The sequence below is a fragment of the Gymnogyps californianus genome, chromosome Z (genome assembly GCF_018139145.2).
Source record: "Gymnogyps californianus isolate 813 chromosome Z, ASM1813914v2, whole genome shotgun sequence".
Classification (NCBI taxonomy): Eukaryota; Metazoa; Chordata; class Aves; order Accipitriformes; family Cathartidae; genus Gymnogyps; species Gymnogyps californianus.
This window is the reverse complement of record NC_059500.1, coordinates 71,199,181-71,308,003: the sequence shown is the minus strand read 5'-3', so window position 1 is coordinate 71,308,003 and position 108,823 is coordinate 71,199,181. Positions and strand designations below refer to the sequence as shown.

General features: G+C 40.6%; 3 protein-coding genes across 3 annotated transcripts; 1 reads left to right on the top strand and 2 right to left on the bottom strand.

Annotated features, from left to right (window-relative positions):
* Window positions 1–14,856: 14,856 nt before the first annotated feature.
* On the bottom strand, window positions 14,857–49,628 carry LMBRD2 (LMBR1 domain containing 2). The gene is made up of 18 exons (XM_050912842.1): window positions 49,547–49,628; window positions 42,080–42,309; window positions 41,548–41,627; window positions 39,571–39,666; window positions 38,637–38,804; window positions 37,546–37,756; window positions 33,218–33,292; window positions 32,765–32,878; window positions 31,986–32,169; window positions 30,941–31,122; window positions 30,026–30,159; window positions 29,702–29,807; window positions 28,871–28,968; window positions 27,025–27,128; window positions 25,786–25,832; window positions 23,833–23,935; window positions 22,446–22,575; window positions 14,857–20,517 (listed from the first exon to the last, which is right to left on the bottom strand). Exons 2-18 carry the CDS (start codon window positions 42,251–42,253, stop codon window positions 20,457–20,459), a joined length of 2,067 nt encoding a protein of 688 aa, XP_050768799.1. The 5' UTR covers window positions 42,254–42,309; window positions 49,547–49,628; the 3' UTR covers window positions 14,857–20,456.
* Window positions 49,629–49,980: 352 nt separating this feature from the next.
* Window positions 49,981–62,659, top strand: SKP2 (S-phase kinase associated protein 2). The gene is made up of 10 exons (XM_050912972.1): window positions 49,981–50,005; window positions 51,074–51,336; window positions 52,912–53,023; window positions 53,305–53,448; window positions 54,597–54,731; window positions 56,058–56,156; window positions 57,700–57,827; window positions 59,467–59,518; window positions 60,851–60,958; window positions 62,147–62,659. The coding sequence occupies exons 1-10, from the start codon at window positions 49,998–50,000 to the stop codon at window positions 62,358–62,360; spliced, it is 1,263 nt and encodes a 420-aa protein (XP_050768929.1). The 5' UTR covers window positions 49,981–49,997; the 3' UTR covers window positions 62,361–62,659.
* A 2,180-nt stretch (window positions 62,660–64,839) lies between these two features.
* On the bottom strand, window positions 64,840–101,077 carry NADK2 (NAD kinase 2, mitochondrial). Its single transcript, XM_050913625.1, has 13 exons — window positions 100,881–101,077; window positions 100,685–100,799; window positions 83,159–83,247; window positions 82,686–82,774; window positions 81,047–81,128; window positions 79,627–79,710; window positions 77,005–77,141; window positions 75,900–75,978; window positions 73,389–73,484; window positions 71,133–71,188; window positions 70,995–71,048; window positions 70,407–70,530; window positions 64,840–67,679 (listed from the first exon to the last, which is right to left on the bottom strand). The coding sequence occupies exons 1-13, from the start codon at window positions 101,075–101,077 to the stop codon at window positions 67,541–67,543; spliced, it is 1,341 nt and encodes a 446-aa protein (XP_050769582.1). The 3' UTR covers window positions 64,840–67,540.
* Window positions 101,078–108,823: the final 7,746 nt, after the last annotated feature.

Genomic DNA, 108,823 nt, shown 5'->3' with positions numbered 1-108,823 from the left:
GGTGATTTGAGATCAGGACTGTTCCAGAAAAGGGGGTAGTTATTTTGAAGTATTTTTTTTCTTGCAAATCTACCACAAATCTGTTTTCAGTTGGAGAATGGAAAAGGAAAACACTAGATACTTCAGCTTTTTAAGAAGTTCAGCAACTAATGTTTACCAAAAATCAATTATTTTTATCCTGCACCTTGAAAGAATGAAACTTTAAGTTTTTAAAAAACTTAATGTTATGGGGTTTTGGTTTTTTTAGTTCTCTCACATTTCTCAAAAATACTGATAAGCTTCTGTCAACCACAGTCAAACAATGCAATGGAGGTCTGACACGCATGAGAAACTTCTGTGCTCAACCCCCTCTCTCTTTCCTCCAGAGAAGAAAACAGTTAAATGGATCCAGCATTTAGTAGGATCAAATACCTTTTGATGCTGAAAAGCTGTGCTTGATCATTGCAGAGGGGAGGAGGTAAGGAAGAAGAGGAAAGCAGTCTGCAGCTTGCTGCAACAAAAACTAGAACAACCTGTCCTCAGTGAAGAGGGCAAAGAGGAGGGAGACAAAGCTAGAGAGGAGATTTCAGTTAGCTGCTCCTCAAAGAGGCCTCCCCAAAGGTGATCATGAAGTGCTGGAACAGGCTGGAGAAAGAAGAGTGGGTGTGAAATCTCTGCTCTTGGCACAGACACATGCCAAGAGGGGAAGTCTTGATCATTTTTTTATGTCCCTCCCAGTCCTCTGAAATGTGGATTTTTACAGGTATATGGGATCATGCAGGCACAATCAGGCAGGAGGGGAAAAGGTGGTAAGGAAGCAATGTCAGTAGTTGTACAGGAGAGGGCAGAGGCTCTTTCATCGAGGACATGGGCAAAGCATTGGCTGCAGGAGCAGCTGGAGGCTTCAGGGAGGAGAAGCTGTGTTAGTTGCCAGTGAGGGGAATGCTATGCTTGTCAGCCAATGGAGTCTCTCTGACTGCAGCTATTACTTCAGTCTGTGTGGTACCATTTCTAAAATAACCACAAATAGGATGTATTTTTTGTTGTTGTTCTCTGGACCTTCCCCTCCGAATTACCAGGGACTGTTTTCGTTCCTGTCTCCAGAAACTTGCTGGTGGCATGCGAGTCAGATGCTTTTCCCTACGAGGGCATGCTTGACATAGCAGCACAATTCAGCACAGGCCTACCTACCCCGACAGCCACCTTCTCATTTGCTCTACTCATCAACACACTGGTGATACAGCATCAGTCTAGAGAGCTTAATGATGTCCCAAATTCCCTTCTCTCCATGGCCTGCTCACTTCAGAAGTGACTTTTGTCACCCAGAAGGATTAGCTATTGTCAGGCTTCTCTGCACATGTTGAGCCCTGAGATTGTGCCACTTTGGCATGTGAGCTGCTGTTGCCTCAGCAAAGAACTCGTTTCTCTGGCTGTGAAGAGCAGATTCGTACAGGGATGAGTCAGCAGACTAAAGACTCAGGGCCAGATCTCAAAACAGACTAATGCCAAGTACTGGCATTTACCCTCTCCTAATGCTGCAGTGCCCCAAAACTTGTGGCTTGTGACCACCAGAGCCTGAACATTCAACTCCTTCAAAAGCACCACTGTTCATAGAGGGCCTCCCCCGATTCTGACCTGGTCCCAGAAACAGTGAAAGCCCAGCCATATGTACTTAGAGCCATTTTAGCCACCGACACCCCAGGTATCTTCATAGATCTACACAGGACTTACCTGAGCTCTCCTCGGACAGGAGCTGAAGGGATGGCAGAACACCTAATGGTACCAGATGGTGGCATTTAGGCAACTGAATTACCCTCTAGCTGTCCCTCCTATAGGATTACAGCATCATAAGAACACTTAAAGTTAAAAAATAGTTTGTTTGGGTCAGCCCAAAGGTCTGCTGGCCCAATCTCTTAATCCCCGCAGTGGCCAGCAGCCACCGTTGGGGTATAGGCACCGGGTATGCCTGTAGAGTTCTCCTCCCCCATTTGCCCTCCAGCAACCTGCCATTTCCCAGCTTCCTGAGCTGGAAGTTGCAACTGTAGAGCTATTCTCCAAGAGCTTCTCTAGCCCCTCTTTGAACCCATTAACACATTTGACCCTTATGAAAATCTCACAGTAACAAATACCACAAGTGCTGAGTTGTCATTATCCTGCAGGTCACATCTGGTGTTGCGAGCAGCCGTTCAGATTTTGGGGCATCCTCACTGATGGATGAGGACTGGAAAGCAAGAGGTGACACGACTGGCGAAGTCCAGCAAGAATGTCTCTGCCAACAGGCTTGCCAACCTCGTGACAAGGGCTTTAACCCAGGTTTGCTGGGACTCATGACCAAAGCCTGAGGAGAAGGAGAGGCATGGGGTGGCCCTAACACTTTCCAGCTGAAAGCAGCACTGCTGGCAACCAGCTCAAGTGCCCGCATAGCACAGATGCACATGCACAAGAAGAATAGAAGGAATTAAAAGTCTAAGCACACTCCTCCTTTACTAGTTTCTTCCTGTTTGCCTAGTGTAGTAGTCAGACTACAGGTTTGTAATTCCAGGCTAGGTCATCAGACATGGCTTTCTGAGGATGCTACTTTTTAGCCTTGGTGGAATTAAATCTGCTTAGCACTGGGTGCACCTTCGTAAGTCTCTAAATTATAGGTCCCCGGGAAAGTGTCTCTCTTAAAATGAGTGCATGCAGTCCTTACCTAAACAGTGGACACGTGTAGGTGCCTTTGACACCCTCCAGGCAAGCCTAAGGGAGTTTGGTGTCCATTTCCCCCAAAGCTTCCAAGGGAGCAAGCCTCTCACAGACATTCAGAACACTCAGCAGAGAGATGGGGGATCACCCATTACAGCCTGGAGTACTGATCTGAGCCCACAGCTCTCACAGGACACGTATATGGGGTAAAGCTGAAAACAGATTCCTTCTCCACTACCTCCTGGCTCCCTACAGTTTGGCTTTTGGATTGTTTTTTCCAGTATCATCCTCCACCATCCAGTCTGGGCATGCTCTTCATTACTGGAGGAAGCAGACCACTGAGACACGAGACTCCAGCTAGAGCTTGTGAACTTCTGCGGCTTTGTAAATGCTGACTAGGAGAAACTGCCAAACCCCACTTTCTCTGGGGTTTGGCAGCAAAACTAGTTTTTCAGATATCAGCAAGACCTAAATAAGAGGCTCAGATGCTGCAGCCCTTGTAGATCAGAGCTCATTTCCATTTTAGCAAAAATCACATCCTTATGACTCTTTCACTTTGAGGTGACAGAGGGGAACAAGTCTGCTGGCAGGTGAGAAGAAGAAGATTATCATGGACTTCCCCTTTCAAAGGCAATCCTGTGTTTGCTTTTCACTGTGAATTAAGACAAAAACACATTTGAAATTTCTGGTGAAAAAGCTTTCTGCAATGCACTTTCAGGTAAATCATAATGTCCAGTTCTGATAAATCCAAAGTGCTTTGGCTGTGGCATGGATCTTACTGCACATCGCCAGTCAGCCATCGTTGAAACAATGAAACACAAAGATGTTTCTCTTTCCCCTCTAGCTTTCGATATGAAAATTAAAAACAAAACAAAACATCTACCCTAGCTTTAAAATTCTGGGGTTTTTTCATGCTTCTTAACATGGAATGAAATACAGAGGATTCCTTTCAGTAGCCGCACACAATCTCAATCCTAGAGGATTCCTTTCTCCCACACGGCAGTTTTGGAAATCAAATTAGAAATGTCTTTCTATACTGTTCTGTCTCTTTCTGTTACGATGGCATTAAAGGCTTCAGCCAAACAGATCTTACTTTAAAAGTCCTTTTTTAAAAGAATTCACATGAAGGAGTACATGTAAACTAGTTCCATCTGCTGACTACCCCCTGTGTATTACAAACCACTGAAATAAAAAATCATAGTGCTGAGAGGATTATCTTACAAGCCAGATTTTCTCATGCCTTTGACACAAATGATTCAAACCTTTGACTCCAGTTTGGCAGCATAGTACTAGTGGTAGGAAAGGTCCTGAAATATGTATTTGTGCACCAAAAGCTTAATTTGGTGCAGGATGATACAGCAGATTAAAAAAAAAAAAAAAAGACCTGTTTCTTGCTTTGCTGGTCCACTCAGCTACTGATCTCTAAAAATTCCAAAATCTGGATAATCTCTTTCATCGGTGAACAGTCAACTAGAGACGTATGGACTTGCATTGGATGTACTACATCACAAAAATTTAAAGGAATCCTCCGCACGATAGCACGCTTTATTCCCTGAGAGGCAGGCAAGAAATGTTGGGAAGTGCAGCAGTGTAGCCTTGCAACCTGGCATTGCCATTGCTCGCAAGAGGCCACCAGCTTTTCAGTGAGTTTGCAGAGCTTCAGGACGAGGGCCTGCCGGGCTTGCTTTGACTGAACTTTTCTTGATCTGCCTGTAGCTTTGTTTTACTTCCTCCTGTGACAGCAATTTCTCTAACTGACCAGCTGCCTAGTAATTTGTTTTAATGTTGTTTATCTTCATATGGTGCAGTTTTATATAGATAGCAGTAACGCATAGTAATTCTATATATAATGAGATGTTTACGACTAACACAATACAGGGTTGAGAAATACCAGACTGGTACAATTGCAGAGGCCTTGGGAAGTGGTGACCCAGGATGCAGTATAGAGCAGTACAGGCATGAAATGATAAAAGCTGGGGCACAGGCTCAGCATTGGAGACCCCACAGCTCCTCATCAATGGTCAGTTAGAGAAATGCAGACCTGGAGCTGGACAAAACTGGGCTTAGGGGTACCAAAGAGAACAAAGAAATAGAAATACCCCACATACAGTAAATTCAGCTGTAACATGGAGTTGCAAACCAGTGAACAAAAGAGAAAGGTGTAAATGCATGTTAGGAAACACAGACAAATGACCTCAAGTAGATCCTAGAGCATCAGTGTGATAAGTATTCCCAACAAAGGACACAGAAAATGAAGATTTACAGTGTTAAGTCATTCTGCAGGCTAAAAATGCTGACTTTAAGACCCAGAAGAACAATGGAAGGGTGAGCATAATCCCCAAAAAATGGATAAAAACTAGATGTGTGCTATAATTTTAATTGTATTATTAATATTATTAGTGACATTCTTCCCTGTATTGAAGTATTTTAACTGCATTATTATTCTTTTTCTATAACAATTAGAATTGGATTATCAATAATAGACTCTTTAGATTTCAATTAACAATAAATTCTTGGCTCTACTTATATGTAAGGTGTTCTTTCTTTTTGCCCATAAACAAGACTTTCAGCGTAACAGAAGGGAGGAAAGATGAGCATGAGGGCCTCTTCAAACTGAGTTCCTAGCAAGGGGCCAAAAGGCACTCTGTAACATCACTCCTGCTCTTTCCCAGGTATGTCACGCATGTTGCCAGCTGCAAACTGCATTAACGGGAAGTTTGACTGTTACGTTGTGTGTGGTTATTTTCACATCCACGGAGTTGAGGTCTGTCCCAGCAGTGAGATTGCTTTGCCCCTTCCGAGTATTTCCCTTGAAACGGGATGGTGGTTTTTTTCTTAGCTGGGAAGTTAGGCAGGTGATGTCTCTCTCCATACTGGCTGCAGGGTAGTGATGTCTTTGTGTATGCCACTCACTTGACCCTTGATCCCTGTTTAGTATGTAATCAAGAATGATTTTAAATAGAGGTGATAGCATGTGTTGGTTACGCCCAGCAGATTTGGCATCAGTTATTCAGATCTTCCAGCAAAGATCCTCCTGTCCAGCTTGTGAGGAAATATGCCCCAGCTGTGACATGCTCTTTCTTTCACACCAGCAAGCTTTCTTCTCCTTCTGTCTGCCCTCTATTTTAACAACTGCTGGGAAACAAAAAATCTATGTTAAGCTCCTCTACACGCACACAAGCTTTTCTTCCATAACCCAGGTGCTCTTGTCTAGCTGCAGGTTAGGTGGGAGTGCCACCAGGAGTAGGAGACCATAGCTCCCAGGCAATCATTCATGACCCCACCTTGCACAGTGAAGCAGACATCTACGTGGCTTGTGTGGGAAGGGACCAAGGAGCATTGTACGGTGGCACAGTTCTGCAGGCACATGCTGGAGAGGACAGCCGACAGGGAAATGCAGAGAAGTAGGCACACCCAATGCTGCAGAAATTGTAGCAGGATTCCCAAAGCTTTTCTAGCTCCACAGGTGAAGTTACAATGTGTTACAGACCCTCCTTTGTTTTGAGACCTTCTCCCCTAGTCAAGTCGTAATTTCACTCCCTAGCAAAGTTCCTGCTGACTTTAGAAGCGTGGCATCTAACGTGCAGTTAGGCCTGGGGCAATAGAGATGAAGCGTCCAGTATCCGTACGTCTCCCTGAAGTTAGTCACCTGGGCCATGACCATTTACACTCGCTAATGTTCTCACTCTGCGACTCACTGTATATCTCCATTACGGACACTGATGTTGATGGGGACCCTGCCACAGTACAAACCACCAGCAGGAATCAGGAAGCAGTCTTTTACACAGCATCAAGTCTAGGATACTGGCAAGAGTCAGCATTTAAGTGTTTGTAAACTAGTTTTTCTGCCTGAAGACTTGTCCTTTTTAAAACCAAGTTGGTCATATTGTCTCAAATGGATTTATGCTAGTGAAAAATGTAGTTAAGCCATACGAACAAGCAACTAGACTACAATTAGTGCTGCGTTTCTGATACACCGTTCCTGCATTTGAGGCCAGATAATGCTAACAAGAATTTGTTGACATTATCTACCCAGAAATTGCATAATCTGGCATGTTTGTTATCTACAGGAGGAAGTCACTATCTTTTGATGGACGAAACCTCACAAGTTTTTGTACAAACAGTCATATGATCCGGGTGTCACCAAAGATGGCTGTTTTGATGATGCCAAGCAAAAAAAAAAAAAACCCCAACAACAAAAACCAGCTCACATAGTAACAACAAAAAGTAACAAAACATTTCTCAGAATAGAGTATTACAAGAATAATGTGAATCCTAATTATACTACTACTGTAAATATTATGTAAGCTTTAGTAATGGTGCATTTAGTCCATCACCAGTTGCCTCTGCCAGGGACAGAGGCTGCAGTGCTACACTGCAGTCCATGGTGTGTTACTCACTGCAGCTTCCTTGACTGTAAGAGGCTCTGCTGAGTGGCACCTTCAGCATGCAAGTCCAGCTCTTCCTCTGACATTGCCTAGTGTCGCTCCCTGCCCGCACTGTCTGACCTGGCACAGCCCTGTCCTGCCATCACCAACATGGCACGTAGCATCAAGAAAGAAGGTGGGAGCAGAGTCCTGAGACTGCTTCGGCTACTTTCAGCAATGTTTTGACACAAATGTCAAGTAAACACTCCTAACTGCACTATCTACCCAGTGCCTGGTTGCCTATAAGGAACCAGACCTCCTCTAGCCAAAAGAAAAAAGGAGGGCCCTGGACCTTTGGAAATTTGGGACTCCAAGCTAATCTTGGAGGATTTGTCATTACATGGCACAAATCAGTGCCTGTTTCTTAGTTAGGGACAAAGTAGGTAAATTGGGAGGATGAGGACACAGAGGCTTACCCCCGGCCAGTAGATCTTTCTGAGAGGTTTGGTGCTTGACATCTAGGTGTTCTCCGACTGACATTGTCACAACTGGGATCCAAATCAGAATAAACTGTGAACTCTTTGCCTCCTTTTGCCCCAGAGCTGTGAAAAAGCAAGTGTTACTCATTCCTCATTTTTGAAGAAAAGGTTAATTTTAGCCTCCAAAGAGTCCAAAGGAAAAAGAAACAGAAGCTGAGTTAAAGGCAGTATGTTAACCACGTCTTCCCTTTGAAAATATTGGAAATATCATGTGGGTTAAAATAGGAGTAGTCCAGTCCCTTCCAAGGTACCAAGTACTCTGGTGGCCAGGACTGCACTGATGAATATAAAAAAGGGTTTGCCAGCAACACTGACAGGTTTGTGGAGGGCAGGTACACAGTCTTGGTTATTTCTGTGTACAGTTCCTTAAGCAGCTTGGATTATCTGCAAAGCCCATCAGCATTCCTCACAGTCCCAGACAGTGGCTTCTTAAATACTAGGCTTTAAATAATGAACTAAGGCTGCAAAAGTCATTCAGTGGAAGTTCTCTCTCCCTTCCCCATGCACGTACAGTTCTTTACAACGTTATTCCTAGGCAAAGCTAATGCTGCAAGATAAAACACACTTTAGATAAACACATTCATAGAATTAAGTCCTGCAGTTTCAAGTCCAGGGATTTCCCTGGTGGATCTTGTGCTTTGAATAAAATACAAAACATTTCTAGGCATGAAATTCAGGTCAGTGCAGTTCTCTATTTATCACCAACACTTCAATGTAGGGCTGTTACCCAAACTGAGGTATGTGGAAACGAAAGGAAGCACAAAACGCAATGCATCTCTTATGTAGGCGGTGTGACATTTTCTCTCAAGGTTTTGCATTTTTTGTTGGGACATCCCTGGTCATCAGTGTCAGAAATCTTCTGTGGGTGGCATGGGTAAGGCATCAGTCCCCTACCTTAATGTTTAACTCAGAAGTCAGGGAGTGCACTGGAGGAACTCTTGGGTGGTACGAGGTTTCCTTTGCAAAGTTTACAAAGCACTTAAATTCATTGACTCTCTAGCCCAGGGACTTTCCCAGTAGAGAAGTTCCTGGAAAGGGACGATGTGTTGAGTTAGAGGTTCCTGACATCTGGCTCTTCTGAAGTGTCACAACTCGGATCCAAACCAGAACAAACACTGAACTTCTCCTGCCCATGCTAAGAGCTCAGTCCAGTCCTTCATTATTGCAAGGTAAGAGGGGGAGGGGGAATCCTCTTCATGAATTCTGCTCTAGTCTTACCCAAATCTTGTTCCAGAGTCAGTGTAAAACCTGGGAGACTACTCTGGGGACAGGCTGAAAGGATCGTTACACTGATCTCAGGGATTTGGTGAGTTTGGAGCTATGATGAAGAACAAGCTTCTCATTAGGTGGCTGGTGTGGACAGCTAGCTAGCTAGATACATAGATAGATACTGAAATAGATTTTGCCTACCAGCATAATCTGTTGTCTAGAATTTTTCAAGACTGTCCATGGTTTCCTGGGAGGCAGGACTTTTCCTCACTTGAATGCTGAGGCTATTTCAGGCACCGTGATGCTTATCTTAACCCTGGTCTCTTGAAAAGCAACTCATGGTTTCCTGTCGTCACAAGCAAAGCAGCAAGCAGTCCAGAAGAGCGTGCTGTGGTGCAGGATGGGAAGTGGAAGCTTTTCAGTGGGACAGTCACACATATAGCTGACAAGGAGGCTGCTGAAACAATGTGCATGCTCCTGTTTAAGCAGACATGCTCTGAAAGTAAGATAATCTTACAAGTATGGATTTTGGTGGTAGCAAACATCAAGGATATTATTTTAATCCAGATGTATTAGTGCATGGGGTTTTTTAGTACACTTAAAGTTATTCTTTTCAACAGGATTAATTGAAAAGTTAACCAAATTTGTTAACTTCTAAACCACTAAAATTTAAAGAATTCACAATTTATAGAGTTGATGAGGAAGTAGCAATTAAAATGCTTAAAAACAGTAGCCCCCAGTTAAAGCGTCTTGCTTTTCTTCCCATACAAATAGATGTTCAGCACTTACCCGAGTTTGATGAATCAACTGGTATACTAATATTATACTCAACCTCAATTCCTTGAAGGAGAAGTTTGGCATAATATGGTTGATGCTTTTAATCCTTCCTGGCCTGCTGTAGAATAACTAAGGTGTGCTCCTATAGCAGAGTTCCTTACTGCTAGCAGGCCACAAGCTGGGATGGACAGTCCTATGTCTTGTGTCTTGGTATTCCATCCCCACTTAGCCGTGGACTTCTGGAGCCATGTGAAGAAGAGTTTTGTGCCTCTCTGATCACTAACAGCAGAAAGTCGGGAATAGACCAAATTTGAAAATATCAGCAAAGAAGAAAAAATCAAATCCAACACAAATCTGACTGCCTATATAGCACCTGGTTTGTTTTTTTTAAAAAGACATTAACAATTCTCTCAATCTACATAGGGTAACAGTTGCTACCCTGTCCTTCCTGATTGTGTGGCAGAAGCCCAGGTGGCAGATAGCAGAGACTGTTAGAGTTCTTGATTTTAAAGTAATAGAGATATGAAAAAATATTGCAAGAGTGTAAGCATCCAAGGGAATAACTGCTTGAATCCAGCATCGGTACTGTTAGAACCAAAGAATCATTTCACAGACTGTCATGTTTTATTGCTCACTGCAAGTGCTAAAAGACTCCACAGCAAGAACAAAAAGCTCAGTTTTTTTCATCGTGACATTGGGCCAGCTATTCTCAGCCTTGTTGCTGAACATGCTCTTCTGGTGGAATACTGGTTTGGCCTATCTACCCTAAAGTAAATGGAAGTGTCACCTTGCCCTGTGGTTGATGAGCTCAAATTACCACACTGTGAACATTACAGCTTGGATGCCTGAGGAGGACTGACTAGCTGTGGACTCCAATAGCTAGAATCTATAGCTAATCTAAAGACCGGTGTCATATTTGTTCTTTATTCAAATATACTAGTGCATTCAGACAATCTCTGTAACAGTTCCCAGAGAAATAACCACGTAAGAAATGGTCTGGCACTGCTAGTGACAAAGGTCTTATTCATTTCAACAAGAGTAGAATCAAGCTCATAACTCCTAAGACTCAATAGTAATTATTGTTCCTGGTAAATGGTGACTGAACATCTGATTATATTGCTGCAGCATTTCAACAGATGTCTGCTTAAACAGGAAGCAAGTCCACCCCCTTTTCTGGAAGTGTTTTTAAGGTTTTATTTATTTCTAGCTCTAAATTTGTTCCAAATCCAGAACCGACAAGAGGAGGACACTCACCAAAGTTCATGCTGTTGCCCCCTTTAGCAGGGGGCTCCCACCTCTATGGGGATCTGGGACAGATCCTGCCTACCCACCCACTCCCCTGAGCCTGCAGATCACAGTCCTGTTGTTCTGCACTGGCTTGGCTATCACTTTACAACACATCAGCATTCAAGCCTGCAGTGACAGTCTCTGCAATGTTTATCACTCAGAGCTGAAAAGTTTGTGGTGATTTATAAAGATGTTTTAAGCATTAGTCCAGAAAGCCTGACTCCAGCTGTCTATGTCTTCCCAACCCACCACTAACTGAAAGGCAATAACGCAAGGTGCTCTGAATTGCACCATGCTTGCTCACGCTCTCAGTCTCTCCACCAACTCACTCCCTCCTTTTCCCTCTGTCAGGGTACTCTTAACTTCAAGCCATGAGTTGTGCTTGGGTTAGATACCTGAAATAAGAGAGGCAAAAGCTACAGGGTGTTTCCACAGTACTGAACCCAACACAGGCTTTTATTGCTGCTCTGGAGCCAAAGCTACATATTCTTAAGACCTCGGGGCCAGCTGTCAGCATGTTGCTATCATATTTCCTACAGAAAATTCAAGGTGAGGCTGTGAGCAGTAAAAGGCGTAAACTTACCCAAGAGGCAGGCAGAGCTCACACCTTCCTTGTCACCACTGCTCAAATACTCTCCCACACTTTGCTTTGCCTCTCAACCCACTTCCTTTGTCCCATCTCTCTCTGCCCTGGGTTCACTTTGCCTCATTCCTTTCCACACACTGTGCAACACACGCAAGCCACCTCTGAAGGGAGTGATGCTGTGTCACACTGCCTACCACAGGTGCTAGCCTCTTGCAATAGACTTGCTAGTTATTTGTGAAACCTGGGCTTGAAAGCTGTTGCTTGCCCACTGAAACATGTCGGAGTACACCACTTTTGCACCTTCTTCTCGATTCCCATAGATTTAAAAACAGCAAAATCTTCCAAAATAAAAAGCATAATGTTTTTACAGGAGTACTAGTGCTTATGAAAGGAACCACCCTCTGGGGGACAAAAGGAACACAGAACACACAAGAAAAATTCCCACCAGCATCCGGCCTTTGTGAAGTTTACTTAGAATAGATGACCTTTCCTAAGCTTTGGAAATTATTTTGTTTGACAGTGAATTGCTTAACTGTAAGTGTTCACTTGGATTTCAAAGGCTTAGCAGGTTTCCACAGAGCATGTCTAGGCACTGCCTCAGTTACACCTTTGCTTTGATGTTGACTGAGTGACTCAAAACACACACTTCTAACCAGATAAGCTGTTTCTGTGGAAGGAACCTGAGAGCTTTTCTTGTGTTTGTGCATAACTCACATCTATAAACCACTCCAATACCTGACCTCTGTTTATGAGCTGAATCTTTCTTTGCAGCTCAGGCCATGTTCCCCGAGAAAGGAAGAAAAATTGTGTCTTCTGTCCAAGTCGGGCCCTGACCAACTTTGGCTTCTTGATAAAGCTCTCAAAAAATCCTGAAGGCAATGGTTTGTAATGAACCAATGCAAAACAAGATGATGCAAAAGATAGGATGTTTATGAAGAGAAAGGGTTAAGATCTTTATCATAGTATGCAGAGCAGAGACTAGGATGAACGAGCAACACACTGCGGCAGGCACACCATGGCACTGCGCAGGCAGAGGTGAAGTGAGAAGGGCAGAGCAAGGTTAATTCACAACCCCGATAATTCACAGTCAGTCAAATGCTATTTCAGAAGACTTAAAATTCACTGAGCACGCAAGGTAGTTTCATTAGCAATCACTGGCAATGAAACAACAGAATTTGTATTGCTCTCTGAGCAAATAAAAATCTGACAATGAATAATGGAAAGTTAGTATTTAAAACAGGACAACTCCCATCCTCTGAACTATATAGGGTTAGGCTTACAGTAGCCACTTATCACAGTAAGTCTGGTGGAAGAGTGTGGCTGGTTAACTATGCTGAGAGTGATTCACTTCAATATCCAAACCGTCTCTGGAAAAAAATTAAAAACATACACAGATGATCATTCATAGAATCATAGAACAGTTTGGATTGGAAGGAACCTTTAAAGGGCATCTAGTCCAACCGCCCTGAAATAAGCAGGGACATCTTGAACTAGATCAGGTTGCTCAGAGCCCCGTCCAACCTGACCTTGGCTGTTTCCAGGGATGGGGCATCTACCACCTCTCTGGGCAACCTGTTCCTGTGTTTCACCACCCTCATGGTAAAAAAGGTCTTCCTTGTATCTAGCCTGAATCTAGCCTCTTTTAGTTTAAACCCATTACGCCTTGTCCTGCTGCTACAGGCCCTATTGAAAAGTCTGTCCCCATCTTTCCTATAAGCCCCCTTTAAGTAGTGAAAGACTGCAATAAGGTCTCCCCAGAGCCTTCTCTTCTCCAGGGTGAACAATCCCAACTCTCCCAGCCTGTCCTCATAGGAGAGGTGCTCCATCCCTCTGATCATTTTGGTGGCCCTCCTCTGGACCCACTCCAACAGGTCCGTGTCTTTCCTGTGCTGAGGACTCCAGAGCTGAGCGCAGTACTCCAGGTGGGGTCTCACCAGAGCAGAGCAGAGGGGGAGAATCACCTCCCTCGACCTGCTGGCCACGCTTCTTTTGATGCAGCCCAGGGTACCGTTGGCTTTCTGGGCTGCAAGCGCACATTGCCGGCTCGTGTCCAGCTTTTCATCCACCAGTACCCCCAAGTCCTTCTCAGCAGGGCTGCTCTCAATCCCTTCATCCCCATTCTGCTACTCCTATCTCTTCTCCCGTCAACAGAGAAAATGCCATCCACTGGATTATGATGGATGGCTCTCTAAGGTCCACTGAACATTCTGTTACTAATCTTTCTTAACATCTGCATGCATCATTCATTTACTACATTATTCTGAACCCACGTATATGAAAAATGCCTAACAAAAAGATCCAGAAAAGACACTTGGTAGTCCAGCAGAAGAGAGAGAGGTGACGCTCCCAGAAGGGGTGTGACAGGAGAAGTCTTTACTAACAGTACCAAGAGATTCCTACAGCAGTGATGGCACCGACTGGTCTTGAGTGTACAAAACGTTTCCTGCAACTCACTTAAAACAGCAGTTGCAGGTTAACTACAGGAGACAATAATCAAATACAGGAATCACCTAGTCTTAGTTGTTACAAATATTCTGATGTGCTATAAAGATGAACTGCTCCAGGGTATGGCTTTTCGATTTACAATATCCAGAAGGTACTTCTGTACCTCTCAAGAAAAATGCCACTTTATCAGAATGAAAAAACAAACCTAAAAAAATACCCAGCCACTGTACAGACACAATAAAATATTTAAATAAATAATAAAAGAATTCTCTCTCTTCTTCCTTCACCTTATTTTTGGGGTTTTTTTTTGTTTTGTTTTGTTTTGTTTTTTTTAGGTAGGGAAGACAAAAGTGATAAACATGCAAGCAGTGAAACAAGGGAGAGTTCACTCCTCCTTCACTTTGCCTGTCTCCTCTTAGCTGTTCTGGAAACAGTCTCTATCCTCTATTCTCACCAATGGCTGGGTACATCTATAAGGCATTATGTCCCAGTTTGACTGCTTACGGAAAAGGAGGGAGAGGTGTAGGAGCCCTACCTTCTACCCTACCTTATGCCCCACAAAAATACCCAGTGCCCAGTCAGCCCCAGGAGCATACAGGGTCCTCACAGGCTTCCTCCAGGCGCTGCAGGAAGCTTACATCTTCAGCTAGCCTGGCTGCACTTCGTCTCCCTGCATTCGCAGAAGCTGCTTGCGCTTCTGCAGTTGGGGTGAGCTGTCAGTAAAGGTATTGGCCCGAAGTCTGGGTCCAAGTCTCATCCCCAGACTCTGACAATGACACATCCAGGTACGCAAGCTTCTTCTCAATTTCCCTTTTTAATCTGCTTTAAAGACGACGTGAGAAGATGACCAAAACAAGGTTGGATTGTCTTCTAAAGAAAACTTGTTTCTACCTGGAAAAAAGAAATTGGTCAAATTTCTCCAAAAGATCACTACCAAAAACACTTCAGAGAAGTATGAATATCTAAAATACACCAGGGAAAATGTATTGCAGAAATTATTTATTTCATGCCAACTTAACTCTTTGACTAGATATTTTAACACACATTTCAAAAATATATCCAGTACAACAATAATTTAGAACACTACAGAGAAAAATTTATAACTCAGTGAATTTCAAAACAAGGTATTACGCACACATACTTGTATCATAAGGCAAAAGAAGATAGTCTATCCATAAGCAGCACTCCTACAGCCTATCACTGATATACACCGGAGAATGCAGATCTTCTATTACTAAATCTATGCTTACAGATTAATTCCCTTATCTTCCAGACACCTCTATAGAAATGTAAGGTATTTCTATAGAAAATAATTAATTTCTACCGTGATAGCTAAGCTATCACTCTGAAACTATTATAATTCACAGGAATATGTCAAATGTAACAATGTTATCCTCAAGAAATAACTGAAGTTGTGTATCATTATTGCCTGCCAATTACAACTAAAACACACACACACACAAAAGCATGCTGAGGAATACATTCCAGTGTATTTTAATAGAAACAAAGAATAAACCTGGTTGGGCTCACCATATGACTGAAACAGAAGATACCAAATATAATACAACATAATGACAGCAATTAATGTATTAGAAAGGGATCTAGTTCAAGGTGCTTCTTTGATAGGAATGCTGGGTGCCTATTAACATAATCAAATGGTGTAGGAGTGTCTCAGCTTCAGACTAGACTACTTAATTAGAGGCACAGCTAGTATTAGAGAACTGCCATGAAGCAGTACATATTCCTGCAGAGCCCATTAGGGAAAAGGAATGTAAAAGTTTCAGAAAGTTTACAAGATTCACAAATAAGTTGCTCTGAAAAATTAACCATTTTCTGAATCTTAAAGAAAAATGAAAAGCTACGAGACAAGATATCCCCTAAGTAGTGTTTTTGTTAATAATTAAGATGCACTTATTTGGCTGTAATGAATAGGTCAGATTTCTTTAAGAAGCCTCATAAAAAGTTTTCCTTCATAAAGTGATCACTATTTGGTATTGTAAATGCCCTTCAGATTGCAAGTAATTACAGCAATAATGAAAATTGGAACAAAGTATTGTATTTTTCACATAACATTTACAGTATTCCAAAATAAATTTAATAAAATACAAATTCTCATAATTACAGAAAATCAGAGTAATCAATTTAATACTTCATACATAAAAATCATTGTCATGGTTATGTTTTAAAGTAGCAAGAATAAATATTGAAAAGATAGCAGCTTTCTGCCATTCCCATTAATACTGTTAACGACTACTTTACAAGTGCTTGATTGCAAAATAAAGGCAGATTATATGCCATGATTTTTCCAGTAGTGTAAGTTACAGCAGTATAAAGTTTGTTGTTTCTTAACATGTTATCGTACCTAAATAATAAAATATATCATAGCTTGCCAAAAGTGTCACTATTAGCACAGACTAGAAGTTGCATATCTTTTACTTTCCCTCATAAAAAGACTCCTCACTTTCCTTCACTGCTAAGAGCTGCACCTTTCTTAAGCGGAGTGCAGAGGACTCATTTCCCAATATAGATATCAGAATATGTATATTTTTAAATGCCTGAAAAAACAGAACTACAAATCTAGTAGGAGTAGTAAGTTTGATTAGAGCTTTTTGCTATCCATACTTTTGAAGAAGTCCAGCACTGACACAGTACTGAAGTAGCTACTGTTTTCACTTCTGCTTTTCAAAGTTCATTACAACTTGCATGGATTCTTTTCACTGGTTAAAATCTTTGACATGAAGATATTCAAACATTTGTACTTAACTGGGGTGGGTTTTTTGGAGTTTCAGGGGTTTTTTGGTGTTCACAGCTGAAGAGGAAACTGCGGAAATTATGATGAAATGGAAGTATACCCTAACTGCTCAGTAATTCAGAAAGTGAAATAATAAAGAAATACAGAATGGACATTCTTTAGCTGCAAATAAATACAACTATATACTGACAGAATAAATAAGCCAACATTCAGTTCCCAAAAGCACAGTTTGCAAGGCAGTTGTATTCTAAATCACCTACTCTGGAGCATCAAATGTGATGCTAGAACACCATTAGTCTACAGTACAGTCGCTGCTTAAATATATCAAAGCTAGTTTTAACTTTTTTTAGCTGTGGTACTGTTAGGACTACAGCTATAGTAGCAAAGAGCTCATCACGAGTTGCCACAATCTGGCTGGGAATCATCACAGAATCATAGAATGGTTTGGGTTGGAAGGGACCTTTCAAGGTCATCTAGTCCAACCCCCCTGCAATGAGCAGGGACATCTGGAACTAGATCAGGCTGCTCAGAGCCCCGTCCAACCTGACCGTGGCTGTTTCCAAGGACTGGGCATCTACCACCTCTGTGGAGTGGGGTAAATCCTTAGGCACGTAGCCCCTAAGCAAGTTCTGCATTATTTGTACTAGCAGTAACCAAACTAGTTCAAGCACGCAGCAAATGCTGTGCAGGCATATCCCTTATTTCTACAATGTACTTTTAGAGTTGTACTCTATATTTCTTTATTGAAAGTCTTCCAGATTTAGTCATATGAACTCAATTACTTTTCAAAACACACTGTAGATTAATTGGCCTACAAATTGCACATAATTAGAGCAAGAGTAACTGTTGGTCAGCAATGAACATTATGGATGAAACCTGACTTCACTTACCAACTCCTTACTTAAACACCCAGCATCCAGGAAGCATGTGACACTGGGGATCTCCAAGCGCAATCCAGAGGAGAACTCTTGAGAGATTTTCAGAGCTCTAATTCCCATGCTTTCAAAAAGCAGCCATTGGTTACTCTATTACTCCACTTCAACATCAAAAAAAGGTCAGTGGATTCCCACCTCAATGAGCTCAGAATTTCTATGTTAGCAACTGAAATCCCACTGCCATTAATTTATACAGTCAACTCCTCGAATTATTGTATCCCAATGAAAACTGCACAGAGGGCTTACACCAGGGACTAGTTAGCTTTTGTATATAAAATCCTGACCAAGTTCCCACTGAACATTCTGTTTGCAGTCATTCCACTGATTTCTGAGATGGGAAAAACCAGGCCCCAAGAAGGCTCAATCCAACTCTCTGAAGTCAGCAGGGGCTAGGAAAGGATACTTCACAAGCATTCAGAAAAACAAACATTCCTTCTGTAATTTTTCCATTAGCACTGAATTAGATCCCTTTGTAGTGTGTAATTTCAAGAGTTATACAAAGAACTTGAACCTTATTTCATCCAAAGATTTTTACAAATAAACTTTTGGGCAATTAAATAAGATACAAATTTTAAAAATAGAAATATCAAGTCTAAGAACATTCATGTGGATGGATGTCCAAGAACATATACAACCCCTTTCATATAAGGCTGAATTCAGGGTAACATTTCTAAGTAGATCTAAAATAAATTAAATAGGTGCTAACTTAAAGTTGCTAAAGAACAATCTGAATAAAAAGAGTCTCATTTTCTCAACTTCCAGTCCCTGATACAGCCGTAAGATTCTGATGAAGCTTTTACAATACACAAAATACCCAAATTAAAAAAGCACCCTCTTACAGGTAATCTGGAAATTGTATGAGCTTGAGTACATATGGGCATGGCTGTCGTTCAGTGTATTCACCTAAGAACAGAACGGATGATTATTTTATGTCTGCCAATTTATTAATATAATTATTTCTATACAAATAGAGTATTTTTTTCTCCATAGTAACAACTCAGTGTTTTAAAACAGGCAGATCAATATATTACAAATACCACTACTGTTAGAACACATGATGTACTAAATCACAGGAGGTAGTTAGATTCCCATTAACAATTACTTCAGAAAACAAAGACTATTTTTAAAAATTAGTAGAACACCTCATTCATGAAAATTTACTTTTCAGAATAACTCACTCCTAGCTGCTTTAACGGAGGTCTTTTTTTTAAGCATGGTAAAGAATTTATGATAGAAACATGTTCTCTTTCAGTTTTCAACATAACTTTGCAATAAGCACATAAGAAAATGCCCAACTGGTAAAGCCTTAAGACAAACTGCGATAAAGCAACATTTTAAATTAATCAAATTTCCAAAGATATCATGAATTTGACCACATCTTTTACCTTATGATTACATTTGAAAATTCATTCAACTAACTACAGTTTAAAAATATATCTACATCAATGAAATTAATGTGAAGCTTTTTTACACTGTTAATAATTGGCATTTTTGAATGGTATTCAAATGAATAAGCATTATTCTTTTTGCAACAACTTATTGCAAAATACAGGCACCTTAAAAACAGATACATAATGCAAACAGGGCATTTGGGACAGTAAAAGTGTTTACCATTATCTAGTCATGCTATGTATTTCCCTTCTTTTAAAGAAATACTCTACAATTTGAAGCCGTGCCTGAGGTGTGTGCAAATTATAATGTTTCAGCATTTAACTCAATTTTCACATTATATTTCTTTTACAGCTACAAAAACACTAGTGTGCCAGGATTTTCAACCGTTAAAACTGTAAAAATCTTAAGCAAACATCGTATCTTTGATGATGTATTCTGGCCATTGCAGATATGCTCATATGACAGTGAAACTCTGGTCCATATTCCATTTCAACTATTTACACATGCTAAAATCATTTATCTGCATATAATGCTGCAAAAGAAAAAATATAGCCTTTCTTGACCAATACACCTTGCTCCAAAATTTATGCCACCAAATTTCATAGAATCATAGAATACCAGGTTGGAAGGAACCTCAAGGATCATCTGGTCCAACCTTTCCTGGCAAAAGCATGGTCTAGACAAGATGGCCCAGCACCCTGTCCAGCCAAATCTTAAGTGTCCAATGTTGGGGAATCCACCACTTCCCTGGGGAGATTATTCCAATGGCTGATTGTTCTCCCTGTGAAAAATTTTCCTCATGTCCAATCCAAATCTCCCTAGGAGTAACTTGTATCCATTACCCCTCATCTTTTCCATGTGACTCCTTGTACAAAGGGAGTCTCCATCTTCTTTGTAGCCACCTTTTAAATACTGGAACATGTATTTTATGATTTTATGAAGAACAGCCTGCCATTCAATCTTTCTGCTTATACAGGGTCTGATTCAAAGACCACTGAAGCCAAAAGAAGCCTTAATTGAATTCAGTAGATTTTGGACTAGGCATAAAGCTCAAACAGAAAAATTACAGAAAGTGTTTACTATAGTAATTGATGTAACTGCACTTTGGATGCATTAAGATGTTCTCAGAGCATCTGTTAAAATACAAAAAAATTCCTTCCAAAAAATCCTCTTCCTAAAACTTACAATGTCACAGTTCAAGTTGAGCCCTAGGTATATTTATGAAGTTTACCCTCTATTAACTTAATTAATAGTTTTCTCCTTTTGGTCATGACACAAAAGCCCACACTGATGCACAACAATATCTACAATAGAAGAAGCATATTCTTGTAATAAGTAGTAAAGTTATCATACAGGTGCATTTCCAAAATAGTTGTTCCTTCATATTCTTTTTTTTAAACAAAAATGGTCTTTTCTGGTTCAGTGATATATCATAAATACAGTATTTTCCAAGCAATAAGTAGGAAACAGATTTCCACTGAATTTTCTTTAGCTTTGAGGAGTTTAGACATCATCAAATATTTTGCTTCGAGACATGGACAGGTATCTTCCACCAGGCTGGTACCTGCAGGATCAATTTTAAATATGAAAAAGTATCACAGGAAATAGAAAAATAAAGACCCATGAAATCATATAACTCTCACTGCACTCTGATTCCTTAACTCTCAATGAATTACAGGATCTGAAGTTCTACTGAATTACTGTTTCCATGAGAATTCGATAGGCAGTCATTAAATTAAATCTCATGTGACCAAGAAAAACAGTGATATGAATACTGGGAGTCTTAAAGAACTTTGTTTCCTGATACAAAGGAAAGATGTTGAATGTTTTTGTTGAACAGAACTTTTTTCTTTCTTTTTTTTTTTTTTAAACAAACAAACAAACAAAGAAACAACAGCATCCAAAAGTCATTTGGGTTATTAACAGAACATCTCATTGGGTATTCCTAGGAGAAATACAGTATCAAAGATAATGAAAACAAATGGCGGTATACTTAGTGGGAAAAAGGAAGCTTCACATATTGTTGGTCAAATATATTTTAAAAGCATTTTCAAAGCACAAGTTCCAATGCAAGCACAATGTACTTCCTCTTTGCAGTACTTACCAAAACCTGAATGGACACAGAGCCAGAACCTGGTGTCCCTAGTGCTCTTACTGTCCTAGAATGCTTGTAACTATTGCAGGAGCTATAGTTTTAAAAATCAATGTTATACAAGCTATTTTTAAATTAATTGAAATTTCATATGCAATTATTCTTGATTTATTACCTCTAGGAAATTAAATGCAGGTTACTAGAGGAAAGCTCAACTAAGCTCTGTGGCTCCAAATTTTCTTTTTAAAGAAAAAGTTCAGAATGTTCCACTCTGCAAAGTCTGTATAGGTACCAGAAGACTTCATACACTGTGCTTGAAAAGTATTTGCTCCAGAAGAACTATATCTGCATATCCCTGTTTTTGCAGACTATTATCCCTTTCACACTGTATAGAAGTCAACAGCTGACAGAACTGCTAGACTAGCTCCTCTTTAAACTCTTGTGCTTAAAAAGAACCAACTTTTGAAATGTGGTGACATCAGACTAGACAAGTTAGTTATTGATACAAACTAACATTGCTGAATCAATCTGTAAAACCTGGCAGTGTCATTTAACAGTATTCTTTGCATGTTTCTGAACTGGCATTTATTTATTGACATTATAGATATAAGTCAACTGCAACCATTTATGATTTTCTATTGGATTGAGTATGCTAGTTTTAGCTGAAAAATAACTTTTTATAAGGGAATTTAAAATTATTTATCATTAAATGGTTCTACATCATAACTACCTAGATAAAAAAAGCACCCATAAAATGTATTACTTGTTTCTTAAATAAGAGCAGAGCTTAGCAGTTATATAAGATACTCTATTTCACGACTAAGGAAATTTGGTGTTGCAGTCACACCCACAGAATCACAGAATTCTCTATTATAGACAGAGCTACACTGTGCAGTCTGGGACTTTTTGTTCAGTAAGTTCAGATTTTAATTTACTCCAGTAGTTCCAAGATCTGACCCCGAGGTGTATTCCTGCAACTACTGGTCCTGTAACACTCAGTTTTCTTTCCTGCAGCCCTTTATGATGGTTTTTATACAGGGAAATCAATTGACCTTTCTAAAGTCTTGTAGGAAATCAGAGAAAGCCTTATACTGTACATATGCAGGTCATTCTCCAGTTTTCTTTTTTTATATGCAGTATTTTTCAGATTACGTGAATATACAAAATTATATTCATCTTAAATCTTACTCAGACATTTCTAAAAAACTGAAAAACCTTCAGGTTTCAACTCATGTTAAAACAATTCCCATATCACGGGTGAGAAGGAAGACAGGAAAAGAGCTAGGTGAGATGACAAATTTTGTTTACAAAACTATTGTTATGAAACCATCTGATACAGCTGTCATAGGTCAGAAGACATTAGTATCTTTTAATTGTAAATAACACAGAAGATTCCTCACCTTCCCGAGTCCGATTCAAGAGGGTCATCATTAATTGAGTCTGCATTAAAATCCAAAGGTTCTGCATCCTGGAGGAGTTCTATTCTATCTCTTTCAGTCCTACCATTTGATCGGGTATACTTTGATAGTGCTGAACAGGTAAAAGGAAGGAAAGAAACTCATTTGCTCTATGAACACCTTGGAGTGTGTGGAGACATCAAACTTAAAAGACCAGAAAAATAATTTGCTACTATCTCATCCAAAGTGTAAGTGCGATGATTTAGAGTAGATTCAATATTAAACCAAATCTGGCTACATGCTCAAATTCATAGTATTTCGTTTTTGTATCTCCATAGCAATGTAACTACAACCTTCTTTTGCCCCTAAGTAGGATGAGATCTACTTTGCAAAGAATCAAAGAAAATGAGAAGTTATATGCAAACTTTACTTTTAAATCAATCAATCATCCATTTATCTTCCCAACTTCCCACTTCAACTAAGCTAGCTGGAGGCTTTTTGGTTTGGTTTTGTTTGTTTTTAAAGAGGCTATCTCATGAATTAATGAAATAGTTGTTTTGCAGTTCACTCTGCCACCTTCACTAGGCCAGTACCTATGGCTTGTTTTGGTGTTGGAATGCTACATATTCATACGGTTAACATTAAAATATAATTACATATAATTCAGTTAGTCTACCACTGAAAATCTGGGTTTCCAGCTTTGTAAAGACGAGGGAAAAATCTACCAGAGTTGTCTCAAAAGCATGTTCAAAGCTTTCCTCCTCCTCCCCCTTTTTCTTTTTTTCAGTTTCATTTCTTACTCGTTGTTAGCTTACAAGAGCATATAAAATACATAAAAAACATTAACACTGTGACAAATAAACTTTTTGGAAGTTAAGAGCACCCACAAAAAAGTTTTTTGCTAACAGACATTATTAAATGAACACATATACACTCGTATGATATGTTACTGGCTTTACATTTGTTGGTCATCTATCTGATTATTCCATTATTCCAGTCTGAGAGAGTTCATTTGCAACTAGAAGAGGTAAATTTTAAGATTTAAAACTCCCAACTTCAAGACATATCCTAAATAAAGTCTCTTTAGTCTTTGTTGACAACTGCTACTCTAATTGCAATCATTATATGTCCCATAAGAAGACCAAGTAATTGAGACTAGCCAGAATCTCCAACCTCAACTAGTTGAAGTGTTGAAGACGGGAAGAAACACAGCACTCTTCAGGTGTCTTTAATGGGCAAGATGGCACTGTGCCACAAAAGGGAATATATCAACACATCATCTAAGACAAAAAGGAATATATTTGAAGCTACTCACACAGCCAGTGTTGTGCAGACAAGATATTAAAAACATAAAACAAAACAAACTCCCCCCAAAACCCACAAAGCTTACGTCTATTGGTATTGGTCTCTGAGAAGCTGGATTCTTTTTGGTCTGTGTGGACAACTCTGTTTCTAGTGGAATCATCTCTATTTCCATAGCGCTCCTTCCATTCCTGGAAAAAAGACAAAAAAAGAAAACATAAGCTGTGAGGAAAAAGCAACACAACAAAAGCATATGTAGGATCAAGAAATATTCCAGATCCACAATTTAGAGCTAATTGGACAATCACACCAGACTACGAAAGTAATACTTTGAAAATGTTCCTGTTCAGTATCTTGATACAGGAAGAATTTTTGTTTTGTTTTAAACTCAAGATATGTCCCTTCACTAAACCAGTTACCATAACTGTTCTTTAGAAAAAATACTTGCAGAAAACAAACTACGTATTAAATCTACACTCGAAGTTCACTCAACTGCTCTAAGTTACGGTGGGAACGTTGCTTTTTTTGATTTCTACTTCCATCTAGTGGTAGAATGGAAAAATAACCAGATGCAGATATAACCAGATGCAGATAGCACAAAACCCCATTTGGATAGGCCATGTTTACTAAGCTTGCTGTTTTGTTGTGTTTCCATTCCATCATGTTTTAGTATGTAAACATTTAACATTTTATTATACATCATACTAAAAGAAGAAGGTGTCTCATGTTTTTATTAGGAGACAACTTCATGTCTCAACAGAAACTTTTCCAATTAATCCAATAACTTTAATATGTTTCAGATTCATATCTAGATCCCAGATTATGGACTGGTAGGAACTGGTATACTCAAACTTACTGTGCTAATTTATGCCGTATGTTCTAAGCTGCAGAAGGATCAAACATTTAATCACGATCCAGTAAGAGATAACACTCTCAAAAGCCCCAAAAGTTTCAAGAATGAATGTGCTACAGTATTTAACGCAAACTCAAAAAACAGGTAACATCTGAAACTGAGTTTGCTGTTGAACTAAAATTGTTGCTTCATGTCAGATCATTTCAGTGTATACTAAATGCATCATGCATTTGCTACTATTTTGTTTCACAATAAGTTCAAGTTCTAAAATTATGAGATGGGGGGGGAGATGATCAGAAGAAAGGTCTATGCAGTATTGGCTGTCATCCAGAATTAAAGTATTCTTGAGCTTGAAGAGCCAAGAGGTTTTAGTCCCAAGTATTATCTTGCCTTTCTGCAGATATTTTTCCCTTCCTTTGGTCAGTTCATTTTCTGCATGCATCCTTTCAATTTACCTCTTTGATTGTGACTTTCTATACTAAATTCCAAATGTTATAAATTAATGAAAAACTGAAGGTACAGTTAACTGAAGCTCCTTAAAATGAAGTTGCCTGAATTATTTTTTATTCGGATTGACTGCCTTCACAAATCTTTCAATTCAGTATGCACTCAAAGTGAAAGTTTGATTTGAATCAAACATTCTGTTTGTTATTCAGCAGTAACAGTATTTATTGTCTTAAATGTAATTCCCTCCTCTGAAAAAAAGAAAAAAAAAAAGATCTGGGTCTGTGCCACTTATTTTCCAATGAGCACACAAACCAACGGGCAAGTTTGGGAGGAGCATACAGTCCCCATTGCAGTGAATATGATGACACTGCAACTGCAGTTATTTCAAGCAGAGCAGTATCAACATAAGAGACTGATAATAAGCCATTTCAGATTATTCTGAACCCTAGAAATCAGGACTCTAATGCTTGTTACACCTATTGGCATATACTGTTCTCACAGCACATTCAGTAACAAAAGCATCCAAGTAGTGTGACAACAATCACCCTCTTATCCTTTAAAATTATTTCCGCCCCGCCCCCCCCCCCCAGCCAAGACTATTCTGCAAGATTAAACTGATTCCATCAATTATTGGGGACTCTTGTTTTTATGAAATAGATCATGCTGAATTAAATAGCAATGGCAAATCTTATCAGATATTGTAGTATATTAATATTATAATTAGCTAAAATAATCTCATACCCTTCTTCTGTTTTCACCTTCTTCCTGCCTTTGTCGCTTTCTTTTCTCTATAAATAAAAACAAAAATTGTCTGAGCTCCACACAAGAAAAATCATTGCCAATTTTTTTTTAAACAAACAATGAAAATCTAAAGTTAACTAGCAAAGAATCTTATTGAAATAGATGGCTCATACAATTAAATAAAAACAAAGGACAAAGCTGCTTGTCTATCATTATGGAGTTGCCCATTAAAATGAATTCATCATGATGATATCTTGCGTCGTGGCATAACATTTGGATACCAGCTGGCAAAGCAAAAAAAAAACCTCTTAGAAATAGTTGGAAAAAGTATGAGATTAAGCAGAAACTTCAGCATCACTGAATCAAAACCTTGCTGAAGTTCTGTAAGGCCCAAAGTGTGACCCACATAGTTTGTGTCTTTATCTGCTATTAAGCTGGAAGTGTAACATCATAGCACCAAAGAAATAGTAACCTCTTCTTTAACGGAATGAGAGACATTCCTCTTTCTCCAAAAAAAAGAAATACTACTACTGCAAGCAAATGTAAGTTTTGTTTTTCATAAACTATGAAAGGAGAATAAAAGTATTCCATAATATAACATTGTATCCAGAGATTTTAATTTCTGGACATTTACTCAAGAACCACAACAGCTTTTAAGAACTTTCAAGAAACACTTTCAACAAAAATTAACATTAAAAAAGATGAAAAAGCTCTCCAAAACAGCAGATAATTACAGCTCTACAGAACAAAATGCTTTCTGTGATAAAACATAGTTAGTTGATGCAGCAAAAAATCATAAAGGAAATGACAGAATTTGGGCAGCTCAATCAACAGACTTACACAAAGACTAAAATGAGTTAATTGATGATAAAGACAATTTAAGTGCTAACTATCCTTTATGACAAATTACACAAGCACCTGCTCAGGTATTATCAGATCAGTAATGACTTCAGAGGAGCACCACTTAAATGAACTGTAAAATATTTAGAAGTATCTAAAATTCAGATCCTGGATGAGTAAAACTGATACTTCACTTAAGATGTCAATGAAGTCCAGCACTGTTTATACAGCAACCACAATGCTGCAAGTCTATTGCATTTTGTGCAGCAGGCTGCCTCTACAGTTTTCAAAATACTGAGAAGCTACATGCTTTTTTTTGCTTGTGCAACATTTCAGACAAGTTTAATGCGACAACATATTGTATTTTGTGGGAAGACTAGGATAAAGGGCCTAACTTACCTCTCCTGATTAGCTCTTTTCCTTCATCAATCAAATCAGAGGTCATTTCGCTATCCCCCATGAACTGCTGGAATCCCAAAAGATTCAAACAACGAGTTCCTAAACTGGTAAAAGCAGAAGGAGAAGCAATTTCCTTTGTTGATTTACAATGGTTTAGATGTATTACAATGCAAAATGTAAAACAAATTATTCAGAAATTTATGGACAATTCAAGTAAAAAAGCAATATAGAAGAAAAGACAGATTATTATACTAGCTGAGAAATCAGAAAATTTAGAACAGTGACATGTTCCTAAATCCAATTGAAAGTGATGGAATAATCCTATTCAAATAGATAAAACTGTTTAAGAGTAGTGCAAATGATTTAAGATAAGACAATTGCTTGAAATGTTCTCAGATATAACAGAATTTATACCTATGATATCTCATCGACTCTTCTTTGCCAGAAGACAATTACTATAAAAATTCTGCCTATTATGATTTCTATGTTTCTGAAACAGTAATAACATGGCAAAGCCACCTTCATCTCAGGTTTCACTCAGGAGAAATGTGTGGCATACTCTTAAGCTGTAGGGATGCTGGCTGCCATTTTGGATACCCATTTGGCAGCAGTCAGATAGTAAGCTTGTTCCATCTTTTTTAAACTAGTCCTGGAACTAGACAGCATGAAACCACTTTCACCTTTTCAACTTGAACACAACTGCTGTTTTTGTTATTGTTCTCCTCTCTCCAAACTGGAGCATCAATATCATGTTCAAAGTTGGCTTCATTGTATACTTACGCTGAAAAGTTTTTTTCCTATACTATCTGAACTTTAAGACTGCTGGATTAAACAAGGGAGATAGCTTTCCTTGACAGATTTTAATTAAACATTCAGTTTTGCATGTATCTGAATTATTAGACGGCATTAAAGTTCATGCAAAGCAACTTACTCTCCTTTAGTTTCTTTTCTTCCTTTTCACTATGGCATTCAAGACCCAGGATCATCACGGACAAGAAGTCACACAAACTATCTTCTTGTCATTGGCTTTCCTGTTTGGGTTTTTTTGCCTCCACCACCACTTTCGTCACCTAACCTAAAGGTCAGCAGGGAAAACCTAGGACTGGATCCTTGTTGTCTTACTATCTATGGATGCACATAGGGTACTAATGGACCTTCAAGGCATTTAACTACATTCTACATGACTCAAAACATACACATTGCTTCTGACTGAATGGTAATGCAAAATTGAAGAAGTGAACATAAATATAGCTGAGCAAGGTCAGACCGAAAGTATCTCACTCCCTACAGTGGTCAAAAGCAGACATTTTGAAATATAAGGATAAAGCAAGCACATAATAGTATTTTCTGCAATTACTCTTCCAGCCTCCAACAAACTGTAGCTTAGGGAAACAAGATCAAATGATTTAAACCACTATGCTTTCAAACTGAAGTCTGGTAATGGAACAGAAATTTGTTATGAGTCTGCTAGAAAGTTCATTAACTAAAGTTTCTGCTAATGCTTCTATTAGAAAACCTTGCTGAAAACATAGCTTCCTCATGGTAATTTTAATCTCAAAAGCAGAATCGAAACGTTTGTGGGCTCCAAAGTTTGAACCTCAAAATCTAGGAATGAAGCTTAATGGGGAAAAAACCCGACAACTCAGTTATGAGTTAATACAATCGATATTCTTAAAATGTACATGCTTCACATATATAAATAGCAATTTATTGGTTTAGTTTTTGCGCTTTTATTAATACGTCACAACTCAACTGCTGGAAAAGGAGAAGTGAATCTCTTCCTGATTGCTGAAACTAACATTATTATGTATAGAAACATGCAGGATCTGTCTTGCAAATCACTTACCTAAAGTATGTGGCAATACAGAGAATGACAACAAGCATTGGGTAATATATATAGAATCCATCTGCAATGAAGGACAGCACTCTCATGGATCCCATTATCTGGAAAAAAAACCCCACAAGAACAAGCTCTAATCAGATATATTCTACATATATCCATAAATATTGTGCCATCTCACTGTTTTCAGTCCACAACACACAAACACACAATCCTTTACAGTTACTGAAACATAGGTATTATCATCACAGATCTGATTCAGACAGTTGACCCAGAATAGCCAGATATAAAGGCTGCCTCTAACAGTGTATCCACTTTGAGGTTGCTAAGATGCTAGATCTTGTTGTCTCACTTAATCCAGAACCAGATCAAATCTGGTGGATCTTTTCATCTCCTGTGAAAGGAGTCTCTGGACAACACTAAGAATCTACTTGCTAACAACAAAGATGGGAGATGTAACTTGCCGTCCTACAAAAATTGGTTGTTCAGTAAAACCAAACTCACTGGTTTTCAGAGGCAAGTTAGGTTTGTTCCCAATCTATAAAGAAGTCCCATACACTAAAGCCAGTGGAAGCTAAAGCTATTAGGAAGTGAAGAACAGCCTGAACTCTTCAGCATACTTTTCTTTCTCAGGATAAAGAGACCAAAACAGAAAAATTGAGCTATTGATGACTCCTAGCAATCATTACCAAACTCCTGGTCTATAAGTATTTCTACCCTGTTTAATACTAGTGAAAAGATTTGAATATCTGAATCTTACTATAAGAAGTATTTAAAAATATTTCGCCTATTCTGCAGACCATATAGAAGGCTCAAACCCACATTTTCTGTACTTACAGACGTATAAGCAGTTGGCTGAGTGTTTTTGTGAGAGATTGTTGCATCCATATGGGTCAAGCCCAAGAAGTTCAAGCATAATGGTGGAGTAAGACGGCAAAACAACCTGCACAAATGCAAGAGGCAACAGCATTTAAACAATTTCTTACACTAAAAAATTAAGATTAAGAAATCATAACTGGATGTATCATAGAATAATGATACACAGCTTGTTAGGATTTATACCCATATGATTATAAATGAAAGAATATAAATGAAAGTTTCATGGACGTTTTCAATTGAGTATTTGACGGGAAATCTGCAAAATGTATGCCACATACTCACATGCCACTGAAAAGGAGACTGTACGCATCTGTCTGATGATGTGAAGCTAAGTAATAATAGTTAAATACACGGATCCTGAAGACAGTAGAATAAACACAGATACTTAGGAAAAAGATGGTAAGAAAACAGGCCATCTGGGGGAAAAAACAAAGTTGTTTGAATGTAGAACTCTACTAAAGGTTTTAATGCATTCAGCACATAGTCTGTGCATGCAACAGGTTGACTGCAGTCTAATTTTTCATTTTCAGATGGGACAATAACACCAGCTCTGAGAAGAGTTTCAGGAGGGTTTTTTTACTAATTTAAATTGAGAATGATACTTGTAATATTCTGCACTTCATATAAGCTAACACAATTGACCCCAGGAATATTTATTTTACTTCTTCTTGTTATGTAAATGAAATTGCTGTAATTGCCTCAATAATTACTATGACTGATTTGACATTTCTTCCCACAAACAGTAATAAAAACAAGTGTTTTCAATTCAACCTATTTTGTTGGTATACTTGAATGTTTCAGCTCAGTTCCTTTACTGATAAATTTGTGGACACATATGCTAACCACACCTGTGACTGGATTTCTGTCAGCAGCAAATTCTTATTTAGGAAAGAGAGGTCACACACATGGCTGATCAGACACAAAGTCTAAACACCTAAGCTCCAAGCTAATGTTTCACAAATTACTTTGCACATGATATTCAGCTCAACTGGGTCACACCTTCACCCCATATTGGAGAGTTGTAAGAAGTGGCAAAGACTCCCTCCACAGAAATGAAGTTTGGTATTATATATTTTACAGATCTTCTGAAAATTGACAGATTATTTAGAGACTTATTTTTAAATCAATCTGGTCTACTATTGTTGTAATAACAATTTGTCTGAAAAGATCTTTGTTGAGTGATTATCTCAAACTTACCTCTATGTATATATAATTATATGTCTTTTCTGCCAGCTGTATGAAAACTGCAAACAGTGATAAAACTGGGTTTGTGCTGAAAAATGTGCACTCTGACCACACAACAATTACAGAGAACGTGGCCAGAACAACTGCAAGCACTCTGTAAAACCATGGTCGTAGAAGACATTCCCAGTACCACTCTGGAAAAAACAAACACACACACACATCCGGAATGGGTTAATGAAAATTACACAACCAGAAATGGAACTCCCTCACAAAAAACTGTTATGAACTTCTTGCACGCATGCCCTTAAAATCAAGGCTGGCATCTGCAGGGTCACACAATTTCAGGGCTTCTCCAATGCGTAGAGATCTGGCTCAGCCCTAAGGAATCATATGCACAACTGGGGAGAACAGGCTGACATTTGGGAGGCAAATTTTGCAAATGGATTGGGGGGTGTAGGGGGTGTAGAACAGAACTCTTCTCTTTTGGCCCAGATACTATGGGTGATCCACTTTTTGTTTGTTCACCTGTCACTCTCTCAGAAATAAGCTTAGGCTGTAACATTATATTGTCCTACCCTGGAAATAACTCACTGCTAATGCACAACAAATTAGAAGTTAAAATATGATTAGGAGAAGACACTTTCTGAAAGGATGCACAAGCAGCCACATCTCCTGATGTTTGGTACATGACAGACAAAGAGTCCTTTCCTCTTTGTTTTACTGGAAGAGCGGTGCCACCTCAATAATATCGCACTAATGTAGAAGGTGGCCATGACCCAATAATTTAAAGGTGCAATTTTTCTTTCTTCTTCTAAGGCTTCAAAGTCTGCTATTGCTATTACAACATGTAACTGCAATTAAATTTATAAAAAAATTTAAGCTTATGGTGAAGAGCATAAATCAATACCTGATGGCTATTCCATTACATAAAAGCATTAAGATGCACATTTGCTTCCCTCTACTGTAACTGAACTTTTTGCATAAAACAATCAGTTCTTCTTACAAAACGGTACCTGTTAGTCCTTTACATATTCAAAATCCACATGACAGCACTTACCAACAGTTGGTGTGTAGAAATACTGAATAATTTTATTCTCTGGTTCCTGGGAATGAAAGGTATGAACAAACTGTCGAGTTGCACTGGTTTCATTTTTTGCCACATCTTCTAGGTAAAACGCTTGTTCTAAAAGAATTTGCCACTGAACCTGTGTACGACGATGTCTCTGTACTGAATAGATTACCTACAATAAATTCCAAGAAATTATGGTTACAACATACTTGTTTCAAGAAACAAGAGAAAAGCCTTGCAAAATCCCTTAAAAATGTCTACATTACAGAACTGCAAAGATTAATTCTGTATACTCACAAAAGCAGGCAGTTAATTCTCTAAATATATAAATCATAAAAGGACTACATACATGATTCCTGAGTTTTGCAGTTCTTTCATCACAATCTACGTGTAGCAATAACAGCCTACTTTTTCCAACATACCACCTTATTTTTGCATCTTAGTGAATACCAAGCTTTTACTACAATTTCTTTTTTAGAATGCACTGTCAATCAATCATTACAAGGCTTACTCACAGACAGTTAAAACACTGTCAAGATACAACACAACAAGAACACTTTTTACACATCCAGAATTTTGATCTGGACTTCACTTAGGATATTAAACTTCTACGTTTTCTTTCACTGAGGAAAGTTTCTGTTAAGTAGCAATCCCAAAACCCACTATACTCAGCAATTCAGGTAAAGTGCATTGAAAATCTTTGTTTGACTAGCATTTATTCTCATTACATTAGCATAAATGAGGCATTCTCTCATTTATTAATATACCTGCTTGTGAAGTTTGACCAAACTTTTTTCACTTGGATAACTGTTCTGTCTTTCATCAAAATCTTCATAATCGTCCATGTTCCTACCCATTCTTTCCTGGTACTCAGTGGGACACTGGAAGGAAATGGGAAAATTAACTGCAAGATGAAGAAGTAGGAAGTGCTCTTTGTTAATTATTTGTAAATGTTTGGGGCATTTCATGCAACTGAAAAGCTCAGTCCAAGCGTAGATTTTTCTGTTTCCAAAATACTACGTATGTCAAAATACAGCAGATAGTTATCTACATCATAAGAAAGCACTCCACAAAGAATTTCAACTCAAAGTCTGGTCAGAAACTCACAAGACGCCAATTAGAGATTTTACATTAAGGGGAAAAGAAAATAACGTACAAGTACTCAGTAGGTGCAGGAAGCACCCCCTCCCAACTATGGCTGAAGATGAGCGATTTGTTACCTTTTTCAGTATTGTATCAACACATTTTCTCAAAGGGTGGTTATACTTGATACTCTCACTTACTTTACGGACTTCCTGTTGAGGAAAAAAAATACAGAGTTGTTTCATTATGTTGAATAGATTAAAAAATTTTACAGGGTCAGATAAGAGTTCCAGCCCTCCCAATGGAAAAGATAACCATCAGAGCTTAAAAACAATAGAACTTCCTAAAAGCCACAGCTTTACTATACATCTAATAAAAGATAATTGAAGGAGTATTTATAAAGGACACATATGTATTTTAGAAAAAACCCTACAAGGTCAGTGTGCAACCATTACTCTGTGAATGTGTGGAGGACTGGTTTCTATGCGTGAGTGTTGAAATGGAAAATACTTTCTTGTTTTAGTTGTAGGTAAAGAGGAGGAGTTTCTGTCATACCTGTTTTAGTCTCACTTTTATTAAGCAGCTTGATGAATATCATTTTACACTGCTTTGTTTTGTATCTTCCTCGCATTTATCTCCACATAGCTCACTTCTGAGACCATTTGGCATTTATCAGTAATGAAAAGATGCTACCTAACAGCTAGATAAATTGTGTCAGAACTGGCTCTAGCAGTTTATCAGGCTTAGTGAGAACTAGATTTTATTCTTCATCTGTATTGCGTTTGCGTGGCAAGGTTTTGGTAGCGAGGGGGGGCTATAGGGGCGGCTTCTGTGAGAAGCTGCTAGAAGCTTCCCCTGTGTCCGATAAATGCCAGCGGGTTCCAAGACGGACCCGCTGCTGGCCAAGGCCGAGCACATCAGCAACAGTGGTAGCGCCTCTGTGATAATATATTTAAGAAAGGCAAAAGAAGTTACAGGGGAGTTGCAGTTGCAGCCAGAGAGAGAGGAGTGAGAAGATGTGAGAGAAACAACTCCGCAGACACCAAGGTCAGTGAAGAAGGAGGGGGAGGAGGTGCTCCAGGCGCCGGAGCAGAGAGATTCCCCTGCAGCCCGTGGTGAAGACCATGGTGAGGCAGGCTGTCCCCCTGCAGCCCACGGAGGTCCACGGTGGAGCAGATATCCACCTGCAGCCTGTGGAGGACCCCACGCCGGAGCAGGCGGATGCCCGAAGGATGCTGTGACCCCGTGGGAAGCCCCCACTGGAGCAGGCTCCTGGCAGGACCTGTGGACCCATGGAGAGAGGAGCCCATGCTGGAGCAGGTTTGCTGGCAGGGCTTGTGACCCCGCGGGGACCCACACTGGAGCAGTCTGTTCCTGAAGGACTGCACCCCGTGGAAGGGACCCACGCTGGAGCAGTTCGTGAAGAACTGTAGCCCATGGGAAGGACTCACGTTGGAGAAGTTCGTGAAGGACTGTCTCCCGTGGGAGGGACCCCACACTGGAGCAGGGGAAGAGTGTGAGTCCTCCTCCCCCTGAGGAGGAACGAGCAGCAGAAACACCGTGTGATGAACTGACCCAAACCCCCATTCCCCGTCCCCCTGCGCCGCTTGGGGGAAGGAGGTAGAGAAAATCAGGAGTAAAGTTAAGCCTGGGAAGAAGGGAGGGTGGGTAGAAGGGAGGGGTGGGGGGAAGGTGTTTTAAGATTTGGTTTTATTTCTCATTATCCTGCTCTGATTTGACTAGTAATAAATTAAACTAATTTTTCTCCAAGTCGAGTCTGTTTTGCCCGTGACGGTAATTGGTGAAGTGATCTCCCTGTCCTTATCTCAGCCCACGAGCCTTTCGTTTTATTTTCTCCCCTGTCCAGCTGAGGAGGGGGAGTGATAGAGCGGCTTTGGTGGGCACCTGGCATCTGTCCAGGGTCAACCCGCCACATCATCCTATTGGCAACCCAGAGATAACCTTTTGATGCTTTTTTGTTGTTACAAACAGCACTTTAAAAAAACAGACTTAAGTTCTAGAGTCTGCAGGACAGAAATAATTGTAAAGGCTTAGAAAACTTGTCAAATAGGACTAGGCAGACAGAAGAATTGTATTTGTTCAGTGTGACAAGGGAGGCTAAACGGATATAGACAGTCCTTTGACACATAAAAGGTTGTTCTAACAGATGACTGTCAGTAATTCTGGATTCCCTCTGAATCTCCTAAGGGAATGATCACAAGAGATCTGGTTAGTCTATGGCAAAGATTTTTTTCATTATGTAGTGGGATTATGAAAAATAAACAAACAAAATCCTGCAAGAATGTCTGTAAGCGTCAATCCTAACATATTCAGCCCTGTCAAGTCGAGCACTGGACTGGAAAAAAATAAAAAAATAAAAAATTGGGAAGTATCCTCCAGTACTACCGTTTCTTGTGTTTTCAGAATCTCTGATAAAGAAAGAAAACAAAAGCCTACATTGAAGTGGGTGAGAGCTAAAATTTTGTGATTTATCTGACACAGCAGCAATTCATAATATCTACAATGAAGTTCTCAGAGTCGGCACTGGCATTCTTAAGAATTTTTAAATATTTTCATACATTTCAGTGTTCCTATGAAGGCTGAAAATAAAATATTGGACAAGATTTCTAAGGTATAGTGCAATTGTTTTTAGACTGAAAGAAAAAAAACTGAGAAAAACCCCCCAACCCAACAGTGAAGTGCCAAACCTTGAAACAGGGTTTCATCATGCATTAACAATAGAATACATTTTATGTTGTGTATGACATAACCTCAGAATCTGTCAGTCACCCTACCTGACTTAAAGGACAATCTAGTATCAGACAGCAGTCTAGTACAAGACCCTCTTTTCAGGGAAGTTTGCTGCCTCCCTGGGGCCCAAATTAGGGACATCAACACAAGACTGAAAAGCTTAGTACACCCTTCAGACTACTATCCATTCCTGCTCTTTCACATGGGTACTAATGATGTTACAACAAAAAGTCTGAGGTCGATTAAAAGAGATTTCAGAGCCCTGGGAAGAATGCTAAAAAACTCCAGGAGCACGGGTAGTGTTTTCCTCAATCCTCCCAGTAATGGGGGGAGACTTTGGAAGAAACAGATGAGCCCAGGATATCAATACCTGGCTCCAGAACTGGCGCCTCCACCAAAACTTTGGGTTTCTAAACCATGGAAGAACCTTCAAGGCACAAGGTATGCTGTGTTTAAGGGAACAGAATAGAACAGAATAGAGTATTTTCAGTCAGAAGGGACCTAAACGATCATCTAGTCCAACTGCCTGACCAATTCAGGGCTGACCAAAAGCTAAAGCATGTTGTTAATGGCATTGTCCAAATGCCTCTGAAACACTGACAGGCTTGGGGGATCAACCACCTCTCTAGGAAGCCTGTTCCAGTGTTTGACCACCCTCTCCATAAAGAAATGCTTCCCAATGTCCAGTCTAAACCTCCCCTGGGGCAGCTTTGAACCATTCCCATGTGTCCTATCAACAGATACCAGGGAGAAGAGATCAGCACCTCCCTCTCCAGGCATTTGGACAATGCTCTTAATAATTTGCTTTAACTTTTGGTCAGCCCTGAAGCGGTCAGGCAGTTGGACTAGATGATCGTTGTAGGTCCCTTCCAACTGGAATATTCTATTCTATTCTGTTCTATTCTAAGTGCTATCCTGATAAACAAAGTTTCTGTTGCTCATCATCTAGTAAGTTTTGTAGTTATGTCCCACTTAGATGTTTTTAGCACTTTCTTCAAAATGCTATTACTGAAGAATGAAGATTCTACTATTATTTTATGTGGATGTATCACAGAAGAAGTTACCCCCCTACCCTACAACTCTTAAGAAGTATTACTTCCAAGCCATGGTATCAGAGCAGTAGAACATGGAATAGCTATTCAGTGGGTTGTATATCCGTTCTATTCTTGAACTACATTAGAGCCTATTGCTCACTCACAAATAATAATAAATATAGTCTCAAAAGAAACTCTTTGAAAAAACCAATTATTTATATATTCTCTTCTCAAAAGGCACATAGCATGGTCCTGCAAATCCAACTCGGAAACTCTTCTCATGATTCCAGAAACATACTGAGAGCAGAGCATAAAAGCAGACATACACAATTTGCATGAACACTAGTGAAACATCTGTACACCATATTTTCAAGTTCACTCTGGAATGTTATTCATTAGTGATCAATATTACTCCAAAAGGGTCAATAAAAGAATAAAACCAACAAATAATGGCTATCAAGTTGCCAAGTTCTTCACATCAGGGACTGACTTCTCTTATGATTTTTACACAGGATCAAGTGTCATCAAGTGGCACACTATGATGATTTTCTTAATTTACTGATATTTCACAGTAACTTCATGCTACCTACGTTTTCTTGCCACAAGTGCCTAACACCAGGAAATTAAGAGATGATTAACAGCAGCCTTCACTTATTTCATAGCAAAAGCTAGTTATTTACCTCCATAATATCCTCTAAATTCTCCTCTGCATCCGCTTTTTCAGTCATCAGTTTGGCAGCTTTGAAATAGGTCTTCATGAGTAGATAACCCCTCTTGGCCCCATTCCAGTGAGAACGGGGAATTTCCACCAAACCATAACCCAAAAGCAACACAAGAAGAAAGAGACCCCATGTGTTTGCAGCAGCTATCCCAATAGTCTGAAGTTGGTTCCTAAGGAAAAAAAAAATAGCAAAAACAAAAAAGAAAAACAAACAAACAAACAAATAACATCCTCCTACCCCACCCGCAAGAAAGCAACCTTGAAGTATCTATGCACCAATATGGCTTTCAAGTTTACAGGAACAGACTTAGTATCATCTGTAATTCTTGCCTAGGGCCAGTCTGCTACTTGGCCATATTTAGAGGTACCACGATTTTTCTGTATCTCCCATGTTCCTGCCCTCTCTGGAGGGAAGACAAAAACGTTTGTTCTCAAAGGAGTACGTTCCTTTAGGAAACAACATGAACTTAGCAAACTTACTGAAAGCGAGGTCAAAACACCATAATGGCAGTCACTATAAGAAACAGCCTCAGAACCCAGGATTTGTATTCAGAAGTGGAAGCTGAAAGCAACTTAACAGTGTTTACATGACAGCGTTTACTACTGTATCTAGTATGCAAGACCATTAGCAATGTTATAAATACCAATTATTTTAACTCACCTTATTGCCTTTAAACAGAATCTACAGTAGACAGAAGAGCTACACAGGAAATACTGACACAGACTTTTTGAAAGATGTTATTCTGAAAATACTGAGAAAACTTCTGCACTAACTTTGCAAATGCATTTGCAGGGAGAAAAAAAAACCCACCACAAATATAAGAGGATTCCTCTGCTGTACACATCAAAATCAGAAAACCAAAAGACACATTTCTATAAATAGTCAAAAAATCCCTTTCCATAAAAAAAGTTAACAAAACTTTCCAACTGCCTAGCGAAAATCAGATGAACTAGAATTGTTTTTTAAGAAAGACCCATTTCATCTACAGAAGAGATTACCCGTGACAATTTCATAAGAACTCATGCAAGTGCTTACAACATTATTCTTACCATTGTAAACTGAAGTTTGGGTTTACAGCCACATATATTAAAAATGCTCCAAAAATCAGCAAGTAAGTGCCATAATAGATTGCATTCTCAATCAATGCAGTTTTAATCTTTCCAGTAATGGAGAAGCCTCCTGATCTAGCATATGACTGCATGAAAGGTAGCAGAATCCTAGGAGGAAAGCAAACAAAATCAAACCACATCAGCCGCGAACAACAACAACAAAGTAGTTTAGCAGTGGCAGGATACCGAGACAGGAGTGTTTCAGCTAAAGACTCCCAAGCTTCTAACAAATTAGCCAGTTGTATGTTTTTATTCTAGATGTACTGGTCTGATAGCAAACCTTAAATAAGCTGCAGATAAAAACAATACAGTCAGCTTGACTATGAAAAATCTGTGTTAATCAAGAACTCACTACTAACCCTGATATTTTTGACTGAGCTACAAAAATAATTATTTGACGATAGGTTGATCAGAAACCACACATCAATCTAACCCAAAAGCACAGGCAATCTGTTTGCTGTAGCTATATCTATAGCTTTATATAGTATATCCAATAAAACCAAATAATTTACAATATTACTCAAAAATTATCCAACTTATTCATGGAATTACTTTGGTGTCCGGCTGCCTAAACCCCATTTTTTTCAGACAATCTATCCATAAACACCTCTATGTGTAAATTGCTCAGTTTCAACTATAAAAGTGAACCAAGAGTAAATGGCTGCCACCTGAAAAGTAGCAAAAAAAAAAAAGTATGCTCCATTTCGTACAGTAATTATCAGAGAAATTTCACTGCTAACAAATAATGTATGATTAGATAGCTCTGTGGAATAGTGACATATGTTCTTAAAGAGTATGCTATGACTGTTAAGATGTTGCACTTAGAAATTATACCTATATCATACTCTTTGTCACATTCCTTTGCCTTACTTACCACGTTAAAAACTGTGACGTCCAATATACAACACGCCAGAAAATTGGCATAATTCCATTAGGAATGTAACTCCATGGTTTGAAACATTTTTGCTTGCTGTAACAATGTAAAGAAGCTTATTGTTAGTTGTAGGGCTAAGAGTATAAAAACATTTTCTATAAATTACCCTATCTAGAAAGGTCTTTGAAAATAGCATAGAAGTAATACACTACTATTTGAGTATGTAGTCAACCATCAACCATTTCAGAAGAAAATAAACTGAATCACCACTTAAAAATATTTATCAGTCTCCTCACTGCAAATAACATATGTGGACAAGACAGCTTTCTGAGAGAAAAACATAGTAGCTCAAAGACTAAAGAGAAATAAGCAATTAAGCAATTTAAGGTTACAATTTTTCTTTTTGGGCAGGAAGTACTTTCTTCATGAAAAGAAAAAAACATTTCTGGAGACAGAAGACCATTCAACTTTAGTTAGTGCAGCAGGTTTTTAAAAACTATCTGGGGACTCCATCACCTAGCTCTACTACCTAGAACATTTAGTGGTTAAAAAAAACTGTATTAGCTGTTTCTTCTGTCATGCAGCTGGATTTAGTCAGGCTTATATAAACTTTGATTTGTTGAGCCAATACTTTTCTCATAGGTAGTATTTGCTTCAGAAGACCAGAAAAGCCATGAGAGCCTTTTTAGCAAAAAAAGAGCAAAAGACAAAGTGCCCATCCACACTACACACTTAGTTTTTTTTTCCCACACCTGTCTGGGTAATGAAGCAATGGTGAGTCAAGGGGCAATACAGTCAATTTAATAGGATTATCTATTGAGAAATAATTGGTGTTTTCCAGGGTCAAACTAGTTACGCCTGAGTTGTGAGTTTTTATGTACACAGCCTAAATATTTTCAAAACTATCAAATGACCATAGAATGACAAGTAGTGTGACTAAAGGTTTCAAAGTTTTAAGATCTGAGTTGCACCAACACAGTATCTGCTCAATTACTACTTAAGTTGATATTTCTATTTGATATACTCAAGTCATATACTATAGTATAACATCCATCAGCATGTTCTGAAACTACAAGTAAATCGAAAGGTTATTGAATAGTTTTCAAATTGTGTGTTTACTTAACCATGTTTAATTAAAGTACACTTGGTGGTCTTAAATAAAGGGTACAATGTTGTGTCACTAAGTCTGGCATTTTATTGTTCTTCCATGGATATACAACATCCACATAGCCTCCCCTTTGGGGCAACAAAACTGGCAATATGCAATTTGCATGGACGTATCAACTGACAAATGCTCTAATCATCTTACAGATAACTACACTGCACACATCTACAAGACGTGGAAATAGACAATGGAGGCTAAAGCATGAGCAGCCACGGAAAGAGCCCACATTCGCCTACATTCACCATGTTTTAGGGATTACTTCCTTCCTGCCAGAAGACAGCGAGCAGGCTATCATTACTTTGGTAGAATACAGTAAATTTCAGATAACTCCAATTACTATATATATGCAATTATAATAGGCAATTAAATATGCTACTCACATATAAGACAAGCCTACTTATTTCATTCATAAGGTATAAAATTAGATTATCAGGTCTAAAGTCTTTAAGATTGTGAAGGAAAGATAAGCATTCACCAAGGTCTCTCCTCATAGATAACCAAGATTGCTCAAAAAGCTTAGTTCTCTCTCTTTAACAACAAAATACAAGAAATCTAGCAAGAAATTTGAAAAAAGAGAAGTATTTAGGTAATCAGTTAGATCTACTGTATAATTACTACCAATAGACGCAGATGCACTTTTCTTCACCTCTTCCCTCACCTTCCTGTACACTTACAATCTTCAAATGTCATATCACACAGATAACACTTGCTCATTGGTCTTAAAAACACAGTACACTCCTATCATTTTAAAAAAGAAAATCATAAAATACTTATTTGAAAACAGTCTAATGAAAAAAACATATAGCTCATACCTTGGAGCAAGAGTAACGTAAGAGCCATTACCTTCTGCAGGGCTGGAGTTGACAGCAAGTTTGCACCGATTATAAATAGTCTAAAAGACAATTAATTTTACATCAGTGACCAAAAAAAGTATAACATATATTTTAAAACAGTAAGTCCCATTTTTAAAGACATTTCCTGTACTCCAGGTTTACATTTGGGAGCAATTATACTAATAAACCCTCAAAACAACATGCAATCTGCAGGACAAGTAAGTAAAAAACTGAAAGTGTTTTTATGTTGCCTAAATAAAGAAATTGTTATAAACAAATAATGACATTTTAAAACACTTGAAATAGATGTTATCTGATGAGATCAACAAAAAGTAGAATTAATTGTAAACACAGACACTGTCATGCAAAAAGGTAACAAGTGTTTAGTTTAATAAGATACTATTTGGAAAATTTATTTGCTGTTTAAGATATTGCCTTTTGAAATTATGATTTAAAAAAAATACCATACACATTTTACGCAACTAAGCAGAAAATCTCGCAAGTTTCTTACCGTACTGACATCCAGAGGCAGTATAAATACAATAAGAAAGCAGAGATACCAAGCCAATAATGTTGCTACGATCACCAGCCTATGTTGTTTCTTGAAGTCTCCATATCGATGAAGTAGGAATAAGGCCAGAAAAAAGACAAATACTATCTCAAGGCCCAACGCTGCACCACTCATTATTGAACGCTCACTCCAGCCACACAGTGCAGCTCACTTAAGAAAGCAGATCAGAACTGTAAGACAAAAAGACATTTAATTACATTAAATTCTTTGGAAGATATTTATACAGAAAAGAATTGTTTAACAGACATTTTTAAACATATTAATAGACTTTTCTTATTTCACATGACAGGAACTCTGATCAGATGAAGAACAAGATTTTCAGCAAGGTGCTCTAAAGTCCTCTGCAGAAATCAAAATATCATGTCATTCCAATTTTGTCATTTCTAGCAACATATTAGGACAACTCCTCTTCATCTTCTTGATATACAATAGATCCAGAAGTCAAATCTCTGTCCTTGAATAAGACTATAAGCCTAACTTTTAAGTCCAGTATAAATTTCAAAAGAAAATCTACTCTTTTTTTTCTTTTAGAAGAAATCAACTGATTTGGACAAAGGGTTAAATGTTTAAATTATATGTTTCTGGAAAGCTAATGAACAACTTTTTTAATGGACCTCAACTATGCATTTAAATTCTGTACTCAGAGTTAACAGAGCATAAAAATACAGCAAAGTATATGTTAGTCTACTTCTGATGTACCTCCTTTAGGTTTGAAATGTCATGTAACGAGGCAACATGCCAGCTAATTCACCTTCCTACTCCTGTTCTTCTTCAGAGAAACAAAGGTCTTAATTCATTCGTTATTACTCTTGCCATGATATATTTTTGCTTTGCTCATCCTTCTTGGTTTAGTTACTCTTTGTTATAGTCAGGACTGCTAAAAGTGCCTAGAAAGTTCATACAACTTCATACAGGCATGCTATTATGCAAAGGGCCAGTGAGCTGCACAAATCTATTAGAGAAAATTTCACTGACTTGTTACATTGTTAGTTAAACTGCTTCTGAACTTTTTAATAAGCACCATTTCACCACAGGCACTTCACACATTTAAAAAAAAAAAAGTTTATTACTCTGGTCAGACTGACTTGCTTCTCCATTGAGATTACCATTTTAGCTGGTTTGATTTAACTGAAAGTTTTTTGTATGGCTTCCCTACTGTTGTGTTTTCAGTGCTTTCACTTTTCACTGGAACTTTGGAGATTTAAAAGAAATGCCACCACTAAAATTTCCCTCAAATTACTTTTAAATCCCTTCAGAATTTACTGAAGTGAACCATTTATTTTACTAATCTCTTAGCATATATGCTTAATATATTGCTTAAGCAGATCTGTTATGGATGAGGGCACTAAGCAGTGAAAACTGTCTTATTTCCACTAAAAAATTCCAAAGTTTGTGATGCCAGTACTTCCTTGAGGACACACAGGACAATTATTCTGTGATTCTTCACTGAAGATTTGTTTCCCCCCATTTTGCTACTTTCACATTTAATTTCCAAATAGTAAGAAAAGTCTGTTTACTCTGTATCGTCTGTTATAAACAGAGCATCCCATATTCTGAAAATAGCTCGAGTTATCCTCCTGTTTTTTATCAGATACACACACTTTTTATCTTCTGCCTTTCATCTAACGTGTTTATCAGATTATTAGCATTTCTGTTAGGTCAAAGCATCCCCTTACTATCTGCCTGTACTACATTTTGGCTAGATCATTTGTAAATCATGAATCCAGGATATTTAACCTATTTCTCAATCACTTATTCCAAGCAAGTCCTTATCTATTCTATTGTACCATTCTTGTTTCCTCAGAAAACACTCTTTTGTATTTATAGTAGAGTAGCAAATTCCACCAAAAAATGAATGGAAAAGAAATACTATGTATCGACTTCATTAAGGCAGTGCTATCTGACACATGTAGCTTTGGGTGCCCATTATAGCCACACCTTATGCTATGTAAACAAAAAAAATTATACAGCATACCCTCCATTAGTCACAGCTATACAATTTTTTAATACAGTCACACCTAAAAAGCTGCTATCAAAACAGAAGGCGAAAAGTTTTTGCGCAAGATGCTGCACTCAGTTACTACCATGAGGGAACTTCCAAAAAGATTATAAAAGTGTACTGAATATGCTAAAATAGAAAGAGAATTGAGTCCTACCACAACTTAACTCACTTTCAAAGACAAAAGTAACTTTGCAGTTATCAAAGTAAACTACGTTTTTCTGTTCTTCACCTGGCACCTATTTTAATCTCAAAATACAAAATGAATGGCGTAATTTTTACTAGACTGCAACCGATGACAAATAGTTGTTTTGAAATAATGCATACACATTTTCAAAATCACAGTTCAAAATTTTTAGATAGAAACCACTTAAAACTAGCTCTCTACATAAACAGCTTAAATGGAAAAAAATCCACAAGGTGAGAAATGCAATGCTTGAGAGGAGCTCTTACTGTGACCTAAATCCTGCCTAACAGGACAGCTGTATTTGGGACCTGTGCCACTAGAATCAGACCTTAAAATGTATTACTGAAGGCTATAATGCCATGCCTTCCTATGGCAAGCAGCATTTGCCTCTGAACCCGGTTGTTAGCTCAAAGAAAGGTAAGTTCCTTACCCATAATTCTGTTTCTTCATTTTATTTAGACAGGCTTCTCGCTATTAGCGCACGGCTCCCTAGTATCAGCTGGCTGAAATTCCTGAACCCCTGAAGTATGTTCTCCTGAGATCAATGAACTACTTCAGAAGAGTTCTCCAGTACTGCACAACCTTCAACCGCTTAGAATATGCTCCTATTAAGCAATGACAAAAAGTAACAAAATTCCTCACGCTGAAGGGAAGAGTATCTATTGGCATACTCCGTTTCTGGAGAGTAAGGCAGCTACAGATTAATACAAACAAGATCAAAAGCTGAAACACTGGCACTGGAAGTGCAACTTAACCAATAGAAGACAAGGACATGCTCTTGTGTAGGCTTAGGATTTTCTTGCTTTGTTCCAGACATAGATAAAATCAGTAAGTTTTTCATTTTGTGAATGGAAGAGTTTGGTTACCACCATACAGCACATACATTTCAAAATTCTGACATGAAATCTTCTAGAGTCCAAACGCAGCTAACAACTCTTTGCAAGCACCATGAAGGGCTCAGTTCACACTTAATTCCTTTGGAGACTCCCTACTATCAACAGTATTAAATTACCTTCTCAACCTCAAGACTAAGCACACTCCTGACCATCTACATTACAAATGAACTACCTACTCTGCCCGGTACAGAAATACTCGAGTTACTAAATGAAACAGCAGAGAATAAAAAAACCCCACACTTTCTTAGAGCTTTTATATAGCACCAAATTTAACAACAAAGACACTCCAATATTATACTCTTAAAGAAGGGCTAAAAAGAGTAGAGCATATCTGTGAAGAAAGGACCTTGGTTTCACTACAGTGGACTCCAATACCCCTTTAATCAGAAATCCCAGATCAGACTGGACCACATTTTTATTCTTTTCAAACTTTGCAGGAAAGCATTTTACCAGCAGATTGCTCATTTTGCAGACTAATGTAATTAGTGCTTCAATCCTTCCTAGTCAGTCTAATATCACACTTTCTGCAGATTTCTCACTGCTGCCCTTGACACTCTCCCCAGCTAACCCATCTCCTTATACAATGAGCTGGAACCCACGCAGTATCCCAGCTAATGCCTGAGAAGGCCTGAACTGGGCGTAAACATTGCTTCGCATGCCTTACTGAGATGTATAAATAGAAGTATAACCTGCATGATGTTCCCTTCATGTATTCAGCTTATTATGCCCTCCAAATTCTTTCCGTCTAAGAAACACAACACTGTTCTCTATCCTGTATTCGTGTAGTTGATTGCTCATGCTTAAGCGCAGGCACAAAACTCTACTCATTTGTACCCTTTCCCCTCCCACAGGCTTCTGAATCTTCAAGGCATTTTGATTTCCACTACCACACTCAAAAAGGTCTGCAATCCCTCCTAGCTTTATGTCTTCTTAAGTTTTAATAATCCCATGATTTCATTATGGAAACTCGTTGTGAAAATCATGAACAGTAGTTGACAAGGGACTGGCCTCCTTAATCACAACAGTAGCTGTTTGCATCTGTTCTTCCCCAGCAAAAACATCCTGAGAAACCGAATCAAAAGTCCTATTAAAGACCAAATATAAGACTTCAACTGATCCTCTCGTACACCGTAGGCCTATCAGTGAAATAAGTTATATTACTTCAACAACTTGTCGTTGACAAACTGATACTGTCTTTTACTCAGCTATTGCATTCTAGATGCTTACAAATAGCTTTGTCCCAGAATTTTTTTCAGGAATTCAAAAGGAAGCAGACTAGTCTGCCAATCTGTAGTTCTCCCTGTCCTTCAAAAACTAGTAATCAAGACAGCCATCATGCGTCTGGTTTTCATATCTTTGTTACCTCAGCCATTTCTAGAATACTACAGCCTTTTGTTGTTGTTGTTCTTGAAGTATTCTCAGGTAAAGATCATCAAACAGATTTGGAAAAATTACATTTCTTGAAATCTTGGATATTTCAGTTAAAACATTTGAAGAACAAATCAGCTAGAGATTTCCTTGCCTTACTCTGTATTTCAAATACCATAATTACATTTGAAAAAAAATTGTCACCAAGGAAGTTACCAAACTATGAGACATCAAAAACAGTAATGGGCAAAACTGAGAGCCACAGCACACTGAAAGAAACATCTGTGTGACAGTATCTCCCATCTCAAGCTGAATTCACAACTCTGTGGCGAGTATAAACTGAAAGCTGCCATCTCCAGCAAAATATCAATGGCCAGTTCAATGATGACCTTTTGCCTTTCTCTCAGGGAATAACCTGCTAGTTCCTATGGAGTTTCTTCCAGCATATTTCACTTGGCAAAAGAAAACTAGTATGCCACACCACCTGTGATAAAGTTTCTGAAGCCTGCCCTACTCTGCAAAACTACACCGTTAAGAATCCTGAAGTAAGACGTGACTTTACAGACATGACTAAACCTTTTGGAATGATAGAACTGCCCCACAGTAAGAGCTCTTGACACTTCCATCTTTAAACAACAAAATGGGCTAACTTCACATTTTAGAAATCTTAAAGAGAGAAGAACAAGAGGTCAAGCAACAATAAAAATAATCCCTTCAGCCATTTTCACATCCAGGTCTGCTTACTGTGCTGCTGGGGTTTCTTTTTTGTTTGGTTTCAGGGTTGGAGGAGGGGGTGGGTCTTTTTTTTTTACTTCCTTATTACACATTGACCCTTGCAGCTCAGGGAAACAGTATTTCTAAACAGACAACAGAAAGACGAAGAGCTGCTTAATCTCAGCACAGTGAAAAAACTATCTAAAGAAAGAAAATAGCCACGAACTGCCTAAGAAAACCAACCAGAAAAGTTATCCGATTGCACTATTTGGGAGAAATAACCTCTGAGATTAATCAAGAAAACATAATTTGCATAGCTTTGTTCTTCTAAGAAACACTAGTCAGTCTATGTACTGACTGATATTTTATTAGTACCTGTAATTTCAACTATCTTGCAATGAAAAAAAGATTTTAGATTGACTAAACATTTAATTGATCATATATCAATATTTAGTGAAATAGGTTTTGTATCTGCTAATGACAAGAAAACAATAATAAAATGCTGCACTGACTCCATTCAAAATAGCAGTACTCTCTGATTTGGTGGGAGACTAGGTTCTCCACAGAAGCTCTAAATAAGAGAAATGCTTGACCAAGGAACATAGAGATTTTTGTGTTCAAAAGCAAGCAGGGACCATCAGTACAAAACCACGGGCAGTTAATTTGCCTTACATGGCGCTGTCTTGTCCTCTAATAAAGGATATCAAGTACCACAGAGGCTGATGCTTTCAAAGGGTTTAAGGGAGTACTCTGGAAACAACACATTGAAGAAAACAACTTGTTTGGAGGAACTAAAACAGAATCAGATGCAAAAGCTGTACAGTTGCAATAAGAATCTAAAAAAAGAATAGAAATCGCTACCTGGGCTGCCAGACTAATGCACTCACACAAAACAGGTGTCAGTAAGGCAGTCAATCACATGATTACAATCCTAACATTGCATTAAGGCAAATTTAGACTATTTGGTAATTCAGAGCTTTTTAAAAAATAATTGGATTTTATACCTTTCAGTAAATTCTTCTTTCAATTTCCCATGCATTAACACAGAAAAGTGAAAAGATTGACAAAGAAACAAGGGGCTGCACAACAGGTTAAATATAATCAGCTTATTTTTAAAACTAAAAAACCACCTCTCTTTTCTTTGATTATCCACTTAAATAACCTTTAAACAACTGTTCCATGACTTTAGTTAAAACTGGAAACAGTTAACACAAATTCCTTTTTTAAGATTATATAAATGCTAATCTGAGTCACATCATTGTCTATATCTGACTTAATAGTTGTGTACAATTTGCCATGTGTTCCATTACCATCTTCAATTTTATAGGCACGTCTCTCCATCGTTACGCAGTAAACAAAGGACAGCATTTACAAGCAAGTGGCTGACTAAGAGCAGAGTTGTAGGTGTGTTCAGAATTAGTTTTCCATCCCCACCAATTTCAAAACAAGTAGTTTGGAGAAAAAGCATGAAGAGCTGCATCACAAAAGAAAGCCTGGCATAAATCTGAAACACGGTGTGAAAAGATTGCAGAGTTTAAACTGGCATGGTTAGGGATAAGACCAGAATACATTGGCAGTCCCTCAGTTTCAGTCCTTCACAGTGAAGGCTTTTCCAAAACACAGGAAAACCTTTCACGGTAAAATGTCATTGTCAGCGCAATTCTGGTCTTCCAAACCAGATACCGCCACTGCACATGCACATTAAAGTGGTTAAAGCTGATGACTGTATATCCATTGGCCTGTAAGGCGCATAGAATGAAAGTCCGCAGACACTTAACAGCCATTAACATGCGTGCCTTAAACGTACGTGCTTGGAGACCTTGAATGAAGGAAAAAATCAGGGGCTAAGAGCAGAAAAACGAAGACACCGATTCCTCCCGCCCCCTCGCCCCTTCCAGACACCCCCCAGACACCGCCCCCCACCCCCCCCCTCCACTTCCTAGTCAAAGGGAGCCCGGGACATGCCCAGGGTCTCACCGCTTCTGTCCTGGGTCACGCACCCCGCTGGGAGCGCCCCGGGGGGGGGGCGGGCAGAGGGGGACACGGCTGCACCCATCCCTCCCGACGGCGCCGCGCCCGAGCCAGTCCCGCGCAGGCCCCCGCCCCCACCCCGCCGTGACTCGACGCTGCGGCACCCCCGCGGCCGCGGCGCCCCGACCCGATCCGACCCGACCCGACCCTCTCGCCCGCCCCGGCGCCCGCGGCCCCGCCTGCTGGTATCCTAGGCCGCGCCGCTCCCTCACCACAGCCAGAGCCCCCCGCTCAGCAGCCAGTCCCTCGTGGGGCACCGCCGCCCTCCATCCTCGCTGCCACCGGCCTCCACACGAGGGCTCAGATCGCCACGCAGAAAGCGGCAGCCGCGCCCGCCTCCTTCCGTGTCAGGGCGACGGGAGCCTCCGCCGCCGCCATTCGCCCCTCGCCAACCGCCCGCCGTCCCCCGCGGCGCTTACGGCGTCATCGCCCCCGCCCGGAGGCGGGCGCAAGGCACTGTGGGTACGGCCCCTCCGCGCTGAGGCGGTGGGTGGGTGGGGGAAGGCGTGTGCGGGCGGCGAACTACAACTCCCGACAGGCTTTGCGGCGGGCGCCTACCGGCTTCCGGCCGGCTCAGGGCGCCCCGCGCGCGGGGCGGGACGGCGCGGCGCTGAAAAGCGCGGCGCGCGCGGCTGCCCCGTGGTGCGCGGAGCTCCCGGCGCCATGCACAGGTACGGGCGGGCGGGGGGGGGTGTGCGCCCCGCACCGAGGGGGGAGCACTTGCCGGCCAAAACGCCGTCCGCTGGCGGGGTGGGAGAGAGCCGCGTGGTGCCCGGTTTGTGCGTGAGCGCTCCCGGGGGAAGTGCACGGGTCCCCCTTCTGCCCAGCGATGGAGGCGTGTGCGTGGGAACCCCGGGAGTTGGGCGCGTGCGCGGGTCCCGGGAGAGCATGCATGGGTCCTTGAGGTCCCCCGGGTGTTCAGGGGAGGGGGAGGTACGTGGGTCCCCGGGGTGCGTGCGTGGATCCCCAAGGTGCCTGGAGGTGAGGCGTGCGTGGATCCCTGGCGTGCGTGCTTAAGGCGGGTGGGGAGCACAGCGTGCACGGGTGCCCGGGTTCCCCGGGCCGCTTCTCTCCCGCCCCGCGGCGGGCGGCAGCCGGACGTGGACCCCCCCCCCCCGCTTCCGTGCATCCCGCGGGGCGGCGGCGCTCCCGCTGCCCGCGCAGGGCCGGCGGGCGGGGCGGTCCCACGCGCTGAGGTGCGCTGCTGGCGCGCGACGGCCGCCCCGCGCCCCCTGCCGCGCGAGGGTGCCCTGCCGCGTGCCGCCGCGGTTCCCACGGGCGTTCCCGCCGTCCCGCCCGGTCCCTGCCAGCAGGCTGGGTGCCGGCCGCGGCCCTTCCTCGGCCGCGCTCGGGTCCCTGGCTGTTCTGGGTTTGCGTGACAAGGTTTCGGTAGCGGGGCGGGGGGGGGGGGGGCGGCTACGGGGTGGGCGAGCTGTAGCAGACCTCCTCCGTCGGCTTCTTTTGCCAGCCCCCGCCGCTCGCCCCCTCGCTCTATCCGGGAACGGGGTGCGCTTGATCCCTGGCGGGTTGTTAGCGTGAATCTGCCAGACAGAGCACACGCCTCTGCTGTGGCCGCTGCTCGTGCTTCCAGCGCCCACAGATCCAACGCTTTTGATTGCCTTGCATGGGGATGTGGGTTATGTGTGACTGTGAAATGCTTCTGTACGAGGAGCCCCGTCTTGTGTTTGGTGTCAGTCTGACAGTACCTTCAGAGCATGTGGGTTTTGCTGTGTCTGCAGAAAACACCTCCAGGAGATCCCATCCTCCAGCAGCAATGTTTCCACCAGCTTCACTTGGGACTGGGACTCCAGCAAGACTTCGGAGTTTCTCTCGGGCATGGGAGTGTCTGTCCTTAAGAAGGACAAGCTGGGCAATGAAAACACACCACAGGACCTGCTGGTGTCGTCGCCCTGTCCTCCTCAGAAGCGGCAGAAGGTGAAGGAGAAGGAAAAGGAATTTGTCATTGTGCGCCGGCCTCGGCTGCTCCGAGAGGCAGAGTCAGGTACCGTCACTCCGGTCCAGGTTTCGTTCGCCCTTCAGCAGAGATGGAGACTGGGCATCACAAGTCATTAGTACTTTATTCTTCGCTTTTTTTGCTCTTTCCCAGCAGAATATCACTTCTAGATCTAGAGGCTTTCAGGCTTGGGCTGATAAGTCCTGTTTTATATAAGCCTTTAAGCAGAGGTGGTGTGTCTGGCTCCAGAACTGTGGCCCATGTAAGCCATGGTTGGCTCCTGCCTAGCCCCACCAGCCCCTGTCTGTGTGCTGGGGGTTTGTGCTGCGTATCTCTGTGTCTGCTCTTGCTGCTTGGGAATTGGGTGGCACCTTGGCCCAGCAGGGCCCTGAGCTGCATCTGTTGCTCTGCCCAAGGGAGATGTTCCAGGAGATGCTTCACCACTTAACTAAGCAGGGCAAGGCTCCTCACGAAATACAGCTGTGGCTGCCAGATGAATACGGACTACTGGCACTGCTGTCCCCCCTATAATTTTGAAACCCAGGAGGGCTTGATTTTTTTTTTTCTTAAGCATCTAAGAAGTAAGATACTTGGTCCTTGAGACGGAAGGGATCCAGATCCACACCTCTCGCAGTGCAGGCTGAGGTATGCCAGAGGGGCAGCATCTCCACTCCTGTTGGAGCTGAGCCGTGAGCAATGCCCGGGATGCTGCCAGAGAGGTACAGGGAAGGTACAGCAAAGGGTGTAAATCTCCTGGGCTGGAAAGGGACTGGCAACAACCTGAAGACCTGGGGTACTTGAAGAAAGGCTTATAGGATGCTGGGTTCCTTTCCCTGGTATCAAAATGTTTTCAGTCTGCAGCGACTACGGAATGCAAAATAAAGAAACAGCTCTTTCCGGACACTAGGCTGTCATATGAAAGGTGGGAATGCACTCAGACAACCCTGCTTTTAAATAAGACAAGAGTTCTCGCTCATAGGCAGCTGTTCCTGAGCTCCACCACCCAGAAATCTCCCATATGAATGGCAACACCGTCTGGAGCCCTCTATCTACTCGTGAGAACTTGAGATCGCACCACATCCTTTCAGATAATTCTTGGGGGGTGGTAGTTAGTGTTTTAGGATAGTTAGCATGTTTTAAGGAGCAGTTTGGAGTACTGCTTTTCTCCGTGTACCATGCAAAAGCATAGCTCACCTTGGGCTCCCTTCTGGGAGCCTGACATGCATAGAAAGGATGGGCATTTCAGCACAGGGGGAAAAAAAAAGAGGACTGTACAAGCCTTAGAATACAAAGGAAGTAACTGAGATGCTCTTGTTTCCAAAATGAGAATGTGAATAAAGATTATTGTCACTTTTTCAGGGAAATTGTTTTTCCATAGCTTTACTATGTATATTAAGTTGATGTTATGGAAAGCTTTGCATTTGCCAGTCATACCTAGGCAAAGATGGTAGTAGTATCTTCCTACAATGAAGAGTTGAAAGGGGAATGAGTAGTGGGCTGATGTCTGTATAGCCTAGAGAGAGACTGTAGAGGTGCTTTTAACAACCAAGCCAAACAAGGCATCTGATCAGCAGGCACAAATGAACTAGCTTTAACTAGAACACGTTTGCTCTTTCCCTAAAGGTGTTTCTTGGGATGCACTTCCAGATGAATTGCTTTTGGCAATCTTTGCGTATTTGCCCCTAAATGACTTGCTAAAAGTTTCCTTGATTTGCAAGAGATGGCATCGTCTTTCGTAAGTATTATATCTCATCATTTAGTACTAAGAAAACCTTTGCTTCCATAGACTGTTAAATGATCTGGTTCTCATCTTGTTTATTCATGTATGATTCAATTTATGCTGTATGTGGGTTATACGTATGTATAATTAAAAGGTGGCTCACATATTTTAACATTAGTAAATTCTATTAAATAGCTTTCCCTCCTCAGTCTTTTGTGACACTGAAAACTTTCTGTGGTTGTGCTCATAGTTCTGACCCTTTCTAACTCACTAACAAGAAAAATTCTGTGCCTTAGGTTTGATGAATCTCTCTGGCAGACTCTCGATCTGACTGGTAGAAATCTGCTGCCAGGAGTGATTGGACAGTTGCTGCCTGCAGGTGTTACTGTATTCCGCTGCCCAAGATCTTGTATTGGGAATCCGTTGTTTAAAACAAGCAAGTAAGGCTTTTTCTGCATGTTCTGGATCCTGAAACCACATCTCAAATATTCACAGTTTCTCTGTGTATTTTTGATTTTAAGGTCTCCACCAGTAGTAGCATTTGTGCTGTCTCTGGAGTGTGGAAGAGCTGGTCAATGGTTAGGCATGTGTAAGAGGATCTGAATTCACCTGTCAGTTATTTAAAACAAAGTTAGTGTGATTTTTGAAAGTATCAAGCACCATCATCCACTTGCAATTTTTATCTTGTAGAATCAAGAATTGCCAGCATCTCCAGCATTTTTATATGGGAAGCTCAAAAAAATTATTTAACTCCAGCAGGATAGACTTTCAGGTGTTACGATGAATTCTGTAAATGCCTTGAAGATAACAGTTCTGCAGTTCTGGCTGGTAGCTTAGCAGTAGGCCCGGTGAGCTTAGTAGTATGTCCAGTGTGCAGCTGAATACAATAGTATAATTATTTTCTGCAAGCTTTGCACGGTTTTTAGTATATGGGATATATTTATGGTATGGGGAATTTGTGGAGCAGGTTTGTCTTGGGTTTGGCTGGGATAGAGTTAATTTTCATCTTAGTAGCTGGTACAGTGCTGTGTTTTGGATTTAGTGTGAGAACAATGTTGATAACACTCTGATGTTTTAGTTGTTGCTAAGTAGTGCTTATCCTAAGTCAAGGATTTTTCAGTTTCCCATGCTCTGCCAGCAAGCAGGTGTGCAAGAAGCTGGGAGGGAGCATGGCCGGGGCAGCTGACCTGAACTAGCCAAAGGGGTATTCCATACCATAGAATGTCATGCCTAGTATATAAACAGGGGGGAGTTGGCCGGGAGGGGCAGATCGCAGCTCTGGCATCAGTCAGTGGGTGGTGAGCAATTGCATTGTGCATCACTTGTCTTTTCTTGGGTTTTCTTTCTTTTTTTTTTGTAATATTCATTTTCATTACAATTATTATTCTTAGTATTTTATTTTACTTCAGTTATTAAACTGTTCTTATCTCAACCCACGAGTTTTACCTCCCCACCCCCCCCGATCCTCCTCCCCATCCCACGGGGAGGGGGAGGGGGAAGCGGCTGCGTGGTGCTTGGTTGCTGGCTGGGGTTAAACCACGACAAGGTTTAATGCAATTTTAGTAACCTGCCTTTTCTCCTTTTTTAGACCTCTCAGAGTCCAACATATGGATTTGTCGAACTGCACAGTGTCTGTTGCAGATCTCCAGAGTATTCTTTGTCTGTGTGAAAAGCTGCAGAACCTCAGCTTGGAAGGACTGGTGCTTTCTGATGACATCATCAAGTGAGTGACATGTTTGGGAATATTCAGTAAATAACTCCTGTTTGGTGCTATCATTTTGTGCAGGCTAGTGAAGGAATGCAGTTGAGAGTTGTTCATTGTGGAAGTCTTTTGAAATGGCCAGTTTTAGGCACCTAACAGAGCTAGCTGGCAGGCTATATGAGCTGCCTCTTTCCTCTCTATCCTCCAGGAGATGAGGTGAGGAGGAAATACCTCTCTGGAAGACTGTTTCTTGGTGGCTTTTTTTTCATTCCCCAAAGTAGGGGGAGCCTGGAGAAACTGCTCATCTCTGTGTACAGCAGAGCTACTTTTATTTTCCCGTTTCTGTGCTCCCAAGAGAACTTTGTGTTTGGCATACAGGTTCTTTTCTATTTTAATGGGTCTCAGCAGCTCTCCCACCAGATGCTTTTTGTGTTTCTGCACTATTTCTCACTTCCTTGTTGAACTTCACTCTGAGTGTCTGGAAAATTGCAGATTCTGTCAAGCAGATGAACTGTTGTCTTGTTAAACTGGAAAGACACTAATGGGTGTGCAGTCAACCTCCTGTTCAATCACATCAGGTGATTGTGGAGATGCCAGGGTCTGTAGGTCAGATGGCAGAGACTCTGGGTGTCCTGCTTTCTACTTTTGAGCTTTCTGATGCCTTCCTCACACCAGAGGGGGAGGGGGGAAAAAAAAACACCACAAAAAACAGAGCACAAATAAACCAATATAGTTTGGCTTTTGATACCAGATAAAAAGTATCTGAAAACTGGGTACTAACTAGGCACCAGGGATGGAACTTTATTACCTTGTGTACAAATGTAAATACTGGGTGTAAGGGTTTTTCCAGGTTTTGCCAACTGCATGCCTGTTCTAGTCTTGCAAACAAATGCATTCAGGGGGATGCTATTTGGACATGTGTTTTGTTCTGGAATAACCTCCATCTTGCAGAGAGGTGACTTCAGAAATGGGATGATTGCTTTGTCTTTTATAGAGGAATAGTCATGTCTAATAAGCCATGGTGTGTGTTTAATGGCATACAACAGGAGAAGGTGAAAAGAAATTGTTTACTTTTAAACTTAGCAGTTTATAAATATGCAGACTTGCCAGGAATGTCAGGTAAATAGGCAAGTATCCCTTTTGAAGTTGTGCTGTGATGCAGCAAGTACAGAGTTGAGATCCTTAGTGACCCTGAGGTTGGTCAGTTTACTAAAGAAGCAGTGCTGCATGTTTAACCAATAATTCTGTGCCTGGGATCTTAGCTCTTAAAAACAATCACATCCTAGCAATGCAAGCAATGTTCCAACATTTAAATTTTATCAGACTTTTCTTTTTTCTTCTTTACAGGAGCATTGCTAAGAATCCCAGTTTGATGCGACTAAATCTCTGTGGGTGCTCAGGGTTTTCTGCAGAAGCCTTGGAGCTCATGTTGAGCAGCTGTTCTATGTAAGACAAAAATAGTTTTTGCTATTCCTGCTTACTGCTATTCCTGAGAAAGGATGCTTTTTATTTTTTTCCATAGGCATTGGAATTGTACTTGTCTCTAATAGCTTTTTTTTTTTATGAGCCTGTTTCTGTTCCTAAATGCCTAACAGTTGATTGTTAGCTGAAGAGTCAGGTAGTTTCCATCAAGCTATTTTCTTCTTTAATATCAAAGATGTACTTCAGTAGTTTTTTCATGAGTTGCCTTAATCATCCTTAAAGGAAGTCTTGTGGGTGGGTAAACCCCATTTATGTTCCTTTGATTATCATGTAAATTTGATTTTCTTAATGAAAGCAGTATGTGATCTTCACAAAGTGAAAGTGTGTGTTTTGAAACTGAAAAGTGGAGTCCCAGAGCTCCCTTTGCAGTCAGAGTACAGCATGAATGGCAGAAAACATTGCGCCTTTCCATCCATGATAGAATAATCCTTCAGTAACCTTCTACTTTATGAAGCACTGTGTTCAGATTGACAGTTCCAGTGAGTAAACCATCTCCTGGCAGGAAGTCACTGAACTGAGCCCCAGTCAATCTGGGATTTATATCCTGATCTTTCTGCTGACTTCCTGTGAGAGGCTGGACAATCTACTTAATCTTTGCTTCTGCAAAAGCATGTTTTTAATCAAACTGCAAGTTAGTGGACAGACAAAGCCTTAATCTTTCTCTGCCTCTCATGGGTAGACAATGCTTTCTATTGCTTGGTCTGATTACTTGGAGCTCTTTAGAGAATGGCAGTCTGTACAGTGCATAGTGAATAGCAGATGGCAAACCTGATCCTAGGAATGCTAATGGCAATTTAAGTGTTGTTTCATTTACATAGAGATTGCCAGCTAAATGCTCTAGTTGTGCTGTTCACTGTGTCTTTGTCCTCTGGTTACATCTACAACACCTGCACACAAAACAAATACTTTGTCCCAGCTCTGAATGGTGATAGGCTCTAGGTAATCAAGCATGTAAAGAGAGTTAAGGTTAGAGCGTGGCCAATGCTTATATAAAACTATGAAGTATTTTATGCTAATTAGGATTAATTGGTCATCTGACCAATGCTAATAATGGATAGCCTTTTTTCCTCTCAATGTGAACATCTGTTCAGTAGTAACAGATTCAGGTCACAAACCCAGAAGCAAGATGAGAAGACAGTGTCTCCCCGTGGCAGTCCCCAGAAAGAACCATTTCACTTCCTAAGATATTATTGAATTGTTCCAGTTGGAAGTGGCCTTGGGAAATCACTTTAACCCCTTGCCCAGAGCAGGGTCTAAATTCAGCACTGGCCAGGTTGATGAGGACTTTCTCTGGCTGGATCTTGAAAACCTTCAAAGACAGATTCCATAGCCTTGCTCCAGTGCTTAATTATTGTCATGGTGAAATTTGTAGTTGTGAATACAGGAAGTTGGTAGTAGGTGTGTTACAAGCTTTTGCCTTAAAAGTATCAGCTGTAATAGATAATATCAGAACTCAAACTGTGTTTCAGTCATTCTTCCAAACAACTCTTTGTTTGTTTGTGTGTAGGTTGGAGGAGCTGAACTTGTCCTGGTGTGACTTCACAGCCACCCATGTCAAAGCAGCAGTCAATCATGTTACTTCAAAAGTAACCCAATTAAATTTAAGTGGATACAGACAGAATCTACAAATACCAGGTAAACAGCAGCATGGCAAACCTTTATCCCACTATGGGATAAAGCAGCAGGCTTTATATTTTCTTCTGGTTGGCATCTGCTCTGTGTATAGAAAAATCATGCACTAACACTGATTTTGTGCTCTGTATAGGTTGATGTTCTTGCTGTCAGAGAATCTTACTCGTGTCTCTGGCTCAGCCATGAGGGGTGAGAGGATTTGTCTTCTGAATTTAAAAAGTCAGGTGAAAGCTCATTTCATCTTCAGTTGAAAGGTGTAGCCCTTACTTCAGAAGTAAGTCCTGGAAGCAGGATACACTGGATCCCATGTTCTACTGTGAATTAGCCTTCCAGATACTGTTCTTGGAGCCTTCTTAGGGCTTCTGCTATTCTGGCTGCTGAAGGCATCTTCCAAAAGAGAACAGTCATAGTAACTACTTGAGTTTTAGCCTGGTATGATGTCCTACAGATACCAGTTAATTTGGAACGCAAATAATCTCAGTAATCAACATTAACTATTTACTTGCTAATAGTTCTAGGAGGAAAAGTTGGGTAAAGTTGCAGGGTAATAGAAAATGCAGAGAAGTCTAGATCCGGGGAGAGGGCACAACAAAATGGACAAGAGCATACATAAAGGGTGAAATGGCTTCGGTGGTAAAGAGAAATTAATTTTCTCAATGAGCAAACGTGACAACAGGGCATTGGCTGACAAGCAGGTAGGTGACACACAGGCTGTGACCTCTCTTTTTTCTGTTTAAATGTCACACAGACCATGGCATGCATTCCCTTGTGGGGCAATACACCAGTCTTCTTTTTATCTCACCCCAAAACCCATAAACAAACATGCTACATAATCTCCTCCAAATCAGGAATTTGAACCTTCTGTTAATCAGACCATTAGAGACAATGTGCAGAGCTCTTCTGTTTGCAAAACACTTTCTATGAGTAATTTTACTCTGTTTCAATGCAATTTATAAGGCATAAGATTTGAATAGTTTGCTAATCATCATAATTTATGTTTTGTTTTCTTTAGTTTTTGCATGTAATTCTGAAATACCAAAATCCTCTTGCATGTTGATTAGCACCTTGCTAATAATAGTGGCCTTTTAGGTGATATCTGAGCCACAGGTGAGTCTATGCTATTTGCAGACAATGAAAAGATGGTCTCAAGAATTTACAGTTTAAATCAGGAAAACCCTAACTTTCTGTGGGCAAAAAGGAAGAACTTTCTGTGGGTAAAAATGGAGATGCCTAAAGAACTTGATGCTCTGAAGGGGTATTTGATGTGTGGATAATTGTTGGTATTTTTCCACTACATAAGAATTTCGGGCATCTCACCATTACTGTGTCTGGGTAGATTTCTACAGCAATATCATTTGAATTATTCATTTGCTAAGTTGCTGGCGCAGTTGACTTAGGGACACTTCTTTGGACTAAATGGATCCATTTTGCTGAGGATTAAAAAGTCCTTGTGAGGTATCTTGATAGGCAGACTATATGCTGTAAGTCTTAAGTGTGTATCTTTTTAACAAAAAATTGTGTTTCAGTTCTGGGGTTCCAGTAGAGAAGATATAGATGAACATATATGGAAGTGAGTAGGCTGTATAAAGCACGTTTGTCTTCTTACTGAAAGATGAACTGACTCTGTGTGACCTCTTTTCAGACATTAAAACACTGGTGGAACGATGTCCTTTTCTCATCCATTTAGATCTAAGGTAGGAAGACCTGTGCAGCTAGTCCTTAAATCCTTATGGTTCAGACGATTGCCAGTTCTATTGCGGTGCAGTAATTATATAGCAATAATGCATGATTGTGTAGGATTGCACAACCAGAAAATACTTTCTATGCTAAGCCTACAAAAGATTTGCTATATGGCATGACCTAATCTGGAGCAGGTAACAAACCTGAAGATTCTTTGTTACCTCAGCATAAATGTTACATACATACAGGATTTGTTAACTAACAAGTGATCGTAGTCGATAGGTAGAGTGGAAGGAAGCATTTAAATGTATACAGTTTATGAGCCTAGCATCCTAGAGAGGGTTTAGTTCAGCTCTGATATAAATTTGTTACTTGGCCATAGAACTGTAAAAAAAAAAAGTGTATTTTGGTTTTGACCTAGCCAATTAAAATATTTTGAAATCTCAATGTGTAAATGTCCTGGTTTCGGCTGGGATAGAGTTAATTTTCTTCTTAGTCGCTGGTATAGTGCTGTGTTTTGGATTTAGTGTGACAATAATGCTGATAACACGCTGATGTTTTAGTTGTTGCTAAGTAGCGCTTATCCTAAGTCAAGGATTTTTCGGTTTCCTGTGCTCTGCCAGCAAGCAGGTGTGCAAGAAGCTGGGAGGGAGCATGGCCAGGACAGCTGACCTGAACTAGCCAAAGGGGTATTCCATACCATAGAATGTCATGCCCAGTATATAAACAGGGGGGAGTTGGCTGGGAGGGGCGGATCGCAGCTCTGGCATCAGTCAGTGGGTGGTGAGCAATTGCATTGTGCATCACTTTTTTTTTTCCCTGATTTTCCCTCTTCTTTCTTTTTTTTGTTACATTGTTTTTCATTACAATTATTATTTCATTATTACTATTATTGTTAGTATTATATTTTACTTTAGTTATTAAACTGTTCTTATCTCAACCCATGAGTTTTACCTTTTTTCCCAATTCTCCTCCCCATCCCACTGGGAGCGGGGAGGGAATGAGGGAGCAGCTGCATGGTGCTTAGCTGCTGGCTGGGGTTAAACCACGACAGTAAAGTAATTGCCTTTTCATGGTATGAGTTCTGCTGCAGAATATCTGCCTGCAGAGAAGCTTCTGCTTCACCTGCCCTTCAGTGAAAATCAAAATCCGCCCCCAACACACCCACACACACCCCCACCCACCCCACCCCCCGAAATGGGTTACTTCCATATTGAGCAAAAAAAATACTTCAGTGGTAGAAAAAGAAGTTGATATTCATTAAAGTTCTCAGGCTGAACTTTGGAAATACCAAATTTACTGCTGCTTTATACTTAAACCTCTGTTTCATGTGCTCTCATGTACAGTGACAGCGTGATGTTAAAACCTGAATGCTTCCAGTATTTTCATCAACTCAGCTTTCTGCAACATCTCTGTCTTAGCCGATGTTATCAGATATCACCTGCTGCCTTAGTGTAAGTAATCTCTAAATGGCATTGGTTTGCTATTCATACAGAGGGTAAGTTAATTTAAACTTGCTTTATTTTAGGTTTAGAATTGCAAGTACTGTTTTAAAAAACTTACTGGTGTGAGGAATTAGGAATAAGGAACTGACATAAAATAACCTGACTGCTAGAGCATGTACCTTTGAGAATCCAAACTGGAACCAAAGGTATCGGAGAATCTTTCCATCATGTCAGTCTGTACTCGTGGAACTTGCTGCTCAGTGTGTGCATCGTGTCTTCCCTTAATGGCATTATAACACTGGTACTCATTACTGTGAGGTACAGCTGGAGGTTCCAGTCCTGGCAATGACCGGTATCGGTGTCAATATTAGGCTTTCAATTATGCAGCAAGGAAGGTATAGTCCTTTGGAAAAGTTAACAGAGTTGACAGTACTTGCTGACTAGCTAATCTGTTTATATTCCTTTGGTTTTGTGTGGACCTGTATCAGTTATTGGTTGCCACTGAAATACAGCTTAGAGTTACTTGCTTGTGGGGTTTTTCTGCCTTTTATTAGCATAGCAGCTATCCATCTTAATCCTCTCAGGAAGGATGTCAATCCTAAGGAAATGATCAACAACAAGAAAAAGGTTGCGAGAGGAACAGGACTATCAAAATGGGAACCTGAAGAACCTTTTCTGTAGCAGTGTGTGCTGTCATGATGATAGCTTGTGTGTCTCTGCCTTTCAATTTTGTCCAATACTTGCTTATAGATAACACAGTTCACATGATGACTGGGCAAATGCAAAGCAATCAAGAAGCCAGGGTTGGCTACTCACCAAAACGTCATAACAAATTGGAGACTGATAGTACCTAGGGGCTTGTGTCCTTTGAGCCACATCCTGAAACTTCATCTGGGGCAATTCCTTCCACTTGTTCTAAGTATTTAAGTCCAGGGAAATGAAAGGGGAGGAATCAGTTTGTTTTCACTCTGTGTGAGAGAACACAGCAAGAAGCAATTTATTCAGCCCGTTTCTTGAATTATCAGTACAGAGAACTAGTTTCAATCAAGTATGTGCTTTTAAGAAGTAGGAAGGGGAATTTAGGTTAAGTAGTTACCTTCTAAAAAGCTAGTAGAAATGCAGTTATCTAGTTTGGATACAGACTGCAAAAAAAAAAGTTTTCAAGTTCATTATTAATTTCATATTTTTCTCTTCTAGAGAACTTGGTGGAATTCCAACATTAAAGACTCTTCAGGTATTTGGAATAGTGACTGATAGCTCCCTACAGCTCCTCAAGGAAACACTTCCTGACGTGAAGATCAATTGTTCACACTTTACAAGTATCGCAAGGCCAACTGTTGGCAGTAAAAAGAACCATGAGATTTGGGGCATCAAATGCAGATTGACGCTGAGAAATCCTAGTGGCTTATGACCATGTACAATGCCCTGGATGCGATGGACACACTGTGTGCAGTGAAACTCCTTAAGAAACAGTGCTGGAGCACCTTTAATCATAGTACTGTTATTGTAAAAAGCATTCTAACTTCGTCTTATGCCTTAATGTAGTTTCATAAATATTTTTACAGGTTTTTTTTACTTAAAGCCTTTAGAAATCTGATGATCTGTGAGCAATCGTAGAATTTTTAAGGCCTCCTTTTTTTACAGAGGAACTTTTTTCAAAAAATAGTATGAAACAATCCTTGTAATTAAACGTCAGCCTCTAGCAACTGTTGCAGGTTCTGATGCAGCTTTTGTTGCTTTAAGGTGTTCTGAAGGTGCTTTTGGTTAACTCTTCCAGCCCTACAACTCCTGAAACTGCTAGATACCTATGAAAGGTGCTTGATATCTTAAGGCTTATTAAGGAATTGTCTTCATCTGAGTTTGCAGAACTCAAAATGAATAATGGTATTAAACCTATTCAAATCCTTAATTGAACAAGATGTACAGTAAGATGAGAAGCTACCCACTGTTTGTGAGAGGGACAGAGGACTGAGTCTGAATTCACCAAACCTGAAAACAGTAAATAGGGGAAGGGATGTCTGCACAAAAGCAGCTAGGACACAGCTCAATCCTGTACAAGTTAAGAAGCAGTATAAAGGAGCTACAGTGAAGTTTTTCTTTAGCAGGCCACAAACATAACAGATGTTTTTAGTATTCTTCATTGTTAGCAAAATATAGTCTGAAAAGCCCATTCAGAATAAGCATCTGTACAAATAGATGCTGGTTATCAATTGTTTCATGTTGTGGTGCTAGGTTTTCTGATTAAATATTACAGAACCTTAATGTAGCTTCTCTGAGCTTGATCTCAGATAAAACTCCTTAAAAATGTTCTCTTACTTCCTTTAAAGAATAAGATCTTTCAACTGCAACTGATAAATTGGCAGAAGTCTTGCAGGAGGGAGGGTGCAAATGGTTCTAGATCTCGGACCAAAACCTGGGCGTACAGCATAAGTGCTGAAAGGAAGAGATGCTTTGGTGCTATTGAGACATCAATTTCTCTTTTATAATAGCTTATGTTTGTAGCATCATTTCACTTCTTGTATCTATAACACTAACCACTACTGTCTAGTGTTTGGGTTTTTTTAAAGTCATATGAAAAGCTGAGTAACTTTCCAAAAAAAAACCAAACCCAAAATACAAAACCAAACTAAGGATAGGGACAGGTAATGACTTTAAATAAAACTTTGATCTGGGTCTATCATCAGGGTCCTCATGCATAAGCCTGGAATGTTCCAGCAGGTATAAGTGTTAGTTGAGAAGTCCTAGGGCAAAACTTGCACCCTGTGTAGGGCATGAATACACTGCCGTTGTTCCCATCAATGCAGTAAGCAAGCAGGTGGTGAATTTATTCATGGATGTTTAAGGTTAGCCTACAGCATTAACATAGGGCTGTTGCATAGGTATAGTGTTTCCCATCTCAATCTGGAGAAAAGAGCTCAGGAATAAATACCTGGTAGTACAGAACAGATTAATTACTGTGGAAAGATTTTATGGGTACTAGAATTTGGTATTTAACTTGACTTTCTATAGTATAGCAAATACAGCATTATCATGTTAATCTGTTCTAAGTTGTTTTGTTTTTTATTAAATTTAACAGAGTGTAAGTAACATTTGAGTCACTAATGGGCTTGTGCCCTTTACAAAGGAGTTAATGGGCAACATACCTTGTGAAAGCTGGAGTGAAGTGATGGGAGGCTGGAGGATACTGGGCCTTAGGTTTATGCCTTAAATTACTTCAAGGAAAAGTAAATCTTTGCAGCACAGCACTATTGTAAATTCTTCTTCTCCCTATGCACGATATAACTCCATACAACTCCTCTTGCATTTAATAAAGATCTAAGGAATTGCTATATTGTAGAAAATTACTGATGCATGGGAGAACACTCTCCCTGACTTGCCACCAACTTTGTGTCATGGGTTAAAAAAAAAAAAGGAGACATTTGTCCAAGCAATGTCTAAACAATGGTGGTTTAGAGGACAGGGTGTTATCATCAATACTTTTAGCATTTAATAGACTGTGCTTTAAAACCTTGTACAGAATTGGGATAGTAGTATGGCTTTAGCTAGAAGGAATGAACTTGTGTTTTTAAGTACCAGGTTCAGTGTTGGAAGAGGACAAACATTTCTATTGCAGGTCTGTTGGTTATGATGGTAGCTGTAGCAGACACATAATGAAGTCCCCTGGGTAAGGTGCACCACTGACCTTTTCCTAACTGAAAATGGTTATTTGGTAGCTCCAAGCAATCCATACCAAAAACTGCTACATAGGTAAGTCTCTCTTTAGGTAAACCTAAAGAATGAAGGCTTAGAAACCATTATTTAAAACAAACTGCACAGTAAGTGAGAAGAAGCTGAGCACATGAAACACTTTTGAAAGCTGAAATAAGGCACAGGACAGCTTCATGTATCTATTAAGTTTTTAATTTTTATTACATAATGTATAAACACTTTTTCAAAAAGAGCAAAGAATGACAGGTCTAGTTTAGCAGAACAGAGCTTGGACTGACACTAAATGAAAAGACCATGGATTTGATTCAGCAGGTAGATGAGGTGCAGAGTTCACTGCCAGTCCAGGCAGATTAAATCAGTGTTAAACCAATACTCACTCAGTCCTGTCACGGAATACTGTCTACCAGGTAAGTTGTCTGTACTGCAATCCTTTGTAATAAAGAATCCTTAAAAGGATTCCACAATTCTTTAATAAAAAAAGGTAGCTGCTTACTGTTTATCTATTATAGATCTCTGAATTACCCTAGTTATTTAAATCAAGCATTCACCAGTAAATGCTTCAACAGAAGTGCAATTAAATATAGACAAAACCAGTAGAGGCCACTCATGAGTGGGTCAGGTTTCCATTTTGCTAAGTTAGGAATTTGACTGTGAAATCTCTTACTAAGTCCTAAACCAGATCATACTTCGGGTCTGTAGGGCCTGAAAACACTGCCTTTTAGTCTCAGCATTCATAATAAGGAATGATGGGCATCTTTAAGAGGTGTCCACCCTGATGAGACTAATCAGTCTCCATTAAAACATTACAGCACACAGATGTCTCTAAATAAGTAGGGGACAGGGTTTCTGCCGTAAATTTGTCTAGCAGGTATTCAAGGACCCTTTCAATACCTAAACATCTGATCTAACAGTGGTAAAGTCCTAGGAAGTCATAAATTACTGTTAATGGCATTGCTGGGTTGGGGTTTTTTTTTTTTCAATCTTAACAGCATATTGGCTAGTGTACTAGACAGAGGCACATAAACCATCCTTAACTGGTTACAGATAGATTAGGAATAACGAAAACACCCTAGTCTCTGTGCAGCCAACTTTCTAAAGAAAGATTAATCTTTTGCATCTTTATGTTTAGACCAGTTTTGCAGACTATTTTAGACATTAAGAGCTTTATTCTGATAGTTCCTGAACTTACCAAGTTTTGAAAGAGTATTTGGCTACTTTGATTTTTCCTCTTCTGGTCTGCAGTCGTGATAACTCAAGCAGATAGTGTAAATAACTCAATCTGCAGCACACTTAAAAGGTGAAATGTACACAAACATTGACAGCTTATTCAAAAAGCTCCATTAGTATCACATTTTCCTAGAATTGAATGGTCTGGTCAAATCCATTTCCTCTAAATTCTGGTTTAGAGTGAATACAAACACGTAAGTAGTACAAGGAAAAAATCCTTTATCCACTTCCTCCACCTATAAAGACCAGTTTACATTTTGTGATTGGCAATAAATACACTGATTGGCCACACTGGAGAACATTTCCATTAGACCTGAGAACATCTGTTAAAGAAGTCTCTTCATTCAAAAGTAGTTTGAAGAAAATTCACTTTTGGAAATAGATCTGTAGTAGACAGGACAAAACACGTTTGTTTCAAGTCATGTAGCAGAAGAGTTCCTGCTGTAGGAATCTTCATTTTGTCAAATTCTGCCCTCTCATCTATGCGATTATCAGCACAGACTTTGAAAGGCAGTCATAGTTCACAGTTTCTCTAAAACATATCTAAAAAGTCACGTCCTCTTCTATAATCAGAGCTTTTTTTCTATTTTCAACTTGCTTACCTAACACATGATCAGAGGCATGTAAAATTAAAATTAATTTGTTGCCAATTAAGTATCAGTAGAATTCAGTATAGGATTGGAAATATAAACTCTCTGGGGAAGCCAAAAACACATACTTGGAAAACTGGGAGACATATAGGTATTAACTTGTGCTCCAACTACTAACACCCAGCACATCCCATTCTTCAATTACAAAGAAACTCAGAACCTAAAACTCCAAACCATTCAATTTAATAAGGCCAAATATCTTTCTTAATGATAGCCACCTACATACACTACTGTGACTGAACACCTGCTAGCCAGCTAATCCATTCAGTGAAGGAGTATATAGTTTGTATATTCCTATTAAAGGGCTCAAGAAGACCCTTGGGTTTCAAGTCCCCCTCTAGCCAAAGAGAAAAGTTAAGAGCTACCTCATTCAAGATGTGATTAAACCAGTCTTCTACTTTTGATGTAAATCTACAAAGTAGAAAAAATACTGGAAGAGCAAAAAAAAATTCTCACAAGTTGTATGAAACTACAAAGTTGTAAAATTTTTGAAAAGCATACAAAAAGTTTGTATTTCCATTTCTATTATGTCAACATCAGGATTTACCAAAATCTATATATCCTTGCATCAAATTGCTAGATTGACAGTCAACTTTTCTACAAAAGTATATGTATGAAGGTGTTTAGTTTCATCAGTCCCAGACTGTTACTAAAAAACCTGTACATCTGAATCTTTAATGCTACTGACTTAATACTTGAACCCATCTACCTGTGTTTAAAAAGGTGTTCTTTCATGTTTGCCTTACAGGTTAAAATGTCAATTTTCACTGAAGTTAGAGGTAAGACTTCAGAGATATTTCTTTTACACCAGATGCAAAAAGAGCTTAAATATCAGGCTAAGGTTTCCCCAACCCAAAGGAATGAAAAGCATCTCAAGCTTCCTCCAAATGCTCTGGCATCCAAAAAGGCCAACTTCCAACATAATGCAGCATTGTGATGTGCTGTCTATCCCCAGGAGTCCCCTCTCTGGATCCAGAATTGTTTCAGCAGAAGACACTAGGGTCCTTCATTCTTCTAGCAGAACAGTGCACAGTGCATCCTCTGTATCGATCATTATTGAAGCTATTGCCCCATCATTGAACTCAAAAGATGTTCCTCCATCTACAACCATACATGCATCCCAACAACGGGAACGGACACAGACTCTGCAAAAACCAAAAAAATAAGTTTTCATAAAATAGCTTAAAAAAATTAAGTATTTCACACAAGCACTTATCTGAACAATAAGACTGCTTCTTGGACATTCCTTTGAGTGGGTCAGTAAATGCTTAATCACACAGGGGCATACTTAGAGAAGAATTTAGCATCTAGAAGCACTAGAATCCCCCAACCTATCAGTACTTTGTATAGACTTAGCAAAGAGTCCCGAGAGGACTGAAGGACTTGTTCAAATGGAGACTATTGCTCCAAGAGTCTGAGAATAGCCTGTAACATAACACTTGATATCGAAAGCTGCAGTTTAAGTGTATTTTTTGAAGAAAGCTACTGATGATCCCATTTAATAGTGATTTACTTAATCTTTCATAGAAAAGTTTTCAATTAATTTATGATTCTAATGTATGGTCTTCATGTTAAGTAGAACACACAGTTTCAACTAGCAATGCTTGAGATTCAAATAATTTGGATATTAATATAGTCTATTTTGTTACATGAATCATTCACAGAGAAAAGGGAAAGTAATTTCAAACACAAAGTTGAAGGTCAGAATGCTTGCCAGGCAACATAATACAATAGGTATTGCAGCAGATTACTGTCAATATTAGAGTTTGACTACTATATCTTTAAGCTAATAAATTTAAATTTAAGCTTATAAAATTTAAGGCAGCTCTTTTAGAGCTGGACAAGACAGAATAAAGCTACTAACCATCTTCCTCTTCACTTACCTTTAAAAGGAAAATTAACTCAACCATTGGAATTTATCCTTTCACATATGTAGAAAGTGAGAACACTATTAAATAAAGAGTTCTCCAAACTTTTTTCATATTGATAGATGGGAACCAATAGTTATGCCAGAGCAGCTGCAAGACTGCAGTCTCACATGGATGTGCTTGATTGTTTCTGACTTAGGCCTTGGTCTAGACAATGTTCTGATCTCCAAAATTTAGTCAACAATTATCCAGTGACTTAAATTTTCAGGAAGACACACCTTTCACAAATATGAAAAGCTTGGAAGCACAGCCACAGAGCCAAAGCTTAATTGGCCTGTGTGTCACTAAAACACAGCTAAGTCTGGACACTGCAGAAGAACATGGAGGCATGTTCCACTCTGGGCAGCTACTATGTCAAAAAAGATAAAGAACAGCAATGGGGAGATGTCTAGTATGAAGAGCTAAAGATCAACTGTGACAGGCAGCAAATTCTACTTAAAAGAGAAAAAATGGGCAGATATCCCTCATAGGTATGCAGAGATTCATAGCTCCAGTATAGTTTTTATAGTATATCCCATGCTGAGGACTCCAAATAAGACAAGACTTAGTCCTGCAGAACCCATGGATGAAAATGCAGTTATTTGCTCCTATTTTCACCTCTCCTCTTACCATCTCTTAAGATTTACTCACCCTTGAGAACTCCCAGATCCAAATGTTTAAGAAGCAGTAAATGTTTAAAGATGTGTCACATACACAGTGGGCATCTAATATCATAATATTTAGTCCCAGTAGCCAGAGAGGTCCTTTATTACTAGGTCATAAAATGTTGTAACACTGATGTGGCTCAAAAGGAGCAGAATTTAGGTCTCCTTCGAGTCAGAGCTCCTTTAGACATTTGTTTTGATATAAAAGGTTGAATTAACATTTAATTAATACTGAGATATTGTATTGTTCTCAACATAGTTATTCTGAACATATAACTAATAGTTGCATGTGTTTATATTTAATTGTGGCAAGCTCCAGAAAAATCATAGAATCAGAATCATTTAGGTTCTAAAAGACCTTTAAGATCATTGAGTCCAACCGTTAACCTAACGCTGCCAAGTCCACCACTAAACCATGTCCCTAAGCACCACATCTACACGTCTTTTGAATACCTCCAGGGATGGTGACTCAACCACTTCCCTGGGCAGCCTGTTCCAATGGTTGATAACCCTTTCGGTGAAGAAATTTTTCCTAATATCTAATCTAAACGTCCCCTGGCGCAAGTGCCCTAAGTTAAAATGACTGAATTACCAAATAATTTAGTTTGGAAGGGCATCTAGTCCAACCTTCCACTCAAAGCAGGCCTTACTTCAAAGACAGATTAGGCTGCTTAGGGCCTTGCCCAGTCAAGTTTTGACTATCTCCAAGGACAGCGATAGCAAAATCTCTGGGCAACCTGTTCTACTGCCTGACCATTCTCACTGTGAAAAATTTTTCCTCTTTATCAGAATCTTACATCCCATAACATCATGGCTGCTGCCTCATATTCTGCTCTGAAGAGAGTTTAATTCAGTCTCCTCTGTAACCATCCATTGGCAGCTGAAGACAGCAACTGGATCCACCCTGCTTAGTCTTGTCTCTTCCAGGCTAAACAAAAGCACCGTCTGAGTCTCTCCTTTATACACCATGTGTTTTGGCTCCCTAATCATCTCAGTGGCCCTTTCCTGAATTCACTCCAGTTTGTCAATGCCTGTGTCTCATGTTGAGGGAAATGGCACACACCCAAAACTGGGCACAGTGAGATTCTTTTATTCTGTAAGATTGTGCATGGATCAAATATTAAAAGGCATAACACAACTTGGAAACATTTTCTTCCTGTTGTTATGAGAACAATACTCAAGCCCCTCAAAACACAAACTGGATGTTAAAACACTTCAAGGGAAACTCCTGGATTACTCATACTTTGACAAATACACAGAATGAAATAACTCTTCAGTGACTGCTACAGCCAACACTTACTTTGAAGAGAAGCCACGCTGCCGGCTACTTGAGAAAACTCTGTTTACAATAGGTTCTCGAATACTGAAAAACATCTTTGGTTCTTCTGGACTGTAGAGCAAGGACTCATTGTAATCATTTGTTACTGTAAATAGAGAAATCAGCCATTAGTTTTTCCAGAGAAAATTAGTTATTCTTAGAAACACACACTCCAGGAAAGAGCAGCTTCCCTACCGAGAGGGAATACTGAGTCTTGCCAGATGTTTAATAGCCTTCACCTGCAAAAAAAATTAATTTTACAGAAGATTCCTTTCCGTTCTATTGCATGACAAACACTTAACAGATCTCTTCAGGTGATTAAATATTAGGTGTCTCAAATCTTAGGAGAACTGAAATTCTCCTGAAGATCTATACATATGAAAGTCTAAATAAGTGCTTTCATATCAACTCAGACATTTTTCATCCAATGTGCCTAAATAATGTTTGTAAGAAAGACTAATATTGCAAGAGCGCTAAAATACTGAAAGCAGTGCTGAGTATTAAGAGTACAAACAAAATGAACTGGTCAAAGTTAAGATACCTTAAAGAAATCTTGCCTTTTTCACTAACCTTTTTGTACTAGTTCTGTGTTCAATGGCATATTGAAACTTCCATGCTTTTTAGCTGTTGAGCCAAGAGAAAGAGCCCCAGTTAGATAGGTGTTATCTTTATATAAACTTGGCCAGTAATGCCACACTGTTCACTCACCGATCCTGAGGATCTCTTCAACAGCTTGATGTGCTAACTTGTTAATATTATAGGACCTAGACAGAGAAGTAGAAGTCTTGTTTGCTAAGCAATACAACTTGGGAGAAAAACAAAACAAAAACGAAACAAAAAATCCTGCATACAGATGAAGAACTATGTTCAACATCAGGAAGAAAAAAAAATAAAGAATGCTATTAAGTGTGAGCTGACATCAGTTTCTTCAAAAAAATGCCTTAAATTAACTCTTGGTTTGACCTCTACCTGTGGCTTTGTAAAGCTTAATAATCCAGTAAACGAAGTCTTCAGGAAAGAAGAGCATGATACACAGGATGTAGTCTCCTTATCAATAATCCTCCTGCCTTAAAACCCCAATAATTGGTGATTTAAGTCTGCATTAAAAAAACTCAAGCATGGCAGTTCTACAGATTGTGTGTGTTCTTATCCCTTCTATCTACCTCTTGCTAATTAATTCCTTCTGTTAGTTCTCATTTATGGGACCCAACACTTCTTTACAAATATTATGCCTCTTTGTCCATACCCTAAGGTGTGGGCTTGAATCTCACAAGAATCGGTGTATATAGAAAAGGAACAGTGAGATCAGATGCTTTTGCATTTGCCACATTTGGATGCCCAACAAGTCAGCATAAAGCCTCACTGTGAACCCTGTCTAAACTCCAATAAAAGTCTCTCTCCTGTGCCCAGGCTCAAAAGGGATTAGGTACTAATCACAGCCTCCGTGCAGCAGTACTGTGAACATCTCAGTTGCCCAGGTCTCAATACAGCTTAAAATCCTCAGTCCAGCACTTCTGTCATAGCAGTAAAACACCTCAGACTGTAACAGACACCCACTATACATCTAACAGACTACAGAGCTGCTGAGGGTGGTTGTCCAAGGCTCTTTCTCTTACATTTATTGTCTACCTGCAAGCCTGAGCAGATGCTAGTAAGAAACTGAGATGCACAGTTTGAAATTGTTCTCTCTCTCAGCTAGATATCCTTTTATGCAACTTTTGGCAGCTGAAGGGAAGCACTTGGACATTTAAATGCCTCTCAGTCCGAGGAGGACTGAAATCCCAGGAGAGCCCCTAAACCACAAGCTAAAGAAGATCACTCCACTGAGGCCTCAGTTCAGAGAAGTCCAGCAGTACACACTGATTACAGCAATGGAGATGGGCAATCCTGGAGTTTGTTCCCTGGTTCTGGGATTGCTCAGTACAGAGTGTGTAAGTAAATGAAATGCGTAAGAACAGCTTTGAACTAAGACTGTACATTCCCAAGGTACTGAACACCAGGGAAGTTCCCCTAGCGGTCTGCCAATTTCATCCTTGGCAGCCTCCAAGACCAAGTTATGCCAACTGAATACAAAATTCTGAATTACAATGAAGAGTAAAACCCAGTAACCATGGTTACAGCATGAATATTCATTTTCGAGTTTTGTTAAAAGCTTCAGTTTTAGTTCATCTTAGCCTGCTACATAAATCCGGGGCCTGTTGTACAACTTTAAACTATAAGCACAGCCAGATTTCCCAATGAAAGAGGCTCTCACTGTACACATCTCTTACATCTCAAAACTAAATTGATTAGACTTACATGCAGTACTGGACCTTGTTTAAACTGAAGTTAAGATGACTTACTCCTTTGAGTAAGCTAGCACAGCTCTGCTTAGATGTGCCCATCTTTGTTTAAGGGGCATATTTTGGCAAAGAGATTGTGCCCTTTCAATTAAGTCTGAAAGAGGCAAGAGGCTTGGAAAGAGAATGGACAGTAGATGTGCCAGAGAACACTTAACACTGTTTCCAAGTACATGTTTTCCCATTCTTCTTAGAGCTTAGATTTGTCTAAGTTTTCTGAGCTACTTCATCTAAACATTTTAATTTTAGCCAACAAGAGTAGTTCAGAGATCCCCCCCAATATGCTCTGCAAGTCAGAGCAGAATCTCTTTCCCTCGCCACCGCCAACCATTCATCTCCACTTTCACCAAAATTACACCTGCGGTGAACTTCTGTCTCAATGCCTCGGATCCTCACCCTTTCAACTCTTCTCTCCATACCTACAAGTGAGGGGTGCTCTGCTCTTCTCATACACCTGAGACAGCTTTGAACCACACCAACAGTGAGAGTATTTGGACATAATTAACATGCACTGACTTACCCATAGCCCAAGAAAGTCTCAGTATGGACAAAAGGCTTAAGCAAAATAGGTCCATCTAGCTTATCTGAAGCGATATTTTATATCAAAGCAGCAACATGTACTTACCATGCTTTTGATCCTGTTCCAGTACACACATTAAGCCCTGAACTCTTCTGTTTTTCCCAAGGACCATCATCAACTGATATCTCATAATAGGAGGCCCTATGAAGCGAGAATTTAAAACTGGGTTTGCAGGACTTAAAGTTCTCCCTGAATAAGACAGAACACACAGCCTTATCAGGCACATAAAAATTTAGAGGGGCTAGTTTCAAATCTGGATGACAATTTCACAGGCTTTGCACAGTGTTTCCAGTTTGGCAGCCACTTTTGATTCACTGTTTTATAGCAGTTTTTATAATGGACAAAAGTGATTTGCAGCATGAACATTTAGGCAGTTTTCCTGCAGCCACTTTTCGTATTAAATTATGCACAAAGAACTCTGTGGTTCATCTGGGAATAGCTTCATATACAAGCAGAGTTTGCTGGACTTACAAATGAAACTACAAACACATTACCTTCCTTGCATAACTGTTGAACTACCGAAAAACTGTGTTTATGCTGTGATTGGGTCTCATAAAATTATATCAGGGCACACTAAGAGGTAAGGCACTCCAACGTCAGTAAGTAATAGCATGGCTTCAAGCTGAATGTTGATCACTTCAGTAATTAAAAATCCACTGTGGTTCTTCACAAACAGTTTTAGTTTACAACAGTCAGCAGGCTTACGTTTCTCTCCAGGGCAAATTCTTCCTAAAACTCAAACGTAGTAAGTCTTGGGGCACAATCATCATTCTGCATGGTATTATTCATATATCAGGGGATTCCTAATGTTAGGCCTAGAGAGACCAGACAGCCTCCCTCTGTAAGCTTCAGGACATCCAGGGGTATATTTATGAACTAAAGTTGTTGATGTTCATAGTGCCTAATTCAAGCAGTATGATATAGTCTTCAGGTTAACAGATACTCTCTTAGAAAAACACCACATTCACTGTGTTCAGCATGACTGAGTTTCACCTTTCTTAGTAAAAGGAGCTTACTGAGCTGTTTTAGGTGATGAATGTTTCAGTCTGGATCGACTAGGAATACATCTCTTGAATATCTGGTGTCAAACAGCTTAGACTCTTAGTGACTAAGGGCATTTTGTGTACTCTTGAGAAGATGGGAAGATAAAAACACTGGAAGACTATTAAGAACACAGGTGCACAGCCTGATTCAGTTTAAGATCATTTTTGCAAGCTGGGTATGAAAGGGTTTTTTTTTCCTTCAATTTCCTTGTTTTCTTAACTGACATGCAGAATAAGACCTTGGAAGAAGCACCTAGTGTCATTTTGTCTTAATATACAGCAGACTCGTGTATTTGAACCTTACAGAAGATTCATCTGTGTGATATCTAAGTCTTCAAGTGTAAGGTCCTATTAACATAATATTTATTACTAGAGATTTGTTCCTACAGGCATTGTATTCCTCAATGCTTCTCAAATATACTGGAACCAAAGAGCACAATGTATTTGTGACACTCAGAAGTAGAGGGCTATTAGAAAGTGTTGGAAAGCAGCTTCGTGTTCCTCTATCACCGTATGTTAAAGAAACTTTTTAGAATCTTGATAAAATTAGGTTTGATTTAGTAGAGAGCAAAATTTGTATCTCTTTGAGACTAATTCCTTCTGCCAGTCAGGCTGCAGTCCAGATGGAAGATAAAGCACTCATGGAACATTTATACTGTTTCCAGCAGCAATCACAGTGTCCCAGGCACTGTACAAACACAAGAAGATGTTACATTCTAAAGTTTAAAAAAAAAAACAAAAAAAAAGAGATTCAGAATAAAGGGAAAAGGGATATAAAATACAAGTAAAAGTTTGGCCAAATCCTGACGAAGGATCATGTTTTAACTCCTTTCCCGCAGCCCCAATCACATTCCCCACATCCTTCTTGTTATTGTTTGGCTGGCAGAAATGCATTGATCTTCAGGACAGAAAGGACAGTCAAAGGTATCCTGGATAACGCAGTACCAGGTTTTGATACAAACTTGTTTCTTAAAACAAGGAAATAAGTATTTTCCCACAATAACAAAGCTTTTGCCAAAGGCAGGCTGATACCTTTGCCTCTAATGACAGAGAGGCAGGGAAACGAGTACTTGGTCATGCTAAAAGCTATATCTGCTCGGTCATGCTAAAAGCTTATGAAAAGATATTTAAGAAGAGATGCAGGAGAGGAGGCAGTTTAAGGACAGATATTTAAATCTTCAATGCACTGTAAAGATAGTAACTGAAGGCATTTGGTTACGTAAGAACTAACCAGGAAAGGAGTAAAACAATGAAGAGGAAAGAAAACAGCCAGGAATAATGAAAGATGAAAGAATGGCCAGACAGGAAGGTGGAAAACCAGACATTAGCATCCTGCACTTACATGTCTGAAAATACACTTTGTAATCAGCAACAATACAATCAGTGTTACATACTCATGGTCTAGAACTGAATTTGACAGCAAAGACATCCCATCACTGATTGTCCATTGCAATGTCATAAAAAGAAATTAAGTCAATTGTGCCTTGCTGCAACAACAAACAATTAAACATACCTGGATGAAAGAGATTCCCCAATGAAGACTTCATTGAGTGCTCTCACTGGTAAAAGATGTGGACCAGAAATGTCAGATCCTGCAGATATTGAATATAACGGTTTTGAATCATGGCTCTAACACCCATATTTTCAAAAACAATTCACAACTCACTGGAGGACACACTCTGCTGCCTGGGTTTGTATTCTATTCCATTTTCTTCAAGGACTCAATTTTTCACTGATTTAGTCTGTAGCCAGTCACTGTTCTTTACTGGAGACTACAAATATTTGAACCAAGGTCAATAAGGCAATGACACTTACATTGCCCCTGAAAAGTCATGGGCAACCAGACAGATTAAAGTCTTCTCTTCTGTCATTCACTCTTCCAGCCTAGTTAAATTCACTGATAGTGACTTAACAGACATTTCTGATAAAGTTCAAAGAATTAGACTTTATACTACAGGGTAATTAAGGGGGATTAACAAATCGTTCATGTTAACTAAGCACTTCTCAGTGAGGAAATGCAGTGCTAGACACATGTTAAGGATAGAATCATGCATCTTCAATCCATCATAAAGAAAATAGTCGAAGGCATCTGATGACTGAAGAATTACCCAGGGATTGATTCTCACTTCTAATTTCTCATTTGCTTGCTGGCAGTCTGTGACAAGCCTTTTCAATTTACCCAAGTTAAGAGCACACATGCGCATGCACACGCGCGCGCGCACACTTTTAGTGTGGAGCAGCTAAACGCATGGTGAAATGTTCATGTGGTCACCTCAACTGCCTATGGTAACCCCAAGTGTTTATAGTAACCCTAAGAGACAGTATTTTAAAAAAGCTCAGGTATTTTGCCAGCAGATAATACTATTTTAAAACGTCTCTAAATTAACTGTTAATACTGAAAACTGGTTCTCAGTGTACAGTCCAGAATAAACATATAGAAACAAAAAATACTCCCTTCTAAAAAACCTTAATCTGGGTGTTCAGCTAATGAGAGCTGTCTCTCCCTGCCTCTCAAATACAGCAACAAGACTTCAAATACTTCAACTCTTACAAATCTTTACCTCCAATTCCAAGTTATCATAGCAAAGTGATTATATTCTTGTCAGATTTTAACGTACTTTGATCCTGGAATCTTTCATTTATGTGAGCCCTGCTGTGTTGCTCTTGGCTTAGCTGCTGTTCATGTAAATCTACAGGGGTTGGGTTAATACCAGTTCCTTCAAGGTACAGTCGGATTCTTTGCCGCCACTGCCACCTTAGAGAGGAGAAAGAAGTTGGTATCAGTAGCTGAAATATTCATTACAGAATTAGATAGGATCAGAGTCTTCACTCTCAAAGCAGAGCATCTTAAGATTAAAAGTTAAATATATTCAAAGTCACATTTCAAGTTTTATAGCTTCCACTATCATTTCTAAATTTAGAAGGTTAATCATACTGAAATGTAAATACTTTACACTTAGCAATTTGCTACCTAATGTTTTTTGTATATGTAAATTAAGAGGACACTGGCCAAAAGTAGTCTACAAACATTATAGGTAACAACTCTTTTTTGGCATGTGATCCTAACTTACGAATTCATGACTGATGCAATGATTTGAGAACAACAAGCTCTCAGGAATTTATACAGCAATACATGCTGGTTTTTTACCATCTTTTGTTTGTATTTGTAGATGTCCAGAAAAGCAGCTCTATCCATCCCTTTATACATAAGGGCCACAAGTATCCTCTCATTTTAAGAATCTCACCTGGCCTAGGAACTTTAGGATGCTTAAGAGGAATTCAAATGAAGGAACAGAAGAATAGAAAAGGCATTCTTCCTTAAGCTGTCACAACATTCAGATTTTTTATTTTTTCCTAGAGGAGTTATCAATTCCTTTTTCGTCTTACAATTTAGAGATTATATAAAACAAAATAGTAATAGTAGTTTTGATTAAGAAAGCAAATCACAAGGGAGTGTTATAAGCACATCTTTTCCCAGTTCATATTGCTGATATCCGGGTGACAGTCACCAGCTTACGTGTTTCCTGAAATTACAGCAAGGAAGACTTATGCTTTATATGTCTACATTACTAGTTTTTCCTTGTTGTCATCCTTGTAGAGCCTCATTCAACACATCCTTAGTATAATTACCTAGCTGCCCTTAAATTCCAAGTACGATTTTAGGTAGTCAGGCAGACAGCATGCAATGAGTATCATTATGCTAGCCTCCTTACAATACTCATGCTAGAACATGTCAAAACCCCTACAAAATTAGAAAATGGGACTGTACCCCTATTATACCCCTATTCTGAGATCCTGTTACACCATTGACCATCAAAAAAAGAAACACGGGTAGCTTGATATAGTTTGTCCTTTATAAATCAATAATGTTGGTTGTTTCATGGGACTGCAAGGTAAGTGCTTACACAGATTGTTGTGTAAGCTGACACTTCAAGGATAAGGAGAAAAGACAATCCCCCTTTTCCAGTCTCTGGCACCTCACTGTCCTTATGCAGCTCTGAGCCACCAGAAGCTCTTCCAGACAGGCTCATCCAGTTACCCACCAATTTTAAAGTTTCCTTAGGGCCAAATAAATCTGAGAACTGCGAAGTGAAACACCTGCTCACTGAAACACCTGCTCAGGTCCTTGCTTAGGAATATCAGTTCCTATTACTCTGGAAAAATAACAAGGGAGATTCTTTCTGTTTCACTCTGGTGAGGCTTCAGGTCCATAATGAGCAGCAACAGGAGTGTCAGCAACAAAAATACAACATGGCATCCAACAAAACATTAGAAGTGCCTAGAGTATCAAGGGAGGTTACCTGCATTAGCACTACCAGCTTTACCTAAGCAACTTAGCATGATGGAGAGTTAAAAGCTTCTAAGTCTCAGAATTTGTGAGTTGAAAGTACCTTTTCATTTAGCAATACCTATTGAAACCCCTTCAGTTATTTATAATCAATCCTAATGACTATATTCACCTCATTTCAGAACTTTTCTATGGCACAAATACAGTTACACTTCAAGCTACAAATTAAATATGCTAGAAGTATAAACAAAATCCAATTGCAATATATTTTCACAGGAATGACATATTTCTGTTTGATGGTTTGCCATCAAAAAAGTATTTTGGAATGTTAATATGCCACAGAACAATGTCTCTTTTTAAATAGTTATTAAAAAACTCTTCCCTAGTCTGTCTGCTTCCTTCTTAATTCAAGAGAGATTCTTCTATTTCAAGAATATCTAGTATTGAAAACATCAAGCTATCTTCAGCATAAAGAAAAGCTTTGCGTTACACTAATCTGTTAACAAAATTTAAGCCACTTTACCTTAATCACCAAAACCCCAGATCCAACACAGTGACTGTTTCCTAACTGTATAGGCTTCATTAGCTTCTATTAGTATGGCCCATCACTGTACTACATATGCTTTTGAGTGTTAAAATGGAGTGTAAAAACACACCTTTTACAAGAATTCAGTTCCTCATTTATGAATTTGCTAAGTCAGAAAAGAAAATCAATTATTGAAGGTGATAACAAAAGTCTTTTTGCTGGAACTGGCAGTCAATTTTATCCTTTGTATTCCAATCTCACTCTTGACCACAAACTCATTTTTCAACATGGTAAACATCTACACATAATTCATGATTTGAGGCATTAAGATTTTACTAAGCATCGTCTGCTCCTTAGGAATTGTACAACATTAAGTATTTTCCAATCCTAATATGTTCTGGAAAACCAAAGATCAGTGAATCCTACCTGAACTCACCACGATAAAGCTTCTGTAGTGCTTCAGGAAATGAGTGCGTATATCTCACAGGCAAGCATAAGTGACCCTCCGATCTGCCAGCAGCAAAGGACAATGAAAATGACAGTATAACTATTAAGATTTGGTACCTTTAAAAACCAAACCAAAACAAACACCTCTTTCTGTTACATAAAGCAAAGCTACACTTTGACCTTTATGAACCTATGCTATTCTTACATAATAGCACATCAGCAACAATACACCTCTTTCAGCTGCTGGGGTGTATGTGTGTGAGATATAGGATCTTTCTCCCATATGTCCCCTAAAAACTGGCTGTTCAGCTAGTAATCCTGCAGGAATATGTAGATAGTAATACAGTTCCTGTCACCATAGTTCTAGGCAAGGAATTCAAGCTTAATAAACTTCACGAGTTAGAAAGAAAATTTCCTCCATTTACACACAAGTTAGTGATATGAGACAGGTAAGCAACATGCCTAAGATCAAAAGAATCTCATGTCAAAGCCAGAAGACTAAACACTGCTCCTCTTTCATGAGTGATATTTGATAACTTGAAGGCACTTGTTATTTGAACCCTGCTATTCAGGCTTGATACCGTAGAATATCTATTCACAGCATTTGAAAAGTTTTGGAAGAGGAGTAAGGTATGGCAGGAATTAAAACTTTTGGCCACCACTTCCTTATCAACTAAGATTAAATTAACTGGTACAGTCAAAAGCAGAAACCTAAATCTGGAAATCTCAGCAGACAGAGCCTTGGTGAATTCTGAGTTTTACTTGCCATCGATTTGAAGGTTATACCAACCAGGCGGTACTAATACACTGCATCCACCTGCCCAAATCAATCTTATGGCTAGGTGGATGCAACTTGTGTGGAGTTTATAATAGGACAACTAAATGCCATTAATTGGCTGAGGAGACTGTGTCCTCTGAGATAGGACATGGTTTACATGAAGAAACCAGAACAAACTTCTTCATCTGAGGCCCTATCAGATTTCCAACAGGATTCGCCTTCTTCATAAAGAAACCAAGTTTCTGGGTATTCAGGCACCACTTAGTTGCTTTTAAGTCCCTTTTCCTGCCTCTGTTCTACAGTGCCATCTCTACCCTCAAACTTCTGGTCGGTAATACAAGTTAACTAGCTACAAGTGCTGTTACACTGCTGTGTGAAAACAGCTGTGGCAGTTCAACACAGTCATGCTTATCCACACTACTTAATGTCCTCTCAGATGAGACAGGATAACTCATTGTGGAAACTTTTCTAATAAAACAACAGGTTCACTTGATATCTACAATCCACTGAAACAGACATTTACGCTGTCAAACGCTACAGGCATGCCTCATGCATCATGAAAACAGATGCATATTATGCCTGATACTAAATAAAGCATCGCTTTCCCAAATGTGTTTTTACCTTTCAGGATCAGTATTTACTCCAATAACTGGTTTAAATTTATCAAAGACCTTACTGGCTGCCAACAACATTGTACCATCACCTACAGAAAAAGCAAAACAAAAGTTAGTTTCATTTCACATTAATATCATTCATATCCCCCCCAAAATAGTCTCACATGTACTGCAGCATTACCACTACGTGCTTTTATATCAACAAGTGATCAGGTAAGCTGCACAAAGATAAAATGGGACCCCAAAACTACTGACACCTTTCAAAGCAGAGTAGTGACAACTGAATTCAAGATGGCAAACATGACTGGAAAAAGTACGATTTATCTGACAGCTATACAGGCCCAGGCAACTGAATTTGGCAGAAGCAAGTTTGAAAAGAGATTTAAGGAAATTTCTGTATGTTTATCAGCTGGTAAGAGAAATTCTTTAAGAAAATAAATTTAGAAAGTATCGCTAATCAAAGCCACAGGAGACAAGAAACAATACCAAATTTTACTGTGAATCACATGAAAATAAAGACTTTAGTTCCATCTCAGTTGTTCTCCTAGAAGGCACAATTTAAAGGTCTTATTTGGCCCCAAATAGGCACACCTGGAAAAGAAGTCTTAGATAAAACTGTTGAAGTAGAAACCTTTAAGTGTCACTGGCTTCTTCAGATATTGATATTCTTTCCTGTGTGCTGAACAGATGGACAGCTATAACCTGAATCAGTCTTTGCACCAAGATAAAAGCTCTGAAAACCTTGGATGATGTATGTATCACTTCCCAACTGCTTGCCTCATAACCATGACAAACGTTACCACAGCCAAATTGACACTTTAATCTCCAGCTGAGAAGAGTTCTTTGAAATCTACAGGAGTATATTACGATGCTTCAGGAATGTACACATATCCCTTTCTACCTATTCTGCGTGGTAACCATTAGCTAAGGGCAAAGTGGACCAGTGGGGAGGAGAGAAAGGCAGAGCAGTGGTCAAGTCTAACTGCCACAGATGATTGAACATTATGTCAGAGCCCAGCAACACACCGCAGTATTTGCAGCAAATCACAATAATAACAATGAGCCGCTGCAATCCAATGTTAAAAAGAAACAATCAGGTTAGTCGTTCTGTTGGTTCTTTTAAAAAGCTTTAATCAGTGGCACAGGCTGCTCAGAAGTTGCATACTTTTACCTGTACCATTCAACTAGATACTCCAGTCACTGGAAGTAAGTGTGAAAGCAAGAAAGACAGTTTGAGCAAGGGGAGGAAAAGGTAGTATGTTAGTCTCCACCTCACATACCAAAATTCAAAGAGTAGGGTTTAGGGCTACGTACCATGATGTCAATCACATGACAGCAAGCATTTTATCCTCTTCAGGTGAAAACTATAGTAAATTCCACAGTTTATATTGTTTTACACAAGACAATTAAACATTTCCAAAGTGGTCGTGTACTGGGATTCACCTCCTAGTGCTACAATTTTAGATACTAGAGGTAAAGAGAATGGTCACAACCATTGCATTTTGTTATATTTTCTGACAATTAGATAAGCAATTTCTTTTCAAAATATGCATACCTCCAGATGCTTCACACACTGCAAAATATTTTTGAAAAATGCATCTATGAAAACATACTGAAACAAATACTTCCCTTCCATAAAGTCGTACCTCCTGCTGATATAACAGCATCTGCCCACCGAACTGTCTCTTCATTATATTCTCGACGTTTAACAAGACGAACTTCTATCCTCTCGTTCCTATAAAGTACAGAAAAAGCCTGAATGTGTCCTATATTGTTCCTTGTCACATCCTTCTGAAAAACTGACATGTAATTAAGGACTAATTACAGTGGTATTTGGCTTATAAGCATTTGACACTCACACAAATCCTTTACATCTTTTTCATTTGTTTTCAAGATAATAATGCAGTGTGTCAGTTAATTGAGCTAGTTCACATTATGATTGTTTCAGGAATGACTGTTCATCTGCATCATCCTGTTTTCAGTATTCCAATTTTATTAGAGCTTGTAACACAAAGCTTCCTTTCATTGTTTTACTATGTTTACTATGTTTTACTATGTTTACAAATATCCATGGATATTTGCACTGTGTCTGAAATTCTCAACATCCATACATTCTTACCGTAAACTGTCTACAACATGTTCCACGTTTTTTGTATGAATGCGATGCCGCTCCAGCAGACCAGCATAGTTAGATCCCTTCAAGGCAAGCTGTAAGACATAAATTGATTTTGTAGAAGTTAATCACTACAGTAAGTGCTCTTGAGTAATACAAATAGGAACTATAAAAAAGCATGTATTTTATCTCAGTAGAGACATGTGCTGTTATAAGCATTCCATTAATTACATCTCTATATACATACCAGTCAGCTTACATTGACTAGTTCATTAAATGAGTTACATGGCCACAGCAGCCAGGAATCACAGACCTTTTAAGTCTGCATACACAAATATGCAAACAAATATGCTACACTGACTTCTATGCCACTTCAAACACTTTGCTGACCCCGAATCTGCTAAGTAATTTAAACTCTAGGTAAATCTACATAAAATAGTTACACTAACTATATTCTTGTCATGTGCTAAAAGCACCCAGACAAACAGTTAACTAATTACCTGAAGAATTACAAACATGGTGCTATAGAGAAAGAGGACACTAGAAAAAGCAACAGGAATGATAATTAAGAAAACAGGAATCTTTGAAATACCTACAGCATTAACCTTCAGATTGTATTTGAGCTAAAATGGAAGACTGCCAAGTGCTGACAAAGGTGACACTTCCCCTGCGTCAAAAAATACCTTAAGGACAATCTACCTACTACCTTTGATACTGTCCCCTGGATTACAGACCAGAATTTTCAAACAAATTCACATTGACAACAAGACAAACAGATTTAGCAGTGGCATTCTAGCATCATTCTTCTTGGAAGCCAGAGAATTTAAATACTTAATCTTGACACACTCTTTAGACCATGGAAACATGTCACAGTTCATATACATAGACTCTTAGGAGCAGACAGGTGAGACTGCTGGCTGAAGATTAGGGTTTTTTGCAACAGGTTTCTGTGAGAGTAATTCAGTCACCATCTGTATGCATTCATTCTTCACCTCACTTAGTGTGCTCATCTGGGGCTGGTACTGCCAAATACATGTTTGCATGGAGATTAAGTAAGTAGAAGAAAGAGGGTAAAAAGGATGTTAAGCAAAAGGAGTTTATAAACACATTCATAACGGAAGTGATCCTGTTCTGAGCAGCAGGCTAGGCTAGATGACCTTCTGAGGCTCCTTCTAGACTGAATTATTCTACAATTATACTGTCACTGATTCCATTTCCCTGACCAGCTAAAACCAATTTACCAGCACAGAAACAGAACTTCTCCTAGAGTTTGTGTAGGGAAATTAATCTGTGCCAGAAGCTTTGAACAGGCACTTCCAGCAATTTATTCAAGTGCCTTTACTCAAGAGAAAGTGGTGCCAGACAGCCACATCTAATCCCATTTCCATAGAGAATCCTACACCACAGAACTCCACAGCAAAGGAGAGAGGACTGGCAGGATACGACAATTACAGTTAACTGCAATCCAATACCCAACAAATGCAATCTTTCTTCCTCTGACACTTGTTGATGTCAAGAAATCCAACCATGAGCTAAGCACAAAGAGAGAGTCGGCACTGAAGAAATTACAGAAAAGAATGGAACTGGCCGCTCTGGAACTGCATCAGTGTCCTGCTCAGTGTGTTTACAATCAGTGATTAACTGGCAGGAACAAAATCTTCAGGTGGTCTTACAGCTGGCATCAGGAAACCACCTCCTAGACTTTGCCTGGATGCCACCAACAGCACTACAGGCAGACAGTGGGAGTAGCTGCCAGCTGTGCTTGGTCACACACACAGATAAGTATGCAGGTGATCAGAACACATCCCAACAAAGCTTTCAGGTCATCTTTACAAAGCTTGTTAGTACTGGTTTACTGGGGTACGGGGTGTTATGTTCCATTAATTGCCTCACACACTTAAACTCTTTGTTTCTACTCCCCAGCTACAATGCTTGTGCACTCCGGTACACCTCTTGCTCCTCCAGAGCCCATGGTGTTGCACCGGGAACCTGAACGGTGCCACTGTGCTGCTGTGGGGAGGGAAAGAGTACGCAAGGCTATGGCCAGTTACAGCACTGCCCGTTGCTGGGTCTGCTGCCAGCCTCTAATGATCCCTTTGGAGCAGAAAGGAGAAAGTGGAAAGGAGAAAAGAAAGTATTCGCCTCCCACAGACAACATCTGCTGCTGAGCACCACGGGTCTAATTTGCTAGAAGAGGGATTTTCAATTGCACATTTGAAGCACAAATTGACCTTGCTTTACCACCAGAAAGAACAAGAAATCCACAGCAAATAACCTCAAAAAAATCAACTGTGTTACTAAAATCAAGGTTCCCATTCATGCTTCCTCTAGAAATATCTGCTGTGAATGAACACAAGCACCTGACAAGCAGACTGCTGCTGCAGCATATGTTTTTCAGGCTGCTATTTCCACAGGCTATTACTTACACACACAACAGAAACTGCAAACTCCATCTTGCAATTTTATGTACCTCATTTATTTGGCTAATTTGTCAGCATGCTATCTTTCAACTTGCTCTAAGAGAGCTTTTATCTCAGAACAATGACAGTGTAATGAATCTCTGTATGATCATTTGCAGGCTTTTGAGCCACCATCAGTGGTGAGCCTACAGCTAACATTTCATTGGCATTACTAGCAAGGAGAGGTATGGGTAGCGTCATCGCTGTGGAACAGAGTCTGTTCTGTAACTTACATTTGCTTTAGGTGTGTTAAATTATTTCATCAACAACTTCAGAAAGCAGAAGAGGATGCTCAGCAAATAAGCTGCCAGTATCCTGACGACTGGCTGAACAATTTCCGTGGATACTTCTACTCTTGCTAAGAGCAGCACCACAGAACAGGCATCTAATGCATAGAGGTCTCCTCTTTGAATTTAGCTCTAGAACAATGAAGCAGGTATCATTAAGCAACAAGACAAACGAAAAGTTAGGGCCTTGAGTTTAAATGGCTAAGCTATATCTACAGAGTTAATGAATTGTCCTAATTTGCAAAAGGCTCCAGAGATTAAAACAGTCTGCTGATCTCTAGCCTCATCCCTCTAGCTCAGAGATAAATAACTCACAAGTTCATTCATCTAAGAACTCACAAAGGGACAGCCTGCCTGAGCCTAACCACAGTCAAGTGTATCACACAGGAACGCTAATCCTCAGCTGCTTTTCATTCTTTTCCAAAGAACCAGAGAAGTCCCTACAGCCCCTGTGGTCAGAGTCAACAGAACCACAGAGTGGTTGAGGTGAGAAGGGACCTCTGGAGGTCATCTGGTCCAACCCCCCTGGCTCAAGCAGGGCCACCTGGAGCTGCTCGCCCAGGACCATGTCCAGATGGCTTCAGAAGATCTTCACAAATGGAGCCTCCACCACCTCTCTGGGCAACCTGTCCCTGTGCTCAGTCACCCTCACAGTGAAAAAGTGTCTCCCAATGTTCAGACAGACCTTGCTGTATTTCAGTTTGTGCCCACTGCCTCTGGTCCTGCCTCACATCCAGGACCGGAATGCCATACTAAAACTACGACAAATGCTGCTTCTTAGAAGAGCTCTGCACTGAGGATAAAGAATAAGACAAACTGAGACCACCATTTCCTTTTTACTTTAAAAGAGCTGACAGCAAAGATCAGACAGTTCAGTTGCTGTGTGCATGATCACCTCCCCAAAGAGCCTGGGAGGAACTTGTGACGTACAGAAAACCCCAGACCGTAGAACAGCCTGGCTCCCGAGCCCACTGACCAGACAGGCCCACGAACCCATGCCAGGCTTGGGTCTTACCAACTGACCCCTCAAAAAGGCCTGTAGGTTTTAGCTTCTGCATGAAGACACCTTGCAAATTCTTCTTCTTTCCAAGGAAGCTCTGATTTACAACTGTCGCAGTCATCCTTCCAAAAGGAAAGGGTTTGACAGGCCACTCTCCACTTTCAACATCCGAGAGCAAGTCTGACAGTCTTACAGAGCGGATATCTTTATACCAAGTATTGACATTCTTGGCTAAAATGTGAAAAAACAACTATTATGACAGACCCATGTTGAGTTTATTTGGTATTCAAGCTGTACGGAGTAGCAATTTGATCTGAGTATCAAGTCTACCTGAAGAAAAATGGAGTTATACCAAACACTCGATAACATTTATGTAAGTAACTCTGTATAACGTAGGTTCTTCAGGTTTTCTTTTTTAAAATCCTCATTAAGACTTAAATGAAGTAAAACAACAGAGCTCTGATGTTTTACAGGAAAAAGTTCTCATCCAAAGTTATCCTTCTACTTCATTTTACCACTAACCTTTTTATGAAAAGTCGCTTCCTTCCATGGAATAAGCAGCTATGTTTGGCCCATGAAACTGAAGAAAACCTCATAAAATTGAAAAAAAACTAAACTAAGTGTCATGAGGTAATAGTATACACTCCTGCAAAACTTACCCATACTAACACAGAAAACCTGAAAAATTACAAAGAACGTTAAGAAGCCTGCCAGTACAGTACAAGGATATACAGCAAGACACAGAACATTTAAACTTAGCGATATTCTTGCAGAAACTGCCAGACTGCAGACTGACCTTCTAGACATGGGCTAGAAAATAAAAACGCTATTCCTACAGAGCTCAGGATCTTCAAACTGGTGTACACTTGGCATTTCTTACTGTTGAAGTTGTAAAAACCTATGTGAGGGGCCACACACAGGTCTGGAGCTCTGCACTGCAGGTTAAGTAATTTCTTCCAGCGGTTATATGGAAAGATCAGTAAAAGCAAAGGAAACTGGAGAGTACTGATGAATAGAAGTTACCAGCTATGGGTTTACAAACACACAGGAAACACAGTGTTTGCCGAGTCCCACTTGCTGAGGCTCCTGGAACAGGAAAAAGTAAGGGTAAAACGTACAGGAAATGTTGCATCAGAGCACAAGGGTAGTCAGCTACGGGTGGCATTAGCGGAGTACCCAAAAGCAGAAGTATTCATGAAGAGTGGGAAGAAACACCAAGTACAACTGTAGGCCTATTAATCTGACCTCAAGAGCATGCAAGATTGTAAAATAAAATGCATGAATATGTACATGAGAGCTATTATAGCTAAAAGTGCATTAGCATATGAAAACAGGGACAAACTGGCCAAAAACACATTTGGGCATATAGCTTCAGTAGTGTTCTTAAACCTCACAGCAGAGATGCAATGCAAAGCAGGCTTCCAGAAGAGCTTGCATTGGAAAACACACTCAGGTGAGCAGAACATGTTCTATGATGGAGTTATTTTTCCTCAGGAGCCTGAAGGCGAACAGGTCTAGACTGAATGCCTAAAAAGACCTCTACTCGTATCTTCTGGCCTGATCCTTTTTTAATGAAAGGATAATTTTTCACAGAGCTCCTTTAACAGTCATTTAGGCAAGAGACATTTGCTTGACTGCCTTCCTTCTGGAGTCTTAGTTCTCATCTCTGGTAAGTCTCACCCCACTTGGTTTGAACTGTGGGTCTCCTATCCTTGATTAATGCTGGCCCTCCAGGAACAATGCCGTGCAACAAGGACATGGCTTGTACCCACAAATACAGAAGCAACATGAAGCCAAGCAATACCCGAATACCCACTGTTGTCTACACAGCTGGATTATGATCCTTGATTTAGAGAATGGGGAAGAGAAAAGCCAGAGCCAAGTCTTACTGACATTGCTAACGTAAGCATTAGGATAAAATAGTATGCTCTCTCAAAACAGGAATGTGAATGTTGTCCAGAGTGAAATTGTGAATCGAGCACCTTCTACATCTATCCTAGTACACTAACAGGAACTTTTCAGATGCATTTTGGCTATATATGAATATATATAAAAAATATATATTCATATTTCCATTACTAGGCTTATCCTCAATTTACAGCACTAACCTTCACGTTGCCTTAAACTGCCACCACACCAGGGTGGAGTTAATGCCTCGGTGTACCAATCAGTTGTTTTACGACTGCTGCTCATTCAGGAGTTAAACTAAATGTCTGACTAGAAGCACAAAAAAACCCAACCCATAGATGTAGAAATTATTACTCTCTCAAATTTCCACAATGAACGTGCCCACACATGCACCCCAGCAGGAAAACAAGAACAGATCACTGCTTTCCAATCTCCCTAATTTCTACAGAAAGAACCACCAAACAAATGGATTTAGAGAGCAACAGCTAAACACAGAAGTTTAAATTTAACCTGAAGAGGAAAATACTATGACCACTATAGGTATAATCATCTAACCATTTCTAAGTACAGTACAGCACTATTAAAAGTCTTGTATTTTCCGATACTGTGTCTCTAGATTATCCACATCTCCCTAGTACAGACAAAGTTACTCAGTTTTGCTCTCAGTTTTAAAAGAAACAAACATTTATTTTGACAGAAATATGGAAAAAAAATATTTTTCCGAAAGTGTTAAGTTTTGAACTAGAAACAGCTTTGAATATAACACGTGCTTCAAATAATACACTCCTCTTAGCTTCCCTGACAAATAAGGAACACTGACTCAAAATTTGCTTAAGTACCAAAGTCTAAGACTGGCAATCTATAGTTGCACGCAAGTAATTTCCCTATGTTCTAGTGTTAACTACTAGTTAAGTTAAATCTTCATCTGTCATGCTAAGAACAAATCCAGTTTTCCTCACAGGTCAGGCAGATACTGAACTTTACGATTTCTTAAGAGCTCCAATCACATATTAAGCTTTCCTATTTCATAATGCAAAAATAACCCGCATACAAATAAGTGGGATTAAAGCATGATTCAGCTTCTGAATCTTACATAATGAAGTGCAGAAGACAAAAGAGATAAAAATAAACTGAGCAGTTAGCCATGGCAGAACTTGCCCAGTAGAAATCTGCACCTTGGAAACACATTTCAAGTGCTCCACAGAAAAGGGTCTGCTAGAAGGACAGCCACAGCAACCATGAACCACAACCCTAAACCTTCAGTGGGTTTTCCAGCATCAGCTGGAACTGATGGGGGAATTGAATTTGGTGGTTGTATACAACAGACGTCCAGGTTTGGATATGACACCAACTTTCACAATAAGTATAGGACAGCAATGCCCACCCTCAATTTCTTCTAACTACAGAAGAATTATCAAGACAAGTATCATTTATGAGCTTCAATTGCTGTATTTATAGCAATGACAGCAAGTTTGCAGATGACACCAAGCTGAGTGGTGTGCTTGATACTCTAGAGGGAAGGGTTGCCATCCAGAGGGACCCTGACAGGCTTGAGAGGTGGGCCCGTGCGAACCTCATGAAGTTCAACACGGCCAAGTGCAAGGTCCTGCACATGGGTCAGAGCAACCAGTATCAATACTGGCTGGGGGATGAAAGGATTGAGAGCAGCCCTGCCGAGAAGGACTTGGGGGTAATGGTGCATGAAAAGCTGGACATGAGCCGGCAATGTGCGCTTCCAGTCCAGAAAGCCAACCGTATCCTGGGCTGCATCAAAAGAAGCATGGCCAGCAGGTCGAGGGAGGTGATTCTCCCCCTCTGCTCTGGTGAGACCCCATCTGGACTACTGCGTCCAGCATAAGAAAGACATGGACCTGCTTGAGCAGGTCCAAAGGAGGGCCACGAAGATGATCAGGGGGCTGGAGCACCTCCTCTATGAGGCTGAGAGAGTTGTGGGGTTGTTTAGCCTGGAGAAGAGAAGGCTCCAGGGAGACCTTATAGCAGCCTTCCAGTACTTAAAAAGGGCCTACAGGAAAACTGGCGAGGGTCTCTTTATCAGGGAGTGTAGTGATAGGACAAGGGGTAATGGTTTTAAACTGAAAGATGGTAGATTTAGATTAGATATTAGGAAGAAATTCTTTCCTGTGAGGGTGGTGAGACACTGGAACAGGTTGCCCAGAGAGGTTGTGGATGCCCCATCCCTGGAAGCACTCAAGGCCAGGTTGGATGGGGCTTTAAGCAACCTGATCTAGTGCAAGGTATCCCTGCCCACAGCAGGGCGGGTTGGAACCAGATGATCTTTAAGGTCCCTTCCAACCCAAACCATTCTATGATTCTGTGACACTGCTTTCACAGGAGTTGCTTGACTCAAACTTCTCAATCTTCTTAAAAGGGGAAGTGTGTTCTACTACTTGCTTTTGCACGAGAAACACTACATGCATCAAGTCTGATCTTCCATGGTTTTGTGAGAGAAAAAATGAGATGGTAGGGTCACCACATTTGGAAAAAAAACTAGTCAAATTTAAGTCTTTATTGAAAAAAATCCAGGCTCATTGAATTGATACTTTGTTTAATAAGTCCCTGGCTCAACCTTTTCCTTGCTCAGCCTCAACAGGGCAGGTTTCAGCAGAATCATGCTTGTGGTACTAGTGGATTAACCCACTTTGGGACATCCCGCTCTTTCAGTGACCTGCAGTCCAGCTCATTCAGACTAGCAGGAGTGCTCGGAAGCCCACTCTGAAGTGAACCTGAGAACCAGTTTCACTGAGCAGCTGCAAGTCGTGGGTGAACTTAAAATGCATTGGTTTCAGATAATTTAACAGTTAAAAAATGCAATCTACAAACTCTATGCATTGTTTACAGGATGGCTTTAATAATGAGCATTTGTCTTAGCTAAAGTAGCAGAGAAACCATGCAGCTTCCCAAAACAAAGTCCTACTGAGAATCAGCATTACCTAGGCTCAGGTTTAAGTTCTCTATGAAGCTTTAAACATGGATCAAGTCTTCAATTACAAACTACTGCTGAGTTGCAAGCTGCAGAAATCAAGCTCAATTCCTCGCCCGTTCCCAGTTTGGGTTATTAGATATTATACAGGCCATTAATTGCTTGCTTATAAAAAATTGTGGTAGGTTAACCTATGCAAGTAGGTCAGTACCTACCATAAAAGAAAGGTAGTAGGCAGGTCCTACCTGATCAGCACTCTTGCCTGTCTGCTGTTGATTGATGTACTAATCAGCTGTCAATTGCTCAGAATTGTTCCTAATGTTGTTCCTGGCCATTTGCTCTGTTTCTTCCAGTTTGCTATGTCACCCCTCTTGCTGTAGAAACCCAGTGGGCTGCTTTAGCTGGGAAATTTTTTTCTTATACTTTCCTCACTGTTTTCTTCAGCAACTTAGACCCCTCACTTTCATTACATAGTCATGGCAGCCTTTCAAATGCTGCCTTTATAACTGCTATAGAGTAATGATTATGAAGTGTTTTGCATATTGTAGCATTTTGTATGCCATTACTTTTGTAGTAGCTGACTTCAGTAATTTCTTCACTTGGTAAATGAAACTGGCAACATCATGTTCCCGAAGCTTTACAGAAATGTTGCTTTGGGGCAAGAGTTTGATCTATATCTGAACAAAAATAAAAATGCCATAAACTGTTTTCTAATTCTTCATCTATGTGCTGGTTTTGGCTGGGATAGAGTTAATTTTCTTCACAGTAGCTAGTATGGGGCTATGTTTTGGATTTGTGCTGGTAACAGTGCTGATAACACAGGGCTGATTTAGTTACTGCTGAGCAGTGCGTACACAGAGTCAAGGCCTTTTCTGCTCCTCACACCACCCCACCAGCGAGGAGGCTGGGGGTGCACAAGAAGCTGGGAGGGGACACAGCCGGGACAGCTGACCCCAGCTGACCAAAGGGGTATTCCATACTTTATGACGTCATGCTCAGCATATAAAGCTGGGGGAAGAAGGAGGAAGGGCGGGGATATTCAGCGTGATGGTGTTTGTCTTCCCAAGTAACAGTTAGGCATGATGGAGCCCTGCTTTCCTGGAGATGGCTGAACACCTGCCTGCCAATGGGAAGTGGTGAATGAATCCATTGTTTTGCTTTACCTATTAAACTGTTTTTATCTCAAACCAGGAGTTTTCTCACTGTTACCCTTCTGATTCTCTCCCCCATCCCACCAGGGGGGAGTGAGTGAGAGGCCGTGTGGTGCTTAGTTGCACAGCTGGGGTTAAACCACGACAATCTACCACATTAAAGTATTATTGTCATTTTAACCACAACTGAAGAATACACATAGTGGTTTGTAATTCAAAGGCTAACGCAGAGCAAATTGTTGTGTTAACTATAAACAGAGCTGTAACTACTTTCTGCACTAACAGGTTTCTAGAAACCCAGTGCAATCCAGGCAATTCAATCATTCAGTTCTCATTAATTCAGCAGGACACCAACATAATGTCAAAAATCACAACTAGCCAAGTACTAAACAATATTAAAGTCACTTCCAAAAAGCAGCCTTTTTCAGCTGTATAAAGTATCAGATGCTTGGTGAGACAGTCCATGCAGTTTAATTCAGGTACACTGAAATGCCCTACTTTTGCATCTATTTGCTATATATGACTGAGTATACTTGAATGGTGTGCTGGAAAAAAAAATGCTATGGAAAAAGGAATTACTACATCCCATTTATTTGTTTCCATCATTTTCCAGACTCCTCTTATGACAGACTGAAAACACAGAAGGAACTTTTTAATAATGCAGATGCAACTGAAGTTACTTAACATTGATGCAAGTAAATCACATTTCAAAGGTAAAGATAAACAAATGCACACTGTGGTTGTGTAACTCGAAAAACATTTACACCCATCTCAGTTTCCAGTGGACTAGCTCGAAAATTTTATTTCTGAAAAAAAGTGTCTGTAGCTTTATATAATCTTGGTGTACTATAACCTGTGTCTTGAAATCTGTATGCTTCAAATTCAGTAGATTGAGATGGTATTTTTTTCCCCCTCTTTTCAGGGTGAGGTAGAGCCAAGTACAGTCCTACTAGTTTTTAAACACTTTATGTGCTCCCTATAACATCTAATGAAATAATTCACATTACAAAATAAGTAGAGATGGGTAGTCTGAATTCAACAGAACAATGAAAAGCTTCACAGTACCACTTCATTCATTAAGTTTCTATTTAAAGATACTACCTTCAAACATACCACAGTACATTTGAATCCACAAGAGAACACAGGGGTAAATACCCTAATACTTACTGCTTTTTAAAACAGCCCAACTTTTTTTTTTCCCCAAGAAAAAAATTAATACACAATTTTTGAAGGAAAAAAACTGCTGAATTATCTGATTTCAGTTTAAAATTAGAATTCAGTTGAACTTTGAAGTTTGCGTATTACTTTTTCCTTCTGCTACCTTCCTTGCATCTGTAAAAATCCTAGTGTTTTGAAAATATTTGAGTCACATTTTCTAAACAGAGTTCTAGTGGCATCTGGATTGAAGTGCAGTTCTCTAAAACAGAAATCTAAGAATGAAATACCTGGCTAGTTTCCAAAAGCCTACCTTGGGGTGGTGGTGTGACATTCACAAACCTGAAACACTAGTACTTAGGAAAGGTAATTCGAAAGTGATACTAAAAATGTATCTTTCACCATTTAATGTAAAAGAAGGTAAAGAATTTTTTTCTGTAATTAAAAAAAAAATAATCAATCACCTATCAAGTTACAGGTAATATAGTACATTTCCCCGAAGAGAGAATTTTTTAAGAAACATGAAAACTTTAATGTGCAGATTAGTAACAGCTGGTGCTGTAAGCATCTAAATTAGGAATTGGGGGGTGGGGGGGTAGTGGTGTTCTACACACACACACACACCCCCCACCCCCCACAATTCTGTGGGTTTTGTTTTGGTGCACAAGAACATACGAGCTCCAACTGAACCTCTCCTACCTGCTCGGAGACACTCCTTCCTTCCTTCCTGACCAGCCCTGCTCAGCATGTTGTTGGCGCCCTATGCTGAAGATGAGTTCCCACTGTGCCTCTTTTAGGGGAGGCAATATCCTGCTAACAGGTTACCTTTTCTCTACCCAGATACGAGTTTTCAAGAAAGCTATATGAACTTCAGTTTTCTGAGATGACCACCCGTCAATTTGTTGCAGTGGTTCAAAAGAGCCAAAACTTGTTCCAAACCTCCAACTCCTTGCTCTCCCTCCCCGCTCCAAATAGAGACACATAAACCAGCCACAACAGAGTATCAGCTGTGGTTCACACTGAATCATTTTCCTCCAATTAAGACAAAAATGAATATAACTTTTCATCTGACAAGACATTATCAAAGGTAATTAAAACTGCATATAAAGTGTGTTTGGACAGCTAAATTGTTGACCTTCCCTAAATACCTTCCAGCAATGAGAAGTCGGCAGCTGCATCTCAACTGTGCTATCAAACAAAAAACCAGGACTCAGGAAATTAGCTTTATCTACTACTGGGATATTAAGTTCTCTTAGTTTACATAAGGACAACAGCAATACTTGCTCTGCCTGGGTTTGCTGAGAGTGAAATAAACGGCCAGGACATAGAGTAGCCTTCAGTATTAGTTGACTGGATCATTCATTTTTGTAACCAGCCATATTTAGATGCCAATCCCAATAACCAGGCCAGAAGAAATTCAAATTGCTGTCATTTCTGGTAACCAAACTGTTTGTAGGGACTTAGGAAAATTACTAGTATTTTTATTTAACTTAAAGCTGATAACAGCAAGTGTTAGAAATTTGGGGGCATTTTTCTTTCCTAGTATTAGAAATCTCTCATTTTTGTAGGTGTCTAATCTCCCTTCTGAACTGAAGACTCTGAAAACCTCCCCTGTACAACTGCATTCAGAGCGCTTAATTACGCTTTTCAGAATAGGTCAGTATTAGAACACTAATTATTATAGTCAGATGTGTTTAGGTACAGTCATGAACAGATTTAAAAGACTCATCTGTAAGTGTGTAAGAGTATCTGCCACAAGATACATAAAAACAACAACCTGGAGCAAGCATGCATAACATGTATGTAGAGATGCAATAAAAGATTTATCTTTCACAGATCTACTAAACACTCTTTCAAGTGTTTGCCCTTGCTCTCCATCTCTCCCCGATCTGTTCTGCTCTTCTGCTGTCAGGACTGCTTCTTCACCTCTCCCGTCTCTGTTTGCACAGAGAAAGAATTTGGGAATCATGACTCTGCAGCTTTGACTTTGCAACCTTTAATAGTGTTTGTATACTACAACTCACTTGGTGTGTCCAAAAGAAAGGCCACAAAAGTATTTAGGCCGCAGGTGCTCAGGGCCTCTATCGCCTATTAGAAGTGTCAGCCAGCCAGCTCCGATATTCTGCTTCTTGGAGTATACTGTGGTTTATATAGTATATCATATATATGATACATGCTACGATCCGGATCATGTTTTAGTATCTATTGGTGTATGCCAATGATTCATCTTCAGCCTCCTTAAATATGGAATGAATTCCATCTAATTAGGATGTGTGCCCAAAGGCACACATGCAGTGTCACTTCTGCATTAAGTGACTTGCTGCATTTTCTGTCTTAATACATAAACACACTGATTGCAACAGCTAAATTCAGGTCTGCTCTCCTGTCTCAGGCACAACTGTCCTGTGATCAGGCACAACTGCTTAAGCCCACGATGATCGTTATTTGTGCTATATTAAAGCCTGAAGCTTCCAAGTAGGGATGTCGGTTATCTCCTAGGAACTTGCAAACATCTTGTCTGCCCACAACCGGTAAGCAAACAAGCCCAGGTACGGCTTCTCAAATCTAAGCCTCCAACATTGCCTTGAAATTGTATTTCTGTATTTCAGATAGCCAGTGTCTGGACGTCTGAAGATCCATGGCAGACAAGAGCACCATGCTCCTCCACGGGTACTGGCTCCCTCACACCGTGATGCTACCACACCACAAGCCAGTTCCAGGGTCACCTGAGCTTGAGCCCCTGCAATGTAACACAATCCCCACCTCCACCACCTCCCCCCCCCCGGCCCCCGTCTGGGTTAGCTAACAGCTTACAGCATCCGGTGAGCCAAACCTTTCCCGTGCACTTTTGCTTTCACTCTTTGCTGCTACCCCAACAGCAGGCTTTCACATGAGCCTCAGCTCCCACTCTGTCCCCTGTGCAGCCATTTGGCGTGACTGAGCTCCCATGCCAGATTCATGATCGCTTCAATTCACCACCTTCAGGATAAACTGAGCATCACCCTGGGTAGCAGCAGTAGGGACTTGTTGCATGTCCAAGGGCAGCGTCCAGCCTCATATCTCAGAGACCAGAAGCCTTGGGACCAGCTTCTGAAGTCTCCCCTGGAGAAGCAGGGATACACAGAACACAGAGTGCAGGTAACCTCAGGAAGCAAAACACATCATGTTCCCAAGCTGCTCACAAAGGACGCAGCACAGAGGGGGAAGGACACTTTGCAGCAATCGCTCTGCTAAGAATTGATCTCTGTCCACAACACAGAGGGTAACAGTCTCCTGAACCTTCACCTAACCTATTTACTGAGGCTGCCATTAGCTCAGAAAGTCTGAGGAAAAAATCTGAGACTAGAGTCACAGCAGAATGTAAATACAGAAATTTTTATAGGTCAGCTAAAAAATTTGAGAAACAGACAGTAAGGAGAATTCCTTCACTCTTATTTCCTATTTCAAAAATATAATTCTGGAAGACCTTTTCAGTGTGTTCTTGCACAAATCTTTGTATTCCCACCCATACGGCAGAGCCTAACAATATTGCTATACACATAGTTAGGCAAGTTAGGCTTTGTCTACCTGGCAACACTATGAGTTTTATTGCTGCAGTTCCTCACATGGAGGTATTTTCAGGGGAAAGCTAGATTAAAAAAAGCACCAGTCCTAGAATAAAAATTCTAGAATTCTCCCAAATATGGAGAATTACCTTACACCTGTAAGTTTCTCCAAAAGGACAAACTCTAAGGTGTTTCTGCAACTACTACAATCAGACACTGTGCATTCACAGTTACTTTTTTTAAAATGCATCTTCAGACTGATACAGGTTACTGATCATGCAAAACATGCATTCTTGTGAGAAGAGAAACTGCAGCTATTGCTACATTCAGTCGAGAGCACCTTTAAGGTTGTGCAACACTAACGACACTCCTCACTAACTGATTCACTGTCCCAGTCCTGCCTGTACACAAGCGGTTAGGGAAAGGTGACCAAACACGCCATTTTTTCTTGGTTTTAGTTGCTGTGGTGGGTTGACCTCAGCTGGACGCCAGATGCCCACCAAAGCCACTCTGTCACTCCCCTCCTCAGCTGGACAGGGGAGAGAAAATATAATGAAACGCTCATGGGTTGAGATAAGGACAGGGAGAGATCACTCACCAATTACTGTCACGGGCAAAACAGACTCGACTTGGGGGAAAAAAGTTAATTTAATTTATTACCAATCAAACCAGAGCAGGATAATGAGAAATAAAATCAAATCTTAAAAACACCTTCCCCACACCCCTCCCTCCTTCCCAGGCTTAACTTTACTCCTGATTTTCTCTACCTCCTCCCCCTCATCAGTACAGGGGACGGGGAATGGGGGTTTCGGTCAGTTCCTCACACACTGTCTCTGCCGCTCCTTCCTCCTCAGGGGGAGGACTCCTCACACTCCTCCCCTGCTCCAGCGTGGGGTCCCTCCCACGGGAGACAGTCCTTCCCGAACTTCTCCAACACGAGTCCTTCCCACGGGCTACAGTTCTTCACGAACTGCTCCAGCATGGGTCCTTTCCGGGGTGCAGTCCTTCAGGAACAGACTGCTCCAGTGTGGGTCCCCCGCGGGGTCACAAGTCCTGCCAGCAAACCTGCTTCAGCGTGGGCTCCTCTCTCTCCACAGATTCACAGGTCCTGCCAGGAGCCTGCTCCAGCATGGGCGTCCCACTGGGTCACAGCCTCCTTCGGGCATCCACCTGTGCCAGTGTGGGGTCCTCCACGGGCTGCAGGTGGATTATCTGCTCCACAGGCTGCAGAAGGACAGCCTGCCTCACCATGGTCTTCACCACAGGCTGCAGGGGAATCTCTGCTCCGGCGCCTGCAGCACCTCCTCTCCCTTCCTTGTCCACTGACCTTGGTGTCTGCAGAGTTGTTTCTCTCACATATTCTCACTGCTCTCTCCGGCTGCAGTTGTGCAGTTTTCTCTTCCCCCTTCTTAAATACATTATCCCCGAGGTGCTACCACCGTTGCTGATGGGCTCAGCCTTGGCCAGCAGCGGGTCCATCCTGGAGCCAGCTGGCATTGGCTCTATCGGACACAGGGGAAGCTTCTGGCATCTTCTCACACAAGCCACCCATGTAGCCCCCCCGCTACCAAAACCTTGCCACGCAAACTGAATACAGCTGTGCACTGAGGACAATCTGATTCTCTATACTTAACAGCAAGAAATGCTTCCCCAAGAGAACCTTAAATGAAGACGGAAAACCAGTCTTAGATGAGCTGTGAGAGACATTGCTTCTCCATAGCCACCTTATGAAAGGAAATACGGGGACATCTCAGCAACAGGAACCTACATGTAGATGAGATAAGAACACAGGCTGATGTTTCCACATTAAACTTGGTGCCATATGAAATTTGACTAGAGAGCTTTACAAAATATGTGAAAACGTTTGGACAGGAATTCCATAGGAGGTGGATGATCAACTGAAGTACACAGAAAAGTGTAAGCACTATCTTGCTTTAGATACTGTACTTTTTATCCCAGTGCTTTGCAAAGCAAGGCTACGTAACCATAGCATTTGTCCCCGCTGCATAAGTTAAGCACATTTGCAAGTTTAAAACAAATGTTGAGAACAAATAGAGCTCTAAAAATATTTCCAGTTGTAAGAGACCAAAGACTAGACAGACCCAAATTAATGGTCTTATTCAGACTAAAGACAATAATACAAGCTCATGACCTGGTCTGCACAGACTGCTGGCAACCAAAGTAACTCCAGCAGGTACCACCCTTTAGGCCACGGGTGGCAGATAAGCGCTGGAAGGAGACAGTCACAGGTTACGTGGAGGATAGGATGGGGTCACTGAGCTTGGTGAAGATGAAGACACTAGACACCGGGTGCATGTATCAACTCTTAGAGATACCTGCTTTCCTTAGTATACCTTCAGTAATGGAACAGCTGCCTATTTTTGTACTGAACATTTGTTAAAGTCCAAAGAAAAAGGCTTTTCTAAAAACTGTAGCAAGACAGGTGGATGTGACAGGGATTTGGCTGTTTAGCTGGGGAGTTGTTAAAAAAATACCTGAAAGATGAAGTGAGGAAGCGAGGCAAGGATACGGAGGTAAGGGCAGGAAGAAATGAGTCCTCTCTAAGTCTCAGAGGGGATTTTCACAACATAGTGCTTTCCTCAGCATGCGCTTCTCTAAATATAGTCTTTATATTACACACTGCAAGAAAAAACCTGCAGCTTGCCGAAGGCTGCCGGAATCACTCCGAGGATAAAACCCAAACACGCTTACTACGCAAATCCCTCGGTGATTTGCAACAGATGAATGAAGGGCGGCTAAGCCGCGGTAGCCCCTCTCCCAGGGTACCACGGCGGGCCGCGCCGCTCGCCAGCTCGGAGTCGGGCTGACGGGCCCCGGGAGGCGGCGGGAGGGGCCGCCCGCCCGCCCGCTCACCCGCCCCGGCCGCCGGCCCACGGCGCCGCCCCGCGCACCAGGGCGAGAGGAAGCCCCAGGCCCACTCCGGGCCGGCGGGCCCCTCCGCGGGCCGGGCATCGCCCGGGTAACTCCTCAAGCCTCCCCGCGCCCGGCCCCGCAGCCCGGCCCCGCCGCGACCCCGGCGGCAGCGCCCGGGGAGGCCGGGACCGCCGCCCCCTCCCGCCGCTCACCAGCTGCTTGAGGTCCTCCTCGGAGAGCCCGGCGTAGCGGTACCGCTGCTGCTCGAACTCGTACCGCGTCGTCTTCACCACCACCGCCACCCGCGACGGCCGGAACACGCCGCCCGCCGCCCCCAGCCCGCCGCAGCCCCGCCGCCGCGGCGCGCACGGCCCGGCCCCGGCCCCGGCCCCTGCCGCCGCCCCCCGCCCTGCCGCCGCGCAGCGGGCGGCGGGGCTCAGCCCGCGGAGGGTGAGGAGGCGCCGGCGAGCGCCGCCGAGCAGCGGCAGCCCCGGCAGGGCGGAGGAAGCCCCCGCCGCCCGCTGGCAGAGCAGCGGGGAACGGCGGGCGGCCGCCCGGCTGGCGAGGCAGAAGTAGCCGTAGAGGAAGCCCCGCGCGGAGGACATCGCCCGGGCTCGCTCACCCCCCCCGGGGCGGGAGCCTGCGGCCGGCGGGCGGGAGGGCGCAGCGCTGCCCGGCGGCGGCTGCCCCGGCTCTGAGGCTGCCTCCGCGCCCGGGCAGCGCTCTGCACACATGGCACGGCCGTGCCGCGGCGCCCCGCCCCTCCCCGCGCGCAGGCGCCGCCTCCACCAATACGGAAGAGCGCCGCTAGACGCCCACCCACCCTTCGCGGGTCGGGGCAGAGGCAGCGGGGAGCGCGCCCCAGCCGGGCCCGGCGCCGCGTGCGCATGCGCCCTTCTCGACCAACCGCGCCGGCCCGAGGACGGGAGGGCGGGGACGGCGCGTGGCGAGTGCTCGCCCTCCCGCGCCTTGGGGGCACGCACTGCGCATGTGCTTAGCGCACGGTCTCTCCCCCACCCCACCCCATCCCGCCCCACCCCGGGACGGGGCTCGAGGCACGTAGGCTGGCGCGCGGGCTGTGCGCCCCTGGCGCCGCCGGGCGTTGTGAGGGGCTGGGTCCCCTCAGCCGGGCTGCCTCGGCTCCCCCGCCCCAGAGGGACGCCTCCTGTGTCCCCTTGCGGCCTTCCGCTCAGCTTCCTCCTGTGCTAACGGTTTGTAAAATAAAGCCCGTTGCGTCCTCTGTGTTAGCTGATGGAGACGGGAGTTGGCACGAAACAGACTGGAAATCCTGAGGTGGACCTCAGCGAGGTGCCTGGCAGGGAAGCTGGCTTGCTTCCTTGTTCAACTTTGAGGAAAAGGGCTTTGAAAGTTAGAAAAACACAACAGGTTCTTTGTTTTAAAAGGACTAAATACTGCATCTTGTGAGGGTCTGATGAGAAGCATGTAGTTTGAGAAGTCAATCTCTCTTATTCATGACTGTTCTGGTCTCTATCACGTTTGTCGCGCTGCCTGAGGAAGCGCAGAAAAAGGCAACATGGTGAAAGCAGCAGGCTTGAGAAAAGACCAGCAGTGCTGTGAGGGCACGTGAGTCTGCGTTTTGCAAGTCCAGGTAAAAAAAAAGAATCGATCCTGAGTTACTTTTTAATATTGTAAGTAAGCTATCTAGAAATACTGTGGGGTTTTTACATCATTATTAATAACTGCCTTTTCAGGTACTGACTTTCACAGACAGTACTTCTGCACTGAAAGCCTCATTTACGGACGTTTTTCTCATTACCTTATGCCAGTTCTTTCCTTTAGGCAAGTCATGGCCTCTCGCTGTGGGGAGGGATTGAAGCAGCAGCTTTTACCTGTCAGTGCACCACCCTTCTACACTGCTTTGCTAAGAGAGTCTTAGGAAATGAGAGTACCTAAAGCCATTCAGCCCTTCCCTACTCTTGTATAACAATACAAAAGCGCCATCCAGTCTTTACTGACGGTTCGGAGGATTTTCTACCTACTGATTAGCTTAGCCTTGAAGGAAACGACCGCAAACCAGATTACCAGGAGAGTAATTAAACGTAACTAACTCCCTTGCTAACCAGAAAATGCCTCATTCTGTATAGCTATTAACCATTCTGTATAGCTATTAACTTTTGGATTGTACAAAGCAGTAGATAACACGAGATCCTGGATACAAAAATGATAGAAGAGGTTTTGAAAATTTACAGCTCTGTTCTGAATGGTATCTATTTTATAACTTATTTGACCATTGAGCTGCTCCTCTAGGATTCTGTGCTTCATGTATTACCTATTTAAATTGAAGTGTTTTGATCTTTGTTTGAAAAACAAATCAGCTTCAACCACTAAGGCAAGCTTGAATATGGAACAGTATTTTACTCTGAGGCCATGCAATTATTATGATATGGTCTTTTGAATTAATGCCCACAGCAAGCATTATAAGCATAAAATGTGAAATACATATTTTAAAATGTAAACTCAAAACAGTAGATGATATCTTAATGAACTGGAAACAGAGCTGAGGCACAGAGCATGAAGTGATTCATCCAGGGTTCCCAGAAGGAAGTCTCTGACAGACTAGCTGAAGGGTACACAGATTGTCTGACACCCCATTGTCTACATGGAAAAAGGTTTAAACTTTCTGTAACACATAAGATAGAGTTTGTGGAATGTTACTTGCAGTTTGCATCTTACTTTGTAAATGGACCTACTTACAAAATGTTCAATAGACGCTACTTAACCTCTCCCTTACTACACCTTTTGATTTGAACATACACCTGGTACACAGGAACAAGACACAAGTATCTGTCAAATGACACTTATTTTGAAATATATTCACAGTTTGTGATAGATGACATGTCTTCATGCCCCATTTTCAATGACTTCAGAGCAATATACCCAGTGCATTAAGGGACAGATTTGTTCATACAGAATTAAATGAATAAGCTTAGGCATTTTAGCCTGGTATTCTTACAGGATACGAGTATGCACCAGGCGTGAATTCCCACTGTAATAACTTTTTAAACCCTTGGCTGACCACGACCAGCTTTGTTTTGGGCACAGAGTACTTAAAAATTCCTTATGGAAATAGCCACCTCAATACTGCCTGCCGTAAGGAAAACACTTCAGGGTAATGCCCATTTTAGCCACCAAGGAGTTACAATACATGAGGTAAATTTCGAGACACAAATCCATAGAAAACCAGGCATCCTTAGCTCTACATTCTTCAAGTTATATAGTGGACTTTAAAAAAACCCTGTGTAATAAAATAATCTATTCTGTGTTACAAAGCAATGTTACTGGAAAAATTTCTGTGTAAACACTAAATTATCCCTAAGTTGTTACACCAGCTGCAAAACTGGCAATGCACGACTGTACCAGCAGTTTTACATGAGAAGGTCTCCAAATGTAGCCTTTTTTCGTCCAAAAGAATTTACGTATTACTTCTAGTGCAGTTCCAATCTAGGACAACTGTTCATTTCTACTCCTTATTGAAGTCTGTGAGTAATGCCTTCTTGTGATCATTTAATTAATAACCAGTTATATAATTAACTAATCCAATCATTTACATTCTCTAGACTTTCTTTATATGCCTGTAAGTACTACTGATACCTGAAAATGGTAGCCCTGTCTTTGTGTTGAAAATGATAACGCTATCAGTGTTAGTTGCATTCACAGAGGACGAGGTAAACAGACCATCGGTAACGTTTCACAAAACTGAGTCCTTAGATTTTCAGCCTAGCTGACCACAGCTGTTAATTCTAATTATCCAGAGGAAAACTCCAGACTAATGCTTAGAGAACACGTCACTCGTGCAGCATGTCAGAATCTTACAAGGCAGGTGGATGAACACATTAGGAGGTGTAGTCTGATTGAATTTCTGATCCCAAATTCTATCCATGTGTGCTTGCATTTTGCGTGCAACGTGTGTACCCTCATCAGTGATTACGTAGTTGGGTCATATAATTTACTTCATAAATTCCAAAAGAGGAGGATGCTTCAGAAAGAGCGAAATAAATGCAGTTATTCTTATGAATGCAAATTAATGAAAATTTTTCACACAAAACCAATGAGAAGGGGCAAACTTTCTTGTCCACGAGTATGTTTTAATTAACAGAAATTTGCTTTTCTGCTTTTCTTCCCACTCTTTGCTTATGCAAAGCAAACTACGCCATCCCTGAAGTGGACTAACACAACTGACTTCATTTCAGAAGCAATTTGAGTAACAGTTGCAGACACATTGTTTTGTAAGAATAACTTTAGTGTTTGTGAAAGACAACTCAGGAATCTGAACTGCACTTTTTAGACAGACAGCTGCTGTAGAACAGGCAATGTATGCTGCTTGTAGATTTTCCTGCCAGCATGCCCCAGTGGTAGGTCCTCTAAAACCCAGCTAGGGAAAAGAGGATGCTCTTTCCCTCCCTGTCCATGGTGTGCAGGCTGTCCGTAGCATTAACAGCAGTATCAAATGTGCTAAAGGTTTTCCCTGAATTCATTCATTCAATAGAGACATTACCAAACTCTTAACTTCATACAGTTTGCCAAAACTAATTCAGAGGTCACTAAAGATCGTGACATAAAGACCTGAGTGACAAGATTTAGGAAGAGATATAAACGCCTCCAGAACGTAAAATAAGCCATTTAGGCTATCCCATCCAAGTAGCTTTTGCTAGAAACTCATAATCTTAGTGGCAGATATCTGCATATGTATCCTTACATTAGGAATTGTTAGTTTTCTCTCCTTTTGAAAATTATTACTTCACTAATACATAAGAGCTTCCAGCTCTGCATCCCTTATGTATATAAATTAATCACTGGGATTTGTTAGAAATAAATAAATAACATTCATCTGAAAAAAACATAAAACAGGTTGCTCCACAAAAAGCAAAATTAATGACGTCTAGTTTCATACAGATTTGGGTCACGCCCCTACACCCCTTTTCAGGCCACAGTAATCCCAGGTATCCATCCTTCCATGGTTTCTTTTCCTCCCTCCCAGCAAAGACCGCAGCTTGTTCAGAAGCAGGAACGCGCCACTCAGCCCCACAAGCCTCACAGAAAATACCAAGCTTACCCTGAAACTTTTTCCTCAAAGGATACCTTCCTCTGAGTTCTGTCACTCAACAGCTGCCAATTTTCATGAAGAACTTAAATTGTCTTTGAGCTTTCTACCTCCCGTCCAATTTTTCTGAAACTGAACACTGGGCTCAAAGTGGGCCTGACAGATGGATGGAGTACACAACTGTTGAAATCTTGTTTCCTTAGGAGAACAGGCTTGAAATTCTGCGGCAGGGAAGGAACTGTCTGTAGGAAGCTCTAACTCGGACACAAAATAAGACAACTAGTTAGACAGAAATTAAAGCTGTAAGAAAACTGTTTATTGTTCAGGCATAGAAATCGTTGCTCCGGCTGTCATAAAATGACAATCTTTACTTTTTTAAAACCAAGTTAATATATTACATATTAGCATACCTTCAGTCTTGAGAAACAATGAATTTTAGTGCAATGAGACTAAATAGAATAAATAATTAGGATCTCAAGAGTAAAAATTCATACCATAAATATGTCTGCACATACCTGTATTTATATGTCCTTTATTACCACAGTATCCAAACTCTTCAAAATAGTTAAACATCTCTTTTCTTCCTCAGCTTTTAGGAGTTGTAGCTTCATTGTGAGAGTGTGTGCACGCACATGAGCGTATGTGTTTGTGTGTATACTTGTATATATATGCAACGATCTTGGGAAGAGGCAGATCTAAACAGAGTTTATTTGTGAATGGTCATAAGCCTTGTTCCTTATGCTGTGGGAGCAAATGACAAAGTTTAAGAAGTCCTGTGTCTGCAGAAGTTCTGTTCTGCCTGCCCTGGAATGCTCCTTCATTTACCAAGGATTTTACAGCTGTAGTAGAATTTAGGGGGATTATCATGACACTCAGGTGCTTAAATCCTATTTCACAGAAGGCTTTGATTATCAGGACAGACTTTGAAATCAAACTCTGCATTCAGTGCATAGCCAGCTGAACTCTAGGGCAAAGTTATCACCATGACCTGTTGCTAAATACATAGGGCTGCTGTGTTTTACAACAGCTGAAGTTTTTATAACATGGAGCTTTGTTCCTGAGTATGAGTTGCAGCAATGAAATATGAAGGTCAGTGATGCAAATACTGTTGTGGTCAGGAGTGAGGCTGATAGAAAAGGACACAATGTACAGCTAGTTACAGAAAGAACATTTTTGTTATTGGGAGACTGAAGAGTCAAAGAGAATCTCAGTGCTTCACTATTTGACACAGGTGCTCTGTTGTGAAGCACTCCCGTTTTCCTGAAGGCAAAAATCCAGTCCCACTTAAGCTTACTGTCATCCAGATGCTAAATCAATGTCAGACAAGTGCTAATTTTGGCGGGCTATTTAGGATTCAGCGTAATCCAGATGCTAGTTCAGCTTCATCTGGATGCTAATCTTGACAGGGCACTGAGAATTCAGGAAGAAGCTGGTATTCTTCCAATGTCATACATAGGTTCAGACCGGAAAACTAAATTATAATTTGACTCTTCAGGTGTGATGCAGCTTTTAAGATTGAGAAATCATTACAGTTACCTTAATTAAAAGGATTTCAGATATTTCAGAACGTTGTTTTGGCTCTAAGGATGACAAAGAAGTAATATTTGGTAACCAACAATATACAAGGCAGCAGAGAGTTGCAGCTGAATGATTACAGACGTATTTTCTTTATCTTTTGACAGAATGAATAGAAAACACAGAGCATAAATGATGTCTGTACTGTGCATGGGCTTCTGAGTGATCCGGTAAGTCTTAATTCACAGAGGCATTAGAGAGAATTGATTTTTCTAATTCCTCATGAGAATGGTTAGGTAGAAGGCAGTAGTTTGTGGAGTCACTTTTACAGAGTGACCGGGTCTTTGGCACTGTTGGGATTATTGCACGCATTAGGATGTGTAACATATTCATCTATTTCAAGGAATGATGCTGTTCAGGGATAACTACAGCTAAGGTAGAAGTCATCTCAGATAATCTCACACATTTAAGAGAAATTTTTATGCAGATATCCAGTTATACTGTGCATGCATTTATTTGTGTATATGAAATGGACAATTAACAGTGCAAGTGCTTGTTCTGTGCAACTGAAAAGGTGTTCATGAGTGCACACAGATACACTTTTAGATTTTAAAGCTCATATGCCCCCTAGAACTGGCTTGCAGTTCTTCATGGTGAATTCTCCTGGTGCTTACGGCTGTAAAGGCAGATCATGGTTCTTTGCCCTTTAGCAAAATTCTACAACCAGTATACAACTCCAGTGATTTTCAAAACAAACAGAAAAAAAAAACCTTGTTATGCAGGCTGGTTTCTATAGCCTTGATCATGCTAAACTGCCACTCCCAATTCTGCTTGTATGTACTTACAAACGGGATGCTGAGTGTTACCACACAATTTTAAATAAATGTTTTCAGTGAAGCCCGATTTAAAGCTTTCCAAATGTATCTTTTAAATAACAGATGAAAAGTAACAACTATCTCTTTATGTATATTATTAGTTCATGGTTATGTGGTTTTATCCATCAATATGATGAATAAACATTTATTCCCTATAAAATTCCTTACTTTAATAATGCATCTAAATATATTTAATTCTAAAATCTGATGCCTTTGTAACACTTCTTGAATATTGGAAGCCATTGTGTCATTCCCATCTCAGTGCAAAGCAGGCCGACTGGAATCCTCCAAAGTGCATCTCAAGTTCTTTCTCAATGTATTAAACTTAAGCTGTCCCTAAAATTAATCTTTTCTTAAAAGTCATAAAGCAAAATACATCTGATTTCCTCCCTCCAGGGACTAATGAGTCAGCTTAGACATTTTGGGAAGATGAGTTCCCAGCCGTGCTGTTGTAATGTCTGGTAGGTGTCATGAGCAGACTACAGACTGTCTGCGGTTCCATCTAGAATGATCTGAAAAAGAATTTTAAAAAATCTTGCTTATTTGAGCGTATTCATGTTTTGAAACAGTTCGGCATTTCATAATACCAAAGCAGTAGGTTAAAGTTTGGATATGATCAGTTCCTGCTTTAGGTAAATATCTAACGAGATAACACAGGATTATTCACAAATATTTGTGCATGTGAATAGTGAATGAAGCCCGTGACCCCTCATGTCAGTAAAGAAAAGCACATAAGCACTAAGGATTCAGATGTCTAGATAGGACAATGTGTCTGGGATGCAAATCATCTCGCTCTATACGGGGAATGCTGTCTTAACACTTCATAATAGATGCTCAGTAAACTGAGAAATCCAGCATGTCTTCAAACAACTCATTGGTCATGATAAAGTACCCAGGGG

What these genes read in the sequence shown, in the direction of transcription:
- NADK2 (XM_050913625.1), bottom strand. Translation starts at nt 101,077, where the DNA reads ATGTCCTCCGCGCGGGGCTTCCTCTACGGCTACTTCTGCCTCGCCAGC. An exon ending in CATGTTGTAGACAGTTTACG is followed by an intron (nt 82,775 to 83,158) that starts GTAAGAATGTAT and finishes TGTACTTTATAG; the next exon opens with GAACGAGAGGATAGAAGTTC. An exon ending in CACAGAACTAGTACAAAAAG is followed by an intron (nt 70,531 to 70,994) that starts GTTAGTGAAAAA and finishes CTCTATTTACAG; the next exon opens with TAACAAATGATTACAATGAG.
- LMBRD2 (XM_050912842.1), bottom strand. Translation starts at nt 42,253, where the DNA reads ATGAGTGGTGCAGCGTTGGGCCTTGAGATAGTATTTGTCTTTTTTCTG. An exon ending in TGCCTCTGGATGTCAGTACG is followed by an intron (nt 41,628 to 42,079) that starts GTAAGAAACTTG and finishes ATTGTCTTTTAG; the next exon opens with ACTATTTATAATCGGTGCAA. An exon ending in ATAATTATATATACATAGAG is followed by an intron (nt 30,160 to 30,940) that starts GTAAGTTTGAGA and finishes TTTTTCCCCCAG; the next exon opens with ATGGCCTGTTTTCTTACCAT.
- SKP2 (XM_050912972.1), top strand. An exon ending in CCGTTGTTTAAAACAAGCAA is followed by an intron (nt 53,449 to 54,596) that starts GTAAGGCTTTTT and finishes CTCCTTTTTTAG; the next exon opens with ACCTCTCAGAGTCCAACATA. An exon ending in CTCATCCATTTAGATCTAAG is followed by an intron (nt 59,519 to 60,850) that starts GTAGGAAGACCT and finishes TCTCATGTACAG; the next exon opens with TGACAGCGTGATGTTAAAAC.